The 139,439-nt window shown below is 37.4% G+C and overlaps 2 protein-coding genes across 7 annotated transcripts in view; one reads left to right on the forward strand and one right to left on the reverse strand.

Moving 5' to 3' along the window:
* The first annotated feature begins 40,757 nt into the window (after positions 1 to 40,757).
* On the forward strand, positions 40,758 to 121,006 carry LCORL (ligand dependent nuclear receptor corepressor like). Of its 6 annotated transcripts, none has more exons than XM_054296101.1 (8): positions 40,758 to 40,949; positions 64,508 to 64,573; positions 71,654 to 71,733; positions 71,945 to 72,074; positions 80,661 to 80,915; positions 89,695 to 89,785; positions 119,562 to 119,701; positions 120,125 to 121,006. In XM_054296101.1, the coding sequence occupies exons 1-8, from the start codon at positions 40,802 to 40,804 to the stop codon at positions 120,163 to 120,165; spliced, it is 951 nt and encodes a 316-aa protein (XP_054152076.1). In that variant the 5' UTR covers positions 40,758 to 40,801; the 3' UTR covers positions 120,166 to 121,006. The 6 variants fall into 6 exon arrangements, with proteins under 6 accessions (XP_054152076.1, XP_054152071.1, XP_054152074.1 ...); XM_054296096.1 differs by lacking the exon at positions 120,125 to 121,006 and adding an exon at positions 98,941 to 103,817 and having other exon boundaries at positions 119,562 to 119,676; XM_054296099.1 differs by lacking the exons at positions 119,562 to 119,701; positions 120,125 to 121,006 and adding exons at positions 91,193 to 92,024; positions 98,941 to 99,051.
* A 3,157-nt stretch (positions 121,007 to 124,163) lies between these two features.
* NCAPG (non-SMC condensin I complex subunit G) overlaps positions 124,164 to 139,439 on the reverse strand; it is a 24,725-nt gene continuing 9,449 nt past the window's right edge. The window contains exons 7-21 of the mRNA XM_054295581.1: positions 139,294 to 139,439; positions 136,989 to 137,129; positions 135,883 to 136,006; positions 135,127 to 135,216; positions 134,796 to 134,975; positions 134,235 to 134,345; positions 133,587 to 133,706; positions 131,836 to 132,069; positions 131,328 to 131,509; positions 128,513 to 128,687; positions 127,911 to 128,072; positions 126,918 to 127,089; positions 125,785 to 125,871; positions 125,299 to 125,374; positions 124,164 to 124,461 (exon numbers count right to left, since the gene is read on the reverse strand). The exon at positions 139,294 to 139,439 is cut by the window's right edge and continues 4 nt beyond it. Of these exons, the coding sequence (XP_054151556.1) occupies positions 124,338 to 124,461; positions 125,299 to 125,374; positions 125,785 to 125,871; positions 126,918 to 127,089; positions 127,911 to 128,072; positions 128,513 to 128,687; positions 131,328 to 131,509; positions 131,836 to 132,069; positions 133,587 to 133,706; positions 134,235 to 134,345; positions 134,796 to 134,975; positions 135,127 to 135,216; positions 135,883 to 136,006; positions 136,989 to 137,129; positions 139,294 to 139,439 (2,124 nt within the window). The 3' untranslated portion in view covers positions 124,164 to 124,337. The remainder of the gene's footprint in view (positions 124,462 to 125,298; positions 125,375 to 125,784; positions 125,872 to 126,917; positions 127,090 to 127,910; positions 128,073 to 128,512; positions 128,688 to 131,327; positions 131,510 to 131,835; positions 132,070 to 133,586; positions 133,707 to 134,234; positions 134,346 to 134,795; positions 134,976 to 135,126; positions 135,217 to 135,882; positions 136,007 to 136,988; positions 137,130 to 139,293) is intronic.

Below are 139,439 nucleotides of genomic sequence, written 5' to 3' on the forward strand. Positions count from 1 at the left end.
ACAGACTTGAACCAGCAGGGATGGATTCCTGGGCTCAGATGAAGAATGTGTGTTCCTAGAATGAATTTCACAGATGACTAGATCACTAGCAGCAGATATTCAAGAGATAATCCAATTCAACAAATAAACTTTATTCTGTATAGTAGGCATATTAAGAAAGAATTCATCTGCCTGAAAATACGCAAAAATTTTAGATGGTGTAGAAATTTGAGTTATTGACAGTTGACTGGCCAGTAGACTCATCACGGTCTGTAGCTGTAGCCAGAAGCAACAGGGAATTTAAAATGAAAAATGTGTTTGGACATATGAATATCAGCAGTTATCAAAATTCATTTTTACAGCCATAAACTGTTTGAATTTTTAATTGTCCCACTTTTTATCAGAAAAGAGACAAGATTTTCTGTATGCTAGAAATAGAAAAGGTGTCAACATCCTCAACATCAGTTTTTATTTCCCTTAGTTTGGAGTTTCATGTTGAAAATCAAATAGCTAAATTTAGAAGATGAAATCCATGCATTGAAAAACTGCAATGGGGCTGCCGAAATCAAGTCAATTAGTTGGGGAATAGACCTAGTTTAAATATTGATATAAATCCATCAGACATAAAGGACATGGAATTAAACTGGACTGATACGGTCAAAACAAGAAATCAAATATTTTCGGGTGGCTCTTGGCATGGATTTATTTCTGCTCATAGAGCCAGAATTCTTGTGAAAATGAGTCAATGCCATTATAATAGGCTGGATTAGATCAAAAGAGCAATGCCTTTCTTTTCAAGGATATAATGTGTCCCTACAAGCAATCATTCTCCACTGCTCATGAAAGTTTAGAGTTCTCACAAGGCAACAAAAGGAAGCCTCCAGCAGCAAGTTATGATCCCTCTGTTTTTCTTATTAGCTACTCTAACAAATTGCCCTGAGAAATACAACTACAATATACGACAGAGCAAAAGCACAGTAGGACAAACACAGAGTGTCAGAACCAGGAGGTTCACTTAACTTTGGTCACAATCAGTAAAAAACCTGAGGTCACACTTGCAGGTCCTGTCATGCTGTGCAGAAGACATAGAGGGTAACAGTGCAGGGGCTCAATAAAGAAGGAAGCCCAGGTATCTGTATCTGTATCTGTATCTATATCTGTATCTGTATCTGTATCTGTATCTGTATCTATCTGTATCTGTATCTGTATCTGTATGTGTATCTTTATCTTTATCTGTATCTGTATCTGTATCTGTATCTTTATCTGTATCTGTATCTGTATGTATCTATATCTGTATCTGTATCTGCATCTGTATCTGCATCTGTATCTGTATCTGTATCTGTATCTATCTCTATCTCTATCTCTATCTACCTGTATCTGCATCTGTATCTGTATCTATCTGTATCTGTATCTCTATCTGTATGTGTGTCTTTATCTTTATCTGTATCTGTATCTGTATCTGTATCTGTATGTATCTGTATCTGTATCTGCATCTGTATCTGTATCTGTATCTGTATCTGTATCTATCTCTATCTCTATCTCTATCTCTATCTCTATCTCTATCTACCTGTATCTGCATCTGTATCTGTATCTGTATCTGTATCTGTATCTGTATCTGTATCTGTATCTATCTGTATCTGTATCTGTATCTGTATCCGTATCTTGTTTCTTCCCTTCCACTTCCAGGGAAGAGGACAGATAAGTAAGTCCAGCCTGACAAGTCACCAAGCAGACCATTAGCACTTTCCCACAATTTTCTCTGCAGGTTTATGAACAGGTAGGGAAAGGGCACTTTATTTCCCTTTGTGCTTCCATTCCTCATATCTCACCCTCTCAGATTTGTTGCATGGCAAAGGAGATTTTCTACCTCTCTGGTGCTCTCAAAAGAGACCTCCTTCCTTCTTTGGTCTATTTGGATTCTGAAGGAGAGAATTGCCCTTCCTTTTAATTTTCTTTCTCCACTTTCTGCTCTCTGCCTTTAATGTTGTTTCCATTAAGACCCATGGGTTTTGTGGTGTTTCTGTGGGGTTTCTGTAGTTCTTCCAGCCCAAAGACCAAGCAATATCTCTGTAATCTGTGCCTCAGAGTTGCATAAATAAGAGTTTTAACCTGCAAATGCAAATGGGGTGATCCTGTAGATTCAAATGGTCCACATTAGCAAATCATACAGAATACAACTAGATCTAGCATAAAATCATTTGTCCTAACCACTATTTACATTAACTTTTTTTTTTTCTTTTCTGAAAACAAAGTATTTGTCAAAGGAAAAATAACATCAATCTAAATTGTGATTATGGAAGATAGTTTCACATCCAATATGGTCAACCTTTCTATTAAAATATTAATTAGGAAATGATAGCAGTAAAATTTCAGGTATGTTTTTAATATTTAATTTAAGAATTTCACATCCCCTAAATCATACTTTACTTTGTAAATATTTGCTAATCTAACAATACGTGTTCTACCAGCATTAGGTCATAACTCATGCAGATAGCAAAGAGGACTTCGTGCCATTTTATGATGTGACTCCTCCATTTAATTAACTCCTTTAAACTATTAATATCAGATTTTTTTCCCCTAGCTCACATGTTTCTGCCTGTGTGACTAAAAAGCTCTGTGTGCCATTCAGCCAGCACAGGTTGGCTTCCTCCCTCTCTCATAGCAACAAAATCCTGGCTACCTCTGAAGTGGATATGCTAAATGGGAGGGATTTCACATCATCTGTTGTCTTTCTAGCTTACATGCACAAAATGCCACAGTTCTGCTCAGAAGATGTTTTTCAGCAACCATTCTGCATATGATATTAATCAGTTTGCTATTGATGAACACATCTACACAGTAACAAAAATATATCAAAAACATAATTAGTCTGTTTCATTATGTATGGTATAGACACACATTCTTTATAAATATATAAAGAGCATTAACATTTACAAATCTACTTGCTGGTTTTGTTTAAATAAGAAAGCCACATTCTTCTCTGGATACTTCACTTAGAAAAATACTCGTGGCTAGAAATGTCTTGCACCAATACACTAAGGATTTTTGTTGAACATTATAGCAATTTTTTTCTGACAGAAATTATACTTTTTGCTAACACAGAGTTCAATCCTGGATCAGTCCTGTAACCCTGATTCAAATGACTTCATGGGAATAATATCACTTGTTTCAGTAAACCTATTTGAGTTTGTGCTGTTCAACATCCTGTCAGCTTGCCGAATCAGATCATTAGCAAAGACAGACAAATGTATTCAGCCTAGGCAACTTGCACTCCCCTGTTTCTAAATAAATGGACTTATCCTGCAGTATAAACAGCACTTATTTTTCTCAAAATTTTAAAGGAATGAACACAGTCAAGATTAATCTCTTTATTATGACATCTGTTATTTTTCCATTATCCATTTCTAAATTTTGTTGCATGCCCTACAATTAGAGAATGTTTTGTTGCTTAGTTCAGCAGTAAAAAGGATTGTTTCTAAAAGGCACAAATGAAATATCTCCAGACCAGTTCAATGAGCTTCTGAGATCCTTTCACTTCTAATGAAGCACCATTACTAAGCAATCATAGAGCATTTGCTAGCCCTCAGTAGCTCTTACTCCAATGAGACTATTTATGAGAACTAAAAGTGAATATAAGCATCTGCAGAGTGACAGCTTTGACAAGAGGTTCTGTGAAGAGCATTGCTAACACAACACCTTACTCCTCAGAGCAAAGGCAGGCAATGTGGTGCACTGCTGGCCAAGCTGCTATGTTAATAATAGAAGAATGATTGAAGTTAAGAGGGATTTTTGACCTAATGGTAAAAGGAAAAACATTACCAGCTTTGTGTAGTAATACTGACTAAATCCATTTACCCTTATTTATACCCATCTACATTACTGTAGTGATTTTCTCTCCTTTTATCTAAGTCAAAATTCTGGTTTGGTACTCTTACTAGAAGGGAAATATGAGAAACAGAAGGTCTGCAGCAGCTGAAGAGAAAAGGAAAGATCAGGACCTTCAGTGTAACTGTGGTGTGCATTGCCTGAATTTTCCTTCCCATCTCCTTGGACAAATAAGAGTGTTTCTAGTCTGGGTTACCATAGTTTCTGGTTTCCTTAGTAACCCACCCTTGTGAGAGCATTCATGTGTTTGTGTCAGTAGGCAAGAGTGTGAGTGAGTCTAAAATGGAGTACAAACCTATCAAATTTGATTTGAGTGAAAAAAATCCAAATTTTCTCCTCAACCAACAAAAAACTCCAAAACTTGAAGCAAAAAAGTCTCACTGGAAATCAAGTGAAATAATTATGACTGGATATGATTTAAATCATGATGTGAGGAAAGGATGAGTTTGTTCTCAAGTCAGAGGGATCTTCAGGGAAACTTGGAATTTGAACAGAAGACATGCAGTTACTGTTCCTGGGACAGGAATCTGGAATTATGAACTGTCACTTGCAAGGATGCTTCCTGTCTAGAGTTTTGTTGCATGGCAGTTACAAAGAAAGCAGTTACCCATTTGAGGCATAATGTTAGCAAACAAAACAAGGCCAGTAAGACTTATCAGTCAGACAGTATCTTTGTGTAATTATAATGGAAATACTTTAATAAGAATATAACCAGTAATATTTTGCAAAGCATTTCCTCCACCCCTCGTGCAATAGACACTAAATACAAAAATTAAGTGGTTTATGAGCTAATGGCTTGGTCTTGCCTTTTTTCTTAGTCTGAAATATTTGATATGACATTTAAATACTTGAGATTTAAATTTCTATTTAGAAATATAAAAATATATTATATATAAATATAATTTATAAATATATAAATATATATATATATTTAGAAATATAGAAATTTATTTATGTTTATAGAAGACTACTCTTTACTAGTAGCCTTCAGTGATCTTTATTATTGTACATCTGTCAGAGCCCTCCTGTGTTTGGAACTGTGCAGACACTGAAGTAAGGTAGGTCTTAGGATAAATAATGAATATAAGAAAACACATTTTTACTGTGAGGGTGGTTGTACAGTGGAACAGTTAGCCCAAAGAGACTGTAGGGTTTCCATCCTTGGAGATATTCAAAACTCAACCTGATCTGGGGAAGGGAGTTGCATTAGATCTCCAGAAGTCCTTTCCAATTTCTGCTCTGCTGTAACTCCAAGATTCTGTGAAGTGTGTAATGACTGGAAAACTGCCTAAATGCACATTACTGAGAGATCTAGAGAAAGTCTGTGGTTCATGTAAGGAAGCACACGCTGTTTCACAAATGTAATACTTTTCTAAATATTTATATAGTATTTGAAACCTTAAAATGTAAGTGACTGAGGGTATTCAAAGGGAGGCAGTAAGGCAGGCAGGAAAGATAGTAGTAACTATAGCATTGGTATTAAGTACATTAAATATCCTAAAAACAAATTTGGTAATTATAGGATTTTGCATTTGGGAAATTTAGCAAAATTTGAAGCCAGAGCTGGAAGGATTTCCTTTTTATATGAAAAAAAAAATGTACAGCTCCTTTTACATACAAATGGTAGAAAGATAGAAAACAAGTAAATAGGCAACAGTGATATGGAAAAATTAATGGTTTTAGGAAGAAAAGAGCATAAATATTTATCCCATTTTTTGTTCATCTTTTCCATTCTTGTCCTTTAACTGTCATTCCCTTGTGCTGTTGATGGCTTGCTGTGTTTTTGAAGGCACTTATGGCAAAGCTGCTGTTACTACTTTTCAAATTGTTTGCTCCTGTGCCAATGCTTTTTAACTTATAGTAACAGATTGCAAAATACGTTTGTTGATATTTGTCTGATTTTCTGAAACAAAAATAAAAAATAATTACTCAGGTCAGCAATGAATGGTCTAGATTTTTTCCTATGAGTTTCTTTGAAAGGAAATTGAAATTTTTATATATTGTATGTGAAAGAAGCATCACTGACAGCCTTGTTCTATATACAATACATTACATATACATCTTTAATCAGATAAACAGTTTCAATAGGTGGCTTCTAATGAGCTATTTGCTACACTTCAGAGGTGATTTATTGATTGGCTTTGACTGATTATTGGTTATCATGCCCTTTGGTAGATACTGGTCAGTTTATTGTCCTTAAACCATCTCTCATCCTACATTTGTTCAGCATTTCATTGCCTTGGATCTTGCAAAATATTTACTTCAGCACAAAAAGGAGAACCAGAACAGTAATGTTTTGTGCCTGTTTTGTACCTATAATTCCCATCAAGAAACAGTCAGGGCCTTTTCCTTCAGAAAATACCACTAAAACCACACGGTATTACAGAGCACCACTTAAAGGTCTGACTCAAACCTCAGTAAAATCAGAGGAAATCTTTCTATTTAATTTCATAAACTTCAGATCAGATCCTGAATAGCCCTGGCTTTATATTAGAGTCAAAGACATCTCTCTCCTCTAAGAGGCTGAAGAGACTCCCTAGTGACTTCTAATGCTGCTTTTGAAAAGTAGAAAACTGTCAAGAGGATACTGCATAATACCAAAGAAACAATTGAAAATACCATTACCACACTTTACTTCTTAGCTGCTGACCACAAGATTTAAGATTCAGCTCAACTGAAAAAAACCAAAGCCCAAAGCAAATAAACTACAGGAAGGACTATGGCTTGTGTGTGTCCAGATCCCTGGTAGAACTTCCCTCTTTACAATTAAAAAAGTCTGGACTGTAAGGGATCCTTATAATTTGGGTATCATTTTTGGTTTGCAGACTGAAAATGCTCATGTGTAAAGTAGAATTCTTTCACCATAAAAGAGTAGTGTAACGTATTAATGCTACAGTTAAGATGAATATTTTTAGAAAGATACATATTATTCCACATTAATAAATTTTCTTCTTGGTAAAGTATGTTTAATATTCAATTTGAGGAAACAAACAACTGTTACTATTTTCTTTCATCCTCACTCCTTCTTCTACTACTGCATTCAAGTTTCATATGAAAAATATGAGCATTCTCATAATAGACAAAAAAATCACTGAAGCTCAGTTCACCTGTTACCAACCAGCTGTCATAATAAAAATAAGTCTTTCCTAACCCAACAGCATGCATAAATAAGATAGTAGGAAGTCATGAATTGGGTCACATACTCATTACAATGCCATAGATTGTTATCATATTGTTTCCATCTGATAGTCTTTAATAGTTCATATAATCCAGATCACACTTCATTTTCTTTGCCACAAGTGCCACAAGTAATGTGAACCCCCAATAAAGAGAGACATTATCTGGCACACTGGGTGACAACTTCAACATAAGGCTTGAGTGACAGAGGCTTTAATGATCTTTGAACATACAGGGTGCTACTCTAAAACAGTTTAGGTAAAATGATACAGGAAACTTTTCATTAACTCTGCCTGGTATTGAAACTTGATCACAAAGATACTACATTGCAAGGAAAAAGAGCTTAGGGAATAGTGGGTTTTTATACATGATGGCTACTTTTAGCAGTTATTCCTGAGTGCTAGGTACAAGTACAGGGATAATCCTCAGCTATGGAATTAAAACAGCAAGGCTTTATGACACCACTTTCAGCAGAGTCTGTCTGGTGAGATTGTTGGAGAACCAGTTAAAAAGGTGTCTCATTTTGATTAGACTACTTTATTCTAGTAACTTTGTACTTTGTTCAGGTTCAGAGACAAAGAAAGAAATTCATGTTCCTTATTTTGACCCCCAGTAACCCACTGGCTTTGTGTTCTTCTCTTTTAGAATGAGAAGCACTGAAATTCTAAGGTACTATTAAATAGATGCATTGTCAGTAACGCTATGAAAACCCCTACTCTTATACAGTTAATTAGTCTTGTTACATTAATTGAAAACCGTTCAGAGCTCAGAAGTGAATGGAGGGTGCTCTGGGAAAGCAGCCAAGCTTTAGGGGTTGGAGGGAGGGCTGCAGGCTGGCTGTGCCTCCCTCAGTCTGTGGCAGGCAGGGACGGAGCCTGCGCCGGGCACTGCATCGGCCACGCTCCCATGCCAAAGGGCTGCTGAGGAGCCACACATTTATTTCAAGTGATCACATTTAGTAGTGGTTAGAATAATGAAAAAGGTGCAAGGGGAAAGCCTTTTAGAGACTTTCAGCAATTAAGAAGCAAGTAAGGTATCTTGCACTGACCATACTGAGTAATGGAGAGTGGCTAATTGCTCTTCAGGAAATAGCTGTGCCATCTTGCAGATGTTTGCAATCCTCAGAACACAGTTTTGTCTTTTTGGGTTTTGGGGTTTTTTTTTCTGTTGTTCCTACTTAGGTTCTTTGAAAAATAGGATGTTAATAAAATAATTATAGATTGTAAATAAAAAGGTAGATCAAATATTCTGTTTATACATAGATACTGAACTCTGCAGTGCAGCAAATAGAAAAAAAAAAAAAACAGGACTAGGATGAAAACATTTTTAAGAGCTGGATGACTCAATGTGAAGACATGTTTGCTCAGCTCTTTCTGAGCTCTCACTCTAGAAAAAAACATAAAATACAGTAACAAAGTGCCTTATGATGGATTTCTCTTACTAAAAGGCAAAAATGTAGAAAACCAGAAAATTAGGAATTTTATGTACACTTGTATTCTAGTTTCTGGAAAATTGAATTTCAGTGCACTTATCTTCAGGAAAATAAATGTTTTTGTAGTGGATTACCCTTGGCCCTAGACCAAACTCCCTCCCAGCAGCTCTGCCGCTCCTTTTCAACAGTCCAGGGGGTGAAAATAAGTAGTGCTCCTGGTCCAGCAGTAAGACAGGGACATTGTTTAACAGTTTGCAACATGGGCAAAAAGGACTTGACTTGGGAAAAATTAATTTATTTTAATATCAATTAAAATAGACTTGGTTAGAGAAACAAAGACAAAAATTTAAACAACCATCCCATCCTTCTTAAATATGTTTATCTAGAGGCTCCCTATCCCTGGCTAAGAGACTCAGCTCTTCTCTGCTATGAGCCTGTTGGAGGCAGATGGGATGGGCTGTGTCCTCCTCACAGAGGCACTTAGTCAAGCAAACCCAACAGAGCATTTGGTTCAGAAACATGATTAAACTTAAATATGAAAGAACATTGACTGTCACAAGGAAAGCCTCTTGTTTTACCTTTGGAGATAATTACAAAATGCTCTCAAGCATGGAGGAGGAGACTGAGGGGAGACCTCATTGGAGCCTGCAACTTCCTCATGAGGGGAAGAGGAGGGGCAGACAGTGATCTCTGCTCTCTAAAGGGAATGGCACAGAGCTGAGTCAGGGGAGGTTTAAGTCAGGAGTTAGGAAAGCACTCTCCACCCAGAGGATGGCTGGAACAGGCACCCCAGGGACGTGGTCACAGCAGCAATCCTGACAAGAGCTCAAGAAGTATTTGGACAATGCGCATGGTGTGATCCTTGGAGCAATCCTGTGCAGGGTTGAGTTGGACTTTGATGATCCTTGTGGTCCCTTCCAACTCAGGATAGTCCATGATTCTATGATTTGTGAAGATTTGTATATTTTTTATATTCCTGTGATAGAAGCTGATCCAAATTAAATCCAATTGTGGATTGAAAGTTACTAGTAGCCCTTGATTTTCAAATATGCAGCTCTTCAAAAAGTCAGATCATTTGCTTTCTGGAATATTTTGATAAGAAAAGATTCAAAACGGATGGAAAAGAGTCAACTCTTTTGGGAAATAATGCTTTGAAACAGAGAAAGGTGTTGATAGTCTTATAGAAAAGATATTCACCTAACGGCTCTCTTCTTTCTATCATACTGTGGTTGGACCAGTAAATGTATCTTTCTTAAAAATACTGCCTTTTAAAATCCCTGCAGAGTTCATTCCCATGTGCTGAATATCATCAGGTTTGTAAGATATTTTAGTAATCAGGACTGTCTTTAAATGCTGTAATTCATTGTAGTATATTTTTTCTATTTTCATCTCCTTTTCCCTCCCATATGTATATCACAAATTACCCTGATCCCAGGTACCTTATTAGAGCCATCCTTATTCAGCCATGTGCATTGTCTTTGATTTTTTCCTACTTTAACATTTTTTTCTTTTTTAACTACAGATCATTTTGTGACCTGAGCTCTTTTTGTGATAATAGAAAAAAAAAGGAGCAGGGCACGCATTTTTCAAAAATTGATGCTTGAATTATTAAATGCATCTCTATTCCCATGTGCAGTGACAGTCAAGTAGAAAATGGAAGCTGTCTATAATTTAATCATAGCACATACAATAATAATTAGTTGTCATTAGGACCCTGATTTTCACTGTGATGTACAAGCAGAGAAATGCCGAATTCACAGAAGTGAGGCATTGTGTGACTTGCAGTGCAGGACTGAGTAATTTTTTGTGCAAAACTGCATTTTTATTTATTTCTGGTGTTTATTTCTGGTCATGTTATGTCACTTTAAACTTTTAATTGCTCACAGCGAATACATGACACTAACTGGTATTATAATTTAAAGAATCCATAGCTTAACAAATAATCAATTTTTAAAGCAAATCATAATAGTGGGCATATTCTAGGAAAGGGATCAGAGACCCTGTTCTTATTTCTATGTGATTCCTGTTTAAATTGTGTGTTCGTGCTACTATTTTGTAATTAAATGCCTGAGTCTCAGCTCTCTAATGATAGAAATTTGTTGATTACTACAGATCTTTAAACAGCACTCAGGCACATACTGAAACAGATTGATAATGCCAACTGGATACAAAGTGGGAGTGTTAAATTCTGCTGCCAGTTTCAGATGCTTTGAAACACTTTGGGAGTAGAGTTCTGGTGGCCCCAGAATGAAGACTGTGCTAAGCACTGTAACATAACAAAAGGTCCCTGTCTCCACCAACCTACTCCAATGCAGAAAAAGAGTCATGTTGACCAGATCAATACTCAAGTGACACAGGGTAAAGGTCATAAACACAATGATATGAAGATATGAAAAATTCAAAGTCTAATTATCACAGCTATGCTACTGTGGCCTGACAGGAAAGATGTCCATAGCCTGTTGAAGGACAAGTGAAAGTCTGCTTGTGGCACTGTGTGGATGCAGCCTGGAAAATGCCAGAAATAGCTTTAAATATATATAGCTTGTACTGAACATGTGGTGCTGCTAATGACTACATTTTGTGTACATGTTTTGCATGTCAATAAATTAATTAACCATTTTAAAGGCACATAGTGAAAATGATAGCCTACAGGGTTTTGTTTAAGGAACTGATTAGACATCTATGAAAGAGAGCTGTAAGCTTGATTTGACCTGCTGGACAGCAGAAACTGATGCTGGTGATGATTAAGCAGCACAGCTCTCAGTGCTTTTCAGTGGCTATACAGCCTTAATTCAGAAATCCAGGAGGTGAACCAGGAGCTGCTTCAGTCAGTCTTTGTGGCTGGGCAAGGTTGAGCAAATCTGGTTCCTATGAAAGTTAGGATTCAAGGCAGCCACTAGGATAGTGAGAGGTACCCTCTGGGAGAGCCCATGAGCCCTGTAGCACCTTGCAGGTCAGGGTACTCACCCATCCTTCATCAAACACATGGAATTTCTATAAGAAAAACTTTAATATTCTATATTGCATGTTTGGGGGGGTTGGAGCCTTTATTTTTCACAGTTTTCACAATGAATAGAGTGCTCAAACCTGTACATTGCAAACGGCCACTAGTTCCCAAAGAAATTAAGAGGCACTACTTCTCAGGCTAGCAGAATTTTCCCTCTCAGTTGAAGAATCCTATTCAGGATTATCTGAAAAACATGAAAAAACCCTGTCAGATTCAATAGTGCAACCCACCACTAACATACAAATCACAACACACTGCTTGCACAGGGGCTTAATTGCTGACAATCTCACAGCCAATTTTGCCACAAGTTGCAAATTTTCACTACAAAAGGATTTTGTAAGGCCTTAGCTCTCAAACTGATGCCATGACATGAGACTTGCAGCTTTCAAGTAATAATAAGGATTTCAGAGTGTCATAGCTGCAAGCATATTTCTGAATGCATGACTTGTCCACACCTTGTGTGTTTATAAACCAAAATGCAGACCAGTTATCTACAGACCTACCTACCCTAGTGCCAGTGTCATACACCTGAACACCTTTCCCTGCCCCTTATTAGATAAAAATTTGGTCTGAATTCTTAATAGCACCTTGATCCAGCCCTAAAATAAGGAATTCCTTACTGTTCAGACTAAGCCCCCCAAGTCCAGTGTCTAGAAGGAAACAGCACATTCCACTCAATTCTGCTACAAGATAGGATTTTGTCCCAAGTAAAGAAAAATTATTCCATACCTAGTCTTTTTTTATTAAATGGATTTTCCACAGTATTCACCTACTGAATTATACATTTAAGTCATGCTAGCCTACATTTTTTTTAAAGTTACAATTTTTTTAAATTCACTTTCTTTCCTCTATTATACTTACAAGGGCTATTTAATGCTTTTGGTAATGTAGAACTTCTGAAATACCTTTAGTAACAGCATAGTTAAAACTTGTAGGCAAAACTTGAGCTCTGCACCACCCCAGGCTTTCTCTGCTTGTGAAGGAATATTACTAGGCAAAAGACAAACTTGCAAGCATTTCACTTCTGAAAAAAGCCAAAAATTTCAGGTTATGGCATCAAGAAAATGCCCCTTCTCTTTCATGTAAAAATTTTGTTTTACACCTGCCATACAGGACTAAATGTAGCCTGATTCTGTTTCACCATGATATATTGCCAGTTTCTGAGCACAGCAAAAGTAGTTCTATATTTAAAAGATTCTATGCAAATTCCATCTGCTAATGGCACTCATCTTTATGTTCAAAAGTGGTGTCCTGCTTTATGTAGATGTTTAATTTCTATTTCTAGTTACTAAATGTATATTTAGACACTGGATGGCACTTGTCTAAATTTTAGATGGTCTATTTAGTCGATATACCTGTAAAGGTTCTTAAGAAGAATAATGTATGGCCAACTACTCACAGAAAATGTTACTTCATGGTAATCAGCACATTATGAAAACACATAAGTCATTGCCTAAATTCCTAGCCTGCCTCTATTTGGTCCTTAAAGGTAACATCTTCTCAAATTCAATTACAATTATAGCTTTCTTTTTACCTATTTCTACAAGCAAATGGGGTGTTCTGAAAGCAGGTTAAGGGAAACATGCTTTCCAATGTTTGGGATAAGACTTTTGCTCATAACCTGTGTGCATGTAAACACTTTAAGCCAGGCACAAAAATAAATATATATGTACAGACCACTCTGCACATGAAAAGATAGTTTTCTCCATGGTCACTGAAAAATGAACACTGTGTGATAAATTCAGCAGAACAGCCTTCCAGAGAGCCCCAGAGTGGCAGCAACAGAAGACAACATCTGTGAATCCAACACACTAAACTCCAACAGAGCACTAACACAATATTTAAGGGCATTTCTTCTCACTGTTCACTGTAGGAAAGGAATCCTTTCATGCCCTTAATGAATTCCTTTCATACCCTTAATCTGACACCTAAAGTGTTTCAAACTCATAAAAGGGTTGAGTCCCTAGTTCAGTAACCCAGATCATCTTGATGTAGCTGAGATGTTCCCTGTGTGGGGCATTTTCACTGAAACTCTCACCCTGCACAGATATTGCCAAATCACATCTTTTCAGCCTTGCAGACCTAGCTCAGTACCAGTTCTATGCTTCATTTCTAAAAAGTTTGGGCCAGGTGGAAAAGTCTGGCTGTTGTTTTTTTCATAGAAAAAGAGGATAGAAGAAAAGTTGTCACTACTACATTCCATAATAAACACCTCACTTCTTGGCTTCCAGTTGCCTGTAGTAAGACTTTACAACACCTTGAATAGTCAATGACCTCTCAGAGAACTTTTGTTACTCTGTAAACACTGAAACAGAAAAGCTATTGTAGTCATTCCAAGTTCGTGCTTATGTTAAATATCCTCACACCCTTCTGAAGCACAATGTTTTCTCCAGAACTGTGTTCAGAGCAGGGAAGAGTACTTGGAAATCCAGTATGAACATCTGATACCTTATAATCTATATTTTCTCTAAACTAACAATCAACACCTTAAACATATGGCAATTCAAAGTCAAAATGTTGATAGATATTTGGAATACTGATAAGTCCTTTTCCTCAGAGATGTGGAATGCACTAATGCAAAATAACAGCTTTGACACTTCATGGAACACACATCTTTTTCATCCTGACTAAAAGGCAATAGGTAGAGCAAACAGAACAAATACTGGAAGCTTAGAAAACTAAGAGAATATTCAGAAAAAAAATCAAGTTCCAAAGCTGGTTGACTGTACTTTATTTTCAGGAACCCAGCTTGAAATCAACCAAGTCTTTTTTTGATTTTTGGGAAGCCCCAAACTCCCTTTCCAAAGACCAGCCCTGCAGGACAGGGCAGATGGGACTTCCTTGCCCATTCAAGTTCCTTTGAAAAGTATTGGCCAAAGTTGGTTTGAGTTTTCTTAGCTCTTCAGCTAAGCTGACAAGTTGTCAGTTGCTCTTCTGAAGGAATACATTGTAGGATGATTTGAGATTGACTTTTCCTGAAAGCCAAATCAGGGTCCAGCAATGAATTGTATAAAGCTGTTAATGTAGAGCTTCTATAACTAGTGTATAACTATTAACTTGTATAACATGTAGAACAGTTACATCATTCTATTTTGCATCCACCTTTTTGTATTCCATGCAATTAAAGAGAGTGGCATGAAAAGACCATAAAATAGGTACAGGACAAGTAATAATAAAATGTTTTATGACCATGATTCTGGGAAGAGTGTGTTCCTCACAAAGAAGTTATGCAACTCATTCTTAGAAGTGACAATAAAACCTTTATTCCTCTCCTTTCTCACCCTTTCTCATCAACACACAGAGGCACAAATTTTTATGCTATCTGTTGGAAAAACATACTTTATTACCTTTTCAGATTTGGAGCCTGTTTGTCATTCACCTAGTTTATTCACAATTCTTTATCTGTGTGAGGCTTTTGCCAGCTTCATATACGTATATAAATATATGTAAATTACTTCTTCATCCTACCCTTTTTTTTAGGTATCAGAAAAAACAGTTTTAAAATATTTTAGGTCAGATCTGGAAAGATTCACTGCTAAGTCATGCTGTTCTAAACATACTGTCTTGTAAAAGAGCATAACTGGAAACTTGTGGATTATTATTTCAAACTGCTAGGATTCCAGTCTCTCCCAAAACCTTTAAAACATTTGCAATAAACCTCCCAGCTAGACAATCCTCAGTCATATAATCAAAACAAGCATTTTTAGAGATAATCTTTTTAATCTATTTTGAAGCCTTGCATTTCACAACAGAGAGCACAGGATGATCTAGTAAGGCAGAACATAAACAGCAAACGGTACTGCAGAATTTGTGGGGATTTCTTGGGTCAGAGCAGGCAAGCAGATTTCTAACTGTCACATACTATCTTCCTCTGGAATAATGAACCATGGTTTCTCTCACAAAGAACTTCAGATTTACAGGCTAAGTGCTTTTTTCTTTCTCTCCACACCAACCCTGCCCCAAGAGGAAATAAATGTCACAAAATTAAAAGGGAGTTTCTTGATCAGAAAAATAACAAAACCAAAACTGACAGGATACTTCCAAACATTTCCATGGAGTTTATTACAATAGCAGGTACAAGTTACCAAAATCCAAAAGAGGATTAGATATTGAGGGATAGTGCTTCTGACATATATCAATTAAAGATACTCCAAGGCATTTGACTGAAAGATCCAGGCAAAATACTAAACTTTTGAGTCAAACCACTTCCTGTATATAAAAAGTTAGGTTGGCATTTGATGCGTAGGGGAAAAAAATTACTGCAGCTGCTTGTTAGAGTTTTTGGAACTGTATTCTTCAGTCTATGCTACCTGTCACAGACTATTAGCAAAGTCAGGCTTTGTTTGGGTTTGATCCAAAGTGGGTTTGATCCACCATGTTAATTCCAATATATACATTCCGTTGTTTATTACATTGATAAAATACTATCATTTCACCAACTAAAAATACAAAAGTGCTACCTAGTGCTGCAAATCAACAAAGCTGGAAAAAAGCTGAAACAGGATTTTTTAGTTACACTGTTAGATTACATGTGGTACTGGTGAATTCCTCTGAGGTAACTCACAAATTTGAGACAAAGACTTTGCCTCCTATAAAGTCTGAAAGGCATAGGTGCCGCCTTCTGTAAATATTAATAATGGCTACAGAGTGAGTGCCACAAGCAAAGGGCACTCAGTCACACAGAGCCAGCCCAACAAAGCCTGCCCTTAAACAAAGACTATTGCTTTTTCTCAAAGCTACATTGAAGATTGTAAATGTAAGGAATATTTCTGTACATTCCACAACAACAGGTGGATTAAAGACTGCAGTTACTCCTACATTGCTATTTTTGCATTTTGATTTAAATTTTTTTTTCAGCATTTGGGAAAGATTTGGTGTGCTTCAGAGCACTTGCAGTGAGTGCCCCAACCCAAAGTACATGACTATCTGCTCTAACCACACTAAAAATACTCTTCGAACATAAACTGTTTCAACAGGGAATCATTTAATCTCTTTCAAAAATCCAAAATAAAGAAATAAATACATAATGGAACCTTTCAATCACTGTAAAAGACAGCACCCAAAATTCTGCTAGCAATCCGACAGTCCAAGCAGGCGCCCGGCAGAGACCCCTTGTGCTTTGCTTCCCTGGATAATGAGTACACAGGCTCAGGAACAGAACACAAATCAGCCAGGAACCACTCAGGATCCTTTCCACTTTTTTGCTGCTCTGTCACTTTAAAATATCTCACAAGCATACACTGTCTCAAAAGGCAGCTTGAAAGAGACAGAAATTGCCCCGTGTGTGCACTCTCCTTTTGAATCCAGGGCAGATCAATGATTGTTTATTTATCCTGAGCAAAGCAAGTGATGGTTTTTTCAAATTCTAGCAGACAAATCTCCCACTGCTGAACCTGGCAGGGCAGGTCACACAGAGCTGGGAGTGGGCACAGGACTGGAGCACGTTAGAAACTGGCTGCCTTGGTCACCAAGGGAGTACAATTACTTAATGACAGCAATTTACCCGTTTTACAGTTTGCAGTGCCAAGGAAATATCGCTTGTGACAGTGGAAACAAATCAAGCCTGAACTGGTAATTCAGCACAGCAAACCTGAGCTACTTCTTCTAACACTGAAAATCATGGAATTTATTTCACTGCTTAAATAAAGTTGTAGATACCCAGTCCTAAATAGATTTGTTGGCAAGTCTGGCACACCAGTGCCTTCAAATAACCTGAAGTTATGGATTATTGTTATATTGTTATATTGCTTCTAGCAGTTATTAACTTGATGCTGAATTTTTTCTAATGATTATTCCCTGTGTGCTACTCATCTTCCAACTGTGAGAGATATTTATTTGTGCTGTTTTCCTAAGCAACAGCTAATTCCCTGCTGAAAGATCATGCATAAGCAAGGGGCTATCGAACATGGCTGAAGTCTTTCAGTGCAAAAGGAGAGGACATTAAGAAAAGGGTTATTGAAACCACTCAAGGCTAGATTAATATCTTCACCTTTCCACATTAAATGAGTGCCTTTCAATTTTGTATAATCATCTGTTGTAATAGGAGTTCAGAAACAGGAAAAAATATTACTCTTTTATATTTAAAATCACTTAAGGAGAAGAGACAGGAAGGGATTTGGTTTAACAGGTAACGAACTCACAACAATCACCAGGAATAATGTCACTGGTGCACAGGAGGGGAAATCCCAGCTATATGTATTTTCCCCTGTTTATGTACAGCTTTGATGATTTCTCCAAGTAAAATGAAACAAATGAAAATCAAAATGTGAAAGAATCAGCAATTAAACTAGGGGGTTGATTCTTGACTAAAAAATTAATTAGCCCAAAACCTAATATTGAAAGGTTTTTTTAGTTGGATAACTTTCAGACCAAAAAACACTAGAAATCTATCACTGCTTTCTGACCTACTTTCCATGGCCATGGCTAATTCGATCTTCTTGCCTTTCATATCTCTGTCTCGGCCAACAGACAGATGAGCAGTGGAAGAACAGAAGAGGCAGGTTGGGTTAAGAGGACAGATCAAGACAAATCATTACAAGCAAGAGAGTGGAAGTTTTCAGAGACCTACTCCCAAAATAAGCAGACAATTCTCATTAGAATGAAGTCAAAAGATGTTATTATCACAAATATAATATGTCTCATAAATCACCAAAAAGTGTTCATGTAAATGATCTGTGCCAGGATAATGTCATGCCTGAAATTATTATACCACTTATATTTCAAATCTAAATGCTACAAGAAGTTAAACAAGGAAATTGAATAATAGTAGATCTTTTAAAAACAAAAAAAAGAAATATCAGAAAGTAGAGGGGAAACTGAGTACTTCAGACATTTGCTACAAGAATTATTGTTATTTTTGTTTAAGAACTATGTATCTGCCTTAAAACACAAACAATTATAGGATGTGAAACCATCTTATAACCCCAGAAATCATACTTTTTGTTTCAATTCAACTACTTCACTTGGCCTGAACAACATAAAAGAATGCTTTTCAAGCTAATTGAATTTTGCTCTTTCTCCTTAAGAAACTTTTCATATGTCCCAATTTCTATCCTGGGTCCTCCCACATTAATTTTACTCTGATTTTCTGAGTAAATTAGGTTTAGGTAACAGTACTGTCAATTGACATCTGTACTCCACATCTTCTCATAGCTTTTCATCCCATGATTACATTAAAACACAAATTTAAAGATATTAGTTTCTACAAATGTGTCTGCTAATTGAGAGCTGCTTGAAGAAAGCAGACTAAATTGCATGTCCCCATTTAAAGCAAGACTGTGTAACTCCAGCAGTTTCCTGTTTTACAGGCAGTGTATACATGGAGTAAGCCAGCCTCTGCGTGAGCTGCTACGTGCCCAGCCAAACATGGAAGTGATTTAGGAGTCAGAAGAAAAACAGGGGGTAGAGGACTGGAGTTATAGCACATCAGCATGTTCTGTGAGATGAGAAAGGGAGAATTAAGACACTGATATGTTGAAAGCTTGTTTCCACTAGTACCATCCCTGTGGTTCCTTCTCCCCCTCAGATTTTTCAGTATAGCTCCCAAAATGAACTAGTCATTATTTGCTCACTCCGAATTAAATGTTAATAAACTGGTGGTAAAAGCTGCATGAAAGAGATTGGGTAGGTAAACTTCAGAGTTTAGGAAGGTTCAAAGAGAGATACCTGACACCAGTAACAAGTCCTTGATTCTGAGGATCTGCATTGTCTGACCTTGGCTCGACTGTAAAACAGGCCACCATCCACACTGATCCATGTCTACAGTTCCTAAAGGCAACCATCATGCCTTTTCGTGTTTTCCATTAGGATTAAGTGCCTTTTTGAGATGAACAGTTCATTCATCATTGAAAACTGTATCTGGACTGAAAGAGACATTAAAGTGGCAGGAGTGTCGAGTCTCCCAAAGAACAAGCAGATGTCTTCCCAGTCCCATGTTGTGTATACACTGCTGTAATCCTGTTTTAAAGAATGCATTTATTTTTTTCAGCCTTAAAAAGCTAACTGGATTTTGTGTTTTCAGTTATGATCACAGAAACATACAGGGCAAGTTTCAATCAACAGTCCAAAACTTTACTCTCTTATGCTGTTTTCTAGGAGAGCTGTGTGCTCCTCACCACCATGAAATAACAGCATCTGTATTTTCATTTTTATAATTTCACTTAATTTAATTTTTACTGGTTTGTTCTTGCCTTCAAATTTCCCTTTCAGAAAGCCATTAATATTGGAAATTAAAAATGTTTCCAAAATGCGAATCTCTCATTTGTTATATTGCTTTTAAAATCCCCTAGGGGAAAAAAAAAATTCCAAACAAGTGAACAAAATCACCTCAAAAATATGAATAAATCAGTAGAAGAAAAAATTACTAATTTCAATGAAATTATTTTTTTCCATTTGGAAAACACTATGATAATGATGAATTTTCAGCCAATTCCAGATGATGAAAAAAAAGGTAAAAATACAGAGGTTGTGCAGCTCCATGGTTAAGGCTGTATGGTCTGCTACACCTTCAGCTAGACTAAACATGCTAGGCTTCACAGTTTCACAATCACAAATTTGAAAATAGTAATTCTTCAAAAAATGACAGAGCCAGACATACGGGTTTTTTTGTGTTAAATCAATAACTTTAAAAGACAGAGGCTGTATTCTGCAGTGTTCTGGCCACACAGAGAACAGGAACAGAGAACAGGCAAGTGATTTCACTGCAACCTTCAGTTTCAGGGCTGCTAATGAAGAGTATTTCTTTCAAGAGCTGGAGCCATTCTTTGTGCATAACATTGCTGTAGATTTTCTCTGTAATAGACATTTTGTCAGAAAATATAATTAAAGTACCTTGAAATACTTTTGGGTAACAGTAAAATAATTGCCAGGAAGTGAACACTTTACTATAAATGTTTTAATGCTTTTAAAAACTATTTCTTTATACCATAGAAGATAAATATACCTAAAGAGATAGTAATGTACCAATCATTTAGACAGTGAAACTTCCCAAGGCACCTAGTAAATCTAATGTGATATTTGCTTTTTTTTTTTTTTTACCTGAACTATGAGGTAAATATATGTGGGATGTTAATAAAATATTACATAGCCTAATGACTGTAATTTTATCTATGTTGAGTAACCAGCTCATACTGAAAGGGGGTTACTGTGAGCACAGTTGTTCATATGTATTTGCAGAATAGCAGCCTGCAACATGGTGCTTTTAGAAAAGCAGGTTCAAATAGAGGAGAATATGAAACACATATAAAAGAAAGTTCACCTTTGAAAAAGTAGTCTTTCATAGTGTTTTTTTAAATCAAAGAAGATTTTGTTTTTGCTGTTATTCAGAAACAATGATTATTTTATTGTTTTCTGCTTCCATCCTTTTTTTAAACCTTTGAAGTCATACTTTTGTAAGAAATGGAAAAAAATTACTTCCCCCAGGATAAGAAAAAGAAATTTGTCATGTAAATCTACATGGTTCAAGCTCAAAAATTTATGACATTTATTTACTTATTTACTTGTAATATTTTGCCTTTTATCTTATATGGACTAAAAATATTGTCAGAGGACCTTTTTAAACAACAGAAATTTTTCATATACTGAGATATTGCTTCAATGGTCTTCTGAAAAGTGTTTTAGAACTTATTTTATAGTTTAAAATGACACATGCTCTTTATAAGAATGTAATGGAATATTTGATACAAAATTCTATAGATCTCTCCTGAAAGGAATTATGAATCTTCAAAGGTCAGCTATAAATATATTTTCTAATGCCTTTGTGACTGAAAAAAGTTCCCTAGAAATGAGTGTAATCTTTGTCTAGATTGTCTTTTTCAAGGAAATCACAGTTTGGTAATTTCTATTTATTGAATTGTTTTCTCTAACTCTCTTGTTTACAGGTACTCTGCAATGTTCATCCTGTCATAGCAAAGGAGAAAAAAATAGACCTGTTTGAAAGGAGCTTCTGGCATCGTTGCAAAGTGAACTGAAAGTGTGTCAAGCCATGGAAGAACATAATTTCTTATTCCTCAAGTACTCAGACTTTAGATCCCCAGGATACCAGGGTCTCTCTCATGGCACTAAGCTGGACTTCTCTGAGAACAGGAATCACCCTTCAGATGAGTATGAGATGCACAGTTATTCAACAGCAACCAAATGAGGAAAGATTTCAATGTCTTCCCTTCAGTCTGACTCAAAACTACACAGAAGAGTAGAGCTTTTGCAGCTTTTTTCCCAGAAGTAGTAACACAGGTTACTACTCAGTTACTAATCAGTTGACCCAAAATTCTTCCTTTTGAAGATCTACTAGCAATAAGTAGTGCTCAAAGGCTGTGTAATAAGCCAGACATCAGATTCAACAACCTGACCAAAGAATAACATGAAAATAGAGCCAGAAACAAGATAACACATCTCAACACAAAATGCAAGCATTGTAAGGGCTGAGTAATTACTGACCACCACATGATGCCAGATACAGAAAAGAAACTCAGCAACAAATGGACCATCCAGAACCACAGACAAAACTCTGGACATGTAAAAAAAACCAAAGAAGTGCAAAATACAGCTTAAGTTTTAAACTCAAGCAATGGGATCTTAAAAAAAACAAAGCAAAACAAAACAAAACAAACAAACAAACAAAAAAAGAAACTGAAAAAAAACCAAGAAAAACCGCACTACTCAGAGTAACTCTTCCTCTTTTTCCTAGATACCTCTGAGGCATTCAGTGCACTCAGCTCTGTTACAGAAATCTGAGGATTATTTCATGTCAAAAAATGTCTGGAAGGAACTGGAGAGTAGTAATTCTAAAAGAGTGCTAAATGCTGACTTTCCAGTGCTCAAGTCAATGCAGCAATAATTCATTCTGTCTGAACTGTTGCAATTATGAGTATAACACAATGCTTTATGTCATGATTCTCCAATTAGTTTATTTCAGTATAAATCCACACTACTGCTCAGGGGGTTGAGCTTGTCTACCCCTTTCCTCTTTCCTCTCCCCTCTCTGGTGCTAGCACTAGCACTCAGGAAAACACATGGTGCAGCAAACAGATCTCACATCCATGAAAATTATAGTTAGGGGTTTCGGTTTTTTAGTTTTAGGGGGATTTTTTTAGGTTTTTTTAAGCAGATCATTGCCATATATAATTCACCTTCGAATTTGATGAATGTTCAGGTCTGCTCAAGGGAAGGGGCAAGAAAAAATAGCTACAACTCTGCTGACTGCTGTTGGACTCCCAGGTCATGGGGAAACCCTAAAAATGGGGCAAACAGACTGTTGCCTACTGTAGCCTTGCATCGAAGCAATGACAGTGATTCCTCAGTTATCTCTCACAATATCTTTTTCTGCCTGGCAATTCATGTATTTTTCTGTTATTTAAGCAATACAGCTGCTTATAATAATAGTTATTTGAGCATCATTAACCAATGAGCATAATTGCCTATTGTCATCTTTATTAAATCCCTCCTTTTCCTTTGTCTTTGAATAGTTATGCTTTTTTCAGTACTTCTTTCCCGTAAGTTGAATAGGATGAGTTTATTTCCATAGTGTCTGCTAGGATAGGATGTTGGTTTCATAATTATGGATTAAATCCCTGTACAAATTAAATCAAAAACATCTCTCTTATTGAATTGCCGCTTCAATTAACCCATTGCCTTCAAATGCAGGAACTCTGCTAGAAGACCTCCAAACCTCCATTTCTTTCTGTCTGGGAAGCAGCATCCTTACTTGTGCTCTAACTTCCCCCAGTCCATACAGATTTTAGAGTTTCTCTGACCTGCTGTGAAGGGAGTTGTATTTTCCACCCCACACACACACACAGATCTCCCCTAGCTGCCCTTAGACCAATTTAAAAGCACATGGAGAATTTGGCAGAGACTATTGCAGTGCAGTGAATGGAGCCACTGTAGTTCGTAAGGGCTTCATGAACAAGCCCATATTACAGTGTCATAACATAGATATATAACTAATTAACTAAATAATGAAGGGGAAACAAAAACAGTTTCTAATGCCTGGGGAGTTATAGAGATTATAGCTGAAATATCAGTTTTAAATAAACATTTCCTTCTGGTTTTGTTAACACAGGTTGCTTTATTTTAATACACATTTATATTAAAATCAATTATAATGTATATTGGTTTTTGTGGCTATAATTTGTATTTTCTGCCTTATGTGTCACTCACTCATTAGGTTCCTAAATAACAGAGAACATACTTAGTCAGTTGGCATTTTCCAGTGTTTTAATTGCCTGCTGTGATATAATTATTGTGACATTTTGGGATGTTTTTAACATCCTGAATTAAATATTCTGACATCCCACAGAGCACTTCATGAAAACAGTCAAACTGTATTCAAGTCATTAGGAGTCTACAGTTGTCCTTTAATATTAAAATTATTTTTGACACAAAAAATGCAGATAAAATTAAAGTGCTTAACAGTTTATATCATATGTCAATTTTCATCTTTAAAACTTTGAAATGTTATTACCATATAATGAGCAACTGTAGAGCTCAAAATATCACCTTAATTTGTATTTGATTTTTCTTTTTTTAAAGTAGCTTTCAAAGAATATTACATAAGAAATCCTATCTACAAAGCTTAGTTTTTGGTGAATTTTCACAGCATAATATCACACAAGTATTTTAAAGAATAAAATAAACCATTTCTTCTGATTCTTTTTTCATAATAGCTGTGAAATACTGTACATCTTTAAAAATTCTTTTACTTGCCACAAAATAGTTCATGACAGAACATAAAATGCTTTGACTTTCAGATTAGACTTCATTTCTGCAAACATTAATTATTTAATGGGTTAAACAATGAGAATGACATATGTAAAATAAAATGTTGTGAATTAGTTTCTAACAATGCACGAGGATCCTTAAGATACATTAAAAAAACCAACAGCCATTACCCTGTCTTGGTTTTTTCAGTATTGTTTTTGCAAACAGTTTAGAATGGTATGTCCTGGTATGTGCCAGGACAGCACAGGAGAGGTTTTGGGGACCACAGAGCCCAAAAGGTCAGCTCGACACAGCCCTGCAGTCCAGCCCCTCTGTCTCTACCAACACTGCTACAAAAATGTGTAATCTCAGCAGGGGCAGAAAGGGAACTTGGGAGACTGAGGGAGGGGGTTACTGCACACTGGCCATCTCCAGATTGCACCTGGTCCCCAAAATCTCACATGCTCCCTTCTGCACAGCACTGTACTGAATTGTGCTACAGTCACACTGGAAAACCAGGCATAACCTGCCCCTAAATTACATAGGTGAGAGAATGACTCTAAAGACACAAATTGCACAAGTCAATGTTTTAATATATACCTAAGGTTTCATTTATACTTACCTGTGATTCCCCAAAAACTCAAATGAAATCCTCAATTCATATTCTCACATTTTAAGGACAAAATAATTATTTCTTTTTATCTTAATGGCAAATTTAGCTAGTGTATGACATTAATCATATAAATTTTGAAAGATTGCCTGTACTCTCTTGATACAGTTTTAAAAGAAATGCATTTCCGTAACACTGAAGTAATGTCTCACAAGTCTTAAATGTAAATATGAATGTTTTAACTAAAAATATATTGGGCTACTGAGTGCCCAAGGTCCATGCAAGATGCATGGAAAGACTTTATAGTTTGTGTGGAAAGACAGTAATTGGTAGAGAACCAGAACAGAAACTAGAAGTGAGGAAGCAACTGCAAACAGCACTGTACTACATTGGCATCAATTTGATAGCAACCATATAGGAAGTGAAATTCTTTCTCTTTCTTAGGCAGAATACAAAAAAAATCCTCTAAATCAAGTCAATTATCTACTATAAGTGATGAAGATGGCAATATTACAGAGCACAGTGTGTGCAAAATTAATGTTCATTGTAACTTTAGTGAAAATCTGCAGAGAGAGATAGTGGAGATACAACCAGGGGACAAATTTGCAGCAAGGATGTTACTTATATGTACACAATTGCCTGTTTCTTCTGAGTTATCACTTAGCTGAGTACTTATTTACTTCGTATTTTTCTGAAGATTCATATTGACTTGAGTATCCCCTAGTGTACTTCCTACAGTATAATTCACTGAAACAATCACAATTGGATGATCAAAATCTTCAATAACCTGACTGGCATTTATGCTGACTCACTGTCCACACATCAGGTTTCTACGCAGGCTTGAGTCTTTTTCTGTTCATATCACATCTTCACTTTTTACATGTCTTTAAAACAATTTCAATGAGCTAATTACAATTCGAAATAGCAGATGTGGGGTTTAAAAGTCATAGGGTTTGCACCAACAGGGTATCTGAGCAAATATCCTGTTAACTTAAGTGAAGCTTGCAAAGATATGGAACCAAGTAATTAGAGATTAATAATAATATGGTTAAAATTAAGCCCACAAAAACTGTATTTGCATATATAGCCAGGAGCAGATCACCATTAGTATTATTTTACTCTTATACTGAATCACTTTTCAATATGTTGTAAGACCATGAAATTCAATGAGAATTCATGAGTTCAAGGTCAGGGCAACTCCCAAAACAAGCACAAGCTGGCAGGAGAATGGATTGAGAATGGCCTGAGGAGGAAGACTTGGGGGTGTTGGCTGATGAGAAGCTCAACATGACCCAGCAATGTCCATTCACAGCCCAGAAAGCCAACAGCATCCTGAGCTGCATCAAAAGCAGCATGGCCAGGAGAGCAAAAGTGCTGTTAAATGCCAGATGCAAGACTTGGAAAAGATTTTCTAAAAGTTTAATGGGACTTTTTTTATTGCAGGAATATCTAATAAATATGTCTGTGTTTATATGTTAAAAGATGCTAAAAGACCATCTCCTCACTTCCTTAGAAAATAAGCACCCATTTAACAAAAAACCTCATAGCTCTAGCCATTGAATTCATTACTTGCTCTGAGATAGTATGGAGTTACTGTCATGTATTTACACAACATAGTTCTTCAAAGGGTCAAAGATCAAAGTCCTGAGTAAAATAAAGCTCATATTTCAACACCATCACCAAGGTAATTGCTATTAATAAATTGGATCATTATCTTTACTGAAGGAATATTATATTGCATGAGCATTTTAGTTCAAAGATTACTGTTCTCAAGCATGTTTCCCACTCACTGCCACCTACTATGTTACACTTCACATCATGGAACTCATTTAGAGTCCAAAATCTGCATTTTTTTCTGATAAAAATAAGGTATAAAATATGTACCAGAAGCATGTGTAATGGTGTCCACTCCTGGCCAGACATCTAGGCCAGGGGACAGATTACTGCAAGTCCAAAACAAAACTCAAAAAAATATAAATAACACCAAAAATTAAAATAATAAAATAAAAATATAAATAAACATAAGATATAATCACCAGTTCAAAACTCTACAGGTTCAATGAGGAAATTCTCTTGCTGAAATGAACATAGAGAGCACTTCTGTCGAGAACAATGCTGTAGGAGTTTTGATGTTTAAAAATACAAACCATTTATACCCAAGATTTTTAAGAGCAATTATAAAAACTATGGTGAATGAAACAGATGGGGGAAAGTTTCTCTCTTCTTATGAGGTATATAATAATTTCGTGGAACACCAAGTGCTCCACTGCCAATGGTTCACCTTCTAACTCCATGGGTTTCCCAAAATACCTATGATAAGCCAGCCTTGAGACTTAAGCTTCCAGGTTATCTTTGACAAATCCTTCTTGACAATGCATCTTCACCTCTTAAATAAACCCAACAAGGTGATCCAGACTCCACTCTTGGTTCAAACTGCAGGGATTTAAACCTCTCTCCCTCAAGAAATATCTGTAACCATGAACCTCTGGGTGATGAGAATGTGCTCTCTCTCCATACTACTGACATTGTGACATCATGCAGAAAGAAATTTGTCATAAATTAAATTGGAAAGGGAGAGCCCAACTTCCCAACTTTAATTTATTGATTGAGACATTTCTGTTAAAGACAGGAATACTCAATAACAGTCTGCAGGTTGTTGTAGCTGCCATTACAGAAAGTGATTTAGAAAACATTACAACTGCATTCTCTGCAGGGCCTAATCCTCTAGTAAGTATTAGGTATGTTCTGAGACTACCTCCCAGATGAAGCTGCTTATAGGATTTGGTAGAGAAATGGTTCCTAGATTGCTGCCAGACTAAGGCAGAAGATAGGAAAACTCCAAGCAGGACAAGCACAAAACCAGGTATCTGGACACATATACACATGAAAAGGAAAAGAAGTAAAGGAAGTAGCAAGCAGCTACTAATGAAGGTCTTTTGGGATCATACTTTATGCTTCATAGGCCCTTTATGTGAGCCACTGTACAATTCCTCTGATTTTGAGGTGTAGTAGTACTCTCCCTCCAAAAGGAATAGCAGTATATTGGGAAAATAGAGGAGCCAAAGAGAAGGAAGCACATATACTGCAAGCTGCATAAGCCATCAGGCTTTACCAAGGCAGTCTGAGCCCTGGCAGGCAGTCAGTGAACTCAGCCCAGTGCCAGGCAGCTGTGCTCACAGACCGTGTCCAGCCCCTGAGCACGGGCCCTGAGCACCGGCTCAGACAGCGCTGCGCTCTCTGCGGTCAGCGGGCCTAGCACGAAACCAGGGCAGGAAAGAACTTTTGGTATGCACTTAAGGTCATAATTAGGAAAGTGGGTAAGTGGATGCTTGAAGTTAATCACCTGCTTAAGTGCTTTCCTGAATTAGAGCCATACATTGGTATAACTGATAACTATATCTTTACGTAGACTCCATTTTATAATTCTACGCAGAAACAGGGAAAGAAACTATTCATGTTAAAGGAAGTGAAATGAAGCTGAGTAAATTCGATTCCTGCTAATTTTGTTAGCTTTTTTCAGTGCTGTCACACCAGTTGGAACTTAATTTAGAAATCTGTTTGATTTTTGTAACTTGAGATTGATATGTTTCTTAGCAATAGCCTGTTTATACAAAAACATTTCATTTCCCTTTTGCTTTTTGTTTTCCTTCATATTATAACAATTTGCACCATTTCTTACCTCTATTGCTAAACAGATACGGTTGTTAGGTTTATAGTAATTCCAACCATAATTGTGCAGTGTATATGTTTCCTGTCCCTCACCCCAGTGAGAAGCTTTCTGAGTAAATATTTACAAGGACATAATTTCAGTGCAGTTTAATTAAAATGTTGATTTTCAAAGAACTGTAAATACATTCAGTTGATATTATTAAAGCATATTTTAAAATCATAATAAATAAGAAAACATGAGCTAGAATTAGTATAATCCTAGTGTTTATTATAAACAACGGGATATTTATTTCTGAAACTGATCATTCAGCATGGATGCAATATTCTATGTTCACTGAATTCATAAAAAAACATTTCCCCACCTTTGTGTCTACTAAACATTCTCCAAAATATCATAAGAAGTGGAAATAACATTGTTAATTGTCCTGAAAACCTCCCAGGTTTCCACAAATGTAGTTTGCTCTGCTCACACCAGACCTGGGACAGATGTAGTTGCAACAATTTCAGCATCAGCAAGGGCACCTATTAATGCATACTTTGATCTTCACTCCCTAAAAATTGTTGTTCGGGTTGTTAAGTACTCACTGCATTTCATTTCAGGGGAGAGAGCTATCCCTATGCAAAGAGAAATTGCAGGTTTGCTATGACACCTTCCTGCAGAAAAAAAAGATACCACACACAGCCTCAGTCTTGCACAGTTTAAACAAAGCTTTACTAAATACTTCCCTTGGAAAAAGTGACAAAAATGGTTAAAGGATGACAAAAAAACCTCAATTATTTTGCAGATATAGAGCTGAGTAATGAAATAAGAACACAAAGATTTTTTTTTTACCTGCAGTCAAGTAAGTTACGATGGAATTATCGGAAGACAGCAAGGATTTGTCCACATAAATATTCTGGCAGGACCAAGGCTTAAGTTATACAAAAAAACCCCACCCAAATTCAGCCATTAGCTCAGTTTCTCCTTTTCTTAAAGTCACCCCAAAATATGACAGATCTATAACCCCTAAAAAGAAGAACAAACTATATCTGCAACAAGTGCATTTTCAGAAATATTGAGACATATTTAAAAAATAGTCTGAGAACTAATCTGTCCCCTGCCTGCTAAGCCCCTAGAGGCTAAAACCTTCCTTGAAGTTAATTTTCCTTACTCAGAAATTCCCCAAACTAAATACAGTCTGTACAAATGTCTCAACAAAGAAAAATTATTTCTATTTCCTCTAAGACTTAAGTATTTGAGTACTAATGTCACTGCAACTTAATCCTAACTCTTTTACAAATTTGTATCCTGTAGAAATTCACTGTGCTCTCTTCCTCAGATGCTTCCTCAGCCTCCTTAAAGGCAAGAGTTGTCCACATCAAGTAGTAAAGAAATCACCTTATTACAATAACTCTATTATTTCACACCAACATTTTCTCCCAAGTGACCATGGTTAACTGCTCCCAGGGGAATTTCCCCCTTCTGCCTATGGATTTCACCTGAGCAGAGTACAACACCCAGAGCTGTTCTCTCTGTACCCAGCCATTGATTTATTAACAAAGAATACCATAGAGTAAGCTGTGTACAAAAAGTTCCATTGACTATCATAGCAGGCCTGGTTCCAGCTCTCAGCTCGGGTAATCAGGTTAGATAAAAATAGGCTTTGTGCTCTATTTTCTGATCTGTAATGCATCTCTTTTAGAAGAAAGGAAAGAAAAGGAAACAGATATTGATTATAGCTATGTTGGCTTCATCTAGGGTAATTTTTTTTTCCAATGGCTGGTATGGGGTTAGGTTTTGGATTTGTTCTGAGCATAGAGTTGGTAATGTAGAGATGTTTTTGTCATTGGTTGCTGGCTGGGGTGAAATCACCACAAGCCCTGATTTAGGGAGTGATGAGCTTGTGTTTTGTATTTCTCAGCTCTTGTACTGGGTAATTTTTGAATATATTTTCTCTGATTTCTCTAATTCTTTTGAAGTTAGCATATTACAGGGAGGGGAGGGTATTCTGTTTTGGGTTTGCTTCATTGTTTTGTTGCTTGTTGAGTTTTTTTTTTAATAATAAATCTTCTGATATTGCCTAAAAGCCCACAGTATGTGCTGGAGATAGGAGCATTAGAGGCAAGTGAACAAATCTTCAAACAACCTTTCCATAAACTCCAGGAGCCCCACTCCTCCTCAGTGAAAGATACAAGAGGACCAGATCACTTAATATTTTGAGGAAAGAAGGTTTATAAGTCATCATTTCTTAAGCAAGTTATACCAAAATTAAAAGAAAGCTCTCTCAAATGAAACTTCTTATGGTCCTTAGAGATTTTTACACCTTGTTCCAAAAGGATTCCCTTACAACCTCTTTCTCCAGCTACTTTTGTCTATTGCTTATACAAAGAAACTGTATTTCTTCTCAATAGGCAGTAGGAAAAACTGTCATAATGACCCTTTCTTTGCAAACTTTTGCTGCACTGGTAAGGCCCCACTCATCCATGTCTAATTTTTTTCATATTTATAAGAAGGAATGTGAAGGAAAAAAATATGCAAGAGTATGTTTCAACATTCCTTTCTTTTGACTTCAGCTTTCATCCTGAGCTTTGCTTGCATGGCAAGGAATTGCTACTGGATTTTGTATGTGTACATAGTGATATTTGTGTGTGTGTGTGTGTGTGTGTGTGTGTGTACATTTTTGTTGTTTTGCTTCTGAAAGAGAAATATCTGCTGCAGGTGATCTGGATTCTGCATGGAATTGAACTGTTTCTTCACCTTTAAGGTGTTTTTGTTGTTTTCTATGTTACAAACTGGCATTTTAAGGAAGCATAGTGCTTCTGAAGGATTTAGTCCATGGCATGCTATTCCTTGGCTGATTAACTCTGTAACTAAGAGGAAATATCTTTCCAGGTGATCAAAAGGGTGACCATTTTCCCAGTTTCCCAACAATTTCCACCACTGTTTAAGTTTCTATCTTTTGATAAGCCTACTTCCACATTTTCTCTGCTCTGGTCAGAGCACAGATGTGCTTCCCAGAGTAAATACTAGCTGTGGATGGTACAGCCAATTGCCATGTTGGATAGAACAGCTGAACATCATATACTGTATGCAAGGTTACTGTGAAGTGCAAAAGAGGAAAGCAAAATCAAATAGCTGAATAGGTGCATGGCCTGTTTGGTGACCAGCTGTATATCCATGCAAGGTCTTATCATGAGGGCCAATCTGAGTACAAGTTTCTGCTTCATTTGTTTCTCCAGCTTGCTTTTTTTCATGCCTTCCCCTTGGCTTTTGTCCTCTACTGTGTGTATATTTATCATCTCATCCTAGATATGGTTCTTGTATTACCTATTACATAAGTAACAGCAGCATTTTATTAGCAAGCTACATGGTTTATTTTATTAGCAAGCTACAAGGTTTCAGTTCTAGTGAAACAAATAAAATGTATCCCAAAAAATATATGCTGAAAAGAATGGTGATCAAAGTTGTATAAAAATATTGAACACTTAATGATGAACTCCCTTCCTATCGAGATATCCTTGGACAACATTGATTTGTTACATGCTATGTAAGACTGTTTATGACAACTTTGATCAGAAGTAATCAAATTTAAGAAACAATCAGGCCACAGATGGCAGTTAAGCTAGTCTTTGACTAAATTAATTGGTTTCATAATTGGGTACACATGGAGCTCTTTAAACATTAATCACAGTCCTCTTAGATATCTTTAACAAGAGAAAGTATGGCTGTTCTAACCAAATGCTTTGTGAAGCTGAAAATAACCAGGAAGTGTTGGCCTAGGGAAAAAAAGCCTCAGAATGCTGTGATTGTATTTAGCTCTGCAGAGATAAGAAACAGCAAGATGAGCATTGGCATGTTTGGTTAAATTTAAGAAACATTTTGTAACTGCACAGAGGTAGGAAACTTGTTACTGTTATCCTTTCACTGGGCACAGAATTCAAAATTGCTTTGGATTTTAAAAGCTTATACAATTTCTACAATTAGTTTTCTGTTAAATTTCTTCCAATTTCACAGACCTGTAGATACAATAGTGAAAGACTAGAGCCCACTTAAATTATCAGCAACAAATGCCGTGGCTTAAGACATTCCGAGCACTTCCTTTGACTCTCCAGTCTGATGGAGTATCTCACTACAATCTATAGTAAGGCAGCAACACCTGACTGATGAATACTGAGAAAAAGCTGACTGTGAGAATGCATAAAAGCCTAAGAATATGAGAAATAATCTAAATAGGAAGGGCTTATTAAAAGGTATGAAAAGTATTCACTATGAAACCTTGTCACCCACATCTGATGAAGTGATGGTACAGCCTTGGCATGTAAAAATATTTGTGTAATATTTAAGTGGGCAATTTTAATTTTTAACAGTAAAGCTCTACAGTTAAGATAGAGTTTCTACCTTAAAGAACACAACACTGTCAGGTCTAACACTAGCATTACAAATTCTATTGTTTCTTTAAGCCCAAGACTCTAGGATCAGAAGACAGGGGCCTCTTGGCTTTCCTTTGAAAGAAACTTTAAACATTTCAGTGCAGAAAAGGTTGAAAATATACCTTGATTCAACCCTAAGCAGACAGGCAAGAAAAAAAATGCAAAATGGAATGCAATAAACTAGAGAGAAGGGATGGAGAAGGAATAGATCTGAATTGCTGTGGCACTGGGCCCATACTTGAAGGAGAGGGATCCCAGCATTGCTTTGAAGTGCTGCACACCAGCTTCTCACCAACTTGCTCTGCACTGTGGGGAGGAGCTGCCAGGGAATACAGATACCTAGCTGGGAAAACATCCTTCATGGCAAATGGTGGGAAATTAAACACATTTTAAACCAGGGGAGGAAAAGGAAGAAACCCTCAAAATGTATGGGTTTTATGAGGAAGTTGCCTTGCCTAAGACAGAGAAGGAAAGGATTACTTCTCTTTGCATCTCAATCCATGAATACTTGAAATGAAAAGGTTTTTTCAAGGATGATCAAATTATGGGAAAGAACAACAGAAATATCACACTTTTTCTCATGATGATCTGCAGTAGATCATCTCTGCTGTCTACTTTTCTCAGCAGGAATCCAACAAGCTATTCAGTTTGTCACATTCAGCCTACCATGACTTCATTTTTTTATTAGCTGAGGGGATTACTTAATGTAGTCCTAAAAAGGAATACTTAATATGATTGTTCTGTAACTTTTTTTGAATTAGCCTAATACAAAAACAGTCTTTAAAATTAATGTGAAAATGGTAAATGGAAGAAAATAATAATGAAAAACTGATTGAGAAATAACATGAATGAAAAAAAAATTCCATGTTTGATTTTAAAATCTCAGTATGAAAAAAGGGAAAATAAGAGACCATCTTGATTATGTTGAATTAACTGCCTTTACAAAATAGAAATGTTATTTTCAGTACCTCTGCAGCACTACTAAGATTGACCATAACCACATGAAAAGATACTTATTGAGAACCAGAAGATAAAAATCCAAATATTTCAAGAATGCAGTTATGTGAAGAAATCTAAGGTCACAGCAAACTAAACCCCACAAGACTGATCTAGCTACTGAAAGAGTTGCATTACAGTAATAACTTTTTTTTTCACCTTATTTTGGATTTGAGAAGTCATGTTACTCCCCCTGTTTTGCTAAAAGGAGAGTGAATTCCATACACAGTATTCCTTCTTTCCTTTTTTTTCTACTTTTTTTTCAATTCAATGAGTTTAGCCTGAAAATGAAGATAGAGAATTGGTAGGAAAAGAGAGAAAGAGGAGATCAGTGAGGGATTCAGAATATAGCTTAAACCACACGCAATTCAGCAAAAAGAAGGGCTATACATAAAATTGATAGGATGAAGTCTAAAGATGTAATAAAAATAGTTGTTCTAAATGAATCCATTAATAGTTCTACTTCAAGAGGTGATAATTTTGCAAGTGATATTACAGGAAATAAACTGCCATACCCAAGTGACTAGCACTCGGGGTGGATGCTGGTTAGGTTGGTTATAAAATTGCAGCTTATTCTGGAAACTGAGCTGGAAAGATGTGCAAAGGACTCCAAAACATGAATTTCTGCAGTAAAATCAAAAACATGCATACACCTTCCTCATCAGTGACTCACACTCCTGGGGAGATGGTAGAGACCTAGGAGGGGATACCCTATGCTCTGCTTCCTGGGCAATGGCTCTCGTGGAGCAGGCAGCTTGAGAACCGGGTGTTGCTCATGCAATCCCTCATTTATATTGCAATCCTTCAAGGGGAAGGAACCACCTCCTGTGATGCTCCACATATGCTGTATCTTGTCACATGCTCTGTTGGTTCAACTTTCATACAGGGAAACCTACCCAATGTGACATTCCATACAAAGAAGGTTTTGGGGAAAAATCTTCTTTCTTAGCTTAAATAGTAATTGAGCTGTAGTCTGCAACAGAAGTAGCAGTCCTTGTCTTACTTAGCTTTAGCAAGTTCTTAGCTACTGTAATTGTACAAGTCATTCATGAAGACATAAACAGTCCTTTGTCTTTTCAATTATAACACAAGTTTGGATTACCAGGGCATTCTCTGATGGCTGGCTCAGTATTTCATGTCCATCTCTAATATTAAGCTGCAATTAGTGATCTATTCTCTCTGGATTTAATAGCAGTATATTTTCAGCTGCAGAGTTGCTCTGGTGATGGCATACTTAAATTACTTGGCCACAAGGGAAACTTTAGAGAGAGTGAGTGACATTACTGGGCTGTGAGGAACATAGGATAATGTTTAAATGGAAGGAAAACCAGCCATATTTGATAGATAGTGCTATGGAGACATCACTTAGGAGTATATATCGGATTTTCCCTTCCCTCCAAATTTCATTTTAATAGCCAAATAATGACACATTAAAACAGCAGCCCAATCTACAGTAATTTGTTATTTTCTGGCATTTCAAGCTGCTTTCACTAACACACCTTTTTCTGCCAGACTGGTACTGAAACAAGATATATCATCCTCATAAGAACACTCTGAGAATAATAAATGTTTTAAAATAGTACCAAAAAAAAGTTTCTCTTCTACTTGTTTTGTATAATATAACATCATGGAATCTTTCATACAGTTGCATATTAATATTTTATTTCACCTTACAAGCCTGCGTTGTTTAAAGTCCCTTATTTTTGACCTTGCTGAACACTTTGAGGAACTGTTCTATAAAGTAACATGATTTTACTATGATCAAGTGTGCTCAGCTCACCGTAAAAGTTGTGTGATTGTTTTTCTAGTTCTAAGAGTTTGTCTAAATACAATGCAGCCTCCATACATGCATTCTCTTGTGTAGCAGAACATGCATGTGATGGGACCATGGCCCCTGTACCACCAGATCCTTAGTCTCTAAACAATAACAATAAACAAAGACCTGAAAATAACCTATGAAAACTTCACTGTATATTCTAAAATGGTACATAATGGAGAGCTCTATTCATGTTTTAGTTACCCACATAAAACCAAGTGCATCTATTTTATAAACATTTACTGTAGAGTTTCATTATAATGTTTGCTTGCTACAAAAAAAGCAAGTTTGATATATGGAAGTGACATCTCTATTTAACTAAAATAGCTGATATAAGTAAACAGGACATGAAGAATATTGGTGTTCTTGAAAGTCTGCCTGCTTTTCACTGAGCTAATTAGATGATGTGATAAGAGCACATCCGCTCAGATACAAACTTTGTTTTTTGGTTGCCCTAAACCATACACCTAGTTAGATGCTCACAGATTTAAGAGCACTACTGCTGGACCACAAGAATCACATTCCCACTTTTTACCTCCCTATCCAAAGGACAAAGATTTTTTGTTTTTAATGGTCATCTGCCTGAATATTCATGTTTCATGTACTTAGAATTAGGTCAGTAACAGCAACAGAAATGCAGGCACTGGAATCAGCTGATGCCAATGAGAATCACAAAAACAGACCCTGTAATAAGGAGACAGCAGTATTGTTAATTGTATATTCTACTGAAATACACAGTCTTTGAACACTAAATATATATCCTGAGATATACCCAATATGTGATGTGACTGGGGGGTTTTCCTGTGCAGGGCCAGGAGCTGGACTCAATGATCCAGATGGATCCCTTCCAACTGACAGTAATCTACATGCCCTGAATTTTCAGGTGTAAACAGATAATTTCTTGCATCATATTTAAGATATTTGATATTAAATTATAGTCTATCCACCCATCCCCACTTGTAAACGATTTTGAATTTTATATGAGCATAGAGATACAAAAGATGTAAACTTGGAATTCTTACAAATCATACTTCTTTCTGGTGATCCAAAAATCAGTGAGGAGACTTGAAGTTGCCTGACTCTTCAGCTCTGTTAAAAAGCTCATTCTTCCACTTGTGTGTGAAATGGAAACTTTTCCAATTGTTCCTATTAGAGTTTGTTATTTCATTTTCCCTTCCTTTCCCTTCATTTTCATTTAGAACTGATGACAAGGCAAAGAAATGTTCAGAGTTTAACTTCCAAGACTCACAGGGCCCCTAACCCAAATATCAGCAAGATCTGGATTATGAACATATTTTTGTGTATCTTCACACTGATTGAGGTTGTCATGAAAATTCCAAGTCTAAACAACTAGATTAGGGACAATCTTTTTATTTGGGCTGTGCTGCTTGCCACCACAGACATGGAAGTGATAAATAATGGGCTGGCCCCTCTCTCACAGCATTCCTGCTGTACTGCTCTACAGCTGCTGGTAGAGCTGCCTCTGCTGAAGGAAAAAGAACGATCGTGTCAGTGTTTATGGTGAAACATCCTCTAGTGTCATTATTTCCACCCTTCTTTTTTCTGTTGTGGTATATCTTTCAAGTATCAATTATCTGCAATATTCATTCATAAAGCTATCACACAATTCATCATTTCACCCCTTCTGTTTTACCAAGACACTGACAATTTCAAGGTTTACTAATTGCATTCATGTGAGGGAGGAGCTCACCACTGATTGCATCTGCAGAAGGCTTGCTACAAGGTTTTGACTGTTCAAGTTAGGTTCTTTTAATTACACTGCATCATTGCCCCCAGTTTCCATAAAGCAGAACTTATGTGACAAAGAGCCATGCAAAGTTGTCTGTACAGGAGGAAATTTCACCTTTGGGGACTAATTATAAAGAGTTTTTGGTGATGAACAATTTTGCAATGTTTCAATAAGATAGTTAAATCTCCCCAGTATGTTAAAAAAATTAATTCAAAATGTTAGATTTTAATGGGGTTGTGGTATCAAACTTTAAGCATCTTTGAGTGTTTTAATTTCTCTTTACCCCCAAATTAATATGAGATGAAACAGGAAGAACAACAGTAGTAATTCTTGTATCTTCAAAAAAATTGTACTGGATTTTGTCTCCAGAGTAATTTCTAAGTAATTGGCACTCTGATCCCATAAAAATTAGCTAGGACAGCCAGCTAAAATTAACTAAATTGAAACTACCCCTCACTGCTTCAGCTTCTGCCCTCAATCAGCCTTGGAGTTTTAATCCAACCCTTGTTCATAAAACTGGAAATATTTCTATAAAATCAAGTACAAATCCACATAAGAAGTAATCTCTTGGCTGGAAAGTAATTTTCATAGATAAGAAAAACCAGTACTCCTAATGTAAAAAAACCATCCCTGAAGGTTTGATGAAGCAGGATCCTTGGCTTACCTGGTTCAGTTTTGTTTGGAAAAGTTAAACATCTCCAAGGGAGGGAGTGGTCCAAAGCTGGTCTCTGTAGCATATCTGATTTCTAGGCAGTATTTTCAGAAGGAGTAAGAGTTCAAAACCTAGATAACTACAAAAATTCAGTGGGAAATACTTTATTTGTCCTTTTCCTCTCCTCTCTGAAATCTGCCCACCAAGGTTTTCAGTTTTGTTACTTTTTCCTTTCATGCCTGGAGAAGTCTCTCAAGCAGGAGAAGCCTTGAAACTGCAAGAAAAATAATGTTAATTTCACAAAATGAGAGGGGGGTGTAATTCCTTCCATATTCATTATTTAATCATAGAAACCTCAAAATAAAACTCTTCAGATGTGGGACATTTGTGTCCCTATGAAACTGACTCACATCACGTAAGCTCAGGGGTTCAGTTAAACACCATTCATTTAAAATTCTTCTGTGTTGAATTCCCTAAGCTCAATTACCTGCTTTACAGAAGTGACAAAGTTTATTTGTATGAAATTTCTTTACAAAACAATTATGTGATCTGCCATCTGTTCCCCAAGTTTTGTTTGTCCCAGCAGAAGCAGAACAGAACTTCAGGGATCTCTACAAACAACCCCTGAATGTGTCCTTCACCCACAAAAAAAGAACATCTTTATGAAGTTCAGAAGGAAATATCCATCAGGTTTGCAGTAGAAGCCAATTGATGAAAGATTTGATTTTAACCAGTCTTATGGCAAAAAAAAAAAAAATCCCAAAAAACAGGAAGAATGCTATTAGTTTGAAACTTTTGCGTTATCCAAATAAGGTTACATTTTACTTTGTGTGGGTTTTGTCTTCTCTGAGTTACCTTGGCTTTTGCCATTTCTTTGAGGTAGGACTGAAAAATTTTGCTGCTGTTTGGAAGGCCAGTATGAGAACCGAGGTACTTGCAATAGATCTGAGGTGAAGAAGGAGACTCATAAGTTGCTGCTTATTTATTGCTGGTTGCCATGATGAAAAGTTAGAGGAAGCAACAGGCTGCCTGCACTTCCAGTCTTGCCATTCTCCTGATATGCTTCACTAAAAGGTGGTCAGGGCTTCACTCCTACATAGCATTTCTTCTTACAGTGTACACAGATCTGTATAGGGATGAATGTGGGGAATAATTTCCTCTTTATTGTTCAAACTTGAAGCTCTTCTGCAGTTTCAACACAGTATTGCTGCTGTTGACTCTCCTTATACTGGAGAACAAAAAGAAAATTTGGCATAGATAGAGTGATTTGGTTCTTTCCAGCCTTGCACCTTCAACCCATATAGGGGAGTAACGGGAGAAGCAATGGTGCCTTGTCTTTTCTACGACCTTATTAAATCCTGTTTTCTATTACCACCTCCAAATAGGCACAGAAAATGTAATTTCTTGCTGAAGTGACACTGCTTACAAAGCCTGGTATGAGAAGGAGAACATGGGGGAGGAGGAGGCTCTCAAAGAAGAATCAGGATCTGAGAAAACTGCAGATCTTGGTTCTTCGGTCTAAGGAATTAAGGACTGCTAATTGCTCTCTTGCAAGACAAGGGTAGCGACTGTCACATTAGACGGGTGCGGAGGGATGTGTGTCTTGCGCTGCAGGCACAACACGGGGGTGACTGCGCAGAGCAGCGCAACCGCCGGTCCAAGGGGCTGTCAAGCGCTCCAAGTAATCCAATCTGACATTTGTGTGTTAACTTTCTTGCAGCTACCTTAATCTGACTTCAGTTTGTAGGTTGATAGTAAGCCTTCTCAGGCGTGCTCCCAGACACTGAACTGATTTGGTTCCTAATTTTCACGGTAGTCTTTTCCAAAGGGGTGGTGGGAGATAACGCTGTGCGACGCCAGGGAGCAAACCTCCCTGTCCGGCTCTTCATGACACTAACAGCCCCATAAAAACTGGACTGAAAGCAAAGCCGTTGAAAACAGACTGCTGAACCGGGCAGCAGTTCAGAGAACTTTGAAGATCTCCCTACGGAGTGACTCTGGCGAGCTGGCTCGCAAGGCACAGCGCTGTGTGACAGCCGCGTCCGTGTGGTGCTGCCAGGGCCGGGGCCGGGGCGAGTTGGCGGCAGCCTCGGGGCAGGTGTGGGCGAAGGGGCTGGAAGAGGCACCTGAGCCAGGAGCCCGGCTCCAAGCAGCGCCCAGGACAGACCGTGGGATGAAGGCGAGAACCGCGCCAGTTTTTGAGGTGTTCTGAGCCCGGCACTGTGAGGCGCGGGGCTGTGGGGCCGCTGGCAGGGCCGGCTGTACTGCCCACCCGGGGAGAAACCTCGGGGGCGGTGCCTCTCCCCTCCCTCACGAACTACAGCTCCCGACGTGCCCTGCTGCCGCCTGCCCTGGCCGGGCCGGAGCAGGTGGCGCGCTGCCCTGCGGGAGCTGTAGGCCGGGGGAAATCGATGGGCAGCGGGACACTAGCGGGCAGGGAAGGGTTTTCGGTTCTCGACCCGGTTCTCGGCCCGGCCCGCGGTCTGTGGGGAAGAACCGGGCCCCAGGCAGGGAGGGCGGCGGGGCGGGGGAACCGTGGGGAGAGGGGACGCGCGTCAGTTACCCCGCCAGGCGGCGCGCGCGCTCCCCGCGCCGGATGCTGAGGGGGAGAAGGGGGTGCGCGGGCGCGCGCTCGACGAGGCAAAGGGGGGTGGGGGGGAGGGAGAGGAGCCGGGGGAGCGCGCGCTCGTATGTAAATGAGCGGGCGTGAGGTCAGAGGCAGATGGAAAAGGGAACAGAAGGAATGGCCGCCGCGGCTCCCGCTCCTCCTGCCGCCGCCTCCCAGTGCCGGAGCCCCCGCTGCACGGCGGAGCGAAGGGGAGTCCGCCGAGAACTCGACTCCTGGCGGCACCGGCTCATGCACTGTGTGGGTAAGAGAGGGGGCGGTGGCGGCGTGTCCCGGCTGCAGCGGGGGGCACCGAGGGGCGGGGGACGGGGCGGTGAGCGAGGTCTGTGAGGGGAGCGGGCAGCGGGGCGGGCGAGGCTCTCCGAGCCCAGATCTGTCGAGTGGGCGGAGGGAGGGGAGCAGGGATGGAGGAGCAGCTCCAGCGGCTTTCTTGGAGGGTGGGAGCGGAGACGGGGTCTGTAAGGGAGAGCGAAGGTCCTGAGCCGCCTCCGGGCACCAGAGGGTGGGTGTTACAGCTTTGCCTGAGGCCGCTGGCTCCCTCCCGTCATCGCCGACCGAGAGCCTTTCTCGGCTCGGGTCCTTTTGTCTCGGCTCCTCGTCGTTCGCGCCGTGAGCGCCGGTGGCTGCCCCCCTCCTCTCCTCCTCCATCGCCAGTGCCTGGGGGGCGGAGGGGGGAAGGGAGCCCGCCTCTGTGTGTGTGTGTGTGTCTGTGTGTGCGTGCGCCTTTAAGAGGGAGCCGCTCCTGCACTGACGGTTGGGATTTGAAGTTTTCCCTCCCCCTGGAAGTTGTCATGGCGACGGCAGCTCTCCCCCCTCCCGCCCCCGGGGCTGCCCCGGTGGCTCTCGTGCCGGGAGGTTTCCCGGGTCACGTGACTCCCGCGCGCGTGTCCGGCAGGCGGGGGCGCGCGGGCACCGGCGGCGTTCCCGCCCGGAGGAGCCCCGGGACCGGCGCTGCTCCCGCTGCGCTCCGCCCGGGCTAGCGCAGCCTCCCCTCCCGGCCCCGTCCCTGTAAGCGCTGGCACTCGGCACGTGTGCCGCCTCGGGGCGGCGGGCGCCTCGCTTGGGTTTTTTTTGTTTATTTGTTTGTGGAGGTGGGGTGTGAACGCTGAGGCCGGGAACTGCCTGTTTGTATTGTTTCAACAGTCGCTTCCCTTCGTGGGGAAATAGAATCCTTGATCTTCAAGTAGAGCGTTAGTGTCGGTGCCGATCCTCCCCGATGGCGGAGCGGGGAAACACATCCAGTGTGGCTGGGCGGGTGAGCAGCGCTTCACTCAGTGTTTCTGCGGGCGCTTGAGACAGGAGCAGAGTAAGCGGTGAATACCTAACGAGCTGGCATATATGTATTCACCGGTAGTTAGGGCTAATCCACTGTCCGTGGGTTTTTTACGTTTTTCAGTAACCTGATAATTGCCTGTTACACGCAAGCTTCTTGATCTTTCTGTGTTGCCCCAAGAGCACTTATAAACACCTGTTATAACACCTGTATACATGTGAACACGTCTCTGTATGCTTGCAGTGGCTTTTTATTCCTCCAAATTATAGTATAGTGTTTTCTAAACACTACTACACTATAAAGCGCTTCTAATAGAAAGAATATAGTTTAATTAGAATATACAGGAGAGGCAGTTCATTTGCACAGATGCTGTGATAAGGTGATAAATCCGAGGATGGATATCTCTAAACTGGTGCTTTCTGTGGCTCTCTGTTATTTAATGGCATTTCATTTAAAAATTTAAGCTGAAATCCAGAAGTCTGCTTGACAGTGGATGACTGCAGGAGTCTTCTGGTGGTAATTGTATACTGTCAGACGTGTTTGAGAAACAGTTGCACAGCACAACCCACACTCAGTGTAAAGAAACATAAGAAGTTGAGTCCTCTACTGGGCAGATCTCCTGTGTTTAGGGAACTTCTTTCAGAGTTGCCTTTTGGGTTGGCCTTTCACTGAGAATTGCCAAGTGCAGAGCTGTCATATAGTTACTTACATTTTACACTGAGTGCAGTATGGTTGCACATTCAGCTTTGTCTTATTTGGAATTAAATGAAGTTAAGTATATGATTTCTTTGTACGTTCATGATGAGAAATTCAGTTAAAAGAAAGGAGCCCCGAGATTAGTAGCAACTGCTAAGGAGAAAGGACATAGGTTATGGTTTAATAGTTAGTCAAGAGCTATCTCAGTTAAGAACTGTTACCTGGCAGGCCTGTTGAGCAGCCCTTATCAGAGAGAGTGTAAACAAAGTGGCAAGAAAGTGAGTAGTCAGGATAATGGAGGTAGAGTACGCTTAACAGGTTTGGGCTGGGGGTTTTTGTGGGGGGTTTTTGTTCCCCTTTACTCCTTTGAAATTCTTTTGCATTAAATTCTGTAAAATAACCTCCTACAACAGCTAAAAATAACCTCTAAAGTCAAAATGGTCCATTGTTCTCACTTGGCAAAATATTCCTAAGGATTTAAAGAGTCTAACAAAGTTAGTGTTACCTGGAAGGTCTTGATGGCTGAAATGGCAGCATGGTGGAGAAGGGAGTTTGGATTTGGCACTCTTCTCAAGGATTGTATGTTTATAGTAAAATGAGAAAAACAATATGGTAAGGCAGTAGTCCCCCAGTTCTTGAACTTTTTGGATGAACAACTTTATTTTGATGTCTTGTGTCATTTACTGTATTGACACTAAATTTGATATTGGCATTTCTGTAGTATAATTAACTGAACAGCGACATCATTTAGCTGTCAAGGATTCCTCATTTACTTTCTCTATGGAAGTGGTAAAGTGAGCCAGAGATAACTCCAAGACAGTGGTTGAGGCTCACAGTGAGCACTGTTCTTGTTTACAACAGTGAGACTGAAATAATATTCAGTGGAGGGCTAGTGATAGGTAGGGACTTCTGCTTGCAGGGCTCAGCTGCTGAATTGTTCATTTGTCAAAGCCTGGGAGATTGAGCAGATTTAGCTCTCAAGCCCATGCATATGTGTAAAAGCTTGGGGTTTGCCAGCCGGGTGTGTTAATTTGTGACCCCCAGAATGGGATTTAAAGCCTCATGTCAAAATGTTCAAATACTTACAGAATTTGAAAAGCAAATCAGTGATTAAATTTCACTGACATTACTGAAAATTTGTTTGGTATCTAAACATACTTGAAGATACAAAAGACTCCACATGGTAAATGACTGCAATATATTAAGGGAAATTTGAAATAGGTGTTCAGTACAAAATGTCTGTTCAGCTGGAAATCTTTGTGTGTTATGTTGAGCACTGACATTCCTAAGATGCTTGGACTTGTGCTTATTGGGTGTTCCTAACTCTTGCATGACTCGATCAGAGTTCAAAACTAGATGTTCTTAAAAAGCACCTGGAGATGTCAGTTCTGTTGTGTCCTTACAGTATAGTGTGTGCTAACAAGTATTGCTTATTCTTGTCAGCAGTGCTCACTGGTGTGTTTTGGCTTAGGTACAGTCTTTGTGGCTTAACTAACACAAAATACCCTCATTGTAAATGGTGTATTTATAGAAAAGTGCCAGAAAGCTCAGGGTTGAAGTACCTGAGTTGGCCACTAACTGAGTTCTGTGGTGGTTTAAATTGCAAGGTGCTTTATAGAGGTGAATATCACAAGGATTAAAAAGTGCTCTCTGGTGCTCTTTGATTAGAACTTTGTCATGTGAATTGATTAAGTCTATTCCATTGGATTGGGAGGCTTTGGCAGTATGGCCCTCTAAGTCTAGCTTTGTGATTAGCCTTAAAATCCAGGATTTCTGCAGGTTTTTTCAAGCATTAATTGATCCCACTGCCCAATTTCACTTGAACTTCATAGGTAGAGTGCTGACAAGTACTTTGAGTTGCCATCACTGTCATGGTTAGGCACAAAGGAGAGACCAGGTAATGGCTGGGATGCAGGAACAGTTCAGGCACTGGGTTGGGCTTTTTGCTGTGTTACCACAGGAGCCTGTGGGTGAGGTTGGAGCAGTAATGTGGGGCTTTTGAATGGAAAGTGCCAGTAATTCCAACCATGGATGTTGGAATCTTGCTAGGACCCTGCAGTGTGTTGTGAAAATACAAGAGTGTCTAAGTAAAATTTTTCATTTTCAGTGAAAAATTAAAATATTATTGCTACTTTTTCTAAAAAAATACATTGCTGTTTGGGGGAAGGGCAGAAGTTTTACTGTTCCTCTTCTGCAGCTCAAGGGCACACATTTGACAGGAAATAGCCTTGGTATTGCTTTCTTATGAAAACTGAAATTTGATCAAAGTGAAAATCCATTTTTGTATGCCTGTGATATCTAGCATACAAATACTCTTTTACTCTTGTTAAATTTATCCAGCCTTTTTTCCTTCAAAACTAGGATACATTCATGCATCTAATTCTGTTTTTATAGATGTAGACTTTCAATTTTTATTTTGTTTTAGTATTTGAACTTCTGCTCCAGCTTACTATTTTTGAACAAGCTGTCTCAAAAGTGTACTTTCCAAGGAGAGGAATTCCCCCCAAACAAAAGATTTCTATCTGCTTCATTTGCTGGTGTCCCCACACTTGCACCACTCCTGCATTAAATACCTCATGTCTTTATTCCCACAATATGCAGCAGTGGTCTCACTTTCCATGTGGGTGTAAGTACTTTGCAGCAGGATAGGGGCAGTTTTTATTTGTAATACTGCCATGGTTTTAGGCGATTTTCTGTGGTTGCCATTGTAGTAGTGGGAGAACCAGTTATTTTACATCTGTATTGTTATTAACATCTGTAATGTTCTTGTGTATCTGTTAATGATAGTTATGGTGGCTCAGTGCTCTGTCACCTGTCAGGCCACTAACAGGTGGCATGCAAGAGTGACTGCAGTATGATACCTGCTTTGAACTCTTTTGCTTCCTTGGCACTCCAGCACCTTTAAGCAGCCCACAAGGCTGCTATGGCCACAGTGCCATCACCCAGTGTGATGGGCAGTATTACTGGGGTAAGGTGTTCCTGTGGATCTGTTGTGCTTTGAGCTGTGATGTGAAACCCTTGGTGTGATTCCAGCGTGAAGCAGATCAAGGAAGTAATCTCACTGTTACTGCCGATGTCAGAAGAAGAACAGGAATTAAGTCTAGATCTCAATCACAGCACAGGTTCACAGGCAGTTTTGATGCTGTGAGGGAAGATGGGATCATCTAAGGGAACAGCTCAAACTAGCATTACAGAGTCAGGTGTGTAAGTGGGCACTAGCATTGAACACTTATTGTGAGCCACAGTTTAAGAATGCAGTGAAGTGCCATTTTGCATTGTCAGCAGTTCCCATGGAACTGTTACTAGAATGGAGTAATTGCAGTTCTGGCTACGTGTTCATGCCTCTTGGATGCTTGCATCAGCACTCATTGGACCCCTATCTGATCTGTTTTAACTCAGTATCTGGTCAACTGGCTGTTGCAGAGTTGGGGGCGTTTGCAAAAGAAAAAAAAAATTGATAGCTCCTGCTGCTAACACAAGGATAGGGATGGGCCTTTGCAGCAGAAGCAGGATGGGTAATAACAAAAAGGAGCCACTGGATTGGTGCAGCTGACAGGAATGGAACACAGTCCTGAACGTACCATCTCAATTTCCCCTGAACAAAACAGGTTAGCAAAAGAGGAAGAAATGGTCAGTGTGTGTTTATAGGCCATTGGAAGTTGCTGCAGTGCATGTATTGAATTAACTGTCTTTAGACTGAAGTAAGAGAAAACACGTGGGGTTTGTTTTGTGTTGGACTACCTTTGTTTCAAATATGCAGTGTTAAATCAGCTTCTTTTCTGTATCTTGTCACAATCTGTTTCAACTCATCAGCTTTTCTCTTAGAAAGAAGTAACTGCCTATTGCTGTCAAATGTTTTTGAAGGGTTATCTTATGATTGACTCTTGAGAGAAATATCTATGTGGTGAAAACAATACAAGAAAAGTTAGATTAATGGTACCCAGAGATGCAGTTGAAAAGACAGAGGGAAGGAGTTCTGTGTATTCAGCTGTAGATGCAGTACTAGTTCACTGATCCCTTGAGAACCTGCAATTGGAAGGATCTGTGGAGCATAATTTTTATGAAAGATGAAACTGTTCCTGCTACATAGACTACTCCATGGATTGTGTGGCGTGCATGCAGTGCTTGGTTTGAATTCTTTGCACATGGAACAGAAATGTGTTGCTGGGCATGCAAGCAGATACACATATCTGCAGTAGTGTGATAAAACCTGTGATTGTTTTTGGTGCTCCCTATGTCTAGATACTGGTATGTGGAAGCAGTTCAATTTTTAAGTGTTCCAGGAACTACTGTAATCTTTGTCAGCGTTTCTAGGCATAGCTTGAACTTTCTTATTGTATGTTCTTATATGGTAGCTGTTTACTTTATATGTGCTGATAGAGAGCTGAGAAATTTAAACTCTGATTTTCTACTTTATAGGCACTGAGAATTTCCTAAGCTGTAGCTTGTGTAAACCAAAACCATGGAGTGCAAATAAAGTCACTGCAGCTCCCTCTCAGTTCTTCCCTTGGTTTGGCATTTAGTAACTGTGCACTCTAATGCTTGTGGTTGGTAACTTTCAGGGGATTTTTTTTGGTTGATGCATGACACAGTATTGTTGTTTTTCTTTCTGAACTCACTGTACCTACCCTCATGATTTATGTTGACTGGTACGACCATTCATTTATTAAACAGTTCAACAAACTAGACTGTAAAACTAATCTAGCTTAACACTAACCTAGAAAACAGGAGGAGAAACGTGGCAGGAGGAAGAAGAGGGAGGAAAAGGTCAGATCTAGTTTAACTTGGATCAGTTTTCCAATCAGGTTTACAGTGTACCTGGTTTTTTCCCCTGAGTTAAGTGTAAGTAGCTTTAATGGGGAGAACAAGGCTTCTGATTTTTAGCTACTGTTTATTTTATCAACATTTTTGGGTGTTAGAAGAGTGTAATTTGGCTGGAAAGTGTTCCTAACCAACAAGACTGTTGATGAGAGAGAATACAGTACCACAAACAAAAGGATCTTTCCAGTTGTTCTCCCTTTGTAGTAGAACTTGTCTGGTATAACAGTGAACTGCCCTTCTGTTTTAAGTTAGCCTGGAAGCCAACTGTAAATGTTGTTGTTGTTGTTGTTGTTGCTCTGGGTTGGTTTTCTGTTAGCTGGGTCTCCTGAACTGCCTTGCTGTGTGAGGGAAGTAATAACAGGCATGTGTTGTGCTGATCAGTTACCAGATCAGGGTGTGCTGCTGGGGAGCTCTGTTCCAGCTACCCTCAAATAGCTGGGGCTTGTGCTGCCTACAGCTAAAATGGGAAAAATTAGTGCCTCTTTTCCACTCTTGCCTGTTTTATTTTTCAGCTACATTATATGGGTGTTTTGAGTAGATGCTTACAATGGATCCCTTTTTCTTGACTATGACTCAAGTATCAGGGCTTCAAAGTAAGTTGTTGTTCTAACCTTTAGAGTTCGGTGTGTTTATGTAGAGGTCAGGCAGAGCTTTATAGACTTTACTAACTTAAAATTCTTTGTCCCAGTTAGAACTACTGTCTTTTATGTTATTCTTGAACTTTGCTCTCTTCAATGTGCTTGGTGGGAACTTTGATAAGATAAGTTGGAACATTAATAGAGGTTGGAACAGAACTGAATTACTGTGGTTCACATGTGTAGTATCAAACTTCTGAAAAGTAAGATTACATTCTACATGTGGCTATCATACATTAGGAAAAAAAATCCACAGAGCACAAAACCAAACAAAACCAAAATCAAACACAACCTTGTTTGGGGATATAAAGTTATGTGATACATTTCTTCTTTTTCCACTGCTAATCTACCACTTTATCCTTCCACTTACTACAGGCATAAAGAAGCCAGGAAGAAGTGAAGGAAGAGTAGGGAAGATGGATGGTAGTGGCTCATCTGTTTGAGCATGTGAGGGCACAGAAGGTGCATTGCAAAGAGCAGAGAACTCTGAATCTGCAGAAATGCACTGAGCTGTGGAGGCTGAATTCCTTTTTAAGGGGCGTGGCCAGCAGCGTGTCACTCTGCAGATCAAAGAGCCACGTGTCAGGCGTTTTTCTGGTTTCCTCTTCTGGCACAGTCCAGGTTCCTCTGTAGCATCTTGAGAAGCTGGATTAACCCCTTCTTAGATAAACATCCTATTGGCAAAATCCTTCTAGCATCTCAGTTACTGCTTTGTGTTTGTTTCTCAACATCCATCCAGGCTTGGATCTCCATAGCAGCAAGTGTTGTATTGCAGGAGTGTGAGTTGGATACGTTTTTGGGTAAATGTCACTAGATGTAATTATTTTTCCTGTTTTAATTGTTGGGGTTTTTTTGTTGGTAAATGAAAGCTCACTGAGTTTTTGACCTCATTAAGTCTGTTCCTTGCTTTCACTTTTTCTATAACTTACTAGAGTCTTTATATCCAATTAGGAGACATCCTAGCTTTTGTGGCACCTGGGGATTGATTACTCATGTTCAAAGTGCTGTTCAGGGGGAAAAATTACTGGTTTTCAGTGTGTTTTATTGTAAAATGTTGCTAATTTACTTAAAAAATGCTAAATTTTCAGATTTAAAATATTTGTCTTCCTCCTTCCATGGTTCCCAGCTTCTTCAAATCATCTTAATTAAAGGCTAGTTAGTTGTACATGTGAGTAATAGTTATCACTGTCATAATTTCACTTCCATGGAATTTTATGGAATATTTAGCTTTATAAACTAGCTTTAGTGCATTTCTAGTCTGATGATCCAGTAATAGATCAGAGGGAAGTGTAATTGATCTAGGGTTGAATATGCTCCTCCTTTTCATAACTATTGTCAAAAAGCTTTGTGTATCATATTTAAAAGATTTATTTTCAATTTGAAAAGCACTACACCAGTTAGTAATGCCAGGTTAAAATGCTACTGCTGTAAAACTGCTGGACATCTTTTGATTGATAATGAATTAGTATTGCTGCCATATATAATGTGGAGTGTAGAGGACTGCTTTAAAGGAGCCTCCTTATGATCACAGCTGGCAGTTTGGCTCACAGGACAGTGTGCCACAGCAGGGCCCAGCTAAATGGGAAGATCTGACTTCACTTAAGGTGGCTGTTAAGCCCCCTAATCTGAAAATAGGGGAGGATTATCAAATGGCTACTGTTTTGTGACCTTAGTTCAGATCTAGGTCATTTTGGTGTAAGCCATTGATGGGGAGAAGAAAAATAGAATCTGAGTTTTACAGCTGCCTTAGACTGTTCTGTGTATGGGCTTGAGTGCTAGCTGTGACAAGCTGTTTCAAAAGTTTACTGTGCTATCAGCTAAATAATGCAGTGATTGTGGCGTTACCTGTGATTCTGGTACATGCTCCTTCAATTTTCTTATTCTTCCTGGACCATTTCTGTCCTTCTTCCATCCTTCGACTTTCATGAGTACTATTTGACTAAAACAAACTTGAAAGTGATACAGTACAATGGCTGTTGGGGAAATAAGGTTTATAAAGTCACTTCTGCCATTTTGAAAGATGTCCTTACCCACAGCAGGGAGCTGGAACTAGAGGAGCTTTGAGGTCCCTTCCAAGCCTGTTCTATGATCCCTATTTACTTGGGAATTTTGCCCCCTGTTGTGTGTTCCTCTCTGTTGTGGCTTTGGAGCTCAGAGATCTTCCTGTGATATTTAGAGAGTTTCAAAGCTGTCCTGAATGAAGTCCTGCCACACCTCTTTCTGTTGATGCCTAAATCTTGTTCAGTTATAGCTGTCCTGTGATCTATCAGGAAGTGAGATCCTTTGGTCAGAGTAATTTCAACTGTGCAGCTCCTGTTGGGTTCTTTGCTTCATTGCAGGTATGTTCCTGCACATCATTAATTAGATGTGCAATGAAATGTCATTTGTTTATCTTTGAGCCTGCATCATACTCTCTGCTGATGCAATGAGTCAGAACTTCTGATGTACTTGCTTCTTTTAATTGTTGATTAAATGTATTTAGCAAGGTAAAACTTACTCTAAAGGAAATTGTCTTCTTGAGGCTAAACCATCTCTTTCAGCATTACTTGTTCTTGTCTTCCCCATCTTTGTCAGTTCTGTGCCTATTTTACATGCACAATGCCTTGCAGGCATGACAGAGTTTTGTGTTGAGATGCCAGGTGATGTTGAAATTGGTTAAACCATGGCAACACCTCTGTCCTAGCTCTAACTGATGTATGTGCCATAAGCACTTAGTACCAGTCTGCTCTAGTGGTGTCCAAAAACATGCACTCCTCTTCCATGTCACCAAGCCCTCCCAGCTCTCTAAGGACCTCAGGAATGGGAGGTGGCTCTTGGTTTTTGGCCTTTCTTGTTTTTCTTAGGTGCCTTACTGCAGTTTGCAATAATTCCTTACTGCTTTTTAAACACCAACAACAAACTTTCCCTTGAACTCATACTGGCCTCCCTTTTGAAGTGCCAGATGTTATACCTTCTCAGAAAGAATTTCTTCAACAAGACCATCAGACTGGTTGGGATATATTGGAAAGTACCTTTATTTCTCATCTGCATCCTTTCTGAAGTCTACTGACTCCAGAACATGGGTTCTGCCCTAGTGAAATAGAATTTAATAAGGAAATGGTCCATTTGGAACTTGTGGTGTCAGTTCTTATCTTGAAACATTGGAATTGCCCAGAGGGCTCTCAGCTTGGCACTGATGTGAAAAACTGCACTTCAGTACTGACCCTAGATCAGCTTTGTGCACAGCCCTCAGCAGCAATGGTAGGTGAGCCCTGGGTCCTTTGTACCTCACTTTGTCACTTGCACAGAACAGAGCTTTTTCTTAGAGCTAGAGCTTCTCCACAAGACATCAGGGTTTCAATGGAGAATTCATATTAGAGATAAACTGCTTAGTAAGTCTTAAAATAGCAAAGGTTTTGAGCAAATGTTCATCTGTAGATCAGTCCTGTCTAAATGACTGTTGTCACCTCTGGCAAGAGCTCCTTGTCCCACAAACCTTCAAAGAGTGAACTGATAATTTAATGTATCATGGATTTCTTATTTAAGGGGTCAATGCTTTCTGCAGTTACACTGCAGGAGAAAAAGCTGTGAGAGAAACACACTGTAGTATGACCTGAGGAAACTTGCACGATGAATTTAGGTTATTGAAGTCTGTGATATTCCTTGCTGCATGTGTCTCTTAATTGGTGACTTTAGGAATTTCTGTCCAGTGGTTCAGGAAGGAGTTTTGTTGGCCCAGACCTGGCTTTATGAGGCCTTTACAACAGGCTGTCACATACAGCAGTAGTTTGACAGCTGCTACTTGATGTAACTTGAGGTAATTTCCCACTCCTTCATGTTGTCTGAGGAGATCCCGACATCTTTTCAGACTGAGGAATCGAGTCATTCACCTTGTCTGCCTCATTCAGCCACCAGCATCACAAACCACAAAGAGCCAAAACAGCCTCTTGTGCTGTTGTTTGTGAGAGCAGTTACTTGGTAGTGATTTGGGTGGTGTGTTTGAAGAGCTGTTAGCTCTGCTTTGCTCTGTGTGGTGCTGCACTTCTCCACCTGCCTTTAACTGACCTGGTTAAGTGGCATTCAGGGCAGTTGCAAACTGGATACTCGACAGCTTTATGCATTCAGCATCTCAAGTGGCAATCAGGCATTTTCTCCTCTTTCATTCTCAACCTTTCTGATAAGTAATAAATGCTGTTTTGCTCTTTGTGTGAGTGATATGAGTGATCTTGACCTATGAGACTGATTTAAGAAATTTGGTACCAGATAAGTAACTTTATACTAAGTTTTCCTTTATGCTGGTACTGAGATTGATCTGTTTCCTGCACAAGTTTCCCTCTTGCTGGAAATGCAGACTGTGATCACACCTTTCATTTAAGAAATCCTATTAATGTATTCTTGACCTAGCAGTTCACTTGGCTTCCCTAAATGATTGCAGTTTTTCCAAATTGTTTCATTAGGAGGGAGAAGTGCTCTACTTACAGATCGGCTCAGAGTACTGAAGTTTCTTGTTTTGTCTTGCTTGGGACTTGTGGGAAGCAATGGGTTGTGACTGTCTTGTGTCAAAGAAACTCAGTAAACTGTGAGTGGAATAATGGACTCTGCTAAAGATTCTGCTTTTTCTATTTATCTTACAATTTATGGTTCTTATGGAGAACAAGAAGTAAACCCCAAACCAACTGATTTGAATCCTTTTTCTTTTTTTTTTTCAGCTTGATCTTGTGCAGAATTTGTGCCGAGTTGTTTCTTTAAGGAATAAAATAGGGACATCCACTTTTTTCCTTTTTTTGCACAGTATACAGTGAAGGGGTATCTCCTTGTTTTTAAAGCAGACTAACAAATTTAGTAGTAAGAATTACTGTGTATGGAAATAATGAATATTTGCTTTTGCTAAGGAAAAGACAGTGCTGGAATAGAGAAGGAGCAGAGTGTTTCTAAGACAGGATAGCTGCTGTTTAAACCCATCTGCCTTGTATAGGAGCTCTTGTCTGTTCCCAGCCTGATTCAAGAATTCAGAATCTTGCCACTAGGTACTTGAAAATGTATCTGGTTTTCCTTTGTGGTCTTCTCCCTGCTCCCTAACTCAGGTTGCACAGTTGTTAATGTGAATTTTATAGAGTCTAGTCAGAAATTTAATACAAAACCATTTCAAAACCTCCCAGTAAATTCTCATATCTAGTATGTGGTTAAATTTCAGTGCAGATGGGTTCAAGTCCCACACTTTGAAGCTTACTGTTTTCTCCTTTATCTTGTGCCATTTAGTGATTGGGAGGAAGTTTATAAAAAGTTTTTACAGATGCATCCTAACTACTTTAAGAAAAAAAAGCCAGACCAAAAAATAAGAACCAAAAAAACCCAAACCCCAATCACACCTGCTTAACCTTTGAATTGTGTTGAATGCTAAAAGCAAATCCTAGAGACTTTTCCCTGTTCTCTTCTTACGCGTGACACCTTTTATGTGATGAAAATGCCCAATGTGAAGCTAAAATTCATGTTTAAAGTCTTTATTTTTGTATTTCTGCTTTTCTGATCTCCAGGGGAAAATGAAATTATTCAGCCTTCTTAATCAAAAGTTCAACAACTGAAAACTTTTGTCTATTCATTTCAGCATATTCTGCAAGTTCAGCAGATGTTGACTTGAATGATGCAGATTCCAGGCTGGCTGTCCATAACTGTAAGCTGGGATACAGTGCCTGCGTGCCTTGAGCAATGACATCTTTTCTTCTATTCACTGAGCATGTTTAAGAACTGGTTTGAAATCACAGTTTAGCTAAGTTCTTTCAATCTTACAGGAGCATCTGAGGCACTTGCAGTTTAAGGCTTGAGCACCAGAACATATTTTTTAGAGAAAGTAAGCATAGTTGAAAATTTTTATTTGAAGTGCAGTTTTTCAATAGATAGAAGTCAGTTTCTTGTTAGCATGTTGCTGGCTCTAAATTTTGTCTTAATTTGCAAAGCCAGATTCTGCCTGGATTTAAAAATGATGGCTATTAGAGGGGCTTGGGGAAATTGCTGGTTTATTTTTTTTTAAACTAGGTATTTGTAAAAATAGGCTGTAAATTAAAGGTGAAACTACATGGTGTGAGTGTTATAAAATGCAGGAAAGTGAATTTAAGACAAATTTAAGAAATTAACCATTATTTAAAAGGTATGTTTCACTCATTTCATGCTAACATTGTGGTACTTCTAGGATTACTAGAATGTTTTTTAATGATCTGATTTCAGCATTTGTGTTAGTGATATGTTTGAAAATATATATTTTGGAGAATTCAACACTGAGATTTATAGATTTGCTAGTTCACTCACTGTGTTATAGTTTGGTAGCTTGATACAAGAGCTGTTCCTTCTGGAGCTTCAGCAGGTTAGAAAAGTGTCAATTGATTTCAGTGCAATCTAGTTGCAGGATTTCAGTCAATTTCAAACTTTCTAAATAATAGAAACCGGGAAATAGTTTCTCAATAACAAATAGTTTCTGAATAGGAGGAACATTAATTTGTTGGGAGAGATGAATGACTTTTTTCCAGTTCATAATTTCAAAGCTATTTGTTAGAAATAGGTTGTTTGAGTGACACAGAAATTATAATTGAAAAGAAACCTGAAAATTCCCTTGAAACTGAATCTCTTTTGAAATTCCTCTTCCTTGTAAAACTTAGTGTCAGGCAGCAGTTTCCTGGAATGCTCTGAAGGCTTGTAACTTCATTAGCTTGCAGTAGACACATGATGTAACACAGAATCCTAAGCTTCAGTTTCTCAAAAGCCTATCAGGCTAGGAATGGTCTGATTTTTGGGGTCTTTTTTTGTTTGGTTGGTTTTGGGGGTGTGGGGAGTTGGTTGGATTTTTTTTTTTTTTTTTGGCTCAGTGTACTGGGGTTTTCTGATAACTTGTTTTTTTCTTTTCTTAGTGGAAAGCCGAAAGTTCTTTGATTCTTAAATCCAGGAAGTGTGCAAGAGCTGTTTATTTGTTAGTTGCCTCCTAGACTTTCTCCCAGATGCTGCTTGGATGTGTGGTACTGCATAGCAGTAAAACAACATTGTGACCTATTCATTGTTACAGACTCGCTGTGCACTTGACTTTTTTCTGTGGTTTAGTGAACATCTGACTAGGCCCTCAAGGAGAAGAAGAGAGTTTGTCCAACAATTCTAAACTTGTTAGGTAAAATAGCCAAACTTTTTAGTCCTCTTGTAAATATTAAAATGATTATTAAGAAACAGACACATGCTTTAGGCACATGGTTTTCTGAAAGTGACAGTTGTTTCTATGTCTTACTCTTGGGCATTGTTCTCCTCACGTTGTAAAACACTTAAATTGATGCCAAACGAGGAAGTGGTGAGCATTTTTCCAAGCTGGATCTAATCTTTTACAGTCTCTTCCTCCCTCTGAATTTTCTTCACTAAGGATACAAGCTATGAACTGATGAAATTATTGCCAGCACTGTTCAGGGTAGCAGTTGGTATCTAGGTAGCTCTGATGTAGGGTCTTGGAAAAAGAAAGGAAAAAGGATAAGCTTCAGGCTGAACACCAATATTCACACCAATTCTATATTTAGATGTCCCAGTGCAGCAGCTGGAATTAGATTACTGTTCAAAGAGTTTTTAGAGAGAACAGAAATGAAGTTTCAGTAACTGTCATTTGGAGGCATTTTTCTCTCTCCCTATCCACAGAGCAGCATAGTCACTTCTGAAGTGTCTTCCTTATGCCTTTTAAATTATAAATAACACAATTCTCTCAGAATATCTGGCTGCTACATTAGAAATTAAATCTACTTTTAACCTTGGAAATGTCTGAAGGTATAGTACAAGGTGTCATGTTGGGCTCTCCTGTTTACAAGTCTGCAAGGACACATTGGCGTAGAAGATTAGTTGGGAGAACGAAACTGCTTCTTTTTATTGAGCCTCATTTTTCTTGCTGTGATTTATAAATATCTGAACTCTAAATTGATGCTAATTGCAGTCTTTATTTAACCTACAAAAACTTCCCCCTCCCACCCCAGTTGGCTGCCACCCTGTTCTTTAAAATTGTGAACAATTGCGGGGAGGCAGGACATTTCTTCTTTTTGTTCTGCTTCTGAGGTATGGCCAATGTCAGTCTCCTTCTTTGTATTCAACTTAATGTTTGTAACTGCTTCATGTTACAGCAAGTTCTTTTGATGTATGTAATATTTTTCTGAAACTATATTTCATCACTGCCTCCATCCCCACAATAAAGCACAGCACAGAGAGTTGAAAGCAAGGATTTTTATCCTAAGTGAAAAGTGAGCAGTGAGAACTGACGTGGTTCTGTGGGCTCATTTCAAGCTTTGGTCTCCCTGTCTTGCTGGCAGCAGCAGTGTCCTCAGCTGCATTAGTTCTTAGAGTCAGGATCTGCACAGAAGGAAAAGCATCATTTTAGCTATGGTTTGGAATTTGTATTGGAGTCTAAATAGAGGATTTCCTCCCTTTCATTTTGGAATCTCTGGTATGTTGGTTCCTGTTTGCTCAGGGAACTGAATCAATATGGTAAAGAAAATGAGTTTTAAGTTAAATGTTAGGACTTTCTATTATAAGAGAACTTTTTAGTGCTGTAAGCAAGAAATGGATTCAAGCTAGACAGCACATTCAACAGAAGCCCCCACCCTGCTCCATTCCTATGCAAAATATGTCCTAATGTTTGCATAGAGGTATAATAATTTTTGCTTCTGTTGTCATGCTTTCTGTCTTGAATATTTTGTCTAGCAAATTACTTTTTTTTGTTTTTTCTTGCCATTTGTATAAATGGCAAAAAGGTGATTGAGTGTTTGATTACTGGTTTTTGTGTTTGTATTTTTGGAGCCTTTTTCCTCTTTTTTTTATTTCAATGCTTCAGTTGTTTCATACAATAGTCAATCCTTTCCAGATTGTTGTAGTAGTAGATTTAAAAACTAATATATAAGTAAAACCAAACTAAAACAAGCCATAATCAACAATAAAAACCATGTGACTTTGAGATTTATGTCAATATATAAGCAAGACTAAGATTATTAATCCTTCTGTGGTTAGGGGGGAACAGTGGGCAAAAAGGACAGCTGCTGCCCTGTGGAAGGAAGGGAGAGGCAAAAGAAGCAGACACAGATGTTAATGCTTAATTTCCATTTCTCTGTTAAACACTCTGCTCCACCTCTATAAAATATTAAAATAACTCTCTTCTTTACAGAGTATTCTCCTTTAACAAGTTGTAAGGGAATTTCTGCTTATATCCTAATGGTGGGATAAAGATAACTAGATATAATTTAAAAATGGATGTAATTAATTTATGGGTTTTTTTCAAAATTTTGAATTTAAGCTACAGGAAGCTCATAAAATATTTTCTACATGATTGAGAGTGGTCTGATATATCAAAGGAACTTGGTGATGGCTGAGTAATAGACGCATACTCTTGAAGGATTTGAGTTTCTGATGTAATTAATTTTATTTTCCTGTCAGTTGGAGACAAAAAAGGTGCAAGAGTTTGTAGCAGATAACCATTTTTCAGGTAAACCCATTCCCTTCTGTAGTGGCAAATAATGGTGGGCACCAGAGTGCAAGCTGCACCTGGAAAATACAATGTGTACTTCAGAAGGCTGTAAGTTAACATGATTAGAAGCTAAAAGATGACTCAACATGAGCTCCAAGCTCCTTTCCTGTGAAAGGAATAACTTTTAAGAAAGGCAGATGACTTTTTAACTAAGCCCAAACAAAATACTGCTTCCTACTCTTGCACCTGAATTAATGATAAATAATATTTATCAGTAAATATTGAAGCACTATTGAGAGAGAATTTGACAAGTGAAAGATTTTCTTTCAGGGAAGCTGCAACTGGTGCTTTGTCTGCCTTGGTACATTTAAAAAGAAAAAATTAAAGGCAGTTCTAATACTTGACAAAACCAATCAAGCTGAATTCTGTCTGTGGTATGATTGTTTTAATCCAAGGTAGCTGTATTTGTAAGGCAAAGCACAAAACTTCCCCCATGTATACTCCTGTACTGGGCCGAGCTAAATAGTGCAGTCATGAAAATGTACAGAATGGGGAGAAGAAGTGAAGTTTTTTATTTAGATGTAGTGTTGTTTTGAATTACATGCTGTTTTCAGGTGCATGAAACAGAGCAAAGTTACAAGGATAGTGGGGGGAAATAAATTTATTTTTCTCGTGGTAATGTCAGTCATGTCAGTGAGTTTTAGCTCAGAACCTTGTGTTTGTGTGTTATACCTTGGCATGAAGCTACTGCTACTGAAATTCAAGTGTGTGTGGGGTGGAGGGGGCAGGTAATAGGAGAGATTGGCTTGTTGGTTGGGACACAAACCAGTGTGCAGGATCTGTCTTTCAGTCCTTACTTGTCCATAATTTCTTCCAATGTGATTTTAGATTCTGAGATTCCTCATACAAATTATGTAATAGTGTTCATAGATCAAGAAATACCAGCTCAAAATATAGGTTGTATGACTTCAGAACGGGATTAGAACTCATGTCAGCTAGATAAGTGTTTAGAGGCAAATGCAGAAACTGAACTCATGAGTTGTTATCAGGTCCCTTTAACAACTGGGTAAAGTAACAGTAGCTGTTCCCACACTAAAAAATAAAAGGTAGTTTAATTGTAATGCTGTGTGTGGCAATACAGTGCTCAATCTCATTAAATGTAATCTTATTCTTTGGATTTTCCTAATTACATTTTAAAGACCATTTATTAAATTTTGCAACCTTTTAAAGAATTGAAATCAGCAGTTCTGAACCTACTTTCACATTAGTTTTGATTTAAAAGCAAAATTAATGGGCTGAACTCCACACTGCTTAAAATGTGCAATTTTTTTTCTTAAACTTTTGTTTTCTCTGCTGAGAATATTAAATTCAGTAAATAAGGAGAATACATGAATCTTCCTCACTGATGTTTGTTACTCAAGAGGGGTGAGGCCTAATTTTATGTGAGAAGTTAAATAACAAGTGTTTTGGACTTCAATAAAACAACTTGAACTACCATGATTCAAATGTGATTCTTGGTGTAGTAAGCCAGAAAGTGAAGGGTGATGGAAGTAAACTTTTAGGCACACAGAAGTTGGGAAGATTTCAACATACACTGCTGCTGACTTTCTTGGGTGGGTTAACAAAATTGTGTTTTACAGAGCCTCAAGGTTCTTTTTTTTCCTACAGGGCCTCCAGAGGCCATAGTGCTGAAAGCTGAAAGTCTCATTTCATTGGAGTAAAAATACACATGCATGCCCTGTCCTTCAAAGCAGTGTGCAGCAGGCTCACCCTGTGCCTGGCTGATGATATGCTGAAAAAAGAAGGGAGGAAGCAGAACTTCATTTGCATGCACCCAGAATCTTCCAAATTCCTTAACACATACAGCAACTTAGAGAGGACAATAGGATCTCATCTAAGTGTTAACCTTATGATGGAAAGTACTGCAGTAACTATGAATCAGATGAGCAATCTTGATAAGCATCTCCCTCCTTCATTTAAATATTTTCTACCTCTGTAAGGAGCATTAATCTGCTGTTTCTTGTATGGCTTAGAAAAATAGCAAACCAGAAGTGAATTTGTTTAGGAGTATTTGTGCTTTTATCTTTAAGCAGATGAACTAATAAAAAGCTTACACTTTCCTAAACTGGAAAAGCTGCAGCAGATCAGAGGAGGGAAGAGCAAGTATAAGCAAAAGGTTTTTTTAGGTGGCTGACTGTGAGGTCATTAGTGTCACTATTATAGTTTGTACAAGTTTTGGTTGGCACCTCTTGACATTTAGTATTATTGTGTTCTAGTGCTGAGTAAAAGAACAAATAAAAATGTTTTGTTAAAATTTTAACTAAAAAAGGTTACATTTTAGTAAAATGTCCCAAATATAGGCTTAAAAAAAAGCCTTGTAGCTAAAGCTCTAGAATTGGATTGCTTCTTAAACAGAAACATGGAAAGGGGAAGAGAAAAAAGAAACAAAAGAAGTAAAACTAGTAAAGAAACCAAAAGACAAAGGGGAAAGGAAATATATCTGCTTTTATGAAAGGGACTTTCATTTGAAAAGAACATACAAATTTAGGAGGTAATATGGCTTTATACAAGGTTAGGGGAATCAAGAAATTCATGTGATGTGGAGTGCACCAAACCTATCAATAACTTTTTAATACAACCTGCATATACATTTTAACATAACCTGCATATATTTCTGTTCCCTTTCCCAAGTGTAGAGTAAGCGCTACTCCTATCTTCAGACCCACCAAGTGGTTCATTTCAAGGTGGTAGTCAAATGTCAGCTTCCATTTATTACATGATATTTATTCTTTTTTTGGCTATTTTTCTAACACATAGTCTGAGTCATTCACATTTTTTGAAAACACACTTGTAGTCTCCGTTCACTTTGAAGATGTGGGAGGGAAGGAGGAGATGGCTGTTGAATTCAACTCTGAGGCTAAAGTAACTAAAGTTTTTTCTTAGAAATTATGGAGATAAATAGCTTTTGAAATAACATTAGCCAATGTATAGCTAAACCTGTCCAACCTCAATTTGTGTTGTATAACTGTTCAATTACTATATCTGTCCAGAATTAACCTAGACCAACTTTGCCTTAAAATTTCTGTAAATCTTCACCTCATGATTTTCTCTAGGCTTAGTGCAGCATAGACTATCCATTGCTCCCACTGCTGCAGGCTGTGGCAGTGCTGATTTGCATTATCAAATAGATCAGCACTCTGTTCCTTAAAGGATCCCAGTGTCATAAGAGCTGAAGTCCTGCCTGCAGCCATGTAGTCACCTGTTGATCCCACAGGATGTTTGTTTGCCCTATGAAAGCCTTCACCTTGGATCAACACCTGGGCTCTGTTATTTATTCCATTGACACCTGGTGTTGTTCAGCATTGCCCCTGTGCTCCTGTAATTAGCTCTGGCTGCTGAAGGTCACTTCTGGCAGTATCATGGTGGCCAGGTAGATGGGTAACAGATGATGTTTTCAGCAGCCAGATAAGCCATAAGAGTTCTCTGTAACATTCTGGGTTTGGAGCAGAGGTAAGAGCTGAATTCTGTGGCAGCCAGTCTAGCTGCTGGGCAGAAGCCCCATGGGAGCTGCAGTTACTGTCCCCTATTGCTTCCTTTTGGTGGCCTTTGCTGTGATCCATATGGCAGACCTGACAGAACTTGTTCCTGGGCTGTTTGCCTTTTCTGTACCCAAATAGGGACCGATGGAAAGAGAGAGCCCCCTTCCTGTTGCTGGAGGTCACAGCTTCAGCCTCCCTCCTCATGGGACTTCCTGTCCCATCCCAGCCCCGAGTGAGGAAAGCAGCATCGGTGGTGGGGGAAAGGTGGGAGGGAGAGTTAATATAGGGGAAAAAAACCTGTTCACAGCTTTATTCAGAAATGCAAACTGTAAAAGCTTGTAACTGGGTTAAGAGACTCACTCTATCACAAGTTTCTCCTTATGAAGACTGTTGGAGGAACCTATCTTGGATTTTAAAAGGTGTCAGACAATAAAGAAAGGTGATTCTTTCTACATGAAAATACAATAAATTTATTAGAGAAAGAGGGAGTTTGATGGTTTGGGGTATTGCAAGTTGCTAGAGCCAAGTATTGCTTTTCAGTTTGGAGCTAGAAAGTGTCAGATCTCAAGTAACAATTTTGAAAGATCAGGTTTGGAATCAAATAGGCAATCAAACACCATGAGACAGCAAATTCTGTCAAACTTTTTTGAAGCAAAGTTTTTCCATTAGTGAATCATAAAAAGTATAAGCAAAGTGTATTTCTGACTGGTTTATGTAGGCTCTTCAGGTTCTGGAGAGTTCCAAAGCGCTCCTACTGTTTGCTTAAGCATACTGACTCAAGAAGGAAAACAAAGATTTATTGAACTGCTTGTGTCCAGATGGTTACATTTTAGGAAAAGGTTCATTCCTCAGTATTCATTCGTCAGCATTCATTTGTTGGCGTTTGCCAGCATTCATTTGTCAGTACTGGAAACTAAGATACATCTTCTTGTTTAGGTTAAACTAAAATTGTATCAATTCTGCTGAAAGGCAATAGAGCTTTGTGGAGCATGGAAGTACCACAGGTGCTTTCTGGGAAAATTTTAGCCTAAGGTCTGGAGAAATATTCTCTTGATGTTCTTAGGTTGTACAAGTTAGTGTTCTTTTAAAAGAAGGCATCCAGTGTCCAGAGGTGAGGAAGCAAGTGATTGGGCAGGGTAGGTCTGTGGTGGTTCCTTGGAGAAGTTCTGTAATACTTCAGGAAGAGAAGAGCCCTTTGAATGGGTAGGATGGAATAAGTTTGGTGAATTAGCAAAGAAGCGGGCTGGTGTATCTTTTCCTCAGAGTAAGAAAAGAAAAAAAAACCAACAACTCCCACAGTGTGCTAACTGCTATCGTTAATACAAGCTGTATGGAAGTCTGTTTGGGGTTGCATTTTTCTGTGACAAGCTGCTGTTTATAGAGCTGGGTTTCTGCACTTGTGGTTTTCCAAAGGCAGGAGCAGGCAGTAGGGCAGGCAGGAAAGGACAAAAGTAAAGGCAGAAACAAGTGCCAAAGTGCCACCCTCCACAGGGTGGGAAGGGTGGTAGGGATCCAAAGACCAAGGAGGTTTTGGGTGCTGACTGGGATGGTAAACGAGCTTCCTGCTGTTTGACTGAAGAAGTCCTGAAAAATAGGAGTTGCTGTTTGCTCTTTTGAAATAGGCAGGGTTGTCTCCAAGTGGTGCTTCATTCATTTCTTTACCCAGGGACAGTAACTTGGCAGAATGAACTAGCTGCTGACCTAAAATGGCTCACAGTGTGTAACATGAATGGCAATGCACATGGTGTGGTTTGTACTTCCACTCCCTTGTGTTTGGAGGATTGCTGTCTTAGCTTCAGGCGTCATCTCTCTTGCCTTTCTTGTCTGTAACCCTTTGAAGCCAGAAGAACAGGGAATTTGTGCAGTGCTGATAGGATGTGAATTTATATTACATTGAATCTAAGAGTTGCTGGATGATGCTTCAAGGTAAATTTTAGTGTGTGCCTGGGCTTTGGGATTTTTGCTTTCTAGTTCTTGTAGGCTGTTTAGAAGATGTGTGTATATGTATTTGTTAAAAGACAGTGGTTTTGTCATTTAATTTGTGTTGTCTTGTGGTACTATATTTAATACAAAGAAAAGTGGAAAATGAAATCCATATAGTTCAATATATAAATCCATTTACAGCTCAAATATCAGATTTGTAGAGGTTGTAATTGATTCACAGTATAGTCCATATATTGAAATTACTTTGCAATGGAAATTTTAACAAAATCTGACTTGTCAAACCGTACAGCGCCTATGTGTTAAGATAGTTTCCGTTGTCTGCTTCAAATATGGTACATATTTATTCTTCCTTATACTAGTGTACATACAATCTAAACCAAAAAGTAAATATAACTTTTGGGGAGGGAACAGGATGTTGTGTTGTCTTAAAAGACATCACATGACAAACAAATTTTGCGATTCTGAATGTTCTTTGTTGATAGAAGTTGTTTCCTGAAGATTTTGGTGTCTTTTATGTAGTATGATGATAAAATAGTCTTGCAAAGTTCTGGTCTAGCAAAATAGCTACGGGCAGGCCTTTAGTATGCTGCTTTGAATTATCCTCTTATTTTCAAATAAGCTTATTATTTGGAAGGAGAAAGGGGGGCACTTGGAAACTGCTTCTGCATTGAACAAAACTTCTTTTATATTGATGCTCTAAATTGTCACCATATTTCATCAGTTGTCATGTGCTTTTTTGTGGGTTTGGGGTTTCAAACATTATTTATTTATCAATCATGTGATTTGCTCTGTGTCTCATCACCCTTACTGAAGTATTTAATTTTTACCAAATACCTAAACAGACTAGCTGGTAAATCTGTAAAATAATTGGATTTATCTAATCCTCCATTTTAAAACGTTTTTGTGCGGATACAGAGGACTAGAGAGCACTGTCATGGTATCAGAAGCAAAAGAAGCTTGCTTTTTTTCTATTTGTTGTAATATTAGCCTGCTCAGATTATGTAGTTTCAGGAGATCATGAGAAGTTTCTGATCTGTAAATTTTTCTTTTTTTTTTTTTTCTTTTCATTTTTTCTTCTTTTAATTTTTTCCTCTCTCTGTACATGACTCTGATTCTCAGGCTAAGAGAGAAACTCCTTCACTTGCTTAGGGCTATGAGGCTAATCCTAGCACCTTTAGGATTCTGTGGTAGTTATTTTAAGTCTAATGAGGTTGTTGGGGCATGGCTTAATAGGCTGATTGTGGGCAGATGGCAGTTGCCTTGTCTTATTTTTATCTTCTAATGCTATTGAGTAGTACTATAGTGGAAGGAGTAAATATTTGTTTGATAAATGTAACAATTTTTGGAATTGCGCTTATAATTTGAGGATACTTGTTGCCAGTTTTCTAGAATTTGCTTTCTTTTAAGAAACTTTCGATTTACCATTTTAAATGTTTCTTTTGTCTCCAGGTTTTGAAAGTATTTTAGAAGGGCTTTATGGACCAAGGCTACGAAGAGACCTCAGTTTATTTGAAGGTAAATGAGCCAGCTTTTAGTGCAATGACTTTAACTTACTGTTTTTTCTTTTAGGTAAAAGTAGTTTCAAGTATATATCTTGAATTTGAAAAAGGAAATCTTCTAGTGCTTTTCTTTCCGATGTTCATTTATTAATTTTCTTGTCAATACTGTGCCTAAGCAATAGAGCTTTGTGGAGCATGGAAGTACCACAGGTGCTTTCTGGGAAAATTTTAGCCTAAGGTCTGGAGAAATATTCTCTTGATGTTCTTAGGTTGTACAAGTTAGTGTCCTTTTAAAAGAAGGCATCCAGTGTCCAGAGGTGAGGAAGCAAGTGATTGGGCAGGGTAGGTCTGTGGTGGTTCCTTGGAGAAGTTCTGTAATATTTCAGGAAGAGAAGAGCCCTTTGAATGGGTAGGATGGAATTAAGTTTGGTGAATTAGCAAAGAAGCAGGCTGGTGTATCTTTTCCTCAGAGTAAAAAAAGAAAAATGTTCCCATGCAGGGAAATTTGGATTAGCTGAGCTTTTCTGCAAAGCTCTCATGAAAAAGACTTACTCTTCTGGAATACTGCATCTCCTACTTTGTTTTTGAATATCCATTAGAAAGGGCAGACAAGCTGATCAGCTTCCCATTGACATTAATTGGTAAAAGGAAGGTAATGGATACTAGTTGGGTCCTGTAGTTGTCAAGAAAGTTTATGCTTTTTATATAATCATGGTTTTTTACCTCTTTATTATATGTACACCAAACTTTTAGTTTTTATAGTACTTTATGTATATATATATATATATATATATATAATATATATATATATATATATATATCTATAAAGTCATAGTATGTTCAAGCGTATATGTATTTAGACACCTTTCCCATCAGCCTTGTGAAGCCCAGCATTAGTCCCAATGTTTGGTTTTGCTGGAATAGCTGTCAGTAACACACAAGTCCTTAGTTAAGTGTGGAATGATTCATCTTTCACAACATGGGGACTACAAATCAAAAATTTGCTTTAAAGTATTGAAAGAATTGTTTTGCCAAGTTCATTTTATGACTTAAAGAAATGTTACTTCTGCTATGAAACTGTAAAAATGTTCCATCTCATTTCTTCATAATTCATTTTCTGATAGTGTCATTTGTAAAGCATGTCACTTATTTAGTGCTAGCACATGAGGCAGACTGGCATGTACTGCTTAGAATACTTCTAGAACAATTGCTTTAACTTGGTTATGGTTTTGTCCCCTTCGTAATGTGCAAGTTCCTTGGCCTGTATCATATGCATAACACAGTATTTTCAGGGGGAAGGGGAGGAACTTGGAATACTACTTTGCTGATGCTTTCACAATTTTTTTTCCTTTCTCAAGCTAGACATGCAGCTAATAAGACATAAAAACACTTAAGAAATATGTAGAGTTGGATTAAAGCTTGCTTTCATGACTAGTATTTTCAACTGCTGTGATAAGCACGTTTGAAAAGGAAACAGGATATTGTTATGTGTGCAGTATCTCTTTTGGTTTTTTGAGTTTTAATTCCAATACGTTGTATGCATTGAGTTTACACTGATTAGTAGTTAATGCTTTATTTTTTGCATGAAAGGGTTTACTTTTTTCTTTTTTCTTTTTTCTTTTTTTCATTTTTTTCTTTTCTTTTTTTTTTCTTTTGGATAAGAAGGTAGAAAGTACTGAGCTAATGAGGTAGTGGCCAAAGTCTAAGCTAAGTTAAAGGGCATGCTACCCTACACCATAAAGTTTATATTGCTCCTTTAGAGTTCATGTGTGCAGGTATTTGAGCTTAGGGGTAAAGTTTTAACTTATTTGCCTCATGCTGTTGAAGATTTCTTACCTATTTAATATTGCCATTGCTTGCATATCTTTGCTATTTGATGCCCTTGTGACTTTGTCTTGAAAATTAAATTTGTGTTTATCTAAAATGCAACATCTCAGAGCTATTTTTTTTCAATTTCTGAAAATTTTTGTTAGTAATGTGCAAGAGTTCTTCAACAATTAAAGCCTATTTCCATGTCTGAGGCATCTGCAAAATTGATTTAATTCTGGTGCCAACTGCTCCAGGACTGCTAGTAGGTTGGGATGCCTACCTTATCTTTTACTTTTGGTTCATTTTTATAGATATAATATCTGTAAATTCAGTAATGCCATGTGAAATGGTTTATATTGATACAGTAGAGGTCAGCTTTATCATTAGTATAGTATGCAGGGCTATTTCTGATTTGAAGTCTGAATTTTGTTTTAAAGATTAATACAGAACTCTCAAGTAAAATTTGTACAAATTTTTCCACTGTCCTAAGTGTCACATTTCATTTCACAGGTAATGAAACCAAGATACAAAGTAAATAATTTGCCTTAGTTAAAAAATATGGCTGGTGGAATGGTTGGAATCCTGAATTTCCAGGATTTCCAACCATTCCAGGATGGAACTCAGGTTTTCACACTCTAAGCAATGTGACTGAATTACTGCATCTTTTAGGCTGTTTATTTTCCTAATCGTAACCACTGAACTAATACTGTCAATATGCAATATTATGGCTCATTAGCAGCAAGAGTGTGTTTCCTCAAACATACCTCAAGACATTATGTAGCTTTCTTGTGCAGAAATGTGTGAGAATTGGCTGAAATGTATTCTGCTTAGATACAATAGCATTTTATTCTCTTGTGTTGTTGGCTTTATCTATTGCGACATGAAAAAGATCAATAATGTGCATAAATGTAACATGATTGATATATTTCCTTCTTAGTTCTTTCTTGAAATAGTATTTGATTTATAGATTAAAATATTGTATTAAGTTACTTGAGTGAATAATAAATTGCATTGGCAAATCTAAATGCTAAAAGGTACACTTCACTTTTACTAGACTATTACACTTTTCCAAGAAAATACCTTTTACTTTTAAACATTTTTTTGTGTCTTGAAATTCTTTTATATGTAGGATTTACTAAGTGGTTCTTGTCACTGTTATTCAGCACCAGTTTATTTTCCTGACTGCTTCGGTTCTGCAGCTTCTGCTTGCAGAAGGGTCAAGTTCTGATTCTTGGCATCTGACCTTGGTTCAAGCTCTGAACTGAGGCTTTATGTCATTGAATCTTATTGCTTTCTAATCCTTTCCTCACACCCATTTTCAGCTAAGTAAATTCACATATAAATTGTTGTTCTTTACATTCTACTTATGGATAGTTAGCTAAACTGTTCAAAAGCTTCTCCTCTAATCAGGTGGTATGTGTGTATTTTCTTTTGGGGGGGATTTTGTGCTGGGGTTCTATTCCCTTAAGCAGTGAGGAAAAGCTTTGTCTTGTTGGAAAAAAGCAGCTCCCAATGCTCTTTCTCTGCCAGGAAAAAATCGTCTTTATACAGGACAAAAGCTTTTATTTTTCCTTATGTTCTTTTGGACTATTTCTAGTAGTGAAAACTTTTATTAGAAACACAAATCTAATAGAATTGGAGGTTTTATGAAATTAAAAATATGAATGATTTGATAAATACTTCAACTGTTTTAATGTACTTATTAGGAAGCAGTAGTGCTGTATAAAAAGAAAGGCAGTGAAATGTTCAAAATTGTCACAAATAGCTGGAAAATCTTTTGGGACATTATTATAATCAGAAAATACTGGTAAGTAAGAGATGAATTCTTAATATTTATTTTGATTAATTTTTAAATTTTGTTTTGTATTTAGATTTACTAGACAATTATTTAATATTTTAAGATACAAACATGGAATCTGTTTAGTACTACAGATGTAGTTTAATTTACTTAATTTGGCATTACTTCTTGGGAAAAGTGGTTTGGGGAAACAAAAATGTGAGCCTATTAAGAAATGAAAAAAAATTATTTTTTGTCAAAGTTCACCAATTTATTCTTAATAAATGGAAATGAGTTTAACACCTTTGTGCTAAACGGGTTTGGTTTCAAGTAATGATCTGTACTGTGATTAGTATTAAAATGCTGTTTGCACAGTTTTAGCAACTTTTCTCATGAGCTAGCAAGCATTACAGGTTGTCTGCAAATCTTTCATCATGTGACCCCAAGCATGATAAAATGGGGAGGGAAGATGATCCTCATCCTAAATTCAATGCAGCTGGAGAAAAGTTTATTCAGCTTAAAGTGCTGTCTGTGCCTCTGCTGTTTCTGCAAGTATGGCTGCCTATCTCTAGTTAAAAACTTAATACTGATATCAGGATGTTTCCTGTGGGGGTGACCTGAGACTGTCTGACATTTGATATATCTTGTATGTACCTGATATCACTTTTGCTTAGCTCACTGGCAGACTTAATAAGTCTTGTACATGATTTATACTGCTTTAAATAAAGGGTTTAGTGTTATGTAGAGCTGATGTGTCTCAAGGTTTGATCTTTTTTTTGGCAACACACAAGGATTGCTCTCTGGTTTGACTTTTACCAATGGAAATTCAGGATTCCAAGGCAGAAGAACTTCTCTGAAAGTATAAAGCCTGTCCTAGAGTTAGCTGTAGAATCTCAAGGTTCATAAATAGAGTTTTCATGGTTGCAAGAAAAACAATGAACTTGTTGTGAGGGAATAGTGTTGTTTTTATGCTGTGGACATCCTAAAGGAATAGCTCTAATGGGCTGGGACAGGTAGATTAATTCAGCAAAAGTGACTTATTATCTCTTGGTACTGTCCAGCCAAGAAAAATACCATGTCTGTTTTTAAACATCAGCTGTCCAATCTGTAAAAATTGCTCTTTTGCATCCCTGAAAGCATATAATACAATAATACAGAATTCTGTTCTAAATCAGTATTTTAGAGATGAGCAAACTAGATTTAAGTAATAATAAGGAGTTACTTACATTATGTTTGTTATCAACTGAAGAACCTTTATTTTTCAGAGTAATTTTATTCTTACTTTGCCTTTTTAATAATATCTTTGAGAAGAAGTAAGAGGTCAGCAGTTGTGGGAAGAGGGTGGAGGACAGTGGGCAGTGAGAAACAACCCTGCAGACAGCAAGGTCAGAGAAGGATGAGGGGAGAGGTGCTCCAGTCACTGGAGCAGAGATTCCCCTGCAGCCCTTGGAGAAGAGCATGGTGAAGCCTGTAGAACCTGCAGCCCACAGAGGACCATGTTGGAACAGATATCCACAGTGCAGCCCTTGGAGGACCCACTGGAGCAGGTGGAGATGCCCTGAAGGAAGCTACAGCCTGTGGAGATGCCATGCTGGAGCAGGCCTCTGACAGGAACTGCAGCTCTAGAGAGGAGCCCATGCAGGAGCAGCTTTTCTGGCAGGAGCTGTGGGTCTGTGGAATGGTCTGTTCCTGAAGGAGTGTGCCCTGTGGAAAATGTATTAGAGCAGTTCATGAAGAGCTGCAGTTGTAGGAAGAACACTGGAGCAGTTTGTGAAGGCCTGTACCCATGGGAGAAGACCCCAAGCTGGAAGCAGGGAAAAAAGAGAGGGAAGTGGCAGAGAGGAACTGTAATGAACTGAGAGTAGCCTGTTTCCCTTCCTCCTTGCACTCTTTGGGGTGGGGGAGGAGGTAGAAGAGTCAGGAATGAAGGAGTGAAGCTGAAGCCTGGGAAGAAGGGGTGGTAAGGTGGTTTATTGTTTTCCCTTTCTTATTACGCAAATCTGTTTTTATTGGCTATAAATGAAATTGATTCTCTCCAAGTTGAGTCTGACTTCCCTGTTACAGTAATTGGTAAGTGATCTCCCTGTCTTCATCTTGACCCTCAAGTTTCTCCTGCTGATTTTCTCCCCTGCCATCTTACTTCCTCACCCTTGCCCCATTGAAGAGGGGCAGTGGATTGAGAGCATCAGTGGATTGGGAGATTGGCAGCCAGCCAAGATCAGGCTACCATCATGTGCTCTTGAAAGCAGATAATCTCAAGAACCTCCCTAAACAGAACTGACTGTAATTTAGTGGTATGGAGAAAAGGAGGAAACATACCTGGTAACTAATAACGGGAGTGAAAAAGTTCTTTAGGTTGTAAGCACATGAACAGGATGGAGAAGACCTTGGTGTTGTAGTTAGTCATATTTGGATTCACCTGCCAAAACACTGCAGCTATAATAAAGGCTGCTGCATAGCTTGGATACTGTAGGAAAAGTACTGCCTGCAGTGTAAGGAAGTCTGGTGTGTAGGTAAAAGACATCATCTGGAGATCTTGCTCCCCATGTTCAGGAAACAGGTGTTCAGTTGAGACTTGTGCAGAAGAGATGGAGTTGAATCTCGTGAGGAAGAGCAGGTGGACTAGATTAGCCACAAAATGAAGTGTTAAGGGGATAATGAAGGTCTCTGTAAATGCATCAAGGTGCTAAATACCTAGTTATTGTTCATGGGTACAAGAATAAAATTGCCACAAAAGCAAACTGGAATAAGTTGCCATATGCAATTTTAAACAAGAAATTAGAAGCTTTATTTTAACTACTAGCACTGTTGATTTGGGAAAAGTTTTAAAGTAACCGGTGTTTGTGAGGAGAAGGGTATTGGCTGAAAACTCTTAATTTTTGAAATGGAGCTTAATTTAAAGAAGGTAGATTATGTGTCTCCGTTCAGTAGAAGATGGGACTTGATATAGACAGTGTAAGTTTAAGTCCTGCATTCCCTCTAGACCAGAGTACTTTTTCTGATAAAGCATATAAAGGTACATTTCTAGATGAATCAAGTGCTACAAGCGAGTATAAGGCTTGGATTTGCCTATTGTGATTATATCAAATCAGTTAAAATACTGTAAGAATAGTGCATGTAGCTCACATGGTAAGGAGTCTGTATCCTAATTCTTAGCTTAGTTTGCCACAGGTTTGCAGACTTCAGTTAAAAAGAATGATGCCTGCAATTCAGAGCTTTCTTTGCAGTATTCAGATGCCTCTAGTAATTATGACAGATATGTAACTGAATGACACGAGTTTACCTTTTCTTCTGAGGAAAGCACTTTCTGCTATTTTTAAGTTGAGCTGTAAAAGCCAGACAAGAATTTGAAAATATCTGAAGTATTGAATATGACTGAATGCACTGTAGCAATAAATATATATCATATTAGTAATGGAATTTATTTAAGAGAATTTTAGGAAGTGTGTGTTGTTCTCAAAATCCATTTTTGCTTGTTTAAAACAGCTAGCTTTCTTTTCTTCCTTTAAGACTGTGAGCCAGAAGAGCTAACTGACTGGTCTATGGATGAGAAATGTTCCTTTTGTAATTTACACAAAGAAACAGCCAGTGTAAGTATGAGCATTATATTAAATATTACTCCCCAACACTAATTTTCAATTCAGAGAATTGAATTTTGCAAATAAGTTAATTCCACATTTTGACTCAAGGTAGTTTGATTTTAGTGGTTCTATTCCATTCAAAGCTCAGTAATTTAATTGTATATTTTACTACCAGCAGACTAACTTCTGAAAGATGTTATGATCTTGCTATGTTTTCCAGGATCGTGCATCAGTTTTCGGTTCTTCACAGTCAACGCCTACAGAGGAACTGTCATCTCAGGGCCAGTCCAACACTGATAAGATTGAATGCCAAGCAGAAAACTATCTAAATGCACTCTTTCGAAAGAAAGGTAATAAAAGCATGTCGTTTGTATTATGAAATAGGACAAAAAATCTAGAAGAATCAAATTCTTCAGGGTTAATTTTGTTTCCTCAGTAATTTTTTTTTAATCTACTGAAATAGATGTTTCTGCTGTTTCTCTTTTTTATTCCTTTGGTTTTCCTTAATCTTTTTCTCACTTGAATCACCAAATGAAGTGCTACCCTTCCTACTTGCCATTCCTCTTTGTCCTCTTGCGGTATGTGTCATTCTTTTGAATCCCTGTTCATAAGTTGTATTGGATTTTTCTTTTTACCATGAGCTGCTACTTTGTTTTCATGCCAACCTCAGGTGTCATTCTCTGGAATCCGAAGCATTTAAACATTTTCTGTTCCTAAATTCTCACTTCTGGTTTTCAGTGGGAAACACATTTTAGGCAAGAGAATGCGCTTTGCAGATTGCAAAATGGAATTTGGGATCTTCTTGCATGCAAACTTCAAATACATCCAAATTGGAGGTTAAAAGTTCTTCTCAAAATGCAGTATTTAGTAGGTCATTAATTCTTTGACTGTTCTTATTCTTTCCTCTATCATCAAGTTAGAGCAGTACATGAGTGAATGATAATCAGCTTATTTCATGAATGTTACTTGGTTTACTCACTGTCCACAAAAGCAGAAATAGTAATTTTCTTCCTTAAGTTCTCGTGAATGAAGAAATGTTAATCAAGTTACTGCGAATGCAGTAACTACATTTTTAATAGATTTTTCTTGAGTTTAGTATGTGTGTGTCAGAATAGCTGAGTATGGCTAGGGTGACAACTCTCTCTTGCTTTTGGCAGAGTTAAAGTCAGACACTGTCTCTTTTTCATAAGTGGGAGAAAAAAGCAAAGTTAGTTTTCTCCCTTTTAAATTGCTGTAGCAGGAGAGATTATTATGCCCTTGAACCTGGGGTATGTAAAATCTTCTTCTGTACAGACTTGTCTACTCAGTCTACATTTTGCTTTTTTGCATTTTAAAGGACTGAAATGGAGTGCAACAGCATTTTGAGTGCATCCTTTGGACTCTTGGCTTTCTTTCAAACCAGCTATTTTCCATTTGAAATAAAATGTCCAATGAAGTTGGCACCTCATTACTTCTTAAAGTCTCATTATATTTTCATCACAGGCCCAATTGTGTGGCATCTCCCTAGGCAGATATTTTAATTCCTTCAAATTTCTACTTTGTCAGGTCTCTTCTTGGTCTTGATGTGTACAATGTTATTTAGTGTTTGCCTGCTTTATGCTCCTGCTGCAGATGATCTCTTTTGATACTCCTTGAGAGGAACTTCTATCATGGGAGAAGTGAAACTTGGCATGACCTCACCTTATGGTGTGAACGACTTCTAAGTGAAGCTTCTCACAAAGAACATTTGGCTTTCAGCATTTTCTTTCGGTTTGATCTGCCAGATCAGTAATGCTAGGTTAAACAGGTTTTGTCTATTGAAAAATGAAACTTCCAGTTGTTTTTGTGATTCTCTGAAGTACTTCTGTATTCTTGGGTAAGAATTTACTAAGAATATTGCTTCAGTTCAGGTTTTAGCAAAGTCTTTAAAGTTGTTCAAATTACAGGAAGTGAAAAGGAAAAAATAGTAAAGGGCATGTGAAACCAATTTATGAGGTATTCAAGTAACTGGTTTGGATTTTAGGAGGAAGATGAAGAGTTTTACTAAGAAAGTCCCAAGTCTGCTTTCTGAATTTTTATAGGTTTTTGAGTTCAAGTATCAACTTATGAAGAAAGGAATAAAAAAAAATTCCAGTAATTGTTAGCTAAGAAATGGTTAGCTAAGGAATAGTTCTTATACCTGGTCCCAAACCAGATGTTCTTTTGTTGTTAGAAAATTGTAGAGTTCTTGGCTGGCTGTCTTTAAAATGGAGTAACACTTGTTAGGATTGCAAACTCCTCAAGATGATCTACTCTCTTGCTATTGTAGCTAATTTAGGCCTCTAAAGACCATTGAGCAAATTAGAGAGTTCATTTCTTGGTCCCATTAATCTTTTATTTTGAAGAAATTTATATATGGCTTTTTTAATTTGCAGACTAGTTTGAGGGGATTTATTTGTGGGTTTGGGTTTGGTTTGGTTTTGGTTTTTTTTTTGTTTTTTTTTTTTGTATCAGGAAGCTTGTTCAGAAGATCTCAAAATGTGCCTATTTGTGGAATCTAGGAGAAAAGATGATAAACTCCTGCCAAAATGGGCAAACTCTTGAAATGCTGTAAACAGCTAAGGTCTTCCCATTAGGAACCCAACTTCACTATGTATTAGTGAGAGACCAGTTTTGTAGTCAGTTGTCTGAAGGAAGGTCCTGTGCTCAGCAGACACGTCAGCAAATCCAAAGTTCTTCTTGTCATCAAACACTGATTGTTGCCATTATACAATATGTCTGAAACCCAAATGCTTTCTTCCCAAGTATGGCATCTCTCTACCCTTTTGGTGGTGTAAGCAGAGTAGACTTAGATCGGTGCTTTTCCACTTCCACAATGCTGAAGTTCAGCTGTTCTGTTTTGTTAAGGGAAAAACACAGTATGCTTTAAAAATACATATAGGTCCTTTTTTGATATGAGTATTCTAGAGTGTGACATATGATCATTGTTATATCACAGAATCACAGTTGTTTAAAAGCTTGATCAGACATTTTGTTCGTGGACTATTAATTTTCTGTATTTCTAGTAATACCATTGTGTGTTCTTGGAAGCTCATTTTTCCATGCAATATTAATGTGACCTCTTTAAACAAAACCAAAGAAAAAGAGTTGTGAATCAGGTTCTATCTTCAGGAGAGATGATCCACCAAGAGACAACTGAGACATGAGAAGCTCATGTAGAAGTTAAGGAATTTAGGCACAAAATTATAGAGGGAATGTTTGAGATTACTTGAATCTTTTCAGATTCTTTGGGCTGCTGTGTCAAGTATCTTCAATGCCATGTTTCCCATCCCAAAGTAATTTTCCTGTAAGCTTTTTAAAGCTCTTTACTATTTCTAGATATCCTTGTTATGTTCTAAAATATTTCCTTTCACAAATATGGCTTTGTTGTACCATACCATATACCTGAATTTAACTTTGAGTTCTTCTGTTCTTTTAATAGTTTCCTTTGGGTTGTGCAACTGTCACAAGCTGGTGATGCATCTTGTACAATGTATATTTAATTTAGCAAACCTATGACAATGTAACCATGCACACATTATCTCAGACTAAAAAAAAGTGTTACGTTCTGAGGTGTAGTTTTGAGTTGCCCACACTACTTCATCCAAAACCAGCTGCAGTTTCTTTTGATTATTAGTCTTAAGAAATGTAATTTGTCCTTTCAAAATCTGGATGATTTTCTGTAATCACTGACACAGTTTGTGCAATAAACTTCTGTGACAGACAGCTTTGCTGTCCCTCTTAAACTTCATCAGGAAAGAATGTTTAGTGGGGTTTGCACTCCTTTCTTAAGGAGATACTTTTTGTGTTGACCACCTACCTGGCATTGTTACTTTCTTCACTGATTCTACTTTTCTTGATAATTTCTACTACATTTACTAGGATTCATAGAAATATGACTGGATATAGAATAGGGAACATTGCAGCCTGAGTAGAGGAAGAAAAAAGGTGGAATGTTTATGAGAACAGAACAAGTTAGCTGAACTAATCATGATATGTGCCTCAGAATAAATAATTGTATTCCTGTTGTAACCTGAACAATTTTGCAAGTAGAACTAAGAACTTCACTGGGACAGTTGGGTGGCTGTTGAGGTGGGGTTGTTAAAATAAAATGTGGCCTTTTTGTGAAAAGGGTGAATTTATGGAGTGAATTAATGAAGCACACTGAGAAGCAATTGTGTGTTCTTGGTCCTTCTCCTCACACAACTGGATTGCAGGTACAGGGGGGATTGTGATTCCCTGCTGCTTTTCACTGCCTTTTGGCATTGTGTCAGAAGACAAATTCAGTCATAAGGTTGAGCTTGTAGTGAAAATATACTGGTTTTTGATTAATGGAATACTGTTGTTCAACACTATTTTGGGAGCTTTTAACTCATTGTTCATTGTCCTGACGGACAAATCTGTCACCATAGGCATTGCAGTCTAGTGGTCACACATAATGTTAATGTGCAGAATAGTTAACAGTATAGGTTTGAATAGTTACAAGCTCGTGCAGCACATAAACTGAGGAATTATTAATCCTAAATATGATCTTTGAATTAAAATAAATCATTGCAATTAGTCATAATTACGTTACATAATTACTTTTTTCTCTTGTATTCAGACTGTTACCTTCACAATCAAAAGCAGAAAATATCAGATTCCATCACACAAATTCAGTCCTCTTTTATCCTAGTAACATCAGGTCTGCAGACCTTTAGAGACTGTTCTACTGGATTCAAATTATAGGTTATACGTGGACTAAATACAGCTGCCTTGTATTTTATAACAACTGTCAAAAATGGAGTTTTAAACAGATGTAGGCATGCAAATTTAAAACTTTGCAAGTTTTTCCTATAGTCACAACTCCTAATAAAACATCTTTGAAAAAAAACCTATTCAGGTCATACCAAGTATATCTGGTGCCATCTGCTGATAACAATTAAGAAATATTTGGTAGTGATAGTAAGTTCAGAGTTCTAACACCTTTCTTGCCCAAAATATGTTTCATTGTGTTTTAAAGTTTTATATGTTTAATTACAAATTTCTCATGTGTAATGGAAAATTACTACTATTAATCACAGGATGGGTGAAGTACTTTCCCATGTTGGGGGGAACAGACTGGCCAATGAGATGCTGGAGAGCCGCACTGCAGAAAGGGACTTGGGGCTCCTGGTTGATGGAAAGTTGAACATGAGCCAGCAGTGCCCTGGCAGCCAGGAGAGCCAGCCCTGTCCTGGGGCACCAGGCACAGCATGGCCAGCTGGGCAAGGGAAGGGATTGTCCTGTTCTGCTCTGGGCTGGGACAGCCTCACCTCCAGTGCTGGCGCAGTTTGGGGTGCCACAGTATAAGAAAGACATCAAACATTAGAGAGTGTCCAAAGGAGGGCAGCAAAGATGGTGAGGGGTTTTAAGGGGAAGCCAGACAGGGAGTGGCTGAAAGTCACTTGCCTTTTTCAGCCTGGAGGAGACTGAGGGGAGACCTCATTGCACTTACAACTTTCTCTTGAGAGGAAGTAGAGGGACAAGCACTGATCTCTTTTCCATGGTGACCAGTGACAAGACCTGAGGTCAACCTCAGTCCCAAAGCTGTGCCAGAGAAAGTTCAGCTTGGATATTAGGAAAACATTCTTCACCAGAGGGTGGTTGGGCACTGGAGCAGGCTCCCCAGAGAAGTGGTCACAGCACCAAGCCTGACAGAGTTCAAGAAGCATTTGGACAGTAATCTCAGGCACATGGTATGACTCTTGGAGATGTCCTGTGTAGGGCCAGGAGCTGGACTTCGATGATCCTTGTGGGTCCCTTTCATCTCAGGATATTCTAATTTTAAGACAGGGTCAAAGTGTTTACAATGGTGCATAGCAGGATAATGACAGACTGTAAATAAGTTGAAATGAAAGGTTCTCTTTAATGTAAGGAAAAATGAGGACAGGCAAGCAGTAGAACATGCCACCCAGAGGTTGTAGAGTCTCCCATCCATGGAAGTATTCCTTACCTAACTAGGTAAAATCCAGAAGAACTCACTTTGACCTCAAAGATGACTACTTTGAATAAGCAGTTTTACTAGAGACTTCCCAAGGTACTTCCACCATGATTTACAGGTTAATGATTTGCAATACAGAACAGTCAATGTGATAGCAGCACTATTTGCATTTTTGGCAGATTCGTCTACCTGAGTCTTTTCAAACCCTTTTGATTGAATATGCATTTAACAGCAAGAGGACTTCAAATGCAACCCCAACCCAGGAGCACACCTTTCAGAGTATATGCTCTTAGATAGACACACACCACCCCCTCATCATGTTACTTTTTAGGAGTAAGATAACTTAAAATCTGTGAACTACCAGTAGCTGAAGCAGTTGAATATATAAGAAATTCTGCTGCATTTATTCTTCATAGGGAGTTTTTGGAAATCATCGCAAAAAATTATACTAATTCTAAAGAAATTATTATAAGAACAAAAAAACAAATCCACAAGTTTTTCTTGTGTGCATGCAACAAACTAATTGCTCTGTATAAGTAGGGTCATTCCAGACCCTACTCAGTCTTGATAATATTTTGTAGAATTCATTTTCTATGAGTTTCTGATTATAGGCAGTCAAATTTTTGCATTTTCAAGCTTAAGCTGTTGATCAGTAGATTTCATTGTCTGGACCTACCATTTCCCTGTCATGCAAACAATTTTGTTCCTAGATAATTCAATTATTTAATTTCATCTCTTAACTTTCTCTATTCTTTTCTTGTATTTTGCATGTGCATCAGTACTGTACATCTGTTGTCTTACTGTTTCAGTATCTGTTGTTGAATTTTTTTTCTTTACTTCTAAGTGTGTTACTAGGATGGTAAACTCCAGTTAAACATTTATTGAGTTCATTATTTAAGAATCAGGAATAGGTATGCTCTGTTTATATTGCTTTGCCTGGAGGTTACATGGTGGGGAAAGATCTTTGTAGGTATCCTCCATCATTTAGAATTTTACCTCATATCTCTCTTCAAGAAACACCTGTCAATTTTAGGTATTTTGGTAGAGATCTGGTTGAAAGATTGTTGGAAGCTAGAGCTTTAACCATAAGCAGATTTGGTTTGTCATGCCTCAGGTAAGTTCTCTTGAAGCCAAGATGTTTTAAAAGTGCTGGAGCTTCACTGTACCTCATCAAGCACTGTGGAGAGGCTGGCCAAAAGGTCTTGACATGAAGCATCTGAGCAGTGAGTCAGCTGCCCTCTCGTGTGCTTTAGACAGAGATCTCATAGGTGCAGGTTTGTAATTCCTTGCAGTGCTCTGTTGGTGAAAATGAATTCTCAAAATGGAATATGTTTTAAATAAACCTGAAACAAGCAAGCAAAAAAATCTTCCATGCACTCACCCTAAACCTGAGCAGCATTCCTTGATCAGTGCTGGCAGTCACTCTCTTGATAGTTGATGGATAAAGCTTCATTGGCATAAAGTACTTGAGCAAGTATGCTGTGTGATCCTCCAAACTTCCTATTAGGACATGTACCCCATGTACCCTTTGCATGCAAACATCTACCCAACCCAGCCCTTCCAGTTTCTTCACTTCCGTGAAAAAACCCTTCAGTTTATCATCTATTTTATTTGTTTCAGATTAACTTTATTATCCCAGTAACTACGGAGCCATGTCCTTTGGTATTTCCTCCAGGCAATCAGGCTCACCTAAAAGCTAATTCTTGTTCATTGCTTTCACACTTGCTTTAAATCCCTCTCCCTTCTTGATTGAAAACTGTTTCACTCATTACCTATGAACTATGGGCAGTGGTTAGTATATTGAAAAGGATATTTGTGTGGAGACATGTGTAGAGTTGAAGGGAGGAGTGAGGTAATGAAGTCAGTGCTGCTGCTGCCAGTTTAAGGGAAAGCACAGATCTCCGAGTATGGTCAGTTGTATTTGTCCTGTGAAATGGTGTGTTGCAGTCATCAGTGCAGTAGCACAGCTTACTTTAACTTTCTTAATTACATTATTTATGCTAAGTTACATTTTTTCTGTTGCTTCTATTAGGATTCTTTTTGGTGATTCATAGTTATGGTTTCAGCTGTGCTTTTTAGTAAGAGGTTTAACTTTTTTCTAGCTGATAGGTAGCATTAAAATAAAGTAATATATATCACATTTGATCCTTTTTTTTTGTTTTGTTTCTAAAATGAGATACTTTTTTCCATTGAAATGTTATATACACAAGAAGTAGGATATAGTTAGTTTAGAATGGGAAATAAAGCTTTTCTTCCAAGTGTTTTATTTCTTGCACTTTGAAAATGTCCTGAAAATCCCGTAAGATTTTACAATAAAAGCTTTAAACTTTATGTTTGTATTCCATTGCTTGTATTACTACAAATTATATGGGACATTTCAAGTAGCATCATATCAGTTCTGACCTTTCAATCCTGAACCTACAATGGGGATTATAATCTCAAGAGTGGAACACAGTCTTTTTGCCTTTTTTTTTTTTTTAAGACCAGTTCATCAAAAGTCTAACTGTTCTATGTTATGAAGAGAACTAGTCTTTACAACTACACTCTAACATTATTTTTGTTGTTGTTCTTTGAAAGTAACTTCTTTCTGTATTAATCCATATTTTATTTTACTTCCATGGTTTGTATTCAAAATACTTTATTTTCAAAACTGAAAATGAGCAGTCTGTAAATGAAAATTCAACTTATTTGCCATTAGTACAGATTCTGAGTCCCCTAAGTAATGCAATCCCACATACTCTTACTTGCATGCTAGGATAGAGGAGTAAGGTAAGAATTAATGATCTATGCTAAATGTTCTTTCAAGTGACTTCCAGTTAGGAATGCTCATTAAAAAAAACTGATAGAGATCTGAATTAATATGTTTGTTACACATGTACTTGTTTAACATTTGTGTGCTTATATGAGGTATTTATTATAAGAAAAGTAGATAATTTTGGTTCTTAATATATCTGATGCCTCTGTTTTTTATTTCTAGATCTTCCTCAGAACTGTGATCCTAACATTCCCCTAGTTGCTCAGGAATTAATGAAAAAAATGATCCGTCAGTTTGCGATTGAGTACATTTCAAAAAGTAGCAAAATTCAAGAGAACAGAAATGGTTCATCATTTGAACCAAGTCTGATGTGTAAAAGTATCCAAATGAACCAAACGGAAAACTCCCTTCAGGAAGAACAGGATAGCCCTCTAGACCTCACTGTGAATCGAACTCAAGAACAGAATACTCAGCAAGGTAAATTTCTATATCTGATCATCTGTGTTTTGCTGTCATTTATTTATTTTATGGTGTCTTATTCCCTTGAAAAGTAAATGTCCATGTCAAATAAAAATGTTTTTCATATTGTGTTAGCAGATAAGCATTCTGATTTCTGAGTGCCCGTGTTAAACAAGTGGCATTGGAATTTTTCAGTTTTGGAATACTGAATTTAAGTCCTCTCACCTGTGCTGTCACAGGTGACAGTGGTTCAAAATTTTGTTGAAGAAATGGCTGTCTGAGAAAAGAGAAAAAGATGCTGGGATTTCATAAAGCAAATGTCACTCAGTCTCTCTCAGCTCTTGAACACTTTGATTCTTTAAATACAGGCTGGTAAGAATGATGGGAAGAGAAGATTGATCTGGGAGAAAATTTCCTTACTTCATACCTTAATCATTACAGATCAGTGCAGCTTTCTTAACTGAAGTAAAGCTAGAAAAATAGTCTGTCTCACTATCACTTACAAAAAGGAAATAATTTCTTTGCCTCAAGGAATATTGCTATCCAAAACTGATAACAGTATAATCACAAGAGTGATTTGGACTTTGAACTAGATTTGGATTAGCTGCAGTTTTCAGGAAGGGTTGTGACTGTCATGTGCAACTGAAAGCAGTGGCAAAAGCAGCTTTTGTCTTTTACAGATATCAGAGTCTGTGTTAATCCTGTAATATTGCAGACCAAAGGGAAAAGTCGGCCTGTATGCACCATACTAAAAAGTATGGCACCATACTAAAAAAGTTGAAAGAAACCAGAACTAAGTTTGTTTGGGTTTTTTGTTTGTTTGTTTATTTTAATGTGCATTAGTAGATTTGGTATGTATGTACCTAATGATTCATTCTTTAATTGGAGATCCTTGGGGGCAGGGAGCTCTCATGGATTCCTCAAGATAAATATACCTATTCTAGGTTAAATTTCAAGCATCCTTTCTCTTTGACAGAAAAAAATTAAGAAATACTGGAATTCTTGCTTTTAGTCTGTATGGTCAGTGGAAACCAGTTCATGCCAGGGTTTAGTAAATACTTAGTATTTTAAATCCTGAGAAAATACCTATTGTGGTTGGATATAATTTTTCTACAGATGAATTACAGATTTTAGAGGTTTATAATTGGCCAGGTTGAAGCACATTTCTTTTGCAAGAGCAATAAAAAATACTTTCCTGCTATCAGGACTATAGCATGTTGCTTACTTCAGCAGCTGATTATTTATAACTAGTCTTAAATTTTCATGAAGGAGCAAAGTCCCCAAAGGCAGGTTCTGGTCATTGCTGAGCCCAAATAAATCTTCGAGGAATGAAAGGGAAGGCAGGAGGTGGGCAGGGCAGGGACAGGAGAAAAATTGTGCTGCCACCCTTATCTTAAAATCCACTGGTCCTTTCTCTAAGATACAGAGAAATGGAGTTATTTAAATAATCTTTTTATGTCATTGGATTTTTTCTTATAGTAAGGTTAAATAGCAAGTTTAGAATTGTGCACCTTGGGTGAAACACCTAAATCTAAAAGAGTTGCTCAGCACACACAGTGTACAAGTTACACATTGAACTATGTAAGACACTGCAGAGTCTCAGGACTTTGGCTGCCATGTTTGCTACAGTGCTTTTTAGATGATCTTGCTGTTAAGAGATGAAATTCAGAGATGCTGAATTGAGAAATAATAGTGGAATAAGACTGTAGTTGGAGAAAGGTGACTTAAACATCTTACCTACCAGGGAAGTTGTATTGTGCTTTCTGTTTTCCATGAATATGTTAATTTTGAGCTATTTTAACTTTTTATTGTAGTGATGGCAACACAAGCAAATAAGTTCAAGATTTAAAATGTCAGCCTGCTCTTTTTATTTGCATTGTGTTCTAAATGCAAAGATTAATGAAAGAGTTATTTCAATCAGCTTTTGTCAAGGATTGTATATTATTGCACCCAGTTCTATGCTTTTCCTGAAGACAGCTTGGTTATAATAAAGTGTCATGTGCTTATGGTAGGGAATTATGAAGGTTTTTTAACTGGATTATTTTTTGAAATGTAAATTCTCTAACATAGTGTTCTTCTTTGGTCTGGAGACTTCTAAAAGCTGTACCATAGTTCCATTCTTAATAGTATTTTTAAATGTCATGCAACTCTCTTTAGTTTTTGCTATTTGTAATTCCTGTTAAAATTTCCAAATGAAGTGGCAGTAGCAGGAGGAAGTTCAGATTGCTTTGATGGATCCTCAGAGTTGAAATCTTTAATTCAAACCCTGTTAAGCAGATAATAATTCAAGTATAAATTGTTTGGGTTCACTTTCTGCATCTTTTGTATTTACAATAGTTATCTTTGAAATGAATGATCTAACTAGTTAAATAGACAATCTTACTCCTTTACTATGAGAGTGATTCTTGGGCTTGAGAGGCAGGAGTAAACTTTATTTTCCACATTACTAGAAGCAGTGAGCAGATCCAAGCTAAGTACTAGCTCAGAACTGAAAGCAGATTCTGCCACTGAAGTTCTGCATTGAAGAAAGCTTCCTACTTTGCTCTGGAGGCCATCTCTGAAGCCAAAAAATCCTTAGCCCTGATGTTTTGGGCTTACATGGCAGGAGTTTTGTAGCTGGGCAGGGCTGTAGGGTGGCACCTGTGAGAAGCTTGTGTGGATTCCCTGTGCAAGGCTCAGGCAGCTCTGCCACAGACCCAGACCCTGTGCCAGGCTGAAGGGGGCACAGGAGCTGGGCTCATGGTGCTGCTGGGAAAGCATGGTTAAGAAAGTGCAAAAATGCTGGACAGGCAGAGGGAGGGGGCAGAAAGCACTGGAAGCAATGAGGTGAGGGAAAGGGAGGTGCTCCAGGCACCAGAGTAGATATTTCCATGGAGCACATGGAAAGGACCATGGTGGAACATGTGTTCCATTGCAGCCTCTGAAGCAAATACTTATTCATGTTGTAGCCTGTGGAACACCCTACATTGAAGCATCTAGGTGTTTCCTGAAGGGTCTATGGCCTGTGGAGAAGGAGCTGAAAAGAATTGTACTGACTTTAGCCCTCATTTTCAATCTTGCCTATGCCATCTGGGGATGGGAGAAAATAGAGGGATTGGGAATAAAGTTGAGAGCCTGGGAAGAGGTAGGAGTGGGGAAGTGCTTTAATTTTTATCTTTTTCTCATTATCCAAATCTATTTTAAATTGCAATAAATTAATTTTCCCCAAGTCTGTTTTGCCTGTAATGGTAATTGACAAGTGTTTTCCCTGTTTTTATCTTGATGATCTTTATCTTATTTCTTCCTGCCCCCCACTGAGGATGGGGAGTGGTAGAGGGGCTGATTTGGGGTCTAACTACTGGCCAAGGTGAACCCATTGCACCTCTGGAACTGCAGCATTTGGTACTGAGTATGAGTTTAAGCGCTGGCATCCAGGCATGTCCAGCTGACCCCTAACTGGTAATGGAGTCCCAGAGCATCCTCTACTTTGCTCTGCAGGTGGAAGTGTGGTAATTTAGCAGGGTGCTTTCATTCCTGTGTATCTTGCTGCTAATGAGGCAATCATTTCACTGTCAGTCAATTAACAGCAGCTGTCTCCAAAAATACCTGTATCTTGCTCCATTTTCTAATCCATGTAACTTACTGTCCAGGCCTTGATAATGAGTACTCTGTAAAGTGAAACAAAATCTATTTTCCATGCACTGCATCTAGCAAAAGTGAGGTGTTGCTGTGTGCTTCTGCAATATTGCTTTTCCTCTAAACTAAGCTAATGCAGAAGCAGCATCCTTGCAGAATGAAAGGGTGAGTAAGAAACAGTGTTGGAATATCCTGCTGCAACTTATTTCCTTGTGCAGTCATGGGGCTGAGCTCTTTCAGGAATATTCCTAGCAGCAGCAAAGTTTGATGCAGAGGCTTCTTTCACTTGGTTGATAGTTCTCAAGCTTCTAAGCAAAGTGACTTTAAGAGTCAGAGGTAGAAGCAGTACCAATATATAATCTGCAGGTTTAGCTGCACAAGCTTTTTCTTGTTTCTGGATTTTCTGGAACCGAGATATCCAGAACCACACACTGATAATGTGTAAACGTAGCCAAAACATGCAAGAAAACTTTCATAATTCCCTTGTTTCATTGAGCCATCATAGACTGGAAGACATCAAAAGATAGCTGGCAGTGTATTGAAAGAATTCCAAACTTTACTGAAAATTAACTTCTTTTTCTTAATATCCTGGTCTTACTATATGTATTGGTGAAGATACTATGCATTTTGAAGATACACATGGTATGTTCCCAAGAAAAATTGTATGAGCTGTAAAAATATTCAAGAAACAGTTTAATACTTTTGCATGAGAAAGTCCCCCTGAAAAGCTACATTTTTGAGGGGAGTAGGTGTTTTTCTTTGCTGGCTGCTATGGTGACAGCCAAGCTCCTTGTCAGATGCTTGCTTGCTTACTTCTCTCATGATAGCACAGGGGAGAAAATGGGAAGAGAAGAAGGGAGAGCTTATGAGTTAAGGATATGGTTACTGCTTGCTACCAGTTGCCATCATGTGCTAAACAGACTTTGGGAAAAATAATTTGAATATTGCTTACAATCTATTTTTTTCATTATTAATTCTGGCAGTAGAAACAAAAAGAGTCATTAAAACACTGCCTTTCCTCCCTCTTTTCCCAGGCTCAGCTTTGTTCCAGGTCCACTTGTGACCACCACCACCATCCCTGTAGTTCAAGGGGATTGGGTGTGGGCTGTCCAGAGTCTGTACCTGCTGCTGGACTTACCTCTGACATTTTCTCATTCTTTTTGTTCCCATTTTTTGTGTCCATCTGGCACTTTTCCCTCTTTCTTAAATATAGTTCTCCAGAGTTTCTGCCCAAGTGGCTGCTGGACTCAGCTGTGTCCTGCAGCAGATCTGGGAGCCAGCTATTGGTGTCCAGCACAGGGCAGCCCCTGGCTTGTCCTCACAGATACTGCCAGGACTGGGCCCTGATCGCCCTGGGTATGGCCATATACTTTTCATCTGGCATTCTTTTATGTTACTAAATAGCACTTAAAGTCAAAAAGGGCTACTCAAAGTGGTAGTTAAGAATTAATAAAAGGCTTTGGTGTTCCTATTGACAGTTTCCTGAAAACTCTGTGTTCAGAAGCACAGAAAATAGCCATCAAAAGGCAAGGCCACCATCAGGAAAAGTACTGAAAACAAGAATGTTGTCTTGTTGCTACAAAACCCATTGTCCTGTGGATGGATAAGGTAAAGGGAGAGTTGGTATTTACTAAATCTCACTGTATTAAAACTAGGTAAGACTCTCTGAAAATTCTTAGAGGAAGAGACAGGTAATGGGCAGGTTTTGCTCAACTGTTCTTAAACATGGGAACTGCTGTGACAGGAGGTCATGGGTCACTGGGTTCACAAAGGGCCTTAGATTTCACAGCTAACAGAAACAAGGCCAGAAACTAAAGCTAGAGTAGGCAGAGATAAATCCCTGAGATCCCTAAGCCAACAACAGCAGCTGCTAGGGGAGCAAAGAGCTGCAGGTAGTAGCCAGGCTGATGTCCTCTTCCAGAGTAGGAGTGGAGTGCTCCCCTGCCTTGGAGGCTGAGGACTGAGTAGTGTGGGTTATCTGATCTACTAAGACAGTTCCTAATAGCTACTGAGAGATTTCCTGAAACCCAGAAAAAAATCAGTTGAGAAATCAAATACCAGTTTTGGGAACTCAAGGCTGACCTGGTTTCTTCCCCTTGGTTTCTTCCTGGTTGCTTCCCCTTCCCCTCCCTGCTTCCCTGAAATCACTAGTCTGGAGGAGTTTAGAGTGATTGTGGTCCTGATTATTTTGAAAATGAATTTTGATCACACTTAGTTTCATCTTGGTATCGGTGCACCTGATGATCTTGTCCTGAGAATCAAAGGCCAGAAGTTGAGCCATTCCTTTGAGGATAAGAATAATTCAATTTGCATAGAAATAGCTGCATTAGAAGACCATGAGTAGCAAACCTGAAAAACATCTAATGTATTTTTCTATATGATCCAATGTTTTATACTTTTTTTAATGAAGAATCATTTCTTAGTAGTCATGGCTTCATCTAAAGAGTGGAAGTAATTTCATAGCTTTTATTAAAACACACCTTACAGAGTGGTTTTTCTGTTCCTGATACAATTCAGTTCCTGTCCAGAATTCTTGCTGTAATACCTGTTTTGATGGATTTGTAAGAAATAATAGAAAGTTCTGGCTCAGTTTAGACAAGACTATCCCTGTCTTGCAAGTAACAACCTTCCAAGATTCTTAGTCCACCTGTAGGATGCCTCTTTGCAAACTTTTTGTACCTGATGTTCCAAAGTGAACATCTCGACTGTGTATATGCATTCATTTTATTAGGTGGGATTTCACTGTGTCTTAGAGCTTTACAGCAGATGCTCTCATTTTCCTACCAGTTTGAGGTGGGTTTTTGTGAGGGTTGTTTATTGTTGGCTTTGGTGGGGGTTTTTTAGCCTTTTTTTTTTTTTGATTGTTTGGTTTGCTTTTTTTAAAAGTTCAACTGAAATTACTAAAAAAAAAAAAAAATCTGTGATCCAGTGACTCTATCTGGTATTTTGCATGTATATCAAATTTCTTCTATGATTCTCTTTACTGGGTATCATCTTCCCATAAAGCATTGTCTTCAGGGAGGTGTTATGTACTTAATGAATTTGAATTTGCTGTGTTGGAAGAACCAAATGTCTTGAACCTCAAATTCCATCAGTTCTGCGCGTCCTTTAGAGGCTGAAAATATATCTAATTGTTTTATTCAGGAGGCTGAATTTTCACTACTGTGTTCTTTTAGTAATTTTTCAACTGATTGCTAGCCTGGTGTTGTCAAGGCCAGTTCTGAAAGATTGAGAACAAAAATTATTTTCATTATGGAATCTTACAAGAGCTTTTGGATTTTGTTGATTTGTTGGGGCTCTTTCTTTTACTAAAAATCTTGCTAGCTGCTAACTTTGCCTAGGTTTTTGTTTTTTGGTGGTTTTTGAGGGGTTTTTTTTGGTAGATTGGTGGAGAGACAATTAACTTTCTGTTGCTTGATATATTGTCAACTTTGTAGTAGTTTTTTTCCCAGTGATGTCTTCTAAACTTTTTTGTGATGCCTATGAGTGCCAACTGAAGATGGAGAAAGGGAGAGCGCACAAGCACTTAAGAGAGGGAGATTTACTTTGTGCGACTGACAGAGCACAGCAGATGAAATCTGTTCCACAGGACTCAGAGACTTTGGGTTCAGCTTGGATATTCCTGGGTAGGCCAAAATGTCCATGTAGAATTTGCCTGTAGTGTTCTTAATTGGCTTTCTCTTCTGCAATATCAGTGCATCAGGAAGGCTGCTTAGCATTAGTCCTTTCTCTGACTTTAAGATTTTGAAAGGAATGTATTCAGGTGAAAAGAAGCACCCTTGACAAGGGGCATACTTATATATATTCGTCCCCTATTGCTGAGTTATGATGTTACCTTTTCTCTCTTTGACCTCCTTCAAATAGTACAAAAGAGCTGTGGAAGAACAGTCAAAAAGCAGTCCAAAAACAAAAATCTGGATTTGATTATTATACAGAACTCCATTTCTTTGCTTTATTGGTATAAAGGAGAGCTACCCAAACCATTTTCTTGACTTCTTGTTTCACTTTTGGCATTTGGATGCTTCAATCGTTGTCTGCATCTGAGACTGTGGGAAAGTATGTGAAATTGATTAATATTTTAGAAATAATAGACGCTGAAATAATAGAAATAGGTACTGAAACATGGAAATGACACTGCAAATGCAATAAGGGGTAGAATAAAGCTGATTATAGAGTTGAATGTTGAGCTACATGTTGAAACTCAAAATTGAATTCGCAGAGCTCAGGCACACAAAACAGCCCAAGTTTGAAACAGAGAACCAAGGAAGAAAGGTATGAAATTAAATATATATTTAGGGGATTTAAATATAATTTAAATGTCATTGATTTTTTTTAATTAAAAGGAGTATTTTAACTGTTATTGTTTTTAAGTACTGATTTTTTTAAAAGTATATTTTTCTATTTCAATACTTCATAGACTTTAACAGCCAAGTATAAATCTTGAATTTTAACATTTACTAGTGACTTGACAGAGCAGACTCCCACCCCACTTTAGGTTTTTCTTTTATCTAATTTCTAATATTATTGCATATATGTGGAGGTAGCAGGAGGAGTATGCATAGTTAAAGTGTTAGAACTCTGTATTGGGCTCAAGCTCTTTTCCCAGTCACGGGGAAGTTACTGGATGCTGGGAAGTTACCCAGTTACTGGTACCTGCTCATCCAGTAACCTGGTCTGGTGTCATTGCTGACCCTGCTCGGAGCAGGAGGTTGGTCTGGGGGCCTCCTGAGATCCTTATTAGCTTGAATTATCCTGTAAGCCTAGGATTTATGTCAAGTTGAACTTCAGCATCAGAATTGTGTATTTGTTTGCAGTAAGTAAATATGAATAATAATTGTAATATCAAGTGCATTGTTTTGGTTGCCCTGAAGTAAAATGTGCAATATAGACACATGTGCTTTTTAGGAAAGCAGTCATGTTTGGTTAATACAGGTTCTTTTAAAGTTTATTATTTCTGAATGGGTTTACTTTTTATTTTTTCTCAAATTTCTAAAGTTTGGTGACAAATCAAATACACAAAATCACTTAGTGATGGCTGATACTGTTAATGGAATAAGGTGTCAGAAATTTTACAGGCTAAAGTAGCTGCTTGAAAATTGTGCCGTAGGTGAAAATACATTTTCTGACAAAATCCGAGATCTTCCTTAAAGCCACTGTTATCATCACTACTCGTTCTTTGCAGGGGATGGAGTGCTAGATCTCTCTACAAAGAAAAGCGCAAGGTTGGAAGAACCAAAATATGATCCCTTGTGTTCTGAAAACTCAGTGTCTGGGTAAGCAATGTTTAGGACTCTCTTTGGCTTATCAAAAAGACAATCCAGGTTTCTCTTCTTTGGCCAGGTTTTATGTTCATAACATACCTGTATATACTGGCACACACATGTGGTTCCTATTTTGCTTTCAAAAGAATTTTTGTCACTCATAAGTGTGTGTCTATGTATATATCATATGTTTCATTTGTCTTTTTTCCTTTTTTTCTGTTTAAAGAAAAGTTATCAGAACAATCACCAAACTTTAGTTCATGTTACTAAAAATTACATGAAAATTGATTACATAACACAGTAGAAGTAAGAGACTAGTAGAAGAAAATGCAAATAATTCTTTTAGAATTTATTTAGGGAATTTCAATTCTGGACAAAAATTACCATGTTAATAATTAGATGCAAAATCTTCTTCAACTAACATGAACAAGTTAAATGACTATTACCTATAATATTCATTAATAGAGAGAGAGCAAGCGTGTGAGAGAGAGCTCTTAATCGTCATACTTATATTTGCATCATGGTTCTGACTATGGTGTGTGGTGGCAAATGGTTAAATTTCTTTATTCAACTAGGAAAAGATTATTGCATCTGCTTAAAGCTACCACAAGAGTAGTGAATTGCTTTGTTTTGTTGGATTTTATGATCTTGGCATCCTCCCATCCACTAGCCATAGCAGGACCCTTTTTGTCACCTGTACGTCTTACAAATAACTTATTACAAATAGGACTACAGTAGCAGCATTTGTTGAATGATGTAAAAGTGCATTTTATTAATTTGCTGATACGAAAAAGTTTGAAAATGGATGGCTTTGTAATAGTGAGCTGTAAATAGTGAGTAGAAGTTTTTAAAATTTTGTCTTATTTTGAGAAAAATGGACTTGATTGTTAACTACAGCACTTTATCTTCTTGTTGTAGAAAGCCTAGTTTTGTGTAAGTCTGGGATGTTTGTGTGTAGTTATGTACTTATTGCTCAAATTTTCTATAAGGGGGTTGACTCTTTTATTACTTGTTTAGCGGTAACGTCACGTTTCTACTAACAAAAACTCCTTCAGGATTTGGGTATTTAACAGAACGTTAATTGTATAATTAAAATTATAACAGTGTTGCTCTGCAAGCATGTGAACAAGGGGATATAGCAAGCGCATGAGACTATTACCAAATACTGAGCTAGGATATAAAGTTCTTGGAAGGGCTGCTGTAGAAGCCACGGTATGATTTTTGACACACTGTCCTACCAGAACTGTAACATTTTGCTAGGATAATCATTTAACTACCACATCTCAAAGGCTAAAAAGTATCAGAAGCAGTGATGTTACCGAAGCAAGGAGTATAATAAAGGAGTGGACCCTTCCCTTCCATAGCTGTGTGAGAGTCTCTCATACATCAGTTTACCATCGTTTCATTCCATCCATCCAGGAGACTACACAGAAACAGAGAGGACTATGTGGAAAGAAGTGCTGAGTTTGCAGATGGTTTGCTCTCAAAAGCTTTGAAAGACATTCAGTCTGGAGCACTGGACATAAATAAAGCAGGCATACTTTATGGCATACCTCAAAAAACTTTACTTCTCCACTTAGAAGCCTTACCAGCAGGAAAGCCTGCACCTTTTAAAAATAAAACTCGAGATTTCAATGATAGTTATTCATTTAAAGACAGTAAAGAAACTTGTGCAGTCCTACAAAAAGTAGCCTTGTGGGCAAGAGCTCAAGCAGAGCGCACAGAAAAAAGTAAACTCAGTCTACTTGAAACCTCAGAATTAAAATTCCCAACAGCTTCCAGTTACCTCCACCAGTTAACTCTACAGAGAATGGTCACTCAGTTTAAAGAAAAAAGTGAAAATCTACAATATGAAACTTCAAGTCCCACTGTACAATTAAAAATTCCTCAGCTAAGAATAAGTTCTGTGTCCAAACCACAGTCTGATACTGCTGGTCTTCTGGATGTTATGTACCACGTTTCTAAAACCTCCTCAGTCTTAGAAGGATCAGCTCTTCAAAAATTGAAAAATATCCTCCCTAAACAGAACAAAATTGAATGTTCTGGACCTGTAACTCACTCAAGTGTTGACTCCTACTTTCTGCATGGGGACCTCTCTCCTTTGTGTCTTAATGCTAAGAATGGGACAGTAGATGGAACCTCAGAAAATACAGAAGATAGTTTGGATCGTAAAGATAATAAGCAACCAAGGAAAAAACGTGGCCGCTATCGGCAGTATGACCATGAAATAATGGAAGAAGCAATTGCAATGGTAATGAGTGGGAAAATGAGTGTTTCCAAAGCACAAGGAATTTATGGGGTACCTCACAGCACTTTAGAATATAAAGTAAAAGAAAGATCTGGAACATTGAAGACTCCACCGAAGAAGAAACTCCGTTTACCAGATACTGGCTTATTTAATATGACAGATTCAGGGACTGGCAGCTGCAAAAATAGTAGCAAGCCTGTGTAGAATAACTGTTAGCAAATTGTTTTGTGTGTGTGTATGTATGTCTGTATACACACACTATGTGAGAAATACATATGCTCACTCTGACAGAAGACATGAAATTATACAGTTCAAAAACCACATACATGCCTTTTGAAAAATAGTTATATTCAGGGTTTTCACTGTGGACAGAATTATAGAGTTGCTCACTTAATTCTGATAGTGTGTATTTAATATAATCCATGTATAAATAGGTGAAAAGATTCAGGTTTTATTTAGTAGTCACTAGCATAAAGATGTTTTGGGAAAACAAGTATTTGTCATGTGAAGCATAATTTTTAATTGGTGGAGAACCACTTTACCCATTCAATTATCCATCTTATTATGGAAATACACAACCAAGGGTTAGCAGACTTTTATAGTTGACAGAATACTTGCAATAAATTGTAAGTAACTCAGATTATACACAGCAAGGGATTTAAAAAAAAAAGATAGTTCCTCACAAGGAAGTGAATTTGTGAAGTATTAGTAGGATATAGTACATTCTGTGAAAGAAAAAAAGTTCGTTATTTAAATATCCAATACAAGTAAGAAAAACATTTCATTACAAAAATGTGTGTTTAGCAGGCATAAACTGCATTTTTTTATCATTTTAAGAAAATTTTGTTGTTGGTTTAGAAAGAAATTGGTGTTTACAAAGTGTACAATTATGAAATCTGAGAAATTACTGTAGTTATAGAATTATTAAATATGAAATAAGATGGAATACTAAGAGCATAAAATAATTTAACTTTAACATAATTTACCTTTTTAGTTTGACATTTAAGGTAACTTGTAAGGTTTAAAAAGAAAGTTGGAATGCAACTTAGAGCATGTTCATACTGTGCACAGAATGAGCTTGAGAATGGTTTGGATTTGTTTGTTTTTTTGTTTAAACGTGCTGGTTAGTTGATGTTATGACTACTTAAAATTTATTTAAGGATTGTGTCACACTCCTATTGAAAAACCTCACTGTAACTGTAATGTATTTGCTGCTGTGACATTTCAAAACATTTTCAGTTTATCAAAATGAATACCAAGTTACATTATCATCTTGCTAATAACCAAATTTGCAGTTCAGGGTCTTGATAGAAATACAAATATGAAACAGTGAAGCTGTTTTGAACTTTCAATAATATAAATTCTTTATAAATTTGGTAGTTAGAAGTTAGACAGTTCATTTTAAATACATAACTTTTAATAGAATTTAAGGGAGACCAATTACCTTCATATTGCAGTTTTTACATGAATTTCAAAGTATTCACATTGGACTTTTTATCACACTTAATTTTTTTATGTAATATGAAAATTATATGTCTACATATGAATGGGGGCTTGCTTCATATATTCACTACTGAACATCAATGCCCTTTTCCTCTCAACATGTAATTTTTTCTCTATGTATCTAATTTGGCATAAAAAAAGACTCCAGCTTTTATGCACATGGTGTACATGCACATGCTTTTTCCCCCACTTAAATTTCCATGTGTATGGGTTAATTGTAGAAATTAAATGGGACATTAGATACATATGGGCCACATCAGGTAATTTCATTTCTATATAGACTTGCCATTAAATTCGGTGGAGAGCATACTGCAATACTGGTGGCGAAATCCAGCCCACATCTATTAACACTACTAAAAAATGGCAACATCCACTTTAGAACAGAATAATCCTCTGAAACTGCACAACCACTATCTCAGTTCCTTGGTCTCTCAGATCTATACTGAATCTTCTTCAGTCATTAAGGTTTACTTGCATATTACAGAACGAATCTCTCAGGCACATGATGATTCTTGGGGTGTCCTGTGCAGGGTCAGGAGTTGGACTCAGTGATCCTGGTGGGTCCCTTCCAACTCAGCTTAATCTGTGATTCTATGATTTTTAGCAGAACTGTACCTGGTAAGGAGTTCACAGAACAGCAGATGTCAGGGTCATCTTTCATTTTAAAAGAATTAAGCCATATTTTGTGAGGGCCAGAAGGATTAATTGGTGAATAAATCCCCAGTGAAAAATGCAGCTGAAAAAACTGCATTAAAAGTTTCAACATCTGTCTTTATACAGTTTTACTTGCAAAAATCTGGGGCTTCAATACATTGCCTAATATTTGTACCATACTGATGTTTTCTACTCCTCAGACATTGTTAGAAATTTGAGTCAGAACTTTATATTGAAGGCAAGTGACAGTACTCTTTTTATATCATTTAAAAGATGACCTGACCAAAAATTTAACAGGATTCATAAAATCAGGGATCATTTTACTATTGACTTAACAGTACTCAGTAGTTTTGTATGTAATATTATAATTAATTTTCAACGTTTTAGTACTTGTATTTATTTTTTGGTCAGAAATAGTAATTAAAATATTTTTTGATAGTTTATAGATGATACTCAACCTGTAAGTGTTTAAAGAACAGAATTATTTGTTTCTAATTATTAGGCTAACATTTTAATTACACAACTAAGGAAAGGCAGGGAAATGTGTAAATTCTCCTCCCCCAACTCCTATGTATTTCATTAATGTCATTTAAATTATACTTTTTGAACTGTTTTATAAATTCAGTTACCAGTCACTACTTAGTAATTGACAATTTCTGAAAATTCCTGTTTCAGCAGAATTTTAAATGAAGGCGAAAGCAAGCCCTACATGCTTTCTACTTATTTGAATGTTTCTCAAGTATTTTATATTAAAAAACAGTGCCTCTGTTTTTAGAACTACTGCTCAGTAAAGTTGTTTAAACCATTTCTGGTAGCTAATGACAATTTTATATTAAATTGTATATTAACTTTAGTGAGACTGATTTTTTTAGTTGTTTACAGTACAAATACTTGTATTTGTTTTTTAATTGCAGTATTTCCATTGTCGCAGTAATTTAGTAAAACTCTGTGGCTGCCTTGATTTTTGACAGATTTTTGTTAACAACTGATTTTTAGGCAATTAGTTATATTTATGCATAAATCAATTGCACTATAATTCATGAATTATTTATTACAATATTTTCTAATGAATTCCATGTATTGTCTTGTGTTGTAAATGTACTGTAATTCTGTTTCTTCTTTGTGTTGTTATATTCCTAAATCTGATTGTATGAATTTAATTGTTTAGTTAACGTGTTTCTACGTTGTAATTTGTAGTAAAGCACTTCAATGCTTTTGCACATAAATTTACAACACTGATGTGTGATTGATTTGCTCATTCAGTAAAAAAAAAAGAAAGAAACAAAAACCTGTACACTGACTTATTTGACTTATTCTTGAGGCACAAGTTGATTAGCAGTGGCATAAGACCAAGAACTGTACAAATTAAGCTCATAATGACTAATTTGCTATGAGAATTTTATCAGAAAGTAGCTTTAAGGAAGGATGTTTTATTTTCTCTGAATTGATTAATTACTAATGAGAACAAAATCAGAAAATTATTGTTCTAACATCCCCCTTAGTTAGCAGCTAAAAATTACAAATAGTATATGGTTTTTTTGAGATACTTATTTGCTTAATAAAGTTAGAAAGCAAACATTTCTGTAAGACAGATTTGTATTTCTAGAGTAGTTCCATTCTGTTTGTATGAGTACTTGAAACTATGTTCTGTTCCAGTTTTGTTGCTGTTGCTGGTCTGTACAGATCTTGCTAGAGAGCTCTATCTTCTCTCTGGCGGAGACAACAAGGGAAGGTTCTCTTTTGGGAGTCCTCTCATAGAGCTTTTCCCTGATAGTTTTTAGATGTGAAGGAGGCCAAGTTTTACTTCTTTATATGTAACTTAATACACTGAAAGTCTGGGAACTAACCTTATCACATTGTTGCCTTTGTGCCATTTTTGGACTCTAGTCAATCCCCACTCCATGTTAGTAAGTGCCCCTATCTGCCGGAAGGGAAGCATCATTCCATGCTTAACTTGGTCCTGGGCGATACAGAAGGTGCCAGGGTAGCAGCATATTGATCCTCTCACCTCTCAACCCCTCAGTTTCCTGCCCACTCTCTCCTGCCATCTTTCTGTGTGTGATTTGGAGGAAGTGTGCAGTTTGTCAAAGTGATAGGTCTTCCTTCTATGAAATTGTTGCTTAAGCCTTTTATCCTGAGGATAGGCTAAACTACAGTGTGACAACACAAATTTAAAGAGATATAGGAAGGTATTACAGGAAACCGAAGTATGATTATAATAGTTGTATGGAAAAGCTACTAAAAATTAGTATGTTTAAATATATTGACATCTCTACAGGGATATGCTTCAAGGAAAATACGTTGCTTTAATGCTTGAATTCGTTTGTGTAGTAAGCTCTGCTCCCAAGTGGTGGCTGAGTAAGGGCTCCATGTGTCTGTAGGAACTCAGAAGGTCGATCACAATAGAATAGATGAAAGTTGTCTGTTGTCTGTCAGCTTTAGAAACTAACTCATGTTAAGGGAAAGCAGATTATAGATGTCACACAAGGGTGGGTAATCAGGAAAGAAATTGTTTTACAAGAATGCCTGTGATAATCAGAATATTGCTTTATACAAAAATTGATCTCCACATAGCAAATTCAAAAGTTTTGAGGCCTGTGGATGATTTGGTCACTCCCTCTGAGAAGGTTGTAAGGCTCCAGAAGTTTCTTCCACCAGTGAACAGATTTTAATTAGCAGTTATGGATACAGGTCCTCTATAGTTCAAGCTCTCCAGTGAAGCTATAGACACACGTTGCAAGTCTGAACAGATAGAAAGGTGCTAGTTTAAAAAATCAGTCTAAAAAGAGATTCTGCTATAGCTATCTTTTTAGCAAATTAGCACTTAACAAATTTACTCTGGTTTACAAACAGAATATGGAAGATGGAGGCCTAGTGGCATGTTGAATTTTTTTTTTTAGTCTGGCCTTTCAAAACATAAATTAAAATCATGGTGGTGGGGAGGGCAATTACATTTTATCCTTAATTGTACTATTAGAATGAGCTTTCTTCTTACAAGTGTAGTGATTTTGATACCTTGTGACTCCTGAATTTGTTGGAGTAACACACTTTTCTCAGTATAGTGGCATTTCAAAAAGAGTCAAATCCTGACACTGACATTCCCTTGAATAATGTGGGTTTTATTTTAGATTGCAAGTGCAAAGAGGTTTTGGTTTTTTTCTTTTTAAGACTTAATCATTTCAGATTAAATATTATCTCAACTTCAACTAATACCATCATGATCTTACACCTTTATGAGTTAGTATCATCTAGATGCCTGATTTTGAATGTATACCATTTCATACAGAATATTACAGGAGAAGGAAAAAAAACATGAAGAATTATTATGCACAGTTGGCTGGTTTTAAGCTCTAAGCTTTAAAATGTGTCTAGGACAATAAAAATACAAGTTTGCATCCAGTAAGAAACTCAAAGCTAGAAGTTATTATTGATGCTTATAATTTTGGGTATGACTCAATTAATGAATAGGTAACTATTTAAATATAGCACATTAAATTTTAAATATGTTTGTTCATTGATCAGTACAGTTGTAAAAAAATCAGCATGAAAATTTTTTGAAGTACAGGCTTAAATACAAAAAAATTACAGGGGATAATAACAGGGAAAAAAGTTAGTGTCATGTTCAGAGTTTGGTGATATGTTTAAACTATACATACTTTTCTAAAACAGAATTCTTCCAACATTTTCTGCTCATGCAATTGGTTTCAGTAAAACATTTGAATTAGGTGTTAACTATCTCTTGATAGTTGCTATCCAGCATAAGGATTTTGTATTTAATTGAAGAAATACCTGTATTAATTTCTACCATGGAAAATTTTCAGCTTTTCAGTATAAATGATTGATTAGGTAAGTAGTGACATTAGTTTTAATAATTTATAAGAAATTGATTAAATAGTTAAAGTAGTATTTCTAAGTTGGTTTTTTTTTAGTTAATACATTTGAGAACAACTGCTCAGCAATCCTTCAATATAGGCCTACCCTGTTTTAAGGATATTTAAAGAATATTAGCTTTTATCTTGGAAATTAGTTATTTCAGTGGTGATTATCTCTTTTTCTGTTTAAGGAATCTGTGTGTGCACACATGTGTGCGCTTAATATATTGCAATGAAGAGCTTGTGATGCACCATTGCAATTTTTTTTTAAAACTGAAAGGGAATATTTTACCTGCAAAGAGCACTAGGCTATTTTTTCCATTTTCTGTTAGCTTGTTAAGTGTTCTTTAAATATAGAAATAAAAATGTCTTTAGAAATACCTTAAAGTGTATCCTGAAGAGCACTCAGTACACTTGAGTATTTAAATATCAAAGAGTGGGATTCAGGGAGATGGATCCATTCTTTCCTCTGCCACAACCCTAACCTCACTCATTTACCTTCTCTGTGCCCCAGTTAGTGAAATGAGAGTAATACCAAGCTTGCCAGGTTCTTGGTGAGATTTTCTTTCATTAATAGTTAAAATAGTTGGAAATACCAGAAAGTTAACATTGTTGTAATTGTAGTTAGGTTCAAGAAGCTGTATTGCAAATTATTCTTTTTGCCTTTATTTTTTTTCATGATTATTTTTCTTAATGGTAGTTTAGTGCTGTCACTGATAAAATGCACATCATTGCTAGTGACTCTTGCAAGTATGATTGAATACTGCAAATAGACCAGAACTGTTTTGTAAACGTCAGGTTTGTAGGGTTGAGTTTAACCATTATAACAAACATTAGATGTGGTGTTTTACTGTAATTTATATTTTGTTTTGATTTGTTTTCATTTTCAGTTCAAGCTCAACAGCTGATGCAAATTCAGAGGAAACAGCTAATTTGGAAAAAGGAAAATCAACATTAAACAAAGTTTTGGAGTCTTTTTGTTCATATCACTGGCAACAGACTTTGGCTATGTTAAAATTCCTATTACAGGATGAAAATATTCCTATAGCTTGCAGTTGCAAGCAAACACATTTGGTCCACTCTGAAACTCCCAGTTCCCTTACTGAAGAGGATGTTCACGTTCCATTTTGCAGTTGCAATGGACACATGCTGACAAAAAGGTGCTGTTTACAAAATCAAAGGCCAAACACTTGTTTACCACCTCTGTCTGTTTGTATTAAAGATTTCCATTCTTTGTCATGCCAAGCTGTAGCAATTGGATGTATTAAGACAATGGTGAACAAAGCATGTAGTTCTCCTAAGTATTGTGCTGACCAGTTGCAAAATTATAACAGGCATTCTGTGAAAGCAGCAGCATGTACATATTCAGCTAAGGACTGTGACCTCTTAAGCAGCATTAAAAATTCAAACAGATCCCGCAGTCCATCGCCACCTCCACTATCACCTGTACACAGTAAAGAATTTGAATTGTCAGAAGGAATGGTTATGGACTTTCCAACTTTAGACAACAACAAGCTTGAAATATCCATCAACCAGCCTCCATCCCTCTTGCCAGCTGAAGGAAGCAAGGGAGAATTTGAGTATGAGGGTAAAACGTGCAAAGGAAAAGAGATTGATTATTCAGATGGAGTGCTGGGATCAGCAGACCAAGAAAGCAATGATGGTTGTATGAACTCTGAGAAAGGTGAACATTCTGCCATTTTTCAAGATTTAATGGACCGCATTAATGAGAAGTTGAAATCAATAGACACTACAGATCTAGCCACAAATCTTGTAAAACTTTCTAGCAGTGACAGGGCACCAGAAAATGATGTCAAATTAGGAGACTTCATAACTTCTCTTTTGCACAATGCTAAGGCAAGTGATTACAGCTTTATGGAATTACTTCGCCAACATGATAAACAAGTGGAAAATAAAATTATTCAGACAAGATTTCGCAAGCGTCAGGAAACTTTATTTGCAACGTATAATTCTCCTGACTCACCAGTCATTCGACGACAGACCTTGCAAATCAAGAGGGAGCTTGCAAGCCTTGATGAAACTCTTGTACGAAAAAAGTCAATTTCTGAGAGAAATGCAAAAAAATCTACAAAAAAAATTGATAAAATGCATCCAAATAAAAGACATACTTTTACTGTAATAGAAGATGAGACTTTGCAACACCTTGGAAGTAACCCATGTGTGAACTGCCAAACCAAACCAATGTGCTTTCCAGTACACCAAACAGAGTCTTTCAATCTACCTCTTACTAATTTTCAGACCAGCTCCAGCTTTTTAGTTCTTTCAGAAAACAGTGCTATTGCAGCCAGCCAGGCAAAACTCCCAAATACACAAGGAGATTGTGCAACCTTAAAAGAGACTGGTCCGATTCCTCTGAAGGATGAGAGTAATGAAATCTTGGGTAGAACTAAACGTAACATTGTGCCTCCTGGGTGGTACTCTGTGTATGTAACAAACAATATCATGTTTAGAAAGTCATCCAGTACAAAAAAGTCATTGAAAAGTTTGGAAAAAATGAGAATAAATAAAAATCTTCATGCTGAAAGATGCAGTGACATAAATATAAGCAAAATTGTGAGAGACACAAATCTGCAAGTTGTTGTGGAGCGTTTAGAAGATACAATAAGCTTATCCAGAAAGACTAGCAACTCATTGTTGGATAGTTACAAAATAAGCCAAAAATTAAAAGATAATGCTTATGAACAGGTTATGAACCCAGCTACTAGAAGGGGCTTACCTTTCACTCTGAGCGAAATGGGATGCACAGGACAAACCTTCCTTCCACATTCACAGGTGCCAAGCAGCAGTAAAATCAAAGCAATTTGTGTTGCATCAGATACACAAGAAACTCTTATAGATGAAGAAATTAATGACAGCCTTTTGAAATCTCTGACCTTTAATTCAAGCAGTTCAGCTTCCAGTAATGGGGACTTGCATGTCACTTCTGAAGCCGGGGAGATCCCATCTCCCCTAAACTACTCTAGTCCTATTAAACTTATGTTTGTCTCAGAAGTTAACAGTCATGAAGGAGTCAAATACACATTAACATCTGCAGCTGCATCTTCTAAGGGAAGCACAGATCTTTGTTTGTTTCAGGGGCACACGAACGCTTTGTTAGATAAACAGGCCACAGGTGACCTTTCCCATGCAGTCTGTGTCAAGGGTTGTGATTGCAGTGAAAATGATACTAAGGAGAGGTCAACCTGCATTTTTGCAGAAGCTGCTACAAGCTCTTGTCCAGTTGGTCAAATCAACATAAATGACTCAAAAAAAAATGATGAAGTTGTGGAGAAATCAAGCAGTAGCAGTGAATTAGTTTTCAAAAGAAAACCTGGTAGACCAAAGAAAATAGGTCCTCAGGTAGTTAAGCAGGTTAAGAGACCCATTGGACGGCCTCCTAAACCAAAAGTAGACATGAGTGGAAGCGCAAAACCTAGACCTGAACTTAGCTGTGGTGGTAAAAGCATCAAGTCTGATGCAGCAGCAATGGAAGAAGTTAACAGCAACAAAAATATTACTGTAACAGTTGTTTTTGGAAGGTCAAGAAGAACTAAGAGACACGTTTCTGAAGGTAATCTAAATCTCATCAGCATTCTGCCCACACAACATATTGATTCTAATTTTGCCAATGATCCCAGCAAAGCAAGGCACAATGCAGAAACTGGAAATGCTTTGACTGAAACAGTAAAAGCCTTCCAGAATCCTTCTGCTGAAAAGGAGGTCTCTGGTTATGACTATGTCAGGCCTATCAAGGGCAATCTGGCATCAGCACATCCTTGCAGCAATGTTATACGGCAGATTAAGAAACCATTAACCACTGTTCGAAAACCTGGCAGGCCAGCAAAAGTAAAAATTTCTGGCATATCAGTGACTGTCAGCAGACTTTCACCTCAGGAAAGAAAAGTGAGCATCAGCAATGGTTTGCCTCCTTTACAACAACAGAATGTGTTAGAAAAAAACATACCACAGGAAAGAAAAAATCAACTGTGCAATAATATGGGTCAAGTAAAGAACATGCAGAAAGATTCTAGAGAGGATGGGTCACACAGTGTTACTACAACAGTGTCAAGAAAACGTGAAATTCCATCGAGACACTCTGCTAGAGACAGAAAACCTTCACTGCATTTTTTGCATTCATTAGCATCTTCTAGTCCATTTACTTGTAGAAGTGCCTTACTACATAAATCTTACAAACTCCATTTGAAAAAAGCTAAAGAGCGAAAGGAAAAACTTACACAATCCAATCAGTGCACAGCATCCAGAGATACCTCAGAACAGAGAAATCCAGGAAATGCTAAAAAAGATCTTATGGATGGTGGATTTGGGCCCATTCATGAGGTATCATCAGATCCCATTTTTTCGTCAAATCCCTCTCTCAGGTGGTGGCCTACTTCCACTTCAAGTGACACCTTGTTGGAAGAACTAAACAATAGATTTGAACAGATGACTAATACCTGGTTGAGAGTGGGGGGAAGTGAGTTTGACAAATGTGTATATGAAAAAAGGGATCCCATTGAACGAGACTGTAATACTGAAATGTCAGACCCTTTAGACTCCTGCCTTGTAGGACTTGAAACATCACCTATAAAAATGCTGTTCCAGAAAAAGTGTAATATGAATGAACTCTGCACCTGGTTTATGCAAACTACAGAAACACAGTCTCTCTCTCTTGTGAGAAAGGCAAATGCTCGCAATCCCTTAGAGGTAGTTAGTACTAAAGAGATAAAGATGGAAACGAAACAATCTGATCCTAGCACTTGCCCTTTCAGAAAGCACTTTAAAAAGTTTGCACTATCCTCCCCTTCAAAACCAGCAGGGAAATTGCAAATGTTACATAACATGGTGAGGTCTCCAGTCTTAAGCATGAAAAGTAATTTCACTTTAGCCAGATTAAAAAGAAATGAATTTAAGAAGTTGCAGCATGATAGGTGGGGACAAACAAAAAAGCTCTATAATCCAGCTCCTGGAGGCTGGAAATCAAAAAAGAAAAATCTGCAGTTATTTTGCCAAAGCCAATTGTTTAAGAGTACGAGTGGGGAAACCAATGAAGAAACACCCAAGCTGCAGGAGAAAAATACAGTAGAAATCCAGCCCACTCAGACTTTGGTAGAGTCTCAGAATAGCCTCTTGCCAACTGAAAATGAAACCAGAGATGCATTTGTTGAACAGATGATGGGATCGTCTGACTTTAACCCACATCCTGGTTTAGCAAATATACTTAAGTCACATTCAGAGGCAAATGGAACAATTCATTGCCAGCAAAATGTTAGAAAAGAACAAAGCCAAGATAAACTGTTTCAAAATACTTGGAAAGCCAAAACCTTTAAAGACTGTAGGATATTTCTGAGAAAAATCAACCATATTGAGCAGCACAATTCATTTAATTTAAATAATGTCATTTATTCTCCTGAAGCTGTCGACAGTAAAAGCACTCAGGCCTTTATGGAAGAAAAAAGACATCCTCTTTTAAGGTCCCATTCTACTAAACGAAATACATTAAAGAAACAAGAAAATGAAGTGGAAACATCTAAAGGATCTAATTCTTCTAAAGTGATTGAAAAGCTGGATGGCCAGTTTCACAGCAGAAAATTAAGTAGTGGTGTAAACCAGGACGATAATCCTGCTGGTAGTTCTGAAGGTCTTACTAGAATAAACAAAAGGAAAAGTCCACAATGGGAGACCACTGATACAAATTTAAGAAAAAGGCATAAGAGACAATCATGCAGTAGTGGACAAATGGCACCTTATTACCCAAAGTACCAAGTAGGTAAGTTCTTGTTCCCCACTTCATCTTAAAATTGATATCCTAAAGAATTGGAGAAGTCAAACAACTAAGCACTTATTTGTTTATTGCATGTTACTCATTTTAATTTCAGACAAGTCATGAAATCAAACATTGCATAACATCACAATAATTCAGAAAGTGCAATTTTAAAATGTTTATAACGTTTTGCACCATTCTTTCAGCTCTGATAAGCTAACCAATATAGTTTAGACAGACAAGAAGTTCTGGCATTCTGTAGTCAGTCACAACTGGCTATTGACTTCAAAAGGAACAGAATTTCATTACATTGTGTAGTTTCTCATAGTGTGAGGAGGAGTAAGCTATAAAATAAAGCATAAATTCAATGCATTAGCATATAGCTGTTTTTAAAAAATTCTCATTGGATGATTACTGTTACAAATCAGTCATAGTTTTGTAATTTTACAGTAAAGGATAGTATTTTGTACTTCTGAAAATTATTTTGTCAGAGACCCATTTAGTATCCTTTCCATGCCAAGTGAAATCTGCTGACTCTAAGGGGTTTGCACATTGAATCCTTATAGAACAATTTAAAATGCAAAATTATTTTTCACAAGAACAATATACAGTTACTCTGCTTAATACTTTGGCTTGGAATCTTTTAGGCTAGTGTGAAATTAAATCATTTTTTAATGATAGGTATTTATAAATACATTGTAATACAACTGTGATCTCAAAAAGGCCATTATATTACTTAGAAAGAGGGCACATCTGTTTTGTAATTATTTCTTCTGTTGGGTGAAGAGATATCCTTAAACAGAAGTCTTAACTCATTTCAACAAAATTGCTAAGGTGTGAAATCCTCGCACAACTCCTGCAATGTGATTTAAGTTACTACCTTTGTAGAAACAATATTGTATTAGCTAATCTGATATTGGCCAAATATAAGAACCTTATTCAAAATATCAGGTCAAAACTTTAGGTCCTCTTTTGTATTCTATGTTTTAGAAAAGGATCTCTGATAATAAAGGGAAAGGTTAATTTAAGTTGTACTATAAACAATATAATGGCTCTTGTATGCTTTATTTCTTTTGTACTTCATGTGATATATAGAATTCTTCATATTAAGCTCATTCAGTATAACCCTGCTTTTTCCAATGTACAGCATTTTTTTATCTATGGACTGTTCTTTTGTATTTTGATTCATTGATCTGCAGCCAAGCTCAACATAAATAACTTGTTTTTAAGAAGTTCAAACTTTGACACAAAATTGCTGTTAAAAAAAGAAAAAAGACAAACTAGGAAAGGAAAGGATAGAATATACTCATTTCTATATTGCAAATGAAGAAAGAGCTCTCTCATACTTGTAACTTGTTGAGAAAATGTTACATTCCAATTATATTTATCTGTAAATGTTTTGTTTCTATGGTAATGCAAGACCTATTACTGTGATCCGGTCTCATGTTAGTTTTAATTGGGACTCAATTTTATCTACCTGATAACTTTCATCCTTTAGTTTTGGATTTTCAGGAAATCTGATAACTATTTTGATATTTTACATTACTCCATTTACAGTTTTTGTTGTTTTCCCTTTTACTCATGGTTTCTCATATCAGTCATTGTCTTCAGAAAAACTGTGATAGGAAATTAATTGATAAAGGAAATTTAAAAGGCAAAGAATGATGATTCTGGAATTGTCTCCACACTTGTAACCCCAGATCTTTCTTAGGGGTACTATTGCACTATCAGAGGATTGTCTGATATTGGAAGGATGTCTTGTTTTGCTGTGTTGACTCAACATTGTGTACTTTCTGCACCAGCCAAGGAAATCATACAAATATTTTTAGTCTAACATAGCTACTCCCTAAAAAGAAGCAACATGATTTCTAGCTGGGCATGCTTGTGACTTCAAACATAATTCCTGCATCTGGGAGTTAAATGCACATGAAAACATCATGTTTCGTTCATGTGTTCTTTGGATTGTATTTTTGTTTATGTGGTATCATAAACTATATCATTGTTCTGTTGTCATGCTTGAAATGTTGCTATAGACACATTTATGGTCAGCATTTGAAGTTTTTCTTAAACGTGGGGTCTTACCAAATGTTCTTAAAGAGAGAGATGTGGTGCTGTTTTATTGTGAACCATTGTGGCAGGTGGGCAGAATGTTGTTACCAAACTTTTTATGTACTCTTGGTTTTTTTATTAGCACGTGCAAGCAGGAATAAACAATTGAATTCTTACAGCTCAAAGGAGTGTCCAACAACCAGAGCTAGCCATGCACTCATTGCAGCAACAGAAAAGAGTTAATTGCTTTTTCTCATTGCCTGTTGTATTTAAGATAAGGTGGCTGGTAGACACATGGGTCCATTTGATGTTTGTTTATACTTCTGAACTGTTGCTTCCACAATGCATTTGATGTGTTGAGGGGCAGTTCCCTTTTACTCTAAATCCATCTTCTGGCAATTTTAATTTCTCTAGCAACACTGAAATGCTATTATTCTCCATTTTGCAAAGAAAATTACATAAGCATGTTTTTAGGAAAGCACTTGTTTTCTTCTCACAAGAGTACTTCACTTGTAACATTGAAGGTCACATTAATATGCTTTGGACTTGGGCAAAAGGTGTCAAGAAAGCCAAGCTAAAATACAAAAAACTATCAATCCAACAATAAAACTGGGATGTGTAAAATACTCCATTTTACAATCTTACAATGTACTAAATATTTTAAAAATCTTCTTCAAAGGGTGTGGACTTCATACAGATGGAAAACAGACTGTGAATCTTCTATGGTAGCAGGCAGAGCTGACATCACAGACCTGTGCTCTTGGCCTTCATATCAGGGTGGCAGTTTGCATTTTAAAAATAGATTTCTATCACTTAAAGTTAGGATATTTTCATCTAACATGAACTTTTAATAAAATTTTCACCTTTATATTTTCACTTTTCTTCAAGTGGTCTGGAGTTTTAGAACAGATCTATTGGATTTTTCAGGAGAGAATATGACTTTTCAATTTTAATTTTTTATTATGTTTGGATGTGGTTTTTATATTTTACCTTAATGAAATCAAGTTTGTGCGGTTCTTGAAAAGAGAATTTGCTAATTTTTTGTGGTAATTTCAAAGTTGGCTGCAAGAGTGAAGAATCATAACTATGAAAACTTTGGTGTTGTGAGTCTAATTGGTCTCTTCATTCTGCACATAGAATAACATCTCTATTAGTATCACAGACAAATATTTTCTTTAACTTAACTTCCATTACTATAAGTTTGCAAAAAAAAATGGAAGGGAAATTTTTGTGAATTCTTTTTTACACATCTGTGTTAGAATGGCTTTAATATTCCAGCATTGCTGCTTATTTGTGTCATGGTAGTGCAATCCAGTAATAATAAAGCTACAAATGGGGATCACTTCCCTTCTACTGTGAATGACCTGGTGGCAGGCAAGATTGGTTTTAGCAGGCTGGTCAGCTTTCATCAAGGACCACATTCTACACCCCTAATCAGTGACAAATTTAAAATGTTGGGTTAGGAAAAGTGCTGAGGAGACATAGAGTAACAGTCATTAAATCTGTTTATTTTAAGAAGGCTCTTTTCACAAAAGCTTTTCATCAGAGGGTTACTTGCTCTAAAATAAATTTTACCTGTGATGCAGAGTAAGCAAATAGAAATTTTCATGCCTGTAGCTGTTCAGACAAGAAGTTACCTTTTCACAGGCAGACATAAACCAAAGTAAGAGCACTAATAGAAATATGAGAAGAATATGAATTGCATGACTGTTCACAGTAAGCGGGCCGGTTTTAATGCAGAAGTGTAAGAGCAGAAAGGTAACTTGATATGTAGATGACTGTACATGTGTAGTAAATCCTTACTCATTTGATGAACTTAATGGTCTTTGCCTCATTCCCCATGATGGAACAGCAGCAGCTCCCATGCCACATTCTAATGCTCCATTTTGTTTCACACTCTGGGATTCTACTTGCCAAATTACATATTCTTCTTTCCTTTTCTTTTTCTCACATCAGGTGATCCAATGTGGGGTGTGTAGGTTTTGGGTGCTGTTCAGTTTTATTTTTTATTTGCATATTGCCTTAGAGTATGCTTTTACTCATCTTCTTTTGAGGGTTCTGAGCTAAGGATTTTTATTCTTGTTTCTTTGAATAATGGACTTTTTTAAAGAACTTGGCTCTGGGGTCTTCAAATTTCTTTACCTGCTACAATATGTAGTTTTCTGTAGCTTAGTGCCATGATCATTAAGCCTTTGTGTAGAATTTATATACACAGTTTTATACCTAAGCTGGGGTGATTTTTTCATCATTTTATTCAGTATGGTTTTGCTGTCGGTTTTTAATTTTACCTCTTCAAAAACTGGGAAACTCATAGTCATATTTTCCTATTTGTCCTTGGTCCTGAGGAAATGGGTAGATTTTTCAGCTTTCTTTAGGGAACTGGTAATACTAAATAAATATAGACAATCTTCTGTCTTCCTTTGAAAGCCTTTTACTAGAAGAGAAAATAGCAGTTTTCCAAGGCCTGCACAGTGCTTTTGAAAATCTGACAAGTACATATCCTTTTTAAAATCCTCTCTTCTGTTGAGAGTTCATGGCCTTAAAGCAGAGCTTCTGTTGCTGTTAGATAGAAAAGGAGGGAAGTCAATTAACAGAGCCTGTGAAGAGGTAACCTGTAAATTAAGTATTCATGTAGTCTGACCATGACCAGAGCACATTAATTTTGCTGAGACAATTCCATATTTTGGTGTTGAAAATAGTTCAAGAGAGATGCTGTAATTCATAGAAACCTCTGTACTGTGCCTCTTGGCATTTCTCTATTGTTGATATGCTAAAGCTAGTGCTGCTTTTCTATTTTCACCACATCTTTGGAAAGTGTCTTACATGGAATCTTCAGTTAATTACATTCAAAAAGTGCAGGTTCTGGTTCCAGAGTCGAGGGAGGAAATTTTAAATGGTGTGACATGACTGGGTTGTTGTTTGCATGTATTCTTGGGTAGATTTTCCCTTTCTAATTCATCTTTCACTCCTAAAAGGATAGTTTTAGTCAGACCCTTGATGGTTTGAAATAATTTTCAGACTTGTAAGCCAAATATGATGCCACTTTTAGTCACTGTTCATTCTTTTGCTTGCAGTGTCATTGAATTTTGCTAAAATAGCTGTGCCTTAAAGATATTGTTTAAACAACCTTTGAGACTAATAGAAATGTTTTTGTTATTTGGTAACTGGATATTAATTTAATAGAAATAGTAATTTTGCTCTATTTTAAGGACAGTATTTCCTTATCAAAAGGCTTTGTTTCTCCAATATTTCCTGTGGTCAGCATGGAAAAGAAAGGTTCTGTAAAATGTCCTTGAATCTTGGGTGTCACTGAGAATGCTGTGTGTTTCTGAAGGCTGTTGGCAACCTTCAAGTTCTAATTAAGACAGATATTTTTACAATTATCAGCAACTAATTAGATGGATGTATCTGAAAGGAAATTGCTGTCTACAAGAAGTCTAATATTTTAAGATCAGCATTTTGCCAATATTGCTGTGCACACCCCACTACAGCATCTCAGCTTGGTGGGTTTGCCCTTGGTGGCACTTGGGGCAGTGTCCTGCTTCCTGTACTCAGTGTCATCTCAAATGTGATGATGCTTCTGGGTGTGTGATCTCAATAAAAAAAAAAGTTTATGGAGTCCTCATTAGCCATGTTTACTTCATAGTTATTTAAGGATTTTTATTATTAGGTATTTTGAAAGAAATCAGAGGAAAACATTTGGAAATCAGAATTATGGGTTTTACCAAATACAATTATATAGAAATGTGTGATATATAGACCTGTGCCTGAATATATTTATATAGGGATATGTGCTACCTGTGAACCTTTCTAAGGTATGACTTTAAGAGAAAATCACTTCTTTGAAAAACTGCAAGTAGAACCTTGATTGAGATGCCAATTGGGAAGTTATTTAGAATTTTTCCTCTGTTGCTCACAAGGGTTTTTTTTTAATAGAGCTTTATAAAAAGCTAGAAAAGTAAATCTTATTTCACCACTAGTCAAATAGAAATTGAAATTATTGTCACTGAGTAATAATTAATACATACTCCACAGTCCTAACCAGGTGAGGACTCAATGTTTTGATTGGTTGCATTGTAACTTTATAAAATAATGCTGTTCTTGAGACACATCTTCCTCCATTGTCTCCTTTCAATGCATGAGATACCATCTTGAAAACCATATCTCCTTCATCTGTTATTTCTTTTTTCCCATTGCTGGATTGCCAGCTTTCAGCAGACTGACTTGTTTTCTCATCTAAATGCTCACTTTATATTTCATTCTTGGTGTGTGATTCTTCATGAACTTTTTTTATTAATTACTCACTTAATAAATCAGATTGTCTATGTTTTCCCTGCAATTTTGTACCTTTTTGTAGAAAGATGTACATACTTTTTCAAGGAGTGTGATGAGCCCAATTGGGATGTCAAATCATTGCACATCAGCTCTGGTCCTGTAGAGAAAATTGCACCTTTGCCATTGGCTGTCTCTTCCTGTGTTGGCTGAACTGCTCCTTCCTGTATCTCACGACACTTGTGTGTGGTGTTGCAGTACAGCATTGACTTGTGCTTGCTCTGTGCTCCGGGATGGCTGCCTGTGCCTCTGTCCCAGCAGTGCCTGTCGTGTCCTGCTGAGCTGCTGTTCATTGCACAACTGTGCTGTTGCTCCTCTTGTTCATTCAGACCCGTGTCTGAGCCACGGTTCAGAGCAGCCAGGCCATTGCACTCTGGGTATTCCACATTTCTCTGCATACTGCTTTCATGCTTTGCTCTCCTTTAGCACCAAACTGATCCTCAGATCATGCATCAGCTTTCATTTTATGCCAAGCTGTGTGTTTGTGAGTGCCAAAGGATTTTCTCCAGAAGATGAGTGCAGCCCAGTTTTATTCCTGTTTTGATTTTTTACTGCATGTTTCTCATTGTGTACTTTGGCTGGTCCATTCTGTCTGGTCCATCCACCTGCCAAGAGATTTTTAATATCATGAGCAAAATGTCAGTCGGTTTTTGTCATAGATTTCTTCAAACCCAGGTACAGAAATTCTTTTGTAAAAAGCCATACCAGATTTTTAATCCGTTTTTTCATGTTGAAGACCAGGTAATTTAATTTTTTCCTACAGTGTAGAGATATGTCTTTTCCAAGATCAAGATATTTAAATAATTTCATCTTCCTATCTCCATGCTTTTGGGCCAACAGCTCTGGATGCTTATAACTAGACAAATTCATTTCTGCTGCCCTATTCATGGCAAGTTGCACGTTCTGTTCTTGTGGGACAGGTCAAGCAATTTTTGTTTCTTTGCATTTTTTCAAAACTGAAAGGGGACCATTTTTTTATGCTGATTCCTCTCATGTTCCAGACATCAGTAAAGGCTGTTTAGATTATTCTTCCATTTCTTTGGAGCACAGATAATGCTATCTCTTGCTGTGTCAAGAGGTTGTAAACCTTTAGTGAGAAACTTCATGATTTATGGAGGCAATGTGCCCTTTTCTGTATTCTATTCTATGGTTTCAGTCTGTCCAGGTTTTACTGTTTGATTTGTCTTTTCAACAGCAGAAACTCACCTGACTTATATCTGCTTTCAGCTGTATTGGTTCCTTACCACAAATTAAATTTAGGCAGGAGTTTCACACTTTCTTTCAGTGGCTGTGCACTCCCCTGCTCTCCATCCTCCACTCACTGCCCTTGCTCCTTTCTGTCACTTCTGGGCATCCATAAGAGGAATCTGCTTCTCTCTTTCATCATGGTTTATCTGTAATTGGGGCAGGTATCTTAACTTGATTGCAGCTCTTCCTTCAGTTAAATCAACTTTAGACCTACTTTTCTTACTTCATGTATACCAGTAGAAATGGCCTTAAAATTAACTTAGGACTTAAAAAAACTTTTAAAAGCATAAGTCTGAATTTCTGCTTGGTTTGGGATGTTTTATATCAACTGTCAAGCCATCAGTGAGTGATGTGATACAATCAGGTTTTTCCAAGCAGGTCTTACTCTTTGTTTTCATTTTGTAGCTCAGGGTAGAATATTTCTAAGTTATGATTCTGCTAGGAATTAGAAAAATGAGGCTTTCACATTTCATATTAAACTGCATACATACATGAAAATTAAGATGTTCAGGGAAGTCAGTCTTTTCAGATGGATCTTGTCACAGGTTCCTGTTACTTAAGGTATGAATTTCACATATACTCAGAGATTATACTTGATATTTTACTGACCCAGGCCTGCCCTCAAAGCTGTCTTATTTCAAACTATTGAAATCTTGCTCCAAACAATGGATTATTTCCCTGTACATGAAATGGAAACCTACCAGAAAAAATCTTGTCTAAAAGCTGTAAGAATGACTTAAAATATTTTTCTTGAAAAATAAATTCTTATTCTCAGTTGAATTGTGCTCTTTTGCCTATGTGTAAAGTCTTTCATTTTGAATGCAGGGTAAATTTTAGGGGGAAAAAAACTACTTAAAGTTAGGCTTAGTGTTTTTATTGGGGCAATTAGCATAATTTTCAAAACATTCAATAATAATAATTTATTTTTAAAATGTAAGAAATGTATTTACACCACAAGTAAATATTTAAGAGCTATACTTGAGGTATCAATTCTTAAAATTTGGTTGTTGTTGTGACCTGTCTTTCTAGTTTAAAGTTCTTGTGATGTGTGCTTGAATAAATTCTCTTGTGTATCGTATTTGTTGCTGACATTTCCTATTTATCAGTTTACTACTTACAGCTGGTTTTAAATTCCATTTAAGTAGTAGAAATCTCAGAAAAGGAAATTACTTATTTGCAAATTGCTGTTTGACCTTCCTGAATTCAGAAGTCTGGTGGGTTTTAAACCACCCAGGGACTGTCTCATCATGTTTCTGAGATGATCTCTCTCCATAACATAATTGCATTTATAATGTAAAAAAACTGTTATGGATTAAAGATTTGAGCTCAAGTGGCAGGACTTCCACAGCTGCATTCACCCCAGCACTGAGATGGGGACATTGTGCTTCCTCAGAACAGCCTGAACCAGCAGCACACGCTGTTCTGAACCCCCAGCCTCCTTCCAAACCTTTCTTCATTAGGATCAGATAGAAAAAAATAACAAAAGCTTTTCTTCTGTTATAGTATATTTGTAAGTCAAATACAACAGTGCTCATCTTCACAACAGGTGTTGAGGGGTTTTATTTATTTACATGCTGCTAGCTTCTAGTCATAACTAGAAATTAGTTTTCTTTCAGGGGATTGGTGATCAGAAGGAGGCTTGTTTTGGGGTGGTGCCTAGAAGCTAAGAGTTCATTATGTTCATCATCACATTAATGATGCTGCCTTTCAACTGTTAGAATCTTAGCTGCTTTTTGGTACCAAGATCTTTTAAGACAGTATGGTATGAACAGTTTGAGATCATAGGATTATTTTTTTTCTCTTTAGCTGGTTATGTACTATCATCACTAGTAAATTACACCCTAAAATTTAATGAGTTCTTCATGACAGCTTACATTAATATTCTACTTCCTTGTTCTTGTCTTCTGTGGACTGCTAGAGTCTGTAACACCACAAAACATGGTGATTCCTGTCAAAAAGATCACTGTTCTACAAAACCTTCTCAGTCAAGCTGCTTTAAATAATTGGGAAAGGAATGTTGTTGCTATTTAGACAACATATATTCAAGTCTGCCTTTTATTTTGGGGAGCCATTAGAATGGAGCTCTGTACTTCCATGGCTGTGCAAGCCTGATTAATTTATTTTTAAAAAGAGCTTTAGTTCCTGAATTCTTGAATGAAATTGCAATTTAAACCTTTTATGTTGCCTATGATCTGTTGTGTGTAATTTTCTGAGGCTGACTGGTTTTGGGGAGCAAGTTGTGTTATTTCTCTACCTGCGCTCTCAAACTGTTGCCATCCATTCCACTTGCCAAACGTTTACCTGAAAATGTAACCACCTGCTGTTCAGTGCTGCTGTTGTGCTTGGTCTTTGAAGATGAAGTACCAATGATCAGTGCTGCTGTGTAATTTTGCTCTGTGCAAGTTAAAGCTTGAACAGTGTGTTGGTATCTCAATATAGAAATTCAGAAAAAAAGCTACCAGTTAGTGATGCTCTTTCACTGACAGGCCAAGAGTGCTCACAAAAGCCTACATTCCTCTTCTTGCTGTCTTTCACATATATTTTGTATGTATTTCCCTCATGTTTCCTTTTTTTTTTTTTGTTTTTTTCCTTCTCAAACCAAGACTCAACTCTGAGTTAGTCTGAAGAGCAAAATAAACTTTCCACTATAATTTCAGTCTGGGATTATGGCTGGTTCTGATTTCTCACCCTGTTTTATTGTCTCCATTCAGTTCACCTCCTGTCTTGGTGTTCTGTGCTGTTTTGTTTGTCTTAGCACTCAGCCCTTATATCTGACTTTTAAGACTCCCTCAATATTGCTTATCTCCCCATCTTGCTTTGATTGATTTCCAGGGCATTTTTTTCTCTCTCTGATTCCCAAATGAGATTCCAGCCTCTCATCTGGAATACGTTATTTCATACTGCGATGAGAGTCCAGTTGGTAAATGAGACATTAAAATTTTCTTTGTGGATTTCTTTGCTGCTGGGTTTTGGCATTGTGGAAAAAATGAGTTTAAATTTTAGACACAATCAGTCAGACTGTGCATGCTTGGTTTGCTGTTTTTTCAATATATATTACATTACCAAATCAGTCTCTGCTGGAAGTCACACTGAGGCTACTGTATTCATTGTAGATTTTAATCTAGTGTATTCCACTACTTCCTTTTTTGAGAAATTGTTTGAGCAGGGTTTGTACAGAGAACATTTTTTTAAATTCTGCTGAAGTTTTACTGTTTCTACTCAGTGTTTTTGAAACCTTTCTGTAAAAGCCCCGAGTCAGTGCTGTGTGTCACAGATGCTCTTATGCTTTCCAAGCTGCCAGTCTGCAATCTCTGCTGGCAGTGTTTAACAAGTGCACTTTGCAGAATTTCTGTCAGACAGGAGGGTAAGAGCCAGTTTGACCTTGCTCCTAAATAGTGGGGAAGGAGATGTTTTTATCTGTAGGTGTTGCAAAAGACTTAGAGAAACACAGCCCTGCAGTGATGCTTTCATAGCTGTTTTACAGCACACAAGCACACAGCATCGATGGCAATCTCTGGGAAATGCTGAGGACTGACCTAACAGATAAGAGATATTTTTACCCATTCCTACTTTTTCTTTTTTCTACTTTTTTTTCAACATGTTGTGACAGATTAACTCAGCAAATATATGGAGTTGAGCTAGCCAGATATTTTTTATCATTTTCATACAACGACAACAGGTGTCAAATATCCTGTTTTTCCAGAAGAATGTGGCTCCAAACTGCAGAGAAAATAAGCAGTTGAAAGAATATTATTTTCCTTTTGTACTTGGCGGCCTCAAATTTTCTGGTGTTGCTCTCCCATCCTGCCATTAAAAAACAGTATTTATAACAGTATAATGATGATTTGGGTAAAACTAAAGAAAGAAATTCGAATTAAAAAAAAAAAAAAGTTGTATTGAGGCAGTTTTAACAGGAAGTGTGGAAAAGAACAAGTTTTTCTTTAGCACTTAGGAGCATGGGGAGGCCTCTCACTGCTTACTTTAGTAGAGGGTTGAATTCAAACCTTTCTATTTATTCCTTTTTATTTAATGATAGGAGGAGATTTTTGTGGGGAGAGATGATCCCTTTAGGGATCCTTCCAGCAGGTTTGGAAACTTAACCACACACAGGGTTCTCTGCTTAGCCAAGGAGACCAGAGAGCACCTGAAAGTCCATGGGTGTTACTCTGATGTGGATTTAGAGTTACACAGGGGTAATTTGTTAGAACAACACAGGCAATCCACCCCTTCTGCAGCACTGTTCAAAGATGGCAAACTCAGTAATGGTGGTGGGGGAGCTGGGGGTTCCAGCACACACAAAACCACTCCGAAGCCCTCGCTGACTGTTCCAGCCCCGCTGGTTTGGCGTGCAGCAGCTTCCAAAGGCAGCCTGGAGCAGGGGAGGCCGTTCCCAGGAGCCAGCAGCGTGTCCTGCTCCTGTCACCGTGCACACTGTGCTGTGCCATGGCCTCAGTGCCACCCCTGGGCTTCACATGCCTCCGGGGAAGGTCCAGCCTCTGAGACTGAGCAGGCCCCATGCACTGAACCATGGCAGAGCACCTGCTAAGGGGCTGCTGAATTTGCCTCCTCAAGGCATTTTTTCAGATTGCTCTTGTTTCAGATCAAAAAGTATAGTCACATTTCCATGTGCCTTTTTTTTCTGCTTACTTTCTAAGAAGAGACAAGAATTATATGGATCAGGTATTATACATGGTGAAATATAAAATCTTTTCAATTAAGCAGTAAATATGTTACCAGCACTTCAAGACTATTTAGAGAAAAGGGCTAGGAAAGGGTAGTATAATTTAAGATGAAGAAAAAATGGTGAGTTTTCAGGATATCTCACTAATTTGTTGTACAAATTGTGAAAAAAATAAAGATGGTTTTCACCTTTTTCACTGGGATTTCAGCACTGTTGTCCTGTCTTCAAATTCCCCAGTGAAAACAGAGCTATTGGATATGCCATGGCTGGAGTTTATGATGTTCCATGTCACAGAAACACCTGTAGCTGACTTCCACAAATCACATGCATGGAAACTGATTAACTGAGTCCCAGGTGAATAAAAACAAAACAGATGATGATTGCAGGCATGGTAAACACATGGCATCAGAACTGGGAATTCTGACCTTTTTAGAGACCATTGTGTGAGGTCAGTATATGCCTGTTGTTTAGGGAATTAAAGGAAACTCCATCTCCTTGCTGGAGTGAGTGCTGGTAGTGCAGAGCTCCAGGGGCTGTAAAGTGGGGATGCTCTTCCAGGCTCTCCTGAAATTGGCTCCATGGCTTCTGGGGCCATCAGGCTGTGTGTAACATCTTGCTAGGAATGCTTTAAGCACTGTGGAGCTTGTGCAAGTAGAGTGGAATAAAATGTAGATTAGAATCTGTTGATGGATTTGACTGGAAAAATTCAACTGCTTTTGTTTAACTTTATCCCTTTAATTACATTCTCTGATTTAAAAATATTTAAATACACAGGTTTTTTTACCTTGTTACATCAACAGCTGGGAAAGAAATCACTACAAGTAAAGGAATGAAAAGCAAGATGAAAGACTAGGTTCTTCTTGGTTAACAAATACATTAAAGCAGGTCTCTAACCATATTATTTTCCACTTAATTTTTATTAAGGTAAAATTTTCTAAAATACTTTCACTTTTTGTGTTGATGTTACCCATACTGAGGAACTGGGGGATAAATTAACATTTTTCTATTCCTGTTTTTATGCATTTATTTAGAAAGAAAAGTATTGAGTTTCCTAGAGTTCTCTGAGAGGTAAATAGATCACCATATGAAAATTATCAACACATACTCCAGTTCTAGCTTTGCAACTTCAGTCCAGCCCATTGCACTTTGTACAGAAACCTGTACAACCTAAAATATGACGAGGACAGTTCCTGACAGAGCTGTCTTTGGAAAGGGCTGTTTGGTGCTATACTAGCACTCAGCATTTTCATTTATAGTCCAAGCAAATGAGAAGGAATGATGGCCACAGTTGCACCAAATCTAGGATACACTGTTAGCACCAGCAGTGTAGTTTGAAAATGGCCCTTGGCAGCTTGGTGCAATTCCCAGTTGATCTACAGAAGGAAGGGGCCAGGTCATACAATGAACAGAAAACCTTTGGCTTTTTCTGTCTGGCACTTGCCCAGCATTCAACACAGTTTATCTGTCTACACTGCTTTAATGACAGTAGAAATGCTGGGATTTAAAGTATTTTGCAGGTATATACCTGCACCACCAAAAAAAAAAAAAAAAACAAAAAAAAAACCAAAACCCAAGCCACCCCAACTCTTAAAAAAAAAAAAAAAAAAACCAAACCAAAACATTCCTGCCCTATCCTTCATTTAGCTGTTGGGAAGTTGTTAGAAGTTCTGTTTTGCTACATGGCAATGCCTGAAAAGCACAAAGTCAGTAGGGGTGAGGAAAGCTGCTAACTGAATCCTTAACACCGTCTTCCATCTGCACTTAATCCCATGTCATAAGAAAAGCCTTTCACTTCCTGAGGGCAAAGATCCAAGTCTGAAGAGGTTGTAAACTCAAGAAAGTGACCTTGCTGACTGAAGTCCTGTCCATCATCTACACTGCACTCCTTTTCCTGCAGGAAGGAAAAGATCAGAGCAACCAGAGGAAAAGGCAAAACAAGACAAAAGATAGAGGCTGAATAATGACACAAGGACATGCAGAGCATGGGGGCAGTGAAGTAGTTGGAGAGTTGGGAACAAGTGTTAGGAAATGTGAAATTTCTGTTTCGCTGCCATGTCAGCAAGGCACACAGCCTTGAGGGGTGCAGATATTAAAATGTGAAATAATTAAAACTGTCTGATATCTGTGACAAACAACAGTGAATTGTCATTCTAGCTGTTGCCTAAGGTCTTTCCCTGTTTCTGTGACATAGGAAATGTTTTAATCGAAGTCAGTCATTGGTATTTCAGTAGCACAAGCCAGTGTTTTAGGCTGTAGTCCTACCTGACTGACTGGCCTCAGTTACTCTGTGCATGTGAGCACTACACTGCAGCACATTCCATCCTTCAGAATGAGTTCTGTAATGAACCTCTTTGCCTGAAATGCAAGTAGAAGCAGTTTCTGCTGCTTAAATACTCCTTGGATAGGAAACCATCCAAGATAGGTTCAGATAGGTTTTAGCATGGTGATTACCTCCTACCCTTAATTACAGTACTTGGAACATTATTTTAGGACCTCAGAAGTATTTTCAACTTTGTCATTCTAGAAGTTCTCAAAAACTTTGAAAAGGATGATGAGAAACACTGTATTACACACAGGGGGACAAATCACTGCAGGAGGTAGGCAGTAAAATAAAAGGGAGGAAGAAGTTTGACATGAGGATTGAAATTGTTTTCTGAGTATGTTTTATATCTTAAATCACTTCTGAGTGCTTTATCTATTAAGACATTTTTGATGATGAGGATGGTGAAAGACTGAAACAGGTTGTCCAGATAGATGCTTTATGTCTATCCCTGGAAACATTCAGGATCAGGCTGGATGAGGCTCTGAGCAACCTTCTAGTTGAAGATGTCCCTGTCATTGCAGGGGGGTTGGAGCAGATGACCTTCAAAGGTGTCTTCCAACCCAAACTGTTTGATAATTCAATCCACACCTCTGTCCTAGTCTGCTTAGTGACCCCCACAAAGGACTGGGTTTCTTTCCCTTCCTGTGTTACTTCTTCCCCTAAATTTAAAACAAAATACCATCTATATGAGTCCTTCCATGGCTGCAATAAATTCACAGTCAGCAATAAAAACAAGCCCCAAACTCTTGCCCAGTTCCTGCTCTGTGCCTTTACAGCAGTCAGCTGGAGATGATTGGAGCAAGAGCAGCTGTTCCTGCACCTCCTGCAAAGGAGCAGCACGAGCAGGAGACTGCCCTGGCACTGACACTGCCAGTGGAAGGGCTCAGGCATCCCCACACAGCCCAGCCCAATCTGCTGCACAGCACAGCACAGCAGGGTTCTAATCTCGGCGTTTCTGGAACATTGTGCACTAAAACAACAACAAAAATCCAGCAGGACACAGGATCTGCCAGCACCTCATCTTGCCTCTTATCAGCTTGTTTGCAGGGCAAGAGGAAAGTGTACTAAACTTTTTCTCATTTCTTTCCCTCTCCTACCACCCCTTCTTTTCTCACAGCACGCTACAAGTGAAAGTCTCGGAGCCGCAGAATTCAATAGACATGAACACAGAAAATGAACATTTGAAGTCCATAAAGATGTGCCTTAATCAGCCCACTGAGTGGAATCTGAGTTTTTCAGCAGCATCTCTCGCCAGCTGTAAAGTTTTTAACCAAAATCTCAAAACTGATGAGAACAAATAGATTGCAGCTGTTCTTGCACTATTATTTTGTACATTGTTCCTGATTTTTTTTTTCTGCTAAATAATAAGCATTTATTACATTGATCTTGAAATGATCTTGTGTGATTTGGCTTTATATACTATTAGCATTATTCAGTTTGATGTACTTTTCTTTTCTAAATATGAAGTTTCACATCTGACCGTCATGAAATTCTTGCAGTTCAAATTTATATCAGAATCGGATGTTCCCCTTTAATAGTATTGTGATTTTTCTATGTTCTTTAAATTTAACTTTGGTTTCCCAATTTTATTTTTGTGCACGAAAGTTAATATATTATGTAATTTGTGGCATAGGTCACCATGTAAAGGTTTATGGTAATAATTCAAAAAATCTGTAACAGGTGGAGACCGACTACCTCGAAGCAAAGCAGTACAAAGCTAAATGACCTGAGGAGATCTCCTTCACCAATGGATGAAATGTATGGAAGCACCAGTTTGTTTCTGCAGTATGCTTTCATCTTCACTGACCTTGAGAACTTCTGTGTGACAGTGTTTAATGACCCTAATGTCTAAAAGAAAGACCAAGCCTGCTGGAGAATCTCGTGAAAGATTGTCATTCAACAAATCTGTAACTGCACTTTTTGAGGTTTCTGCTAAATGGTCTTTCTTCCCCATTTGTTTTTATGAATTTATGCCTGCCACCAATTAAAATGGATGTAAATGCTCTTCCTATTTCATTTTTTCCGTGTACTTTGGAAATTCAATGTAAAATCGAAATTTTATCTCTACTCAAAGAAGTAGTAAATGGTTGTAGCTGACTACATTGTAGACATTCCATGCTTAAATAATCTTAGCAAGGTTCATGTACTTTGTTCATCAAAACTTTATTATTGATACAGCTATAAAAAAAGTGTTAGAATAAAACCATATAATATACTTCTCTTTTCTGGAGTCATACATTCAGTAGCTAGAGTAGAGGTTCCTTAATTCATGATGAGTTGTCTGTCCTTTACTTGACAAGAACTAATTTTCCAGAAGGAAATTTCCTTGGAAGACACTGTATTTTATAAAACAGAGGTTTTAAGGATTCACCTTACAAAAATGAAGCTGCATATTTCCTCTTTACAGAGGTTTGTTGGTTTGCAGGTGCAATCCAGTCATTGAAATAAAGAGATTGTTATGAACTCTGGTGGCACAAGATCCCAAGAGAGTATTGAGTCACTGAAGCATTGGACATGATTAAAAGAATGTGATTTAAACAATAAACATTCATCATGTTTTGAGCTGTTTAGCAGGTCTTTATATATCTCAACTGTTACATGCACGTGGACTCAGTGGGGCAAGAAAGCCAAAAGGAGAATTACACTTTGCAGGGGAGAGGAACTGAAGCTGCCCTCAGTGGAGCCCCCAAGCACAAGGGTCGGGCAGGAGGCAGGCAGGACACAGGAGCCGTGTTTGTGCCCGGGCGAGGAGACGCCACACGGAGGTTCTGATTGCAAACACCCAGTAAATACCAGCACCCCCTGCTTTGGACAGGGCTCCCTCAGCTCCAAGCAGAAGCCTGGTTTTTGTTAACAAATTATTATTATTAATTATTACTATTCCTTTGAGTTTTCAGGCGTAACCCAAGCTCACCAGCCCCTGCTGTCCTTCAGCCTGGAGAGCAACCAACCAAAGGCCTGTTCTCAAGAGAAGCTGCTTTAGTGCCTGGCTGAAGAGACTGAATACACAGGCAAACAAACATCACAACATTGGATTAAAGAAACAAAAACTAGTGTGGGAATAAACATGGGATCTAAGTTTGATGAGTGAGCACTGCTATTTTACTGTTATTTAATAGGCAGTCAAGTCTAGATCTAGTTCATGTTTGACACTGTTGTGTTTAGCCAGCAAAAAGAGGAAGGACACACTAATTGGTCCAGAGCAACAAAGAGACTGCTTTTAAATAAATTAAAACATTTTAGGAATAAAATTCAAGGAATAAAATTTAAGGAATAAAATTTTATTCCTTAATTAAGAAGCTGGGAAGTTAGGTACTTTTAAGACATAGAATTAAAGTAAAAAACAGCATTATTTTAGCTAGAAGGAGTAATGCATACCAAGAAAAGATGTTTTTCATTGCAAGGATGACAATTCCAAGCTTGGCTCCTTGTCACCTTTGGATGAATTCTTGCTACCATGTGCCTTTCTCAGGAAGTCAGCTGTATCCATTGAAACCTTGATCATCAGTGATAGTGAACTTTGAGAGACAGCACACACCTTATTGTCCCACCCTGCAATGATGCAGCCACCCCTCCTAAAAGGTAATTTTCAAGAACACATGAAATTTTGTATTACACAGAAAACCCTTCCCTTTACAGGGAATTGGGCAGGCAATGTACCCAGAGGGGCTGAAATGCAGTGCCAGTTACTGCTCAGGTTTCTGGCCTGAAAGGATCACAGGGTAAGTCTGGCATAAAGGACATCAGGAAGATCCATAATTGTACACCCTGCTCAAAGGCAGCCAGCTGTGAGGAGTTCACACCTTGTCCTGTCTTAATAACTCCCAGGACAGAACCTGCACAGGCAACCTGTTCCAGCAGTTCTTGTTTCACTGCCTTTTTCACCTTCTGGTCTGAGTTTCAATTTATAGCCAGGTTTTTTTATGCTCTCATCATATGCAACAAAAAGCCCAATTTTATCTTTTTACTGGACTCCTTGCAGGTAACTGGGGATGCTCCCAACATTCACAGGCTCAACAAGCCCAGCTTGCTTGGCCTCTCCCACTGGGAACTCCAGCCCCACACCAGCCCCAGGGGCCTCCAGTTAGACAAAGTATTTTCTATTAACACACCCCAGTGAAGCCACATCCACAGACAGGCATCCACAGACTGGGAGGTGACTTGAGGGAAACCTCATCTTTTCACTCCAGCATTCCCAAGAGATGCCAGAGACAGACCCTGTATATGTGGCAAGGCACAACAGAACAGCAAGAAGGCAAAACTAAAGTCTTATTCAGGAAGGCATGCCCAGAAGCTTTTATGGATTTTTATTGCTCCTTCTTTACCTCAAAATTCATTTTAAGAAAAAATAAGGGTGGACTAGCACCAGTTGCTCAGTGTAGTAGTGCTTAAAAAACAAACCCCTCAAGAGAGGAAGGATGAGACAGAAGTTCAATTTAAAAAAACCCAACAACTGAAGCCCCAAGAAAGCTCTTATAACTTAGAAAAACAACTATACACTTTGCCCATTTCAACTATGTTCAGGCAGCATTCAAGGGGACAGCATCTCTGATCTGAAGTGGCTGCATGTACACAAACTCATACTACAACACAATTTGGGGATTTAAAGAGTTACCAAAGGAGGGAGATCAAGATGTCAAGATTGTGTTTAAAATTACAAAATCAATTCATCATAGTTACAGAAGCTTCTAAACAGAGCAAATACCAGCAGAAAAGTGTGTTGTGGCAGTTTGCAGTTTGACAAGTTTCCAATCCCTCTGTTTCCTATATGCAGGCTTGGAAACAGCAGAACAGTTTGGGCATTACACTTTGGGAATACTAAATGTCACTTGTGTCCCTAAGTCGTTCCTAAGAATGACCAAAGAACATTTATAGCATATTTACCAGTTTCAAATGCAAGCTCCCTAAAGTCTGCATTGGGCATCAGTAGCTGAGACGTGCATGTGGAGGAATGGAGTGAGCTTGCTGCCACTGCTCTGAAGTGGCCCCACTGTGACACGGACGTGGCAGCTGCGGCGCTTCCAGCGCCAGTGACCCTGCTCAGCCACGGCGACTGCGGAGTGATCACGGCTTCGTCTGCTGTCCTCTGCAGTCCTGGCCATTCCCACCTTCTGAACTTCAGAGCTACAAAGAAATAACTGGATACTGCTGAAAAAAGACACAACACTGACCTTAGAAGATTTCATTTTTTGCCCCTTCCCTATTGAAATACTCCTTTCCTTACCAGATCTTATTTTGTACCACAAATATTTTTATGCTTTTCTAAAAGCACGTCCCTGATTCTATATAACAAAGTCATCATCAGTAGATTTCAGTATGGTTTGTAAAATCAGTTACTCAGTTCTACCACTTTGACATTGTTTAATTAAGTGGACACACACCTGCAGAAAGCAGAATTCCCAATTAAGATCAACTATTTTTTTACATTAACATGAATAGTAAGTAAGTATCTGCTGACCAGGTTTTACTGTTATGAAACCTTGTAAAAGTGAAGAAAGCAGATGCTGTAAAAGTAGGTACATTCAAAATTGCTGCCATCACAAGCAACCACTCTGCTACTGTTAAATATCAAAACAGCTTTAACTATGGAATATTTAGCACCAACAGCAATTTCTATTTTAAGGTAAGATGCATTCTTCTCTATAAAGTAAAAGAAAAAACATCCAAGTTTTGTTCAGGTAATATTTTAATCCATTTTTATTACATGAATGAGGGACTTTATATCAGGAATTACATGAAGTGCAAGCATCTATTTTTAAAAAATTAATATAGAAATGTAGAATTATAAATGATTCATATAAAAGGAGTAAATATGACTAGCAAGAAAAAAAATCTTATTTTCAAGTCTGATGTTAACTACCAGTGTTGACAAAGTAACTTTCTTCTCCTGTCTTCACTCGTCTGTTTCCTCATTCAACAGTCTGGAAAGATTCATTCGGGTTTTCTCCAGTGCCAAAGTTTTTGCTCGTCTTTGAGGCCTCGAACTTGACACTGGGACTGGTTCTGGAATTTGATCACTGAAACACAGATTGTTTAAGAGTTAGGTAAAAAAGACTAAAACTGAAGAGCTTTTATAGGAACAAAATAGAAACATGGTCATAAAGAGCAAAAACACTTCTTACCAGTTAAAGACTTTTTATTTTTTGAGAATATATTGCTATTTTCAAGTGATATAGCAGTATCAGTAAAGATAACCACGTGATAAGGAGTTGCAAAATCAGCAAAATTAGATGGAATCAAATTCCCCCAAAATTAGATGGAATCAAAGCAAACACATCAAATAGGCAAATGGGAGAGACTGACCCTGGTCACAATAAAGCCCACAGTAAATGGATTACTTGCTTAAGAAAGATTAGAACACAGCTGAAAAGTACAAAGATAATGTTGTTGTAATGATTATATCCTGCAAAATCATAAGGGAAGAAATCCTTGAATTCACTTCTCAGTCATTTCTAGGTGCTTGTCAACTACGTGTTGGACAACAAGCAATGAAACTGTGAGGGGGAAAAGGATTTAAATTTAACACATTTATACTTCCACAGAACAGATTTTAAAAGGCAGAAAAAATTTAACTGGAAGAAGAGCAATAATGTAAACCAAAAATCTGAATTTTTTCAGCTAGAGTATCTATTAACACACAAAAGGTATGTTCAAAAAATATTACAAGCTCCTTTGGCAGAACCTGCCACTGTTTCAAAAGTACCAGTTCAAAGAAATTTTTTTCCTTAAAATATTATCAGTGTTTTCAAAACAGAGAATATCAAAACATATGTTTGGGAAAGAAAAGCATTTGAATTAAATTTCCTTGCTAGAACAGACATCATAGTTTTGATGGTGGGGAGACAAGGATTTACCTTTCAAGACCACGTTTTACACTTGCACCAGTTTTTCTTCTGCTCACAGACCTCACTTCTGACGCTTTCCGCTGTCCTAAGTATAAGCAAAAGTCTTTTTTCATATCTTGATATCATTTATTTTCTTAAACTAGTTTTGTATCTACTTTTCTTCAGTGTTTGAAATTGCATCTAAACATAGAAATATGCAGTCTGCAACCAAAACCCCACAATTTTCTCCTTCTCACAGAAACAGCTGTATGTTCCTGTCAGTGGCTGTGGCTGGGTTATCTGCCAGCCTGTAGTCAGTCCTTTTTTCTTTTCTGAAATCTGTTATTGGGAGAGGCTAACAGCACAAAAATTTCCAAAGAACAAACAACTTTAATATTTTAACAAATACAACTGTAAATCTACAACAGAGTATGAATGGCTTTCCCATCTATGCATTCACAAAAATTTAGTATGAAATTATTTTATTAAAAACAACTAATATTGTAGCCACTGTACCTCTGCCAGTTTTGCTTCTTGTGGATCTTAATTTTGCAGTTTCTTTAACTTCATTAACTGGAGTATGAAGAGCATCTTCATTATTTTCTGTTAAACAGAATAACAAATGCAGAACTCATAAATTAAAACTTGATTATCTTAAATACCAGGATTTTAAATTTTGGCTGCTACATTAAAAAGCCACACAATTGAACCTCACTTTTTCTTTAAACCAGAAACTAGCTAATAAAGCTAACAGGAAGTTTAAAATGTCACTCAGCTGTAACTCCACCCCAGCAAAGGTCAATAATACATAAACTATTCTTGATGACTGTTTAGCTCCTTCCACTGTGCTGGAAGTTGAGCAAGCAGGACAGAGGATCAGCTTGTGTGAACAGGGACATCTTTGTGGAGCTCAAGAGGAAAAAGGAACTGCAGGATCTCTGCAAGTTCAGCAGGTCAGGCTTTGCAGGAAGATGACAGAGCTCTGTTCATACACGTGGGGAGAAGGCACCAAAGGCCAAAGTTCAATTACAGCTGAACCTGGTCAGTGTTTTGTGAGATAATAAAGAAGGGCTTTTGAAAGTACAGTAAAAGCAGGAGAAAATCCAAACAAAACACTGGATGAACACTTGCTGAAGATGGTTAGTCACCTGACTAGCAGAGCTAGAGAAAAAAGCAGAGCCATTCAGTGCTTGATTTGCTGGATTCTTTAATATTACTGATGGAGCTCAGGCTGCCCAGTCCCCTGAATCAGAGGATCATGAGCATGGGAACAGTGATTTTCCATTTGAGGACACTGATAAGGGAGCAGCACCAAGAGCTGAATGCCTGTAAGCTGAGCATGAGCCAGCAGTGGCATCCTGGCTGGCACCAGAAACTTTGTGGCCAGCAGGTCCAGGGCAGTGACCATTCCCTGCACTCAGCACTGATGAGGCATCAAACCCCATGCTCAGTTCTGGGCCTCTCACTGCAAGACAGACATTGAGCTGCTGGAGTGAGTCTGGAGAAGGGCAGTGGAGCTGGGGAAGGGGCTGGAGCACAAGTGATATGGGGAGTAGCTGGAATTGCCTCCCAAGTCCCATTACTTCTTATTTTCGTAATATCTAAAGAATTCATTGAATTGTACACGTGCTACACCCCTCCTGAATTACCTTCTTCATTGTGAACAGTACTTTCAGACAATGTGATGTCTCTTTCCTGTGTCCTTTCAGACAGACCTGTTTCCTCAGTTCTTCCAGAGTGGTTTTTGCCCACATTGGGACCCTTGGTTAGTTTCATATGGAGCTTCTCAATAGCTCTTTGACAAGGTTTATCTTCCACTTTCTGGAGAGCAGACATTTCATGTTAAATGCTACTTGAATTTACAACTATTTCTTTTATCTGTAAAATTTGCTTACTAATAGGATTAGGTGAAATTACTGCACAAAGGATACATTGTGTGATATGAAAGTGACCAGTCAAGCTAAAAGAAGAAAAACTTTCTCCATCAATACTAAGCACTAAAATACCATATTTTTTTCATAATTTGTCTTAAAGAAAACCTGAAAAAAATTAAAGCAACTGGACACAGAGTACAGCTATCACTGGATGATATGCGCATCGTGGATTCAGCATTCTTACCAACATTTCTAGATACCATTGTGTTCCTGTGCCACACTTCCAAATTTCAATTTTTTAAATAATAATAAAAGCACCAAAGTAAAACTGTTGTAATCCTTTCCTACTTCATCTTAAATCAAGCATCATTTTCATGTTGGCTAATGATCTTCCCATTATACCATAAGTTTAGATTTAAAATTTCAGCCATTAATAATTAACTAAAGATAAGTTGCAAAACTGCAAGACTCAATACTGAAATTTGTTTTAACTTAAAAATAATAACTACACCACAGTTAACAAAAGAACTTACTGTACTGCAATGTATCAAGTCAGGCACACTGTTTCAAGCTGCTTATACTGTCTATTTTTTATGCAGTGATATCAGCTCAGATTATTATAACTTATTCAAAAATTAATTTTCAAAACTGTTTAGAAGGCAAATTCCAGTCATATGGTCAAAGTAAACAAAGGCCCATTTTTAGGGGTATCAGAATATTAGCCTACTAATGATTAAAAAAGTAAGAACCATGCTTTTTATGTACTACCTCTTGAATCTCATTGAGCAGCACCAGCAGATTCTCTGTAGAAGAACTACTGAGTTCGAGAAAATTTAAAGCTCTTGCATAAATACGGACATCTGGTGCAGTTGGGTCTGCCAGGATTTCATTGCAAATTTTCATGGCTAAACTATCATGCACTGTTAACTCCTGCAAAGGAAAGAAATTAGGTATCAGAAATTTTGCTGGGAACTATTTACAAGAGGCAGCAGTGAGAACAATCTCATTTAAACAGTTGGCTAATTTTACACAGCAAACAGCTTCCAAAAATGCACTATTTTCAGTACACTCACCACCTGATTTTTATAAATATCTTCCACAACATAAACAATTAGCCATGTGCAAGTTCCAACTAACATTTTTTTGATTGCAAGAGGGACAGGAAATTTGGGATAGGGGGGAAGAAAAGGGAAGGAAAAGGAGGAAGAAAGTGTCAAGCTAAAAGACTTCATTACCTGAGCAGGCACTCATTTAATCCAACTGCTGGCACTGGGAATCCCACAGAGGCCCTGACAGGTAGCAGTAAACTAAGGGGGAGTAGTTCTTAATCTGCCCCAAGTGCTACTCTCTGACAGTTTAATGCATTGTACCTGATAGTCCTGGGACTTCTTGGACTGACATTTCAGTCCACTTGGTCTGGTCAGATCCACCAACAGTTCAGAAACATTACTGACATCTATTTCAGCCAAAGGTGATGTTGCAGGAGCATTTAACAGAGTTTGCAGAGTTGGAAGATAAGCTTCTTCAAAGCACTCCTGGTTGGACCTGTTTCAATGAAGTCAAATATTAGTAGCATAAGACAAAATTAAGTTTTTTCTTCCATGATGAAAGTTCACTGACCTGGTACATCAATCAAAGCAAAGTGGGAGCAGCCAATCTTGGAAGCAACAGCCAGCAAGATCAAGATATCAAAACTGCTTCATAGTACCATTTGAAATTTTAGCACATGGTATTTCAAGGGAGTTTTAAGTAACACTTCCTTCCTCTGAAGAATTTGAATATTCATCCTGACTACTGAAACTGATATATACAGACATGTTCTATCTTGAAGGACAAGAGAAAAAATTTCCATAAATACATTTCTCTAATTCATTTTCATAGATTAACCTTATTTTTTGCTCATTCCTCCTTTCTGCTAGCATATTTCTTTGGGGGTACTTCTCATTGTGTAAGAAAGCAAGGAAACTTGGCAAAAAAAGTATGCAGTGGTTAACAGGATTTTTGGAAGAAATACTTGTGATTTTTTTCTCAGAAGAGTTCATAACTCCTGCCAAGCAAACCTAAAAATCTAAAAATCATGTTTCACTTGGTCGTGCAGCAAGTTGTGTAGAAGTGTGGTTCAACAAGACTTGTCAAAACAATTTAACAAGTAAGATGTCAAAAAGTACAAGGTACAGTTGAAGTGAAGCCTTTACTCTTGCTGATATTTCTATTAACTTCCTATTTGAACCCAAATAACTACAGGAGAAAACCAAGAAAGCAAGTAATTTTTTAAAAAACAGATTATTTGCTGCTGGATTATGGAGCAAAACCAGCTGACAAAAAATCCTTTTGAGCACTACAATTGGCTACAAAAGAACCAAAGCAAGAACTCCCCCTTTCAGCAGCTTTAAGGCTTTATATTGGCTCAAGCATTACTGAAGTATCATTCAGATTATTCCCTGTAAATGGAAAAAACCCCAACATCTCTAATAACACACAGGCACAAGGCAGAAGCTCCTCCTCTTATGCTGCCTGCAAGTTTAATACACTATAAAGACATTCCATGAATAAGAATTGTCCCTATTCTAGCATCTCACATCACACTTCCAACATGACAGATAATTTAAACAGTCAGGATCAAAATTTCTTCCTCAGAGTTCAAATATTTCATTTCAAAAACTAAGCCTCTTGACTAAATCTGTGACCAGGTGGAAAGATTAACAGAGCAGCACCCAGAAAAAAAAATGGTACTTTAAAATTCTGTGAGAGATCAGTATCAAATTTAGGTATGAGCCTCCACCAAATCTCATTTATTACCCAAATTCTCCTTTCCTGAATGGCAACTTTGCAGACAAGTTCTGAATTACACCTGGTATTTAATAATTCACTTCTAATAATACAGTATCTGTCACTGAAGAAAGTAAATAACTCAACTTAAAATGGACCATTTGTGATCCAGGATGCAGACAGTGTTTTGAGACAGAAAAGAAATAAGATTTCCTAACTAAACAGAGATTCTAATCAATGAGCCAGACTAAGACATAGGATTTTTTTCCACAGATTTTTCTGATTTTTGCTTAACACATACACCATGTTATTTTTTCAAGAACACAATCATCTATGAGATGCCACAAGAAATTGCTTCATTTACAAATGATGTGGAAATACATGGGACTAGAACTCTCAAAAAAAGAGAATGAAATTCACAGCATCAGATGACATTCACAAATAAAAGATTATCAATGTTAAAAGCTTAAATTGATTACTCATTATCACAGATAGTGGAAACATATTAAATCAATTTTTCTGTTACTTTCATAAGAATTTTGAGTAGGGAAACCTCCATTCTATGAGAAATTGGGAATTTTCTTCATTTTTTTTCTGACAACAGCAAACACCACATTGCTTAGGGTTTTTTTGCCTCTTCAAGACAACTCCCCTTTGTATTACTCCTCTTAATGTGGCAACGTATAGGCCACAAAAATTTAATTTAATTTGGTTTGAAAAATAGGTAAGGTAACTTAATTTAGGTGTCATAATAGACCTAAATTAAAATCTATAAAAAAGCAGATAAATACTTTGTTTGTTCTAACTTAATAAAACCACTAGCAGCTACTGAAAAGTAAGCTTTAAGCAGCAGGTAAAAGGAGATGAGAATTGCTATTTAAGCTCTTATTCCCTTACATAAGCTCTCTACCTCTTTTGTCCACCACCAAAATAAACAGGAGATTTGAATATGCTGTGAATTTAAATTGGAGTATTCCTTGGTTCAAAACGAAACCAAAACCAAACCCCAAACCACAACCCAGCAGCCTGCTGCTTTGATAACTGCTTTTCTTTTGAAGCATTCCTGCTAGCTACTTTTTAGTGACACTTCAAAGCCTACCTGTAGTGCTCAACACCATAAATAAGTAAAGCACATATTTTTAAATTAATTTTATTCAATCTCTTTGAGAAGAGTTTCAATTGTAGGCTTAGGAAAGAAAAAAAAAGGGAAGGCACATGGAAAGCTATTAATGGAAAGTCTTCAGAATGGTCACAGGTTGAGATTATGTACTTTCAAAGCAATAGGCATAGGAGAGTGAATTAGATGTCTAAGTCTAATTTGCATTTGTGCCATTTCTACTAGTGCAAGACCAAAAGAGGTTCCTAAAGCTGCTAGATGAATGTATATTGTCATCAAACAAATACACAGAGCCTTACCTATTTGCATAAGCAAACAAAGGGAAGAACACTCCCAGGCAGTGTCGGAGCCGAGTGTCCTCCTCAGTGACGGGGTTGTACCACAGCAGAACGAGCCGCGAGAGGAGCTTGGCGCTGCTCAGCCTCCCAGAGAACAGCAGCTTGGCAATGCCCTCTGCAGCCTCTGTCCTCAGCTCTGAGAACTGAACAAAGAGCTCATCACAGACACCATACACCAACCATCAGTTTTCACTAACACTTCACTGCAATAGCCTGTACCCTGTCTTACCAACCACTTCTCTACATTCACATATTTCCACCTGCAAACAGAACGCAAAGCTGCTCAAGGGTAATCTTAGCCTGTACCAGTGACAAACTTGTAGTCATTTTCTAGGACAGGTATTTTAATAATAGACCATTAATTTCAATTTGCATCACATAACGTTCCCAGGCAGCCTAATGGGATGACAAGCCATCTGCAAAAATAATTTTAAAACAAAACTAAGGCAAATTTTATAATATTCCTTACCGTGCTGTCTAAGAAGCCAGAGAGAAGCTTCAGAAGGCTGTGAACTGTGGCAGTCTCTTCTTCCTCTATTGTTTCACTTTCATCCTCACCATTTTCAGTTCCAATGTGTGCACTTTCACTTTGAGAGTCACTGCCTCTTCTGGTTTTAAAAGGCTCAATTCCAAACAGTATTAGTAGATCAAAGATTGCCTTTAAAGCACTGAGCTTTATCTTGATGTTATCTATTTGCAACACCTAGGTTTAATAAGGAAAATAAACATATCATCTTCCAGTAGACCACCAATCTTGAAATTAGGCATAGTAAGATTTTTCCTTTAATAAGATTGCTTATTTTGGGAAACTTTTTATAATATTTGAACCAATTTTCCAACTTTAGGAAGGTGTGATACAAATTTAAACCCGAATTTATAATACAATCTAAGAAATAAGTCACCTATGCAATTTGCACTACATAAAATCAAATTAATTTCACTCATGGAGTGAACATCCATGTATGAGATGTAATTTTATTGTTCAACCCATAAACAGACACTGGACAAACAAAGTCTATTTGCCTGTGGTTGCTGCAGTGTGTTAGGCATTACGGAAATATAGCTACACAAAAGAACAGCTTAATTGAAATCATGGTATGTAAAAAGACAACAGGGACCAAGAGAGTGATAAAAGTCAAAGTTACATAGGTTACTATATGTATTATAGTTCAAGTTACATGCAAGTCAAACCATGCCTCATGGGTTAGCCCAGAGATTCGACATCTGTTTAGTCCAACACCCTGCTTCTGATTGCAGCCCACACAGAGATTGTGGGATTTACAATCTGCAGAAAGATTGCTTAACTCAAAAATTTAAGTTGCTTAAGTAACTGAAATCCTCTCCAAAAAACCTTTTTTTTTTAATGTGACATACTCAAAGCCAAATTAAAAACAATAGTAAATGTTACTTCTTTAGGAACCCAAAGTTCTCCTACTATGACTACAACTCTACTATCTTGTCTGAGCCAAGCACATCAGTTCAACTCCTGTTGTCCTTTCTCCAATGTCTGCCTGAACACACTCTTAGAAAAGCACAGTTGCCACCCACACTTCCCTCAAATCCAGGGTCAAAAACCAGGGTTAACAAGTGTCATATTGGATATAATTAGCTTGGTATCACAACAATCACCACAAGGTTGGGAACTGTGGATATTACAGCATCCAACATGCTCCATATTCACAGATGTTTGGCCATGCTATTGTTTTGTTGGTTTGAATATTGCTTTATCCTCTAGTTAACAACTCTTCCTCAATCCTTAATATAAACATATTAATTACTCAGAATTTAAATCAGACACCCAGTATCACAGGAAGTATGCAACAGAAGTGTGAAAACCATCAGACACATTTTTAGTTTGGTTTCCCAAGGAAAGCTTAGAGAATCCTACAGCTTCCCTTTTCTGCATTGAGTAACAAATTCATGACAGATTTCACCCAGATTTGGAAGAGAAAGTGAGACCTTAAAGATAAGGAATTCTTAGAAAATTTTAGGACAACAGGTGACTTCACAAAGGTAAAACATGCTACTACCAAGATAAACTGAATTTTATCAGACATCAGAAAAATCTACAGGAAACCATGCTCTCCAGATCTTCAGAAAATGAGGAATTACTGGTTCTCAAAGAACATTACTATGTATGACAGCTTGTTAAAGATACAAGACTAGATTTATTTACTAAGTCACAAAGACTATAATTTCACTTCTTATCAGATATTTTACCTGTAACAGCAATGGAAGCTGTTGTTGGGCAAATTCTTTGTTCTGAAGAGTACAGCAGCCCAAACACAGAACTGCCATATTTCTCACAGCTGGGTGCACATTAATTACACCTGGAAGTATCTGAAAACAATAATATTAAACTTTATAGACAAAATACATAAACTGGAAATAAAACTGACTACTAAAATATATTATCCTGAAATTAGAAATAATTTATTTTGATACAGTATTAGAAAATGGCAACTATCAAATACTCTGTTTATCTAGATATAAACAGAAGCAGATTGAATATGTTGTTTGAAATCAGCAAGAAAATAATGGCAAAAGTCACATGAGTGTTTTGCTTTGTATTTGTTTTTAAAAAATACTTGTTTTCAAACAAAATTGAGTTGATCACTCTGGGAAACAACAAAACCAACACACAACAACAAGCCTAAACATCTCTTCATAAAAGACATTAACATTCTTGCAGAGAAACAATACACAGTTCCAAGTTATGAAATACAGATGCCACTTTGATGTTTTGAGGACACAATTGTAAAAATCCACACAAAAAACCAGACTAGATACAGTATGAACAATGCAATGGCATAATTTAATATTTTTGCATTTACTAAGGAGGTCAAGTTATTTTGCATTCCTACGTACCAGAGATTGAATGATTTCATTAATGGTTGGACTGATGCCTTTAGAGAGAGACATGATCTTCAGAACCTCGTAGCACATCATCAGACACTTCAACAGGGTTTCAGGATCATTCTTCAAGTTGGCCAGGGAAAAGAGAAAAACATTAGTAATACAAATGGTGGCTATGATGAGAATGGGGCCACTAATCAATTTGACCCTACCCAAATAAACTTTCCCTGTCCATTACACATGTGTTGTGCAAGAATATTTGTCATCATCTGTCTGTAAGCTATGATCAAAATCAATTCCTTTTTATATTTTCAGTTAGTTAAGAGTAAAAAGAGTAAGAACAAGACTGCAATTTGTTTTTTCTGGAGCATACCATCAGCTTCTATATAATTTATCTTTTGTTAGAACATACTATTGGCTTCTATAATTGCAGAAGAAGAATACTAATACCATCAATGTTTGATTTCAATTTTTAAAATGTATTTTAGACAAGGCCAAGCTACACTTTCTTTTAAAATTAAGAATAAATTTTAAAACATAACCAGCACTTAGGAATACAGGAAGGGAAGAGACCTTCTCCACACGGGTTTCTTTAATTTCAGGTTGCTCTGCTGCTTTTATAAGATCATTTTTTGTCTGTTCCAACTCAGTTATTTTCTCTTTTAATACTGATGCTCTGTTAAAATCCTGAAGAGTAATGCATTCTTCCAAAGCCTGTTTTGCTTCAAAAAGCTTCACTTTTATTTCAGCCAGCTGAAATACAAAGTAAAAAGTAAATGAACATAGCAACCTCTGTAGTATTAGCCAGTGATACCCTATTGACACTAGCCAATGTTAACCTACTATGTAAAACTCTGGATGATTAAGTTTAAAAAAATATTTTTATTATGAACTAAAATCTCACCTTAAGCTCCCGCTTTCTTATTTCAGCAGCATCAATAGGCTGGTCAATTGCAACAATTGGCTCACGAACTTCTGATATAATTTCTGCAATCTGTTGTTACAAACAGTATATTAGTGCCATTAATTGCAGTTCAGATATATACTAAGCAGTTCACTTTTCCAAATTTAAAATGTTATCTTTCTGAAAAAGTATTCCACATCCAAGCAGTTTCTCTTATCAGCTGGTTCCCAGTAAATAATCCTCAATTTGAAAACACATAATGTTACCATGAGCACATTTCAATCCCATTTTTTCCCATCCAGCTGGGTAAGCAAGGAACTAAAAGACCTTAAGCACCTATCTGAGTTCACAGGAAAGAAGAGAAGTATGAAACCTGGAAATCTACACCATCCTCACTTTGAATGTTTTTGTCAAAACACTTTGCATCTAATACAATAAAATATTCTGGAACAGGCCACTGAAGTGTAACACGTTCCTAGTGTGAGGACTGCATTTACAACACTAGTCACATCTTTAAACATAAAGCTCCCTAGAAAACCACAAAATGCAGCTATGCCTAAAACCAAAATGACAAACAGCAACCAAAAAAACCCACAAAAAACCAAAACAAAATAAACCACCCCAACAAGCCAAAAAAAACCCAAGAGGGAAGGAGACAATATTTAAATACTGATATTTCCTTTACAATGCTTCATAAAGGCTGTTTGATTTATGGGGAAGACAGAGACTAGAAAACAAGCTTTTACAGTTACTTACAATTTGAATCCTTCTGTCCTCATCCTTAACAATACTGAGCAATCTTTCAACAAGCAGAGGGATAAGTGCTGCTGAAGTTGAAGGTAAAATGAGAATCTTTTGTAAAATAACTAGCAGATGCTTTCTGGATTAGAGGAAATAAAAAAACAATGATTGCTTATTCAAGCAAATGGAAGACATAAGAGTTACTATCCTACCAACTTGGAGATATTGTGATGAAGATTTCATAATACAGTATGAAACTTTTCTCCATAGCTACATTAACTGCCAAATGTATCTTCTTACTTAGCAATGCTTGTCTTTTACTGATTTTACCTGTTTTCTTTTGATTAGAAAATGCTGAATTTTTTAATCATATGTCTCTACCGTCCAACGAAAAGTCATACCAGCAGAAACAGTATCAATACTGCAGAATGCTTTCATGGAAAATATCTGACTGAAACTTAAAAAAAAAAAAGAAAGAAAAACACAACTTAAACTTTCCTGCCAGTCTGGCACACATTGACACATTCCAGTGAGAGTCTGAAATTACTGCTGTGTTTATAGTATCATAACTAAGTTTTCACAAAATACCTGAGATGGTATGAATTTTCAAATTCATTTGCTCTTCTTAATTCACACCAAAAGACTGTTAAAATTATAAGAATGACTCAGTTAACACAATTTAGCCTGGCATCTAAGATATTTGCAGCCTTTTAGGCCTTAGCAGATTATAGCTTAAAAACATAAGAAACAAACAGGTTACTTGCTACAAGTCATCTGTTGTGAAGCAATACATTTTTCTCCCTTTATTTTTTACATACTATACTCCAAATAAGCAGTTTTGTAATTTCATAATCTCAATGATATATTACAAAAACAACTGAATTTCTTTCCCCTAACAATGCTGAATCAGAATTAGAACTTACATTTCCATAAAAGTAAGCAGACAATATGTGGCACAATGTTGGGACCAATTCCACTAAGGAGACTGCTTTCTATTCCAGCTAGCATTAGAAATGTATTTTGTCTGCTTGATCAGGTTCTTTTCCAAGCAGAGGTTCTATACCTGTCCTCAGGCATGAGTGCCTTAAGCTCAGTAACACAAATTTGATATTTAAGTTTACCTTCCTCCCTCTTCCATGGTATCCATGCAGCCTATGATTAGAATCAGTTGCTGGCCTATGAATTCTTTTGTCATCAGGTTTTCAAAACAATTAAAGTCTTCTTTTTGTTCTTCACTGAGAATTGGCATATTTTGAAGATAACTGAATCCAAACAGAAGAGATATAATTACATTCAGGTTCACTGTTGGACAGTAATAAATAAGTAAATAAATAAATACACTCCAAACAAATCCAAATATCCACTCCTGCTCCAACCCAATAAAAATCCCACCACTTCTGTGTCCTGTAAAAACAAGTGCTTACGTTAGGTACAAATCTTAAAAATGAATGATTGTGTTCTTTTCATGGATTATTTTTCGGGAAGTTATTTACACCAAATAATGTACAGTTTCAAAATAATGCACTTTAAATAAAGAAATCCCTTTTGTGAATGCAATACAATAGGAAACATGTGATTTCAGTTCTGTAAAAATGCATAAAGGTAACATCTTAGGAACAAATGTATAGATACACCATTTTTCTTACTATTTTCTGCATATTTAGGTACAATGTATCTTTTACAATTTCAGAATTGTTATATTGTCTACAAGACAAAATACAAGAAAATCATGGAAGTGTACAGTGATGTCTTAATCTGATTAAATATGTCATCACAGAATAATAATCTGTTATCAGATACATTCAGCCATATAGCATGGAAAGTGTCATCAGTTTGTTCCATTTCTTTTCTTCTAGACTCAATTGTTTTTCTATCAAAATTTTATCTATCAGTGAGAGTTTGCATGTTCAGAAAATGTGAAGTGAAACATCAAGTACAAAATTCAATATCATAAAATACAATTCAAACATTGACATGAGCTGTGAAAAATACGCTTTTTTCTACCTCAGCTTTGTAGATACTTTTCAGTAACAGCTTGTTATTTTTAGCAAATTTTTACAATTTCTTCAAATTTAGGACAAAAAACTTCACACGTAACTACTATTTAAGAAGATCTGAAATGAAAATTGTTTCTGATCACTGAATAATAACCTGCAGCAGGTAACAGTGCATATGGAAATGCAGCTCACAATCTGCTTTTTCCTGAAGTCCCAGTGACCAGCATGTTCCTGCTCCTCCTGACCAACACCCTCAGAGGGCACTGCACAATTGTGCTCTGTACACCAGAAACTGAGAACTGAAAATCATACCTGAAACAGCTCAGCAATGAGAGGTTTAACAGTTGATACCATAAACAATTACTAGTAAACCTGATTAATTTTAGCCTCACCCTGAAGAGTAGTGTAACTGAAGGCACTTTGAGTAAGACTGGATGAAAACAGAACAAATGTTCTCTGAAAGAACAGATTTTTTGGAAAATAAATGTTTCATGGACTGTAAAATGAATAATGAATGAATAAATTTATATCCACCAGACTGGATATACATTTCCAAACTAAGGAAGCACAGATGCTTCTTTTATTAAATATTTATGAAACATGTAAACACATTCCACACTGAAAAGTAGCAATGACTTCTGTAATCACTACCAGTATACTACACCCAGTACAGTGAGAAAAGAATATGCATATTTTTAATTGGAAACATCCATCAATACAATGCATTTTTCAGCAGATCTGATTTATTATCATTCCAGGAAGATTAACTATTTTACAGGTACAACACATCAGTTAAGATTTCCCAGCATTATCCATGCTCAGAAGCAAACTCTGTTCAAAATTTATGTTAAGACTAAAGAATCCCAAAATTTATGTTAAGACTAAAGAAGACAAAAAAAAAAAAAAAGCCAAGAAAGCCCCCAAACAAACAAAACAAAAAAACCAACCAAAACTACTACATTAACACCCCGTCAATAAAAAACCAATTGCCATTCTCTGCTTGAGTAAAAACATTGTATGAACAAAACATTCATTTCCATCCTCCTGTGCCCTCCAGTTAAATAACTGTTCTGTAACTGCTCATTTGGCAGCTCTGTCACTGCCTTCAAACATAAGTTTTTAGGAAGCATGCCTGCCTAAGCAGGCAAAAGAGAGGGAAGTTGCAATTCAAAAATGCTTCTCTTAGGGACAGCAGCAAAATTTTACTTTATTTTCACAAATGACAACACTGGAAGAAGTGTCAATTTCTGCAAGCTTGAAAAAATCTCTCAAAAATCTTTTCAAAAAAGCAAAGAAATGCTAAAATCTCTGTTCAAGCACAGCTTTGGGTTTGAAGGATACCTGAACACTTGAATAAAATAAATATTCTCTAATTTAAAAATAAAAATCTACTTTAGTGGTAAGAGATTCATTTTTAAATGCAATGTACCTCAATAAATAATCTGCATATATAGCTGGTTCTGGCAACACCTCTTCCAATAAAACTTCACCTTCTTCACCTTTTGATTTTAGATATTCACAAAGACATCTCCAATATAACACATTCTCAGCTGTTAAATCCTCCACTGGAATCAA

Source organism: Melozone crissalis, unplaced genomic scaffold (assembly GCF_028551555.1).
Source record: "Melozone crissalis strain CALT ecotype California unplaced genomic scaffold, PUWL_Pcris_2 ptg000006l_1, whole genome shotgun sequence".
Lineage (NCBI taxonomy): Eukaryota > Metazoa > Chordata > Aves > Passeriformes > Passerellidae > Melozone > Melozone crissalis.

What these genes read in the sequence shown, in the direction of transcription:
- LCORL (XM_054296096.1), top strand. Translation starts at nt 40,802, where the DNA reads ATGGAAAAGGGAACAGAAGGAATGGCCGCCGCGGCTCCCGCTCCTCCT. An exon ending in CCGGCTCATGCACTGTGTGG is followed by an intron (nt 40,950 to 64,507) that starts GTAAGAGAGGGG and finishes TTTTGTCTCCAG; the next exon opens with GTTTTGAAAGTATTTTAGAA. An exon ending in AGAACAGAATACTCAGCAAG is followed by an intron (nt 80,916 to 89,694) that starts GTAAATTTCTAT and finishes CGTTCTTTGCAG; the next exon opens with GGGATGGAGTGCTAGATCTC.